The sequence below is a fragment of the Phoca vitulina genome, unplaced genomic scaffold, assembly GCF_004348235.1.
Source record: "Phoca vitulina isolate PV1807 unplaced genomic scaffold, GSC_HSeal_1.0 scaffold45, whole genome shotgun sequence".
Taxonomy (NCBI): Eukaryota; Metazoa; Chordata; class Mammalia; order Carnivora; family Phocidae; genus Phoca; species Phoca vitulina.
In genome coordinates this window covers 9,779,347-9,901,110 of record NW_022589748.1, presented here as the reverse complement: position 1 = coordinate 9,901,110, position 121,764 = coordinate 9,779,347, and the positions used below count along the sequence as shown (strand labels likewise).

Genomic DNA, 121,764 nt, shown 5'->3' with positions numbered 1-121,764 from the left:
AAGAAAGAAAGAAAGAAAGAAAGAAAGAAGAAAGAAAGAAAGAAAGAAAGAAAGAAAGAAAGAAAGAAAGAAAGAAAGAAAGAAAGAAAGAAAGAAAGAAAAAGACAGAGAAAGAAGGAATATCTGGATTGGAGGGTGTGCTCATTTTAAATTTGAGTAAATGCTGCGAATTGTCCCCTTACAGCTCAGGCCCAGTTACGGTCCCAGCTGAGGCTCAGCGGGGGTGGAGGGGTGGGGGGGGGAATTGCTTAAGGTCACCAGCGGGAAGCAATGGAGATGAGAGGCAAATTGGGATGGCCTCTTTTGTTCCCCTTTCTACATTCCTGAGTTCCCTAAGTTCAGAACTTAAGGGAAGGCTGAAAGTGAAGGCCCATTCATTCATTCATTCATTCATTCAAAAAATTGGCTCACTGCACTCACCTTATATCAAACTGGCATTATAATTTACGTACTTATTATTTTTTTTAATGATTTTATTTACTGGGGGCGCCTGGGTGGCTCTGTCGTTAAGCGTCTGCCTTCGGCTCAGGTCATGACCCCAGGGTCCTGGGATGGAGCCCCACATCGGGCTCCCTGCTCGGCGGGGAGCCTGCTTCTCCCTCTCCCACTCCCCCGGCTTGTGTTCCCTCTCTCGCTTTGTCTCTCTCTGTCAAATAAACAGAGAGAGGGAGACAGAGAGAGGGAGAGAGAGAGAGCACGAGAGGGAGCAGGGTCAGAGATCATGACCTGAGATCATGACCTGAGCCGAAGGCGCTTAACCGACTGAGCCACCCAGACGCCCCATAATTTACTTACTTATGACGATGATGTGTATCGTCTGTCTGCAGAATGAAATCTCCATGAGACCATAGCTTTTTGTCTGTTTGTTCACTGCTGTATCCCCAAATGCTTAGAAAACTACCTAGCACATAATAGGCACTCAGTAATTCTTCTTGAATGAATGAATGAGTGATGAACGAAGCCTTCTGTGTGTAAGGATTTGGAGGTTCCTAGCAAGCAAAGACAGCCAGGTACCTGAGTCCTAAGGGCCAGAGAGCCCAGAGAGTACCCCTCCCCTCCTGGTCTCTAGGCCCTGGCACTCCATCCGCCCCCCACACTCACCTAGCGGATAGCTCATGCTCTCTCCTTGGCTCCTTCCTCTCTCCAGTCTCTGGGTTTTTCTGGGGCACCTGTCCTCCTGCCGCTCAGGTGGCTTTATACCTGGGCTGAGCACTGAGGCCGCCCAAGAGGGAGGGAAGGAGTCACACCCTAGGGCGGGTGTGGGGGGCACAGGTGCAGAAGCCCCAGAAGCAAGGGACAGGCAGGGAAGGGGACACTGAGGTGACACCCTAGTCCCCTACAGTCCCCAAACTCGACCTTAAACCCTGGTTGCTGGGAGGGAGGGGTCAAAGGCGGGAGGGGATTATCGGGGGACAAAGGGGCCGCCCTGCTCCCTGCTGCTCCGCACGTCCGGGGATCCAGTTTCTCGTGAGGAGGCCGCCTCCTGCTCCGCCCCGCTGGGACCCAGGCCTTGGGCCCTGGCTTCCGAGGAGTTTGGAAAAGGGGTGGGAGTGGTGGCATGTGAGCAACATCACCCACGCCGAGGTACACGCTTAGACACAGGAGCGTGCGCACGTCTACACACACACACACCACACGTTGGCACATGGGCCCACACCAGACACGTGAGCGCACTCACATTCATTCATTTAAATAGTATCGACAGCTACTGTGTGCTGGTCCCTGTTCCAGGTGCTGGGATAGAACAAAGAACAAGTCAGACAAAATTCCCTGCCCTCGGGGCGCCTGGGTGGCTCAGTCGTCAAGCCTCTGCCTTCGGCTCGGGTCATGATAACAGAGGGATCACGGGTGTGGCTCTGTGCGCACAGGTCTGCATGTACCCGCGTGGACACGTTTGCACCCTCCTTCCGTAGCATGTGTAGGCCCGGCAGGGTGCGTGTGGTTCCGTAGACACGGAGGCCACGTCACGAGAGCATCAGCTCCATGAGGGCAGGGTTTTTGTTTTTTTTTTAAAGATTTTATTTATTTATTTGACAGAGAGAATCACAGTGAGAGAGGGAACACAAGCAGGGGGAGGGGGAGAGGGAGAAGCAGGCTTCCCGCCGAGCAGGGAGCCCGACGCAGGGCTCCATCCCAGGACCCTGGGATCATGTGGCGCAGACAGGTACATACGTGGGTGGACACACACACACACAGGTGCAGCTGGAGGGCAGGACTCCTGAGATCGAGCCATGTTTTAGCCTCTGCTGTCCTGGAAGATCTTGGGCCAGGGGCTGCCCTCTGCCCAGACACAGCACCGTACAGACACACGGACACAGACCTAAGGCCCTTTCCAGCTGGGGAAGCCTCGCGGCCCGAGGGGGTAGCTGAGTTCTGGTCCTTCTTCACAACGTCCCCAGTCTCTCCATAAGGGAGCATTGTCCAGTTCTCAGCCCCTGCCCACCCACTGGGTCAGAGTGCTCAGTCAGACCCCCACCCTGCTCTTATCCAGTTGGGGGATGGAAGACTGCTCTACCTTCCTCCCTGGTGTGGAGAAAAAAGGCCCACAGCCTTCCTGCAAAGGCGGGAGATACATCCGTTCACTCCTTCACCCATGTCTACATTCAGTCAGCAGATTTGATGGGACCTCTACTGTGGGCTGGTACCAGGGTGAATAATAAGATGGGTCCTGTCCCTGTCTCACAGGGGTGCCCAGTCCAGAGGGGAAGACCAACAACAAATGTGTGAACTGATAAAAACGAAATTTCCTGAAGCAACAAAGTGCTGAGAAGAAGCCAAAATAGGTTGATATGATTACCTGGTTGGGGGGGGATGGCAATTAATAAGGAGCCTGAGGCCCAGAGAGGGACAGCTACTTACCTGGGGTCACACAGTAAGGCTAGAACAGATCCTAGACTCCCACCTCCCAGCTTGGGACCAGGTCTGGGGTGTCTCTGATCTGAACTGTGAGCTGAAGGAGGGAGAAGGTTGAAGGAAAGTTGGGCTCTGAGGTGGGGGATCCTAAATTGGATCTCCGAGGCGGGGGGCTGCCAGGGCTGCCAGAAAGGGCCTGTGCTGGGCAGCGGTGATGTCAGGGGATTAGACTAGGCCCTTTGAGTGGGTGCACTGAGGCGTAGGCAGGGCCAGGTAGTGAAGGGGGAGGTGGAGGAGGAGGAGGAGGGCAGGAGGGGAGGAGGGGAAGAGGGAGGCAGATACTCGATCTGGTGCTATTCACAGGTGGATGGTGGACGTGGGGCTGGGCCTCACCCCAGAGGCCAGGCTCACCCTCACCCAACCCCACCACCTCCTACTTCTCTCGGGGGCTTCTCTTTCTCTCTCTGTCAACCCCTAGGTGCCCTTCACAGCTGGAGGAACTGGCCCCTAGCCCAGGCCCAGCTTTATCACAAGGCATCTCTCTTGGCAAAGGTCATCAACTCTGCCACCCTGACCATCCCCACCTTGCAGCCCATCTGTCTCCATCACTGTTTTAGTCTCACCAGAAGCTGATGCCTGGGGACCCCCCAACTCAGGAGCAGACTCGGGTGTGAGTCCTGCCTTTGTCCGTCGCTAGCTGGAGCGAACCCCCCAACCTCTCTGAGCCTCAGTTTGTTTCCTCATGTGGAAACTGGGTAATACTTCCCACCACCCTACCCACCAGGTGCCTTGATCCCTGCTATGAGGACCCTCCTAGGTCCCTCAAGGGTTACCCCAATGGCACAGAAAGCCTCCAACCAATGGCAAAAGCCTTGATGCCACATGACCCCAGGCTTGGAGGCCAATCCCCACCTGCCATACATATGCTTTCAAGAGATCTATCCTGTCCTTCCCTCAGGACACTGAAGCATGACCTCAGTGTCATCCAGCAGGTCACATAATGAGGCCCATTCAGAACAAACAAATGGGAACTCCAAGCCAGATCCTCACCCTGACCCCCGGTATTAAGCCCAACCCCATCCCCCCCACTACAAATCTTCACCCCTCCCTCTCCAGGCAAAGGGAATAGCAAGTACAAAGGCCCTGAGGTGGGAGCATGCATGAGAGGTTTCAGGAACAGACAAGGCCGGCAGAGAGGGCAAAGACACTGGTGGTTGGTGAGATGTGACAGGTGGGGAAGAGCAAGACTCATCTTGCACTCTACCACCATCTCCACATCTTCCTTGACTCCCCAGTGCCCTCAGGATACAGTCCTAACTCTGCAGCCTGCCCTCTGAGGCCTGCAATCCCCCAGTCCCCGTGCAGCCTTGCAATTCACTTCTTGCTTTTCCCCACCTTCTACCTGAGGCCCACAACCCACTTACAGGCCTGCTCAACACTAGGCCTTCCTCAGGTAACTCTCCCTGCATAGAAAGCTCTCCTGCCCCCCCTTCACCCAACACAATCCTTCTCATATTTTAACCTTCAACTCGGGGTTTTACCTCCTCTGGGAAGCTTTCCTTGTCTCCTCTGCCCCCTCGGGGCTCCCACAGGTCCCCAGGTTCCCCTGTCCATTTATTGATCATCCTACGTTGTCGTTCTCGGTCTCCCAGTCTTTCTTCCCAGTGTGACAGGAGGCAGGGACTTCTCAGCTCTGCAGCCCCAGCACCGGGCCCGGTACAAGGGTGACACCTCAGTGAGTGTCAGGTGAAGGAAGGCAGGAGTACCATGGTTCCAGCCGGACGCTCTGCAAAGCCAAGCCAAGGAGGTTGGTCGGCTGAGCAGAACACCTATGTGAGTGCCTCATCCTAAGGGGGCGGCAGGCCAAAGGGGCAGTGAGGGTTTGGCCTGGGGTTGTTCTAAGCTCTTCTGTACAATATCTCACGCTTCCTTTACAGAACCCCATGGAGTGGATAGTATTGTCTTCCCATTCCACAGATGAAGAGATTGAGGCACAGCAAGGTTAAGTGATCACTTCGGGGTCACGCGGCTGGCAGGGAACCGTGCTAGGATTTGAACCCCAGCTCCAGAGCCAGGGTTCTTCATTGTTATCATCACTTCTAGTTTCTGGGGCTTGACACTTTCCGGCTCCTGGGGCCTTCCCCGAGCTCCTGTTGCCCTGGTTTCCCTTCAGGGTTATCTGACAAGGGCCTGGCATCCCCATTTTGCAGATGAGATGTAAGAAGGAATGAGATGAGAAGATAAGAAGGAAAAGAATCACATTTTTTAGCCTCTTTTGTACTACCAGTCACTTTATATGCAGATGTTATTTCATTTAATCCTTGTAACAACTCTGGGAAATGGGTTTTATGATTACTAATGAGGTTTGGAGAGGTTCGGTGACTTACGAGGATCACACAGAGAGTGAGTTGTAGAGGCCCTGAACGCAGGACTGGCTCCAATGTCTGAGCTGTTCCCTGCTATCCCCAGACGAAGCTCCTTTCTTGTCCCATTATCTGCACCACCGTCTGTCCCAAGCTGGTTGGACACCACGATGACCAAGTGAGACTCACAGACCCGCCAGTGGTCTGCCCGTATGTCCTAATCCAGGCCCAACTCAGCCCTTGGCCACCTCTGGAACCCAGCCAAGCGTTGCGTCTGCTTCCTGAGCTGCCCTCGACGGGAGGAAGAGGGCCCGAGGAAGAGGTGTACAAGCCCTGTCCTAGGAGCAGAGTCTGGTGGGGAACTAGGGGTTGGGTTAAAACTGGGAGAAAGCGGAGTTAGAACCGGCAAGGCTGTCCCTCGGCTCAGCAGTTACCCACTGAATTCTCACTCTGCGACCTGAACTTCCCAGAGAAGTAACACATAAACAGAGTCTAATCAGATGAGCAGACTCTACCAAATAAGAAAAACTACTCCGAAGCTCTACTATATGAAACATTGTGTGACGGAGATACAGAACGGGACAAGTAGGTTAATGGAACAGAATAGCAAGACCAGGAATACACCCATGGATACATAGCAATTTAGGATATGATAAAAAGGTCATTTAAAATGAGGGAGGATAAGGATAAACTATTAAAATAAAAGGCAGGGCGCCGGGGTGGCGCAGTCAGTTAAGCGTCTGCCTCCTGGTTTCGGCTCAGGTCCTGATCTCAGTGTTGTGAGATCGAGCCCCACGTCGGGCTCTGCGCTCAGTGAGGAGTCTGCTTGAAATTCCCTCTCCCTCTGCCCCTTCATCTCATGCTCTCTCTCTCTCAAATAAGTAAATAAATCTTTAAAATAAAATAAAAGGCATTAGGATAGCTGGAAAATTATATGGAAAAATTTGAATGGGATCCTGTAATGCACGCAGCCGGTGTCCCACTCAGATCCCTTTGACTAGCAGGGCACCTAGCTCCTGGCTGATGTGACTGCTGGTGACTGATGACCCACAGCTGCCTCCTTCTCCCTCTGACCAAGGGACCCATTTACAGCAAAGGAAGCGTGGTGATGGACACACTGCCATTTGCTGTACCATCCGGAAGCTGCCGGCCTCTTAGGGTAAAGGAAGTCTCTGGAAGGTGCAGCTCGAATGCCAGCATGAAGAGGACCCAGCACTATTTTTTAGGATGCAATATATACCTTAAGCCAATGGCTGTTTTATGGGGCTGTGCCCCAGAGCATAGGTATATGAGTCTGGAAACCTAGGATTGGAAGCAGGAGTGGCCCTGCTTACCATCACTTCCAGTAACCTCCTTGGGGAATTTGTGCTGCCAGCCCCCTAGCTTCAGGCCCTGTGCATCTAGAGATCCTAATTCCCAGAGTGGGGAGGAACACTTCTGCCAGGAGCCATGCGAGAGTCCCAGTGAATTTTGAGCTACGCCTGCCGCCTGGTCACTTTGGTCTCCTTGTGCCAACAGACCAGCAGTCAAAGAAAGGACTTGTCCTACTGGCAGGGTTAACAGACCTTGGTCATCACCAGGAGGTAAGACCGCTGCTATGCAATGCGGTCAGCAGGAAGATGTTTAGCACTCAGGTCATCCCCTGGGACATCTCCAGATAGCCATGATGAGTCTGATTTGTATCATGGCTTGATAGGGCATGGTAACTAGGGACTCGCCCCTTCAGGGTTGAGGGCCAGGGTCAACCCACCAGGTAGGCTATCGAGACCAGCAGAAATACCAGCTGAAGTCAGGAGTAGAAGGGAAGGGAGGGCTAAAATGAGTGAGTGGCAGAGGAAGGAGATGATGACTTTCAGGGGAGGCTCTAGAACTAATTCTCCTCTTCTAAGTTTACCTAGAAATTGTGACCCATCAGAATCCTGGAGAAGCTGTACCTGGATGGAGTGAACTTCAGGGGGAAAGCAAGTAGATCTGAGCAGTGCAAAGGTGAACCGTAGCGCACGCTCTTGGGGCCCCACCAGATCCCTTTACAATCGTACACCCATCACCCAGCTGCCCCCCCCCGCCCTGTCTCTGGAGAACTGCCCAGCACCCCTCCTCCTGGCTGACCCTGGCCAATGGCAGACTGGCACAGATGTAAGAAAGGCCTTACTACTAACCTGGTAGTACAGTTTGGGTTCCAGAGCTTTCTCTAGGATTAAACCAAAGCTAGTCCGCAGCCAAGACCACCTTCTTGCTCCCATTTCCTCCCTGCCCTATCTGATGACCTCATTCTTCTTCTTCTGAGAACCTTGTCCCAGTTGGTCGAGCCCATCTCAGGCTGTTCCTGGGGAAACCTAACCTGAGGCAGATCCCTTTCTAATACCATTAGGAAGAAATAAATGATAGATTAAAGATTTCCATGTGAAAGAGATCTCTGAAATCACTAAGCAAAAATATAGAAGAATATTTTAAAAGCTTGGGCTTGAGTGTTAATTACAATAGCCAAGACAAGGCAACAACCTAAGCGTCCATGACAGATGAGCGGATAAAGAAAATGTAGTATGGACATACAATGGGATACTATTCAACCATAAAAAAGAAGGAAATCCTGATATTTGCAACAACATGGATGGACTCTAAGGGCATTATGCTAAGTGAAATAAGTCAGACCAAGAAAGACAAAACTGTATGATCTAATTTATTTGTGAAATCTCAAAAAAATGAACTCATAGAAAAAGAGATCAGATTTGTGTTGCGAGGGGCACCTGGGTGGCTCAGTTGGTTAAGCGACTGCCTTCGGCTCAGGTCATGATCCTGGAGTCCCGGGATCGAGCCCCGCATCGGGGTCCCTGCTCAGCAGCGAGTCTGCTTCTCCCTCTGATCCTCCCCACCTCATGCTCTCTCTCTTTCATTCTCTCTCAAATAAATAAAATCTTAAAAAAAAAAAAAAAGATTTGTGTTGCGAAGTAGGAGTTGGGGGTGTGGAGGAATTGTGTGAAGATGGTCGAAAGGTCTAAACTCTGGTTATAAGATAAATAAGTAGTGAGGATATAAGACATGATGATGATAGTTAACACTGCTGTGTGATATATTGGAAAGTTGCTGAGAGAATAAATCCTAAAAGTTCTCATCACAGGTAAAAACATTTTTGTGTGACCACATGAGGTGATGGATGTTAACTAAACTTTTGGTGGTAATCATTTTATATATATATATATATATATATATATATATATATATATGCACCTGGGTGGCTCCGTCAGTTAAGCGTCTGCGTTAGGCTCATGCAGTGATCCCAGGGTCCTAGGATTGAGCCCCTCATGGGGCTCCCTGCTCAGCAGGGGTGTCTGCTTCTCCCTCTCCCTCTGTCCCTCTCTGGGTTGTGCTCTCTCTCTCACTCACTCTCTCAAATTAATAAATGAAATCTTTATATATATACATATATGTATATATATATATATAAAGATTATATATATATATAAGGTATATATATACTGGGCAACTGGGTAGCTCAGTTGGTTAAGCATCTGACTTTTGGTTTCTGCTCAGGTCATGATCTCAGGGTCATGAAATGGAGCCCCATGTCAGGCTCTGGGCTCCACTCAGAGTCTGCTTGAGATTCTCTTTCTCCTTCTCCCTCTGCTCCTCCCCCTGCATGCTCACTCTTTCTCTCTCTAAAATAAATAAATAAAATCTTAAAATATATATATATATATATATGTCAAGTATTTATGCTCTACACCTTAAATTTGTACAGTGTTACATGTCAATTGTATCTTAAAACTGGAAGAAAAAAATAAGAGAAAAGCTTGGGCCAAGAGAAAGCCTTCTAAATCAAGTCATAAGACACAACACCCATAAAGTAAAAAGTAAAAAGTTGATAAATTTAAGTACATCCCTCTCTCTCTCTTTTTTTTAATTATTTTTTTATTTTTTATTTTTCGACAGAGAGAGAGAGAGAATGCAAGCAGGGGGAGTGGGAGATGCAGGCTTCCCGCTGAGCAGGGAGCCCGATGTGGGACTCGATCCCAGGACCCTGGGATCATGACCTGAGCCAAAGGCAGACGCTTAACGACTGAGCCACCCAGGCGCCCTCTCTCTTTTTTTACTATAAGTACATCCAAATATTGCTCCTAATAACTGACATGGACTGTCTCACAATACAGAAACTCTGATGGGTTATGCTTCCACTGATATTTTCATTCGTAAAAAGATGATTTAAAAATATGTCCATAAATTCTTTGACATGCCTCACTCTGAAAGGAGGAGGCTGACTTCTGCCCTCGAATGTGGGCTTGTTCGAGTGACTCACTAGTAACAACCAGGATGAGGCAGGAGTGATGTTGTATGGCTTCTGAGGCTAGGTCATGAGAAGTGTCTCTCTGGACACTTGCCCTGAAAACCCAGGCCCCATGTTGTGAGGAAGCCCAGGCCACATAAAAGGCCACAGGTAGGTGTTGGGGCTGAGAGCCTTTGGCTAGACCGTCAACCAGCGGCCAGCATCAGTAGCCACACATGTGAGGGAATGAACCTTCGGATGCTTCCAGCACCCTTGCTTTCTCTCGCTGAGACGCCCGATGCGATGGAACAGACCCAAGCCATTTCTATTATGCCCTGACTCGATCCTGACCCGCAGAAACCATGAGATATCACAAGATTGTTGTTTGGAGGTGACTAAATTTAGGAAACAATAGAGAACTAAAACAAGGACCGTGTGAAATATTTGGCATAAAAATGGAGAGTAATTGAATGACATAGACTCAGTAGCAATTTGCAGAAAGAGTTCAAAAAAGGGTGTTTAACATTCTGGACTCCCCAGAATGTCTTTTTTTTTTTTTTTTTAAAGATTTATTTATTTATTTGAGAGAGCGAGAATGAGAGAGAGAGAGAGAGTACATGAGAGGGGGAGAGGGTCAGAGGGAGAAGCAGGCTCCTCGCTGAGCAGGGAGCCCTATGCGGGACTCGATCCTAGAACGCCGGGATCATGACCTGAGCCGAAGGCAGTCACCTAACCAAGTGAGCCACTCAGGCGCCCCTCCCCAGAATTTCTTAAGTCTTCAACAGTTCATATGCAGTTGGGCTGATTTTCCTACAAATAGTTTAAGTTGCCTTAGCACACAGAAGAAACCTTTGGCAAACTGAAAAACCAAGTTGGCTCTCCTGTGCAAGGACTTGAGTGTGTCCGTGCTTAGCAGGAACACTTGAGTGTGTGAGGCTGCGTGTGAGAATACCTCTAGGCCCAAGTCCCCCACTCTACCTATAACCTAATCGCTTTCTTTCTCACAATGAGGGCAAAACCATGAATCGAGAGTAGGAGAGGGAAAAGCTAGGCACACCATCCTACAGAGTAAATGTTGTGAGAATCCTCTCCTGCAGAACAGAAGACAGAGGTTCAGAGAGGTGAGGTTACGCAATGCTCCACAGAGAGGGTGAAAGCCAAGCCTCCAAACCAGCTCTGTCGGCTTCCAGCCTTCAGTGGACAAAAGAATCCCCCAGGATGCTCTTAGAGGTATAGATGCCTGGTCCCCACTCGGAGATTCAGGAAGTTTCAAGGAGCCTGGGCATCTGCATTTTTGTATGGGAGCCAACTGCTACCCCATCTCCCGGGGGAGTCTGGGTCTCACTTTGAGGGACACTGATTAATACTCATAACTGTGTCTTCCAAACAGGACCAGGCCTGGCAAGAAAAAGACCACAAGAGGTAGGCAAACTGGTGTAGATTAGAGATTCAGGAGACAGAACAACAGGATTAGTTATCTACTGCCGTGTAACCAGTTACCCCAGAACCTTGTAATTTAAAATAACATTCATGATCTCCATTTTGGTGGGTCAGGGACCTGGGCTGAGAGGCTCTCACAAGCCATCAAACAATGTCAGGGCTGCAGTCATCTTGAGGGGCACAGGTAGCTGCTTCCAAGTTCACGTAGGTGGTGTTGGCAGGAATTGGTTCCTCAAGGGTGGTGGGTCTGGGGGCTTCAGTCCTTTCCCGGCTTTTAGCGGGAGGCTGCTCTCAGTTCTTGCCACGTGGACCTCTCGGTGGGGCAGCTCACAGCATGATGTCTTGCTTTATCAGAGAAGCAGAGAAGAGCCGGAGAAGAGTGCCAAGATGGAAGTCACAGTCTTTCGTAGCCCTATCTTGGAAGTGTGGTCCCATCACTTTTGCCAATTCTAGTCATTATACAAGCGAGTCACTAGGTCCAGCCTACATCAAGGGGCAGGGAAGACCAGCAGGTGAGGATCATTTGGAGCCATGTCAGAAGCTCCCTATTTCAACAACCAAATGCAATGTGTGAACTTGGTTTGGGTTCCGATTTCAACAAACCAATGATACAGAGACATTTAGGACATAATCCGAGAAATTTGAACATGGACTATGTATCAGGTGATATTAAGGAATTACCATCATTTATTTAGATGTGACCAATGTCTGTGGTCATGTTAAAAAAATTCCTTAGGTCTTAGAGGTATATCCTGAAGATATATATATTTTTAAGATTTTATTTATTGATTTGAGAGAGAGAGGGAAAGCATGAAGGGGGTGTAGGGGCAGAGAGAGAGGGAGAAGCAGACTCCCTGCTGAGCAGGGAGCCTGACTCAGGGCTCCATCCCAGGACCCCGAGATCATGACCTGAGCAGAAGGCAGACGCTTAACCAACTGAGCCACGCAGGTGCCCCTATCCTGAAGAATATTATAAATGAAATTTTATGATGTCTGGGATTTGCTTTAAAATAATACAATAGCGGTTGGAGGAGGGGAGGCCTGGGGTATAGTGGAAACTAGATTAGTCATATGTGGGTAATGGTTACATGGATATGGGGGGCTGTTATACTGCTCCTACTTTTATATGTGTTCAAAATTTTCCACGATAGAGTTAAAAATCAAAGTGAATTGAAGCTAATAATGGTACAGTGCAAGTTGAAAGAACATACAGTTTCTAAAGCTGTTACATATTGATTGTATTTTAACTATTAGAAAAGACAATAAAAAAAGAAACATCAGATGACCATAAATTTGAAAAAAAAAAAAAGGAAGGAAGGAGGGACAAAAAAAAAAAGAAGGAATGATAGAATTAGGCCTGGCAGGCAGCTGGCTGTGGGAGGTGGCTGATTCCTGACCTCTGTTTAACCAAAGGAAGTGGGATTCAGGTCATTCTAGCAGAAGTGAGAGCTTTGGGCTGCAGCAAATCGAAGCCCCCAGGGATTATTAGTATCTTTGAAGGACCAACTGGAGTTTAGAGTTTGCCCTGAGCCTACAGGGACGGGGAAGCTGGGCTCATTTCAGAAAGGGCAGGGAGGCAAGAGGCCCGGTAGCAGCCGGTGGGGAGGTATTACATGGGAGTTCAGGGATCTCCATGGTGCTTTAGATGGATTCGGTACTGTGCAAGAGGTCACAGTCTGTTTTACAGATCCTAGAGTATGGGGAGAATAAATCCCAAACCCTCATCTCTAGACATTCTGGATTAGGCCAGGAATTTTGCATCATAGCTGCCTAGCATGGGGCTTGGCATACAAGAAGTGTTTAATACCCATTTATTCAATCTAGTGGTTGTGGTCCTCAACCAGATATGTACCTTAGAATTTTCCAGAAAACTTTTTACACTATTTGATTTTTTACAGTCGTGTGTGATTCTTTACAAAGGTAATGTAGTCATTCTGGGACAGGTAACTCATTTGATTCAATATGCAAAAGGGTCAAAAAGGCATCTGATTAGGGGTGCCTGGGTGGCTCAGTTGGTCGGGTGTCTGCCTTCAGCTCAGGTCATGATCCCAGGACCCTGGGACTGAGACCCACATCAGGGTCCTTGCTCAGCAGGGAGCCCGCTTCTCCCTCTGCTGCTCCCTCCGCTTGTGTGCTCTCTTTCTCTCTGTGTCAAATAAATAAATAAAATCTTGAAAAAAAAAAGGCATCTGATTAGTGCAAGGGTTTCCTCCCACCTCTGTTCCCCAGCCACCCAGTTCCTCTCCCTGGAGGCAACCAAAGCTACTTGTTTCTTCTGAATACATTCAAGGACGTATTATGTATATGTAATCAAATATGTATGTTTGGATTTTGCCTTTTTAAAACAAACAGTAGCAAATCATACACATTATTCTGCACCTTTCTTTTTTCACTTAATAACGTTGCTCAACCATTTGCAACGACATGGGTGGAGCTAGAGAATATAATGCTAAGTGAAACAAGTCAGAGAAAGACAAATGCCATATGATTTCATACATATGTGAAATTTAGGAAACAAAACAAAAAAAGCAAAGAGAAAAAAGAGTGTGAGAGAAAGACAAAGAAAGACTCTTTTTTTTTTTTTTTTTAAAGATTTTATTTATTTGAGAGAGAGAATGAGAGAGAGAGAGAGCACATGAAAGGGGGGAGGGTCAGAGGGAGAAGCAGACTCCCTGCTGAGCAGGGAGCCCGATGCGGGACTCGATCCTGGGACTCCAGGATCATGACCTGAGCCGAAGGCAGTCGCTCAACCAACTGAGCCACCCAGGCGCCCTAGAAAGACTCTTTTTTAAAAAAGATTTATTTATTTGAGAGAAAGAGAGTGCACAGGCCCAAGTCGGGGGAGGAGCAGAGGGAGGGATTCTTGCTCAGCAGGGAGCCCGACAGGGGGCTCTATCTCAGGACCTGTGCGATCATGACCTGAGCTGGAACCAAGAGTGGGGCGCTCAACGGACTGAGCCACCCAGGTGCCCCCAAAGAAACAGGCTCTTCTTCTTCTTTTTTTTTTTTTAAGATTTTATTTATTTATTTGAGAGAGTGAGTGAGCAAGAGAGTGCAAGTGAGAGAGAGTGAAAGACAGAGAGAGTGAGCACGAGAAGGCGAGGAGCAGGGGAGGAGCAGGGAAAGAGCAGGGGGGGAGGGAGAAGCAGACTCCTTGTGGGGCTCGATCCCAGGACTCCAGGATCATGACCTGAGCCGAAGGCAGACGCTTAACCAACTGAGCCACCCAGGGGCCCCTAGACTCCTAACCAACAGTTGAGAACACACTGATGGTTACCAGAAGGGAGAGGGGTGGGGGGATGGGTGAAATAGGGGACGGGGATTAAGTAGTGCCCTTGTCCTGATGGGCAGAGGGTGATGTATGGAATTGTTGAATCATTATATTGTACAGGTGAAACTGATATAACACTGTATGCTAACTAACTGGAATTAAAATAAAAACAAAAATTTTTTAAAAGTTGCTCAGTCATTTCATACTAGTTGTTTTTAAATTACAATTTTGTCTCTTTATTCTGTTTTTACAAGAAAGTGAACATGGGCGCCTGGGTGGCTCAGTCGTTAAGCGTCTGTCTTCGGCTCAGGTCATGATCCCGGGGTCCCGGGATCGAGTCCCACATCGGGCTCCCTGCTCGGCGGGAAGCTGGCTTCTCCCTCTCCCACTCCCCCTGCTTGTGTTCCTGCTCTCGCTGTGTCTCTGTCAAATAAATAAAAAAAAAATCTTTAAAAAAAAAAAAAAAAAAAAGAAAGTGAACATGACTGGAATATAAATGTGAAAAGTTTCCAAGTAATATTCTGAGTTCATTGCATAATTTAAACCCGTATCTTCTATGTCTATTCTAAACTAGAAAACTTGGGGCACCTGGGTGGCTCAGTTGGTTAAGTGTCTGCCTTCGATCGGGTCATGGTCCCGGGGTCCTGGGATCGAGCCCCGCATCGGGCTCCCTGCTGGTGGGGAGCCTGCTTCTCCCTCTGTCTCTGCCCACCTGCCCCCCCAACGCTCGTGTGCTCTCTCTCTCCCTACCTCAAATAAATAAATAAAATCTTTTAAAAAAATAAACTAGAAAACTTGTTGCAATTCTGTTCTTCTTCCCCCCTTATTATAGTGGTTTGTTGTTGATTGCGGTCAAATAAACAACATAAAATTTACCATTTTAATCATTTCTAAGTGTACAGTTCAGTGGCATTAAGTGTATCCACATTCTTGGGCACCATGACCACCATATGTCTCCAGAACTTTTTAATTTTCCCAAATTGAAACTCTGTACCCATTAAATAATAACTCCCCATTCCCTCTGCCCCAGGCCCTGGGTAACCACCATTCCACTTTGTCTCTGTGAATTTGTCCAAGTGCCCCAGATCAGTGGAACAATACAGTGTTGGTGCTTTTTTTTCTGGTTTGTTTCACTTAGCATCCTGTCTTCAGGATGTTGTGGCGTGTATCAGAATTTCATGCCTTTTTAAGGTTGAGAAATATCCCATTGTATATACACACCACCTTTTATCTACCCAGTCACCCATTGGCAGGCATTTAGTTTGGTGAATGTGAATAATGCTGCTATGACCGGGGGTGTACAAGTATCTGTTCAAGGCTCTGCTTTCAATTCTTTTGGATACATACTCCAAAATGGGATTGCTAGGTCTTATGATAATTCTATGTTTGATTAACTAATTAATTACATGTCAATTACACGTTAAATTCATGGTTTTTTTTTTTAAGATTTTATTTATTTATTTGACAGAGAGAGAGAGCGAGAGAGGGAACACAAGCAGGGGGAGTGGGAGAGGGAGAAGCAGACTTCCCGTGGAGCAGGGAGCCTGATGCGGAACTCGATCCCAGGACCCTGGGATCATGACTTGAGCCGAAGGCAGATGCTTAATGACTGAGCCACCCAGGCACCCCTCATGGGGTTTTTTTTGAGGACCTGCCATATTGTCCTCCACAGTGGCTGCAGTATTTTACATTCCCGTCAGCAATGCACAAGGATTCCAATTTCTCCACATCCTTGCCCACACTTGGTATTTTCTGTTTGTTTGTTTTTATTTATTTTTAAGATTTTATTTGAAAGAGAGAGAGAAAGAGCAGTGGGGAGGGGCAGAGGGAGAGAGAGAACCAGACTCCCTGCTAAGCAGGAAGCCCGAGATCATGACCTGAGCCGAAGGCAGATGCCCAACCCACTGAGCCACCCAGGAGCCCCTGTTTGTTTGTTTCTATTTTATTTATTTTTTTAAGATTTTAAAAACATTTATTTGAGAGAGAGAGCAGAGTGAGAGAGAACACAAGTGGGGGGGAGAGGCAGAGGGAGAGGGAGAAGCAGGCCTTGTGGAGCCACACCCATTGCTGAGCATTTCACTTCTGGGATCTTCACTAATCAGATCCAGGCAGCTTTTGGGGCACCTTGCCTTTTTTTTTTTTTTTTTTTTAAGATTTTATTTATTTATTTATGTAAGGAGAGAGCAGGAGGAAGGGTAGAGGGAGAAGGAAAGAGAGAATCTCCAGCAGACTCCAAGCTGAGCACGGAGCCTGACTTGGGGCTCGATCTTACGACCCTGAGCTCATGACCTGAGCCAAAACCAAGAGTCGGACGCTTAACCAACTGAGCCACCCAGGTACCCCAGGGGGCACCTTGCTTTTTGTGATGATTGATCCCAGGGCTGACCATCAACCTCTCAGAGGCATTTTCTGTTCACTTGTCCACTTTAGGTCAATGTATATCAGACTTCTCTCTCCTTCGTGTGGATGTTGCCATCCCATATGACAACAGAAGAGCTCACTCAGCAGGTGTCTCCTAGTGGGTGCTTGCCCAGAAAATCCACTATATGGTGGCACTAACTTCCCCTAAGGCCCTTAGGAAGCTGTCCTTGTCATTAGGGTTGCTCACAAGTATTCCAGTTTTTCCAGGCATGTGGAGACATCTCTGTTCTGCCCCCTTTGAAGTTAGGTCAGGTTATGGATTGGTCAATACAATGTGAGCAGAACTGTCACATGGAAACTCATATCAAGATGGAGCCTCTTCCCTGAGTGACTGGAAGGAGCAGACCACCCCCACTAGACATGCAGCATGAGTAAGAAACAGACCTTTGTTGTTATAAGCCACCCAAACTTAGGTGTTATTTGTTATCGCAACTTAACCTAGCCTATCCTGGCTGATATAGAAGCTATGAACATCTACAGAAATCTAGAAGAGATCGAGAAGGACAAGCAGCAAACAGCCTTCAGGATAGGGAGGAATTTCAGGATAAATGGGCTGCTCCAGCTCCTGAATTTAGTGTGCTCATTCCAAGGTTGCAGATAGTTCTGAAAGTAGGCAAGTGCCCTTCATTCCTTTTCAGCAGTTCCTCTAGATACTGAGTGGTCCGACCTATTTCTGAAACTGGTCTGTAGGCCTACAGTCCAGGCCCTCACAAAGAAAACCGCACCACTGAGTGGTCCTAAGCGATCCACTTCCAAAGTGTCTTAGACAAAATGCATAAATAAGGTTTATGAGCCTGGCACTGGGGTGCTATATATACAGTGTAAGAAATGGTCTTTACCCTCAACAGGCTTATACTGGTTGTCTCAGTTAATGGAGTGGGGCCCATAATGTTTACATTAGAACTGAAGCAAGCTGGGGGGGTGGGGAGGGGACTGTGTTGAACTGGTGAGTACATGTCTTATCCAAAGGGGCAGCCATTTGCTCAGGTCCACTTGTTTCTTGTACAAGGAACAGGGCCTCAGTATTGCTAGATTTCAGGAAAGTGGAAATCCATTTTTGCAGGAGAAATTTGTTGTTGTGCCAAACTAAGCATACACATCTGGCTGGATTTGATCTGTTTGTGGATGTTGCAGTAGTCCTCAGGATGGGTTCTGGAGTTCTAGGTTTGAATCCTGGCTCTACCACTCATCTGTCTGGGCCCCAGTTTCCTCATCTAGAAAATGGGATTCTACCTCATAGGATTCTTCTGAAGATCGGATGAGATGCTGAAAGCACTGAATTAATATGTGAAGTGGACACCTCATAAAGCTTACAGTGTAGTGAGTCAATAAATGAATTTCATCTGGGAATTACAGGAAGACTTCATTGGGGCAGTGGCATTTAAACAGAAACCTGAAGGATGAAGAGTAGAGAAGCGAGATGGGGAAGGGGAAGGACCTAACAGGCAGTGGGAAAAGCCCTTGAGAAAGTCCTGAACAATCATCAAGCCAACGCTAAAGCAGCGAGGACACAGAGGAGACAATCGTGTGGGAGCCAAGGATTTCCTGATAAGGTGGGAAATGGAAGGAGCCTCAGTTCAGCCTCAGGCCAGTCCCTGCAAACTTAAGACCCCACTACACTGGCCAGAGTTAACTTCCCCGGACAGAAAAACCACACCCACCAAGTCTTCCGCAGGGCCCTCTAACCCTCTTCTCTCAAACACAGAAGAGAGAGGAGAGCAGGGGTGCTGGCTTGGGGTCAGAAGTGAGTAGTTTTCCGGGCAGAGGAGGAAGATCAAGAAGACAGGTAAGAAGGCACAAAGGTGAGAAGCAGTCTCATTTGCTTTGGCAGCTGAGACGTCTAGAGGGATGCCTCCAAGCCGGGTTGGAGCTCAGGCTGGGCAGGACGCACAACCTACAACTTCAGGCTGAGCAATCTGGCGAGGCTGCAGGACCTCAGTCAAATGGAGAATGGGCGCCCCCTGGGAGCAGTGCTCGGTAGTGGACGCTGGAGGACTCAGATGAGGGGGGCGGGGGGTGGTGGTGGAGGAGGGGGTGCGGCTCAAGATGGGGGCCGACTGCCTGCTACAGTTTTCTTCTCACAGCAGCTAACCTCTTCCGGCATGATGGATTCCTGGGATCCCAGAAGAGCTGGGCAGGAAGGGACCTCGAAAAAGGAACTACCAACACGTGCCCCGTGTCAGGCCCAGAGCTGGGCACTTTCGTGAACATTGTCCTAACACACCTAACTCTACTTGGAGGTAGGTATCATTATCCCCATTTTTCAGATGAGAAAACCGAGGTTTGGTGACTTCCCAAGGAGGGGCGGGGATTTTTTATGACTTCAGAGCCTCTTTCTTCCCTGGCGTCCTCACGACCTGGAAGATACCGATTCCATGAGGTTTGGGGGAACAAGCATCGGGTGTGAGGCGCCCAAGCTTTCCGAGGGGACAACAGCGTGATGGTACTTTCGGCGAGAACCACGCCTCCCTTGTCGCGACAATACGGATTACTGTTGCTTTCCTTTAAGAGCCTTACCCTCAAATATGAAGTCCTTTCCACACGCGGGGGCGGACATTATATATTCCTTAGATCTCCCGGACGTCTTTCTCCCTCACCCGCACTGAGCCCCACTAGTGACATAAATTCTCCCCCTCCACTAGCGAGTGGAGGCGTGGGACTACAATTCCCGGCAGGTCGTCCAGAAAGAGGTGGTGGCGAGAGGAGGAAAGACACTCTCGCTTTCCGTAGGCTCGCAATTTGGCGTGTCCGCCGTGATGCACATTTCAACAGCCCACGTCCTTTCTCTGGAGAGCTAAGGAAGGGACTACGTCCCCCAGCAGGCACTGCCGCAGAGAACGAGCCATGGGCCGCCATCACCATTGTAGTCCTTCCCCGCGTTTCCACAAGGGAACAGTCTTAGCGCACGGACTACAAATCCCAGGTCGCCGTCTCCCCTTCCCTTCGACCGCCATCTTTGCTGGTTGTCCCCGCCCCTTTCCCCTTCCATTGTCTCGACCAAAGATAATAGAGCGGAGCTGGGAAGACTGCAACTCCCGTCAGGCTCTGCACCACCTGGAGGGGGATTTCGATGTTTCAGGCGGGCGAGGTGCCCAAGGTGGTAGAATGAGGCGACGGGGAGAGGCCAGGTAGCCTGCCATCTTTATGGTAGTCTCCTTATTCTCGTGGTTCCGCCATTCTTAAGGCACACTAGAAGGCTAGAAAACTACTATTCCCATCGCACCTCAAAAGACCGACTACTAGTCAGGTGTACGCCCCTCTTCCGCCATCTTGCTTGTAGTTCTCGTTCCTTTTCACCTTTCCATTGTTCCTGACGAGTAGAAATGGCAGCGGGAAGGCAGCAGATGGACTGCGACTCCCGTCAGGTACCACACACGCGGAGGGTTGTGGACAGGAGGGCGTGTGAGTGCCTGGGAAGGAGGTCGGGTCGGGGGAGAAGGCCATCTTGTTTGTAGTCATCGTTCCCGCTCCTTCTCTATCCTCTGCAACGGGGAGCCTCGGGGCAACCGGACTATAACTCCCGGCATCCTCGGCTCCCGGCTTGGCACGCCCTCCGCCATCTTCTTTGTAGTCCCCGCTGGCCCCAGCATCCCATTGTTCCCACGGTATCACCAGCGTCCGCAGGACTACGATTTCCGTCGTGCCCTGCGCGTGTTCGTCCTGGAAAGTGGAGGTGGTGGGGAGAGGAGGGGGCAGGGGGCGGGGTTCCTCTGGGAGAAGGAGGGAGTAAAGAGGAGGAGGAGGAGGGAAGGAGGAGGGAGGGGTGGGGGAAGAGAGGAGGAAGGAGGAAGGAGCTCAGGAGGGATGAGAGAGGCGGCCAGGGCCCCGGGCCGAAGCAGCGCGGGGCCGGGGGACCAGGGGGGCTGAGGCACCCCAATTGCCCCCTCCCCCTTTCCCTGCCCCCTTCCATCCTTTCCTTCCACCCTCCGGCTTGAGGAAGGGGATTTATTCAAATTTTATTTAAATCCCTATCTCTGGAGGGTCGCGCGCTGGGGGGAGGGGGAGAGGGCGGGGGCGCGCGCAGGCTGGGGGGGCGGGGCCGGAGCAGCTTCCTTCACCCCCCTCCACTCGCCCGGTAGCCCTAGGGCAGGGGGCCGCAGTCTAGGGGCGGGCCCAGGGGAGGGGGGCAGGTTACAGGGACCCCCCCCTCCCCGGGAACCGGCGGTGGGCGGGGCTTGAACCCCGGAAACGGTGGGGGGCCCGGGCCTGGCCCTGGACCCCTGGGCAGTGGGGGCCGGGAAGGGGCCAGTTAAGGGCCGGGGGGCGCGGGGGGGGGGGGGGGGGGGGGGAGGGGAGCTGTGACTCGGACCCCGGACTGAGTGGGGCCCGGGCAGAAGCTGAGCACCCTGCGCCCGAGGAGCCCCCGTTGGCCTGGGGGGGCTGAGGGACTGAGCCCCCCAGAGCAGGACCTCCCCCTGGAAGGGCCGCGCCGCAGCCCGTGGGAGGGCCTCGCCCCCGGCGCCCCCCATCTCCACTCGCCGCCGTCCCGGCCTCCGCCGGAGGGAGGGGCCGAGCGCCCTCGGGGGGCCGTGGACCCCGGCGTTCTGAGCGTTCCGCGCCCCGCGCCGCCCGGCCCCCCCGCCGCCGATGGCCGCCGACCCGCCGGGAGCTGCCGAGAAGGGAGAGATGGCTCCCGGGACACGTGTGAGGTGGGTTCATGCGGCTCCTCCTCACCCCCAGACCTGGGCAGCTCCCACTCCCATTCATCCTCAGCCCGGCCTCTCTCTACCTTCCCCGCCCCCAGCCTCGCCCTCTCTTTGCTCCAAACTCCTCTCATCTCCAGCCCTCCTTCCTGTTACCTCTCAACCCTGGGGAACTGGCCTTCCTTCCTAGACCCTGCTTCCCCTTGCAGACCCCCATCCCCGCCTGCAGTCGCCGCCCTCCAGGCCCCTCCCCTGGAGCGCTGGAGGGCCCCTTCCCCCCATGGATGGGTCTGGAAGTCCCTGGAAAGGGGGAAGCTAGGGTAAGACTCTGGCCACGAAGAGACCCCCTCCAGGCCTGCTGAGTCTGTATGGGATCTTGGAGGATCTGGTTTCCATGGGAAGGGGAGCCCAAGGGATTCTAGACAATTAGGGATGGAAAAGTAGCCTGGGAAGCTTGGGGGTGGGGGAGAAGACATGTAGGATTGAGCCCATTCTGAGTTCTGTGGAGATGTCAGGGTGGATTCTAGAATCCCAGGGAGTCTGGGAGATTGCCCAGGCTGACCTGAGAGATCCAAGAGGAGAATGTCTTGGGGCAGAGGGAGCTCTGTGGGGAGCAGAGCAGTTGAGATCTTGGGCTGAGGAGGGGCTCTGAAGCAGCATGGGGGGGTGGAGTGTCTCAGAGCCCTGGGGATGGGGGAGGGCAAGCATCCCATTGGATCTGTTGACAATGTATAGGTTTTTGGGGAAGAGATTGGGTGGTAGTTGTGTGCCAGAGAGAGAAAGGAGGGAGGAAGAAAGGTCTAGAGCTTCTACCCAGGAATTTGTGGGTATCTTGGAGGTAAGTCTGGGGGAATTTTAGGTGGAGTGCATTTGGATACCAGGGAAAGAGTTGGGGCCTCTCTAAGGTAACTCCACAAACTAGGAGCCCTGGCTTTCCAAGGAGCTTTGGTGTGGGGATGTCAGTGCAGAGGCCCCAGTCCCTTTCTCCCCCGGCTGGGCAAGGGGATGCTGAGGAAGTGTGAGGAAAGAGGAGTGAGGTCAGGAAGCCAGTTCTCAGGCTCCCAGAGGAGCCAGGTGAGCGCTTTGGAGAGAGGCCTTGAGTAGAGGGAGTGGTGCTCCCCCCCACCCCAGGAGGGACAGTCTCCTTGTTCCTTGTCTCCCCGGGGTAGGAGAGCAAGCTCTGGCTGCCTAGGAATGGGGGGAGCTACCAGGAGTTTCCCAGGCCAGGGCCTTCCCTGACCCTGCTTCCGTTCACCCACAGCCCTCGGCGTTGCTGACGCCCCCAATGTCGTCGAGCAGCCGGGGGCCGGGGGCCGGAGCGCGCCGACGCCGAACCCGCTGCCGCCGCTGCCGGGCCTGTGTGCGCACTGAGTGCGGGGACTGCCACTTCTGCAGAGACATGAAGAAGTTCGGGGGGCCCGGGCGCATGAAGCAGTCGTGCCTGCTCCGGCAGTGCACTGCCGTGAGTTCTGCCCCCAGCCCACCTGACACCCCCGGGGCTTTGGGTGCCCTTCCCCAGCCGGCCCACGAACCTTTCTGGGCTGGCCGCTTCCTAGCACACACTGTAGAGTTGCTGTCTGTTCAGATGACCACCAGGCCTGTTTTTGTCTCCAGTTGCAAGCGGGGGGTGATGTTAGGGCACCCGGAAGAATCTAACCCCGTGCTTACCTTCACGTTTTTCCCGGCTTCAGAGGCACAGACCCATAGAGAGCTCAGCTCAGCCCCTCTTGTGCTCCTTCCTGGAGGAATCTGTGCACAGGGGCGCGCTTCCAGAGCTGGCCCAAGGGAAGAGGTCTTAGCCTTCTCCGGCCTCTTCCTCACCTGCCAGAGTGGTCTCGGATTTGAGGCCAGGCTTACCCTTTGTGTGACCTTGAACAGACACTTTGAACCTCAAGGTACCTTTCCTGTGAAACATTTCCTCTGCTGAGTTGTAAAGATGAAGCAAGAGCGTGGATGTGAGTGTGCCCAGCACACAGTGGGTATCAGTGAACATGGGTTTCTTCCTTTGAGCCCCCTTTGTGGCCCTTCTCCAGCAGCCTTGAGGAGCCAGCTGCATCCTGCACCCCCTCCTGGAGGACCGCCACCTCCTTTTTCCTCCAGCCCCTCTGCTGCCTCTTTACCCTACAGCCCCCCTCTTCTCTTTCTTTGTCCTCCAACCCTTGCCTCACTTTCCTTTTCCTCCTTTCCCTACCTCTTTTTTTCCTTGGGCTTGTCTCCCAACCTTCAGCATCCCTCACATGACTCCGTATTACCCTGTTCCCCCCCCCCCCCCGCCAAAGTCAAGTTGTCTGAGGGCTGCTCTCCCCTAGGACCAGCCAGCTGCCTTTAGCATGCCCAGGAGTCTTGCCAAAACCTGATTCATTGTAGGGTCCAGAGCAACCCTTGGGCTGCCCATTGTGCAAACTCAGAATCATCCCAAGCTGCGGCCACATCCCCTGCAGCTCTCTCTTTCAACAGTATTGTCTTGTTTGCCATGGTTTCTATCCTTCCCCAAAGCCAGCAACAGTTTCAGGGTCACACACACAGACCCTGACTCCAGCTGCAACATTTGCAACAGCGATAACAACTATGTATCCAGTGCCTCCCCGAGTGATCTCATTCTTCCAGAGGTCTTGCAAAGGAAAAATGCCTAGCCCCATTTTACAGGTGGAGAAACAGACGCAAGGAGGTTAAACCACTTGCTCAAGGTCATACTGCCAAAAAGGAACAAATTCAAGATTTGACCTAGCTTGACCCATGGGTTCTGAACCTCATCCAGCAGCTGGCCAGGCTCCCCAGAAGAAAGGGTCTTCCCCCTATCGCTTGCTTTCGGGGTCCCTAATACTCCCTCTTCCCCAACAGCCCGTGCTCCCACACACAGCTGTGTGCCTCTTGTGTGGGGAGGCTGGGAAGGAGGACACAGTAGAGGGAGAGGAAGAGAAATTTGGTTTGAGCCTCATGGAGTGTACAATCTGCAATGAGATCGTCCACCCTGGCTGCCTGAAGGTGATGGCCCTGGGGGCCCTGGAGTCTGAAGGTGATGGCCCTGGGGAGCGCTGCCTCTGGGTTTACTGGCACCCTACATCCACTCCCTGCCCTCTGCCTACAGATGGGGAAGGCTGAGGGTGTCATCAATGCGGAGATCCCTAACTGCTGGGAGTGCCCTCGCTGCACCCAGGAAGGCCGGACCAGCAAGGTAGGGGTAGGGGCTGGGCTGGGTGCTGGGTTCTGCGTAGACAGTGGGTTGGGGAGCTGGAGAGAACCTCAACCCCAGCTTCCATCTCCCCAGGATTCAGGTGAGGGACCAGGCCGCCGCAGGGCTGACAACGGCGAGGAGGGCGCCAGCCTGGGGAGTGGATGGAAGCTGACGGAGGAGCCGCCGCTTCCACCACCCCCACCCAGGCGCAAGGGCCCCTTACCTGCTGGGCCCCCCCCAGAGGACGTGCCTGGGCCCCCCAAAAGAAAGGAGAGGGAGGCAGGGAATGAGCCCCCCACCCCAAGGAAAAAGGTGAGCCAGGAAGCATGCTCATTAGGTCCAGCCCAAGGGATTCTGGGAACGGTAGTGTAGTTCCTTTTTGGGGAGGGTGGGCCTGGGAGGCTGCGCTCTGTGGGTTCTCCAAGGGGTTGTTGGGGGATGTAGTTTAGGAAATGTTGGGCGGGGGAGGGTGGAGCATGCTTGGTAGGGAGGAGAGGTACAGGTGAGGGGCAACTGGCACTGGGCAGGGAAGCTTTGGGAGCCCTGGGTGCTTCAGGTAGGAGGGAGAGAGCATGCTCAAATTAGCTGCTACCGAGGAGGAAGGAGGGGCTGGAAAGGGCCTGAGGGGGAAGAAAGAGAAGAGGAGAGCATGCTCAGTGAGCCAAGACACTGGTTGGAAGGTGAGCATGCTCAGAGTTCTTCCTGAGATGCGGGCTTCTGGGATTTGTAGTCTAAGAAGCGAGCATGGATCTTAGTTTTGTGGACAATGAGGGGCTAATGGGGCCTCTCCCTTTCCCCATATTTCCCTCTTGCTCTGGTAGGTGAAAGGAGGCCGAGAGAGGCACCTGAAGAAGGTGGGTGGAGACGCCTGCCTCCTCCGAGGATCGGACCCAGGCGGCCCCGGCCTTCTGCCCCCCAGGGTTCTGAATCCGAGCCAGGCTTTCTCGTCCTGCCACCCTGGGCTCCCTCCCGAGAACTGGGAGGTGTGCCGGGGACCTCCACCCTCCCCCTCCCATCTTTCCTTGCCCCACCCTCCACCCTGGAGACAGAGATCTGTCCCTTCCTGCTCACCTTGTCCTGCCCCTGCCCCATTTGGCCCCAGTGACATCTGGACCCCTGGGAAGAGTGGAGGGGGAGAGGTGGGTTGGGGCCAGGCCACAGGACTTTCCAGGAACCCCTCGGGTGTCATCTGACCCATTTGCGTCATCTTTCCAAACCTTAAAGGGAAAAGAACTGAGTTCAAATCCCTGCCCACTGACTCCCTGTGTGGTCTTGGCAACTTGTCAGCTGCTCTGAGCCTCGGTTCCTCATCTGTGAAGGAGATGATACTACCTATCTTATCCACCCATCCCACAGAACTGTTTACATCTAATGAAAGTAAATGAGATTTGTGAACTGTGAAATGTACTTAGATTTGAGGAAGATGAGGCCCAGAGAGGTTAAAAGACTTGCCCAAGGTCCCACAGCAAAGCTAGAATTCAGATGTCATTTTGCACTGACACATGAATGCAAGGGTCTGCCTGATTGTGTTCAAATCCTGCTTCTGCCATTTGTCAGTTTGTAACCTCGGGCAAGTCACTCGGTCTCTCTGAGCCTCAGTTTCCTCGAGTGTAAGAAGAGTGGTCCAGGTTGCCACTCCGTTGGAGCACTGTGAGGATGTGAGTCCGTGAGTATGAGGTGCTCTGTCACTCTCACATCGTTGAGTAGACACTTGGAATCACCTAGTCCAGTGTTCTGTGTTGTAGATGATGAGGCCGGGGCTTCCCAAGGTCACACAGAGAGGTGGTAGCCGAGCCGATACTCAAAACGACATCTCTAACTGTTCTCCGTATTTCACTGCTTTTGGAAACGCATAAGCTATTGAAACCTGGAAGGCTTCTAATGCTTTGAATCAGTGCCTTCACGTGACAGATAAGGAGACTGAGGTCCAGAGAGGGACATGATGCGGCTGAGGCCTCACGTCGTTCAGGGGCAGAGCCATGGCTGGAACCTAGGACTGTCTCTCGGGCTGCTCATCCCCTGCTGACTCCTCAGGGCAGGGAGGTGGGCAAGTGCGTGCCAGGCCCTAGAACAGCCTCCCCCCATCTCCTTGCAGAAACCAAAGCCGCCTTTGGCCTCTGCTGAGGGCCCGGCAGTGCCATCCCCGTCCCCACAGAGGGAGAAGCTCGAGCGTTTCAAGCGCATGTGCCAGCTGCTGGAGCGGGTCCCTGACACCTCCTCGTCCTCCTCGGACTCGGATTCCGACTCTGACTCTTCAGGCACATCGCTCAGTGAGGAGGAGGCCCCTGGCGAGGCCCGGAATGGGCGACGGCCAGCCCGGGGCAGCTCGGGCGAGAAGGAGAACCGCGGGGGGCGGCGGGCTGTGCGCCCCGGCAGTGGGGGGCCCCTCCTCAGCTGGCCCCTGGGCCCCGCCCCACCGCCCCGGCCCCCACAGCTGGAGAGGCACGTGGTCCGGCCCCCACCTCGAAGCCCTGAGCCCGACACGCTGCCTTTGGCCGCTGGATCCGACCACCCGCTGCCCCGAGCCGCCTGGCTTCGTGTCTTCCAGCACCTCGGGCCCCGAGAGCTGTGCATTTGCATGCGAGTCTGCCGGACTTGGAGCCGCTGGTGAGTGGCCTGGACGGGCCTGGGTTCCCACTTGCCGTATGACCTGCGACAGCCAGTTATGATCTCTCTGGGTCCTGTTCTTATGTTGATCATACTCTTGTAGTATGGATGTTTTCTAGTCTGATACTTCCGTATTTGCTGCGTGCAAAGCCACTTTCCGTTGTTGGAGCTCATTTAACTCTCATAACAACTTTGTGAGGGTAGGTCCTATTATTCCTTTTTACAGATGAAGTTGAGGTCAAGGTTGTGGAGAGGAGGTAGTAGAACCAGGAATTTGAACCCAGGCCCCATGGCTCCAGAATCTTTGCTCCTAATAACCGTCATTTATGAGCGTTAATGTGGCAAAGCAGAGCGCTAAGTGCTGTCGCACGTCACCCCGTTTGCTTTGCACAGTCCTTTCTCTGAAGACGGGCTCACTAGAGGTCCCATTTACACATGAGAAAGCTCTTTGCTGAGGTGGCCCCTGCCCTCTCAGAGGCAGCCATACTTCAGGCTCCTGACTCCCCTTGTCACTTTTCTATGCCCCGGAGCCGCCACCAGCTCCCTCTGCCTATCCTCCCCCCATCTCCCCCCTGCTTCCTGAACCTTGCTTGTTCAGACATGTCGGTCATCCTCCCAAGCCCCTGGTTTCCCTCTTCGATCCTGCCCCCGACAAAGTCCTCCCCCAGTCCCATCAGACTCCCACAGCACCCTGTTCCCCTCACAGAGCACACAGAGGCCTTCCACACGTTGACGAGCCTTCACTCATTTATTCACACTCGTTCTCATCGCTTGTTAGAGTGGGGCAGATACTGTGTCTGTTTTATCTGCGTGTTCCCAGCACAGGACGAGGGCAGTGGAGGTGCCCGAGAAGTAGTTCATTAAATGAGTACATTCAGGCTCTTTCCCAGGCACTTCTTGTGCAGCAGGCGTCCTGGTGGGCACTTTGCAAATTGTGGGCTGCCTCGTTCCTCGTAATCGCAGCCCTGTGGGAGGATGAGGGACACCTGAAGTCACAGCGCAAACTGGTGGCTGAACTTGAACTCCACTCCTTTTCCTTGGGACTCCGGGGCACTAGCTCGCACCTCTGGCCTCTGTGGAGGCTAGAGAGCTGAGAGGATGGGAGTGCGGGCTCTGGAGGCAGATTGCCTGTGTTTGAGTCTTACTCTTCCCCTGATAAGCAGACAGCCACTGGGCTAGTTTCTTAACTTCTCTGTGCCTCAGTTTCTTCTTCATCTGTTAAGCCAGGAGAACCAAAGCATTTACTTCGTAGTGTCTTTATTTTTATTTTATTATGTTGTGTTAGTCACCATATGTTACGTCATTAGTTTTTAACGTAGTGTTTCACGACTCACCATTTGCGTACAACACCCAGTGCTCCATTCAGTACATGCCCTCCTTAATTCCCATCACCGGGCCAACCCAGCCCCCCACCCCCCTCCTCCCCTCTAGAACTCTCAGTTTGTTTCTCAGAGTCCATAGTCTCTCATGGTTCGTCTCCCCCTCCGATCTCCACCCCCCCTTCATTTTTCCCTTCCTGCTATCTTCTTTTTTTTTTTTTTAACATATAATGTATTATTTGTTTCAGAGGTACAGGTCTGTGAATCAACAGTCTTACACAATTCACAGTGCTCACCATAGCACATAATCTCTCCAATGTCGTAGTGTCTTTATTAGCTAATGTACATAAAGAACCGAGGATAGTACCCAGGAAGTAGAAACTACTCAGTGCCGTAACTGTAACCTGTATTATTCATTCAGTTACAAATACTGACTGAAAGCACAGACTTTCTATCTTCAGAGTGCGGGCCTGGGCCCTTGAGGAGCTCCCAGTCAGCCTTCAGCACAGGAGCAAAGAGAGCGGTTGCTGGGGATCACCATCCCTGCACATGTAGTGTTCGGGGATATGTTGCTGAGGCCTCTTCAAGGCCAGCTCTGTGCTTGGCACGGGGGATCCAGGACTGAAGAGGCCTTAATTTCTACCTCAAGGAGAGACTTGTGACCGGAAGTGGACAAAGCAGAGAGGCTGGACGGCACAGTGATTTCCAGCTTGGGCCCTGGAGTCTGGCACCCATGGGTGTCATCCACTGTGACTCCTGTCCTGCTTGAATATATAGCCATGGATGGATAGCTCTACTTTTCAAGGCTTGTTTTCTCATCTGTAGTCTGGGGTTCATACTAATACCCTGTGGGGATTAAATGAAGTGGTTCTTGCAAAGCACTTATCGCAATACCTGAAAGGTACTAAACACTCAATAAAATGGTTGTTTTTGGTAAGGACGAGGGTAGGGCGGAGCAGAGGTACAGTGGGACCAGTCAGGAGGCCCTGTCAGGCCTAGGCACAGAAGTAGGGGCTGGAGGGGTAGAGAGGAGGGACTGGGGCTGAGAATTTTTTAAGAAGCAGAATGGCTTGTGTTTGGTACCTGGGCAGCAGGGTGACAACTCTTCAGCTGAGTTTCTGGCCCACAAGCCTGGGTGGGCAGCAGCGCTATTCCCCAAGCTCGGGAATACCAGAGGAGGAGCAGGTTCCGGGAACGCGAAGTGCTCAGATTTGACACATTTGGTCCGAAAGGCCTGTGGGCCAGTCAGGAGCTGGCAGGACGGCAGATGCATGTACAGGTCGATGCTGGGAGGATCCAGGTTTGGCAGTTTTCCCCCTGCAGGTAGCAGCTTCCAGAAAGAGGAGAGAAGACAGAATGTCAGTATCTGTGAGTTAGAGAAAGACCAACCAGAGACATGAAGGAGATGGTGGAAGTGTCCTGCAGGAGAGAGAGTGAGGAAGGAGTGAATGATAGAGTGTAGGATGTTGGCAAGAGGTCGTGGGAGACCAAGGACCACAAGCGGCAGTTGGATTTGCTACATGAGGCCCTGGTGTCCTTGGCTGTACTATGTGGGAGTAGGGCACCAAAGCCAGGTCACATGGGGTTGAGAACATCAGCTCCAAGGCAGGCACTTGATCTGTTCGTTGCTGTGTCCCTAGTTTCTAAGATGGCGCCCGGCATCCAGTAGGTTCTAAGACAATACTGGATGGATGGATGGATGGATGGATGGATGGAAGTGAGGAAACCAGGATGGTGTGAGGAAAGAGGCAGTGAGGGTGGAGCCAGAGAGAAATTTGTAGGTGGGAGAGCAGGAAGTTGCAGGCTTTCCTGTCTGGTGGCTTTTATCTCCTCTTGGAACTGGGAGGCAAAGTGAATGTACCAAGAGCGAGGGGAGGGGGGCAGGCAGAGGAAGCATGGTAGAGTTGTTGAGGCACAGAAAAGAGGGTTGGAACTTTGGGGGACATGGGCAGAGGGTGGCAAGGAAGGGACTGGACCCCAAGGTCAAGGCCAGTTGGGGCTGGGAATAAAGGCCTGGAGACTGGTGGATAGGAGGACAGTGGTGGCATCGGGGAGCCCAGCGAGCTGAGAGGAAAGAACCAGGCTGTGAGCTCCTGCCTGGCACCAGTTGGGCTGGTACATCGCATCCCCAAGGGCCTCTGCAAGACAGAGGCTTAGGACCAGAATTTTGGATTTGGGAGGTGGGCTTAATAAGGGGCTGACTGGGTCGGGGTGGCTGGAGGCTAGGGTAAAATGAACTGGGTTAGGGAACTCGGACATCAAGCCCTGATGCCCCTGGATAAGGGCAGGCCGTGCCTCTTAGCAGTTCTTCCTGCCCCTCACCTCAGTGTCATTCCGCAGCTTAGAAAGGACCCATGCATGGTTCCCTGCTGCCTTCACAGTGAACTCCCACAGCCCTGTTGGACATTTGCACACGTATAGTACCTCAGTGCCTGCACTGAATGACGGTCCCACCGGGCATTGCGGCTTCCTTGCCACGGTGTGCCACCCCAGTCTCCTCTGCAGTCTCCCCCCTGCCCCTTCCTCAGACACAACTCAGGCGCTCAATCCAGACCAGCTTGGGTTAAAACCTGGTTCTGCTGCCACTTAGTAGCTGTGGGACCTCGAACAAGTTTCCCAACCTCTCTGGACCTCATTTTCCTTAACTCTAAAAAGGAGGTTATAGTAACAGTATTTATCTCCTAGGGCTGTTGTGAGGTTACCTGCCTAATGCACAGACCAGTACCTGGCCCATAGTAAACCCTTGATGAACACTAGGTATTAATGCCGTAGTCCTCATCTTCCCCATCTTCCTCATTATTAAGGTGAGGTGTGGATTGCCCTTTGTTCCTGCTGCCTAAGTTTCTCAGAGCGCTCCGTTTTCTCTCTGTATCCCAGGCCTGGACACTGGTTCTTCCCCGTCTGGAACATAGATTCTCTTCCCTCTTCTCACTGTCTCCCTGGGAGGCGCCCTGTCCAGTCCCCTCGTTGATTCTGACTATATCCCTTGCTGCTTCAGTTACCGTGGACTGGCTGTATTTCCTCCAGTTTCCTGACAGTGCAGCGGAGGCTGGACACTTAGGATCTGTAGGGCCCTGAGTGATTATTGGCTGCCACTCTGAGGTTTAAACCCAGTGTCCTGGTCATTCAAGGGCAAAGGGACCAATTAGTTCAAGCCAAGAAAAGTCATGGGAGACTTCCCAGAAGAGGAGACACTGGGACTGAGTGTTGAAAGCTCTGGGTTGGTTGGCGTTTCGGGCAGAAGCACAACATGTGCCAATATATGTTGGCACCAGGCAGCATTGTGTGTCTATCGGCGGGCAGGTGGTTGGGTGTGGCTGTTGTGGAGTATGATACAGAAGCAGTTGGGGGCCTGTGTGTGCCCCCAGGGGGGAAGGGTTCCTTTCTAGCCATGGAAGACCCAAGGGCTTCAGGGTGATCGTGGCAGTTGAGCTGAGACTCAAGCCTGGGTTGGAGTGGGCAGGATTTCACCGAGGGGAGTGAGAAAAGGGGCAGAAGCTCGGTTGAGGGTAGGCTGGGTTTTTTCCTTTTCTGTTTTGTAACGGGAGAGACTTGCAAGTGGTTATTGGTTGAGTGGAAGGAACCAGGAGAGGGAGAGGCTATAATACCGGGAGAGGGGGGAAAGGGGGGAAGGGGGGAGGGGGCGGCAGGCGGGACCGAGAAGTGGGGTTGTTTGGATTAAAGCCTTAGTGTCTGTGCCCCCAGTAATTCCCTAAAATGTCAGATGGGGCTCTGTGGAGAACTCCTGGCAGTTTCAAGTGGCACAAAACCATGGCTTAATCCTTCTATTAGTTTTGAAAAGGAAGTCTCTCCATTGGGTGCTATTGTATCTTTAACACCTCTCTAATACTTATCTCCCTGTTTAACAAAAATAGTCTTCAGGTGGTAGCCTAAAGCCTAATAATCCCGGTCGGTTTTTATTGTACGTATTTCCAAGGTTAACATTTTTATGTGAAACAATACTGGTTTTAAGTGCAAGGAGGGGATCGATTGAAAGATAAATTCACATTCTGAGAGAAGGGGATAGCAACTAACTGGAGTTGGTAACCACTGCTCCAGCCCAGGGCTTCTCGAAGGGAAAGCCCTCAGAATGGGGGGGTGGGAGGGAGGTCACACACAGCTTCCTGGGCCTTCCCCACCCCTGCTGCTTCTGGCACAGTCCGTCTAGCCCAGTGGGAATTTCCTGACATGCTTTTGAGAACTGGAAGAGAATTTTCAGACTAAGTCTTGATGAACTCTAGTGTGCCACAAAGTGTTCACAGATGACCTTGGGAGAGGTGTGGAAGGGTTCCTTGGTAAAGTTAAGTTTGGGAGGCCCTTCTCTGGTTCACTGCATGTTGGACCCGTCAGGGCTCTCAGGGATCAGGAAAGCTGTTTAACTTTGTGTAGGCCTCATTCGTCTTTGGAACTTTGATTCCTGGGCCCTACCATGCCTTCCATAAACATTGAGTGGATAAATGAAAAGCTGTAGATGATGTGTGTTGTTGGGGAGCACTCAGTGGAAGCTTCAGGGACTTCATGCCAGCTTCGCACCATTCATTCATGCAACAAATGCGCAACAGATAACACCTGGCACAGTGCCAGGTACTGGCGCTACCAAAGGGGAAAAGCCGTCCTGCCCTGGTAGGGCCTACATTCTAGTTGGAGGGACACAGTAACCCGAGACAGGAGGTAACAGGGCTGTAAGTCGAGCCTTGGGCAGCTGGCCATCAGAATGGGCCAGATGTGGCTCAAAGGCAGAGATGAATAGAGGAGATGAGAAGTTCCCACGAGTCACCATAACTTAGCCAGGGAGAACTCCAGAAGCACAAGGTGGGGCTGGTGGGGGCTGCTGACAGATCCCTTTGGTGTTACATCAAATACAATGTGTAGGGTGTTTGTGTCTTTGACAGAATGCTTTATAAGCTGTAAGGTCTACAAACTGCAGTGACCTCATTTGATCTCACAGTAGCCCTATGGGGCAGGCTGAGTCTGGATCATTATCTTCATTTTACAAGTGGAGCGTCTGAGGCTCAGGGAGAGGAATGGGCCTGCCTGGGGTCTCACATCCAGTTAGTGATGAAACTGAGCCCCAAACCCAGTGCCCTTGGCCCGAGGCTGAGTACTTCCTGCCACCCCTGCTGTCTTTGTGGGCCAGGACAGAGCTGTGGCCAATGAACCCTTGAAGTAGGGAGTTTCGCAGGCTCCCTAAGAGCTGAGGGCTCTGTCTCCCTCTTGTGGCTGATAGGTGCTATGACAAGCGTCTGTGGCCTCGAATGGACCTGAGCCGGCGAAAGTCACTGACCCCACCCATGCTCAGTGGTGTGGTTCGTCGCCAGCCCCGAGCCCTGGACCTCAGCTGGACAGGTGTCTCCAAGAAGCAGCTCATGTGGCTTCTGAACCGTCTGCAAGGTAGGGTGGGATGGCGAGGTAGGACAGGGTGAAGAGGGAGCCAGTGCTGGGATGGAGCACCAACTTCCTGACCTCCCCTGCCCAGGCCTGCAGGAGCTGGTGCTCTCTGGCTGCTCCTGGCTCTCTGTCTCTGCCCTGGGCTCAGCCCCACTGCCGGCCCTGCGGCTCCTGGACCTCCGCTGGATTGAGGATGTTAAAGACTCCCAGCTCCGCGAGCTGCTGTTGCCTCCACCAGACACCAAACCAGGTGTGGCGTCTGTTGGCTCATCTGTAGAATGGGTTGGGCAGGGGAAGGGGGCGGGTATGAGGCCTCCAAGGTCTCTTCCGGCTCATGCTGGATGTTAAGAGATTTGAAGAAAGGGCAGAACGCATGAGTTTGGTTAGGAGGCCTTGCTTGGCCACTGTTCATTCGTTTACTTCCCTGCTATGCGTTGGGCCCTGTGATAGGAGCTGTGAGGGAACAGGGATGAAGGGGAAGTGGCCCCTGCGCTCCAGAGGGGAGATGATTATGTGATGAAACACGGTATAGGACAGGAAGATGGCATAAGAACTCTGGAAGAAGCCAGTGGCCTGGCCGATGGCAGATAGGAGTGAACTCACTGGGTGTGGTGGGCGCTCCTGAAGAGCCTCCTCCAAAGGGGGCAGCGGCAATGGCCATGGAAAATGCAGGCCCAGGATGGCCAGTCACTTCCATTCGTCAAGAGGAGCCAGACACGTGGATTTTCCTGTGAAATATCCTTGATTTTAAATGACAGCAGTTAATTTAACAGTCTTTTAAAATTCATGCGTGGATCAGTACGTATATGGCTGAGCAATAGATTTGGCCCCTGTGCCCCCTTGCCCTACGGGAAAAGGATAAGGGTTTTCCTGAGGGAATGGAGCAGAAAGAGGGATCCAGTTGACTTGGAAGGTTGCATCAGGGTGGTGGTATCTTCTCCCGTCAGGCCTGCTACCTCTTCACCCTGGGTCAGGCCCGGGTACCCTGTCAGGTAAAGACAGCTTTTACTGTTGGACACATACTGCAGCCTTGGCCCTATGTAGGGCCCTGGAGACCTCAGACAGCCCCAGTCCCTACCCTGGTAGAACCCCAGTAGTGCAGAAGAGAGAGAATCAGAAACAGAAGGTTACGGGGTGGTACAGTGGAGGATGTGGTTGGGCATGGGGAGCACAGAGAGAATCCCTCCTTGAGGAAGTGCTGTTTGAACTGAGTCCTGAAAGGGACAGGGTTGTCCCAGGGAGTGTGAGGCAGGAGTAAGCACTTTCGTAGGGAATGAGGCCCATACTGGTAGAGGGGAATGCTGGGAGCAGAGGCTGGTCACAATGGAGGTGTCGGTTAGGAGCACTGAGGCCTGGGGGTTCCTTCCTTGTCTAGCCAGGAGATGGGATGCTCACAATAGCTTCTCTGGCCAGGGGAACCATCCAGAAGGGCAGATCTGTCCGTGTCAGCCCTGTGCTCTAAACTCCTCCGCATAATCTCTCAGTGCTCTTTGGATAAAGACTAATACGTTGTCACTAAGGCCTGGCGTGGTCTGGCTCCCACTGACCTGTGCCATCCCCACATTTCAGCCTCTTCAGCCTCCTTGCCAAGGTTGCCTCCAGCCCTCAGGCCTTTGCTTAGTCCTCTTTGTCTAGAATGCTGTACCCCCCTTTGTCTAATTAACACCTAATCATTCTTCAGGCCTCAGCAAAAATGCCACTTCCTCCTAGGAGCCCTCCATGATCCTCCCCCCCCCCCCCCCCCCCCCCCCCCCCCCAGATCAGGGTTCCTTTAGAGCTTTGAGAGCAGTTCCCTCCCAGCTATCACTGCATGGTGGTGAAGTGATTTGATGAAAACCCACTTCCTCTCCCTGAGTTCTAAGCTTTGGGAGGGCAGGGGCTGTGCTCACCCCAGAGCCTTGCTTTCACAGCTCACTTTTCAGTTCCCTTCTTCCCACTCCACCCCCCCTTCACAGCAGCCTTGGAAGGAGGTAGAGAAGCATCTAGGATTCTTCTTACTATCTGGACAAGGCACCAGAGGCTCAGAGGGGTTGACTGACTGCTGCAAGTCACACAGAGCTAGACCGGAGCACTCCCCATTGCCCACTCTTACCGGAATCGGACTGAGCCAGGAAGATTTGGGTGGGGGTGAGGGTGGGCACTGGGAACCGTGGATTCCAGAAGGTGAGAAAGTGCTGGTTGGCGGACACCGTGATACCAGTTCCTCCTGCCTGAACTACCTCAGGAGCTTGCAGAGATGAGCCTTCCAGGCCCTCAGACCTACTGTAGTGTTGGGACTCGACACCCACTTTTCTTATCTTGGCTCCCTGGCTCTGGGCAGCATTCCTTGAGCAAAACTTAAAGTTCTTCTGTTTCCTTGTTTTTGTCCCTGCTGTTCTCTGCCTGGCCTGCTCTCGTCCCACTTCTCACATTCAAATCCTTGAAAGCCCAGCTTAAATGCTGCCACCTCAGTGAAATCCTTGCAGATGCCCACTTCCCCTGCCCAAGCCAGAAGTGACCTGTCTGTCCTCTGCTTCCCTCTAATGACTTTTCGCTGTGGCCCAAGATTGAGGGCATCTGTAGATGTAGCCCCTTCCCAGGCTCTCAGCTCCTCAAAGGAAAAAACGAGGCAGAGTTCAGAGTTTGCCAAGTCAAGTGCCCACAAAGATGGCCTGGCAGGTGACAGAGGGGATGCGCTTGGGGAATGGCTTTAGGGAATAGCATCTTGCAACCCAGTTCCCAGCTAGTCCTTTTCAGGTGAAAGGGATAGCCAAGTGGTGCCAGATCTTATAATTTTTCAGAGAAAAGCTCTATCTAAATTTCTTTATGGAAATGCCCCTTTTGTAGCATTCGTCATTTGAGAAAAATTTCAGCACTGTGCAGATTCCATAACGCATTTGTGTAGGCTAGTTTCATGAGTTGGTGGTATCTGATCTGGTTTATCTATGGGCTAGGCTGGTGCCTGGGAGGCAGATAGTGTTGTGGTATGTTTGGTCTGGCGTCCTCTGTTGTTTCAGTCATGTGACCTCGGACAGATTGCTTTAATGATTTGAGCCTCAAAGTTCTCATCTGTAAGCAGGAGTGATAATCACATAGCTGTGGTTCTTAGAGCGTGGTCCAGACCAGCAGCATCACCATTACTGGAGAACTTGTTAGAAAAATAAGCTCTGAGGCCCTACCTTAGATTCCCTAACCTCTGGGTGGGTCCAGCAACCATTTTAGGCAGCCCTCCAGGGGACGCAGAAGAGCCCCTGGCCTAGGGGCAGGCCGCCACTTGGCCCCCTTGGCTGGTGCCTGGCCCACACTGAGTGCTCAATTAATGGTGGCTGGTGTTTAGGCACTTAGTTTAAAAAACAAAAAAACAAAAAAACATAGGGGCGCCTGTGTGGCTGTCGGTTAAGCGTCTGACTCTTGATTTCCGCTCAGGTCATGATCTCAGGGTCGACAGATGGAGCCACCCGTTGGGCTCCATGCTGGGCATGGAGCCTGCTTAAGATTCTGTCTCTCCCTCTGCCCCTCCCCTCTCCTCTCAAAACCCAAAATGCAGGAATGTGGTAGATACAATAAAAGAAAAGCAGGCTACATGCCACAAACTTTGGGTGTAGAGATGAGGGACAGGAGTTCTTCTTCCGTGGAGATGAGGGAAGAAGTGGTCTCTAACCTCAGATCTAAAAGCCAGGGACACCAGCCAGGCATAGGATTGAACATTAGGTGTCCGTGGGCAGAATCTCAGAGCAGGGTCACCTGTGGAATTTGGCCCAGGTGTTTGGGAGTGTGGGAGGGGGGTTAGGAACAGAGACAGGGATGAACCTTTATAGGAACTGGAATGTTCTAAACAAGGAGGTGCCCTCAGAGTTTTTAGTAGAGGAGGGATGGTGCCTCACTTTTTTAAAAAAAATTTTATTTGAAAGAGACCGAGATAGCGAGAGAGAGCACAGTGGGGAGGAGAGGGAGAAACAGGCTCCCTGATGAACTGGGAGCCAGACACGGGGCTTGATCCCAGGACCCCAGGATCATGACCAAAGCCGAAGGCAGATGCTTAACCGACTGAGCCACCCAGGCGCCCCCTGCCCCACTTGTTTGTGAGCACAGCTCTCTTTGAATGCCAGGAAGGAGAGGAGAGACTGGACCGGGTGAGGAGGCTGGGGCAGGAGTTGAGGCAAGAGTGGTGTTGTCCCCGAGGGGTGCCCAGGGAATGGAGAGAAAGGGATTCAGCTGGTGATGTTACTAATGGAAGGAGCGGGAAGTAGGAGGGGGGCCTGGGGTGGCATTAGGGATGGCATTTGTCAGATGAGTGAATATATACTGAGCACCTATGTCTCAATTGCTAGGGATAGAGCAAGAACAAGACAAAAATTCTTGCCTTTGTGGAACTTACATTCTAGTGGGAGGAGAGAAAAAAATAGGTTCCGTGGTGAGAAAAGGGGGGGGGACAATAATGGCAGGGAAGGGGTAGGAGTATGTGGAATGTTACCATATCAAAAGGAGTAATCATGGAGGGTCTCACCGAGGAGGTGATGTGAGCAATGGACAGATTAGATGAGGTCAGGTTGTACGGGTGTTTGGGAGAAGAGCAAGCCCTGTAGAGAACACAGGTGGAGGCTCTGTTATTGTGGAAGCAGGTTTAGGGGGTGGCGAGCGATAGGTGTGTGGAGAGACGGCTGGTCTGGATGCCGAGGGGCAGGCACAGGAATAGCCGGGGGTGCTGACCTCTTAACTGCCTGCCCAGGGCAAACGGAGAGCCGTGGGCGGCTGCAGGGGGTAGCAGAGCTGCGCCTGGCAGGCCTGGAGCTGACAGATGCCTCCCTGCGGCTCCTGCTGCGCCACGCACCCCAGCTGAGTGCCCTGGACCTGAGCCACTGCGCCCACGTCGGGGACCCCAGCGTCCACCTCCTTACAGCCCCCACTTCCCCACTCCGCGAGACCTTGGTGCACCTCAATCTTGCTGGTAAGCATCCTGTCTGTCCGTCCTGCTAGCGTGTTGGTCCCCGTGGCCAGTGCCCACCCCCTACTCACCTTCGTGGTCTCCGCCGCCACTGCCCCCCCCCCAGGTTGCCACCGCCTCACGGACCACTGCCTCCCGCTGTTCCGCCGCTGCCCGCGCCTTCGCCGCCTAGACCTGCGCTCCTGCCGCCAGCTCTCACCTGAAGCTTGTGCCCGGCTGGCAGCCGCTGGGCCCCCTGGCCCCTTCCGCTGCCCAGAGGAGAAGCTACTTCTCAAGGACAGCTAGTTGGGTGCCCCCCACCCTCCCCCAGGACTCATCAGGAGCCTGGACCTCGGGCCTTCATTTTATCCCTGCCAGGAGGCCAGGTTACCCACCTCATGACTTGGGATTCCTGCCCAGGGACTCGAGCCAGCCTCCCCCCTCTCTACCCCCTGCACTGATATCTCTGGGGGTCTCTCCTTCCCATCCCCTCTCCCTTCCACCTGCTTCATTGTCCATCCCCTGGGGGGAGTGGGTCAGAGGTACAGGGGGGTGCTGAGCCAAAGGGATGGTGGGGGGGGGGGGAGGGGGGAGGGTTGAGGGGGGGCCACCAGGGGTTCAGGGAACAAAGACCAGATACTTGGAGTTGGTGGGTGGGGGTGGGGCCAAAAAGGGAAACCAGAGGAGCAATTGGGGATCCACGTGTCAGAGATGGCGGGGGACTCGGGGAACCAGGGGAAAGCCAGGGCTGAGAGAGGGGTGGGGGCAAAGAGCAGGTGTGGGGGCAGTAGTACCCCCTCAGGGGGTCACACCCCTCTCCTTACTCCCTCCCCAGATTTCAGTTCCTTCCCCCCCCCCCAACCCTGACTCCTTGAACGTCACTGACAATGGCAGCTATTGCGAGGAGTGGGGGCCGCGGGCCTACCCGCTGTTCAGCGTGGCCCAGGGGAGTGGTGAGGGGTACCCCAGCCCCCTACCTGTCTCCCCGCACAATACTTGAACATTCATCTGTACTGAAGTGTTACTTGAACCGGGGGAACCTCGGACCTGGGGGAGCCGGAGTGAGGGGACTGATCGGCTTGGACTGAGACTGGACTGGTGGTCACCCAGCTTGGACTGCGCCACCCCCAGGCTCTCTCTTGCTTTACTGTATTGAGCAGCTCCACCCCTCCTGACCTAAGGTGGGGGTGGGGGTGGGGTGCCAGCCCAATGATGGGGAAGATGGGACTCCTCCAGCTTGGCTCTTCCCACTCTTTCATCGTCATGGAAACTTGTATCCCATTTGCCCAGGGAACTGCCACTCCTGGTTGCCATGGAAATAGCAGCCAATGGACACCTCCCGAAGCCAGTGCTAAGGCTGGAAATGGCCCCTCTTAGTTGCCATGGGAACTTAGTAACAGACTCTTGACCCTCCCCCACCCTCCTGGGGTGGGGGCGGGGCTTGGGGAGCCAGGGGGAGGAGTTGGGGCCAGGTCCCGCCCCTCAGCCCAGGCCCCACCCCGGGGGAGCCGGGTTGTACCATGTAGGGGAGGGGGGATCTATCCACATACCTCAGGTAACAGGGAGGTGCGAGGGTGGGGGGAGGGACTGGGCGGACCAAAGGCCGGAGGGGAGGGGGTTCTGGGTATCGCGAAAGGCTTGAGGATGGGGCCGCTTGGGGGAGGGGGAGGAGGCAGCCCGGCGGGGGCAAGTGGGGGTACCAGCCGGGCTGGGCCCCTGGGCCCCAGGTCTGTACAATACGGTTTGCTATAAAACTCAAAATCTTCCAGCCAGGGCCGCCGCGTTCGTGTGTCTCTCACCGGCGTTGGGGTGGGGGGGAAGAGCTGGGACGACCGGAGTGCTCATCCTTTGGGCCTCCCGGATGGATCTGGGGGTCCTTAGGACCTCCCAGCTTCTCGGAACTGAGGATGCCGGACACCCTGCGGTGCCTACAGGTGGATGGGTTCACCTTCCCCCAGCTCACTACTTACGGGGAGGGGTTTGGAGGTCTGGGCATCTAGGGGGTGTCCAAGTGTGCCGAGTTGTCCAGGGCCCGGGAACTCCCAGTCCTAGGCTGGGGTCCGGGCGCCTGGGTGATAGTGAAGTGGCCTGGGGTCGCGAGGTCCCTCGGGATCTCTGCCGACGGTCTTTCGTTCCCCGCCCCAACCCCCGCCCGAGCTCCACCCCATCCTGTGGCCGTTCGTGCTCCGCCCCCGCCCCAGTTCCGGTTTCGGCCTCTGCTATCCGGCTTCGGCCCCTGGGGCTCCTCGCAGACGCCTGCTTTCCCTGCTCCACACGGGCACCTCTTCCCGGGCGCCCGCCGCCGGCATCCCCGCTCGCCCCGCCCGGGGATGGGGCCTTCCACCGGCCTGGGCCGGCCCTCGTGGGGCCCCCGGGGCGACTCGGCGCCCCCGTGACCACCCAGCCCGCCTAGTGCTGCGGCCCCCAGGATGAAGGGCGGCGAGGGGGACGCGGGCGAACAGGCCCCGCTGAACCCGGAGGCCGAGAGCCCCGCGGGCTCGGCCACGTACCGAGAGTTCGTGCACCGCGGCTACTTGGACCTCATGGGGGCCAGTCAGCACTCGCTGCGGGCCCTCAGCTGGCGCCGCCTCTACCTCAGCCGGGCCAAGCTCAAAGCCTCCAGCCGCACGTCTGCCCTGCTCTCGGGCTTCGCCATGGTGAGGGGAGGGAAGGGGCGCACAGGGTGGGGGTGAGGCACATGGGGCAGGGGGTCGCGGGCCAAGGAAACGGGTACCCAAGGGAGATGGGACAGAGGAAAGGGAAAGCAAGGGTTTTTAAGAGGTAAAGGGGTACAAACAAGGTCCCAAGGGACTACTCGAGTCCCGTTTTACGGGTATGCGTGCGTGTGTGTGTGTGCGTGTGTGTAAACAGACCCCTAGCATATACTGGGCCATAGGGAGTATAAACAAGCCCCCAAGGTGTCATGAGGGGAGACAAATCACCAAGGGGGATAGATATGCGAGGGTGGGGCAGAGAGGTCCAGAAGGAGCGTGGTCCCAGACAGAAGTCATTACCAAGTTCACCGGAGAGATTCAAAGGCAAATCAGAGCTGGGCGGGGGCCCTGTAAACAGGACTGGGAGAGTCAAAGAAAATAAACTGGATGCAGTAGTCCCCCAATTGAAGGCGGCCCCATCCCCAGGAGGATGGCCAGTCCCTAGCAGGCACAAAGAGGGCTTGGTGTAACCCAGGACAGCTTTGAGCAGAGAGGATGCCCCTGAGGAAGCTGCTGGGGAAAGAAGGTGATTAGGAAGCTGATATGTGATTCCTGATCTGATAAACTGCAGGTGTGGGAGGATGATATCAGCTAACGGTCCCGAGGAGGCCTCATAGGAAATGGGACTGAAGGAGTCCCAAGGTTAGGAGGAGTCAGCAGACACAAACCCTGCCTCCTCTGGGCCTGTGGCCAGCTGTGTGACCCTGGACAGGCATCCAACCCCTCGAGGGCCAGTGGGAAACTGTGAGATCATAGAGGCTGTGCCCTCTGTAGCCTGCAAATAGCTGCCCCAGAATGAGCTGATTCTTGCCAAACTCTAGATCCCAGTGTGTCAGAGCAAGACACTCATCAGAGGTGGCTCAGACTACCTGTTTATTGGGCAGGCATAGAAACCAAGGCCCAGAATGGGGCAGTGCCTCTGCCAAGAGTGCTCAGCAGATGAAAGCTGCAGAATGATCTAGGACCCTGGATCACTGAACTGTTGTTAGTCCAGAGTTTCTCCACCATCATGATGGGAAGGAGAAAGCAAGCTGGAGGGGGGGTCTTCATAGGAACCTATGGAGATGGGGATGGAGGAATCACAGCACTAGGTGATTTGCGTTAGTCTCTGCCCTGCTCTTTACCAGAGCCTCTGTATTTGAATGATGAGAGGAAAAGTCTATCCCTAGGCGTCATCCAGGGTCTATGGTTTTCTCTTTGGGGGCCCAGTATCCATAGGCCAGCCCACTTCCTGATGTGGGGTCAGCTAGGGACAGGGAAGTGACTCCCTTTCACCTGTATAGACTGCAGAGGGAAGGAAGCGACTTCATGGACCTGGCTGAGGGAGGTCCCCCACCCCCATCCATCCCATGGTCCAGCCTGTTCCCAAGGGGACAATCCAGCCTGCTGCTGGACTTGCACGTTGCCGGGGTGACAGCTTAAACGCCAGGACCTTCTCTGCAGGATCAAAAGGCCAGATGAGTGGGTTCTGGGGGCAGGACTGCCCCAGTCCTGCCAGGGGAGAGCAAGGCTGGGTCAGGCTCTGGGAGAAACCAGGCCTAGGCCTGGCCCAGATCTCTGTCTGTGGAAACTGCTAACACTCGCCATGGCCCAGTTTCCCAAAATACTTAGCTTTGTCTTCCTAACCACCACCCTCCAGACTGTACCTTCTTCCTTCCCCCAGCCCCAGAGCAATCTAATGGGTCCTGCTAGAACCAGGCATGGGGAAAGATCCAGATTCTGGTATTTGGGTACCCTGGGTTAGAATCACATTATACAAATTGTATTGCCCTGTCATGCAGTACCAGGTAATGTGTATCCCATGTCATGCAGTACCAGCTTTTATGTGTATCACATTTATTATTCTGTGAAGTAGGTACCACTACTATGACCATTTTACAGATGAGAAAACAAATCAGAGATGTTAAGACACCTGCCCAGGATCCCATAGCAAGTAAGTGACAGAATTTGAACTTAGGTAGTCTGGCTCTGGAATCCAAATTTATACAACTCTAGAATAGGATCATCAACGCAAATGATTGCAAAGGATAGGCAGGTATTATGGACTGAGTGGGGATGGCTATCAGGAGACCCCATGACCTGTCCAAAGGGAGCAGTCATGACTCAACTGTAGCTGATAGTTGACATGTAGGAATGTGGGTCTGGTGTAACCAGATCTTCCAAATTTTCAAGGGGATCTAGAAATAGGGATATTTATAGGAAATCTCTTGAGTTTTAAAAGTGCAACCTAGTTCCTTAAAAAACACGCTGTATGAGCCAAGCAAAACATGTGTGCAAAGTTGGCCTGGGTTCATGGTATACCAGTTTGCAAACCCTGGCCTTGGACTTCATTCAGTGTTCTTAAGAGCCTTGCTCTCCCCTAACACTAATAATAACACTAGTATTAAGAACAGTTAATAACCGTAATAATAACAACAAACACCTAGCACTTACTGTGTGCCTTATACTATTCTTGGTGCTTGGTGTACATTATCTCATTTAATTTTCACAACAACCCTGTAAGGTAAGTAGGTATCATTATCAATCCCCACTTTCCAGATGAGGAAATTGAGGCATAGAACTAAATCACTTGCTCAAGATTCCGCAGCTTGTAGAGCTGAGAGTAAACCCAGGCGGCCCAGCTCCAGAATCTGCTTTAAAAAAAGATTTTATTTATTAGAGACAGAGAGAGAGAGTGTGTGTGTGTGTGTGTGTGTGCGCGCACGTGCGTGCAGAGGGAGAGGGAGAAGCAGACCCCTGCTGAGCAGGGAGCCTGATGTGGGGCTCAATCCCAGGACCCTGGGATCATGCCCTGAGCCAAAGGCAGCCACTTAACCGACTGAGGCACCCAGCCACCCCCAGAACCTGCTTTTTTAACCCCCCTAACAAGGTAAGATTTTCAGAAATGTGTCATCTAATGTGTCAGCCCTCTCGATAGCCAGGTGCAGAAACCAAGCCAGAACAGCACAGAGCCTTACCAAGGTGGCCGGTTCATTCACTCAACAGAGACTAAGCACCTTCTTCCTGCCGGGCACCGTTCTAGGCCCCAGGGATGCCCTGGTGATGTACACCAACGGGCAAAACAACCCTCTCCTGCCAAAGAGGTGGTGGGCACTCAATCCGTCTCCTCTGTCCCCATAGGTGGCCATGGTGGAGGTGCAGCTGGAGAGCGACCATGAATACCCGCCAGGCCTGCTGGTGGCCTTTAGTGCCTGCACCACCGTGCTGGTAGCCGTGCACCTCTTTGCACTCATGGTCTCCACGTGTCTGCTGCCCCACATAGAAGCCGTTAGCAACATCCACAACCTCAACTCTGTCCACCAGTCGCCACACCAGCGACTCCACCGCTACGTGGAGCTGGCCTGGGGCTTCTCCACTGCCTTGGGCACCTTCCTCTTCCTCGCTGAAGTTGTCCTGGTTGGCTGGGTCAAGTTTGTGCCCATTGGGACGCCCTTGGGCACACCAGCCCCCGTGGTACCTGCCTCCCAGGTGCCTGGGACTCTGTTACCACTGACCACCTCCCTTCGTCCGGCTTCCAAGGCATCCTCTACTTCTGTAGCTCCATCACGGGCCGAGCCATCTGAGGCCTGCCCACCCCGGCGAGGGTGTGTTGCTGGAGGAGGGGCCCATGGGCCAGGCTGGCAAGCAGCCATGGCCTCCACGGCAATCATGGTACCCGTGGGGCTTGTGTTCGTGGCCTTTGCCCTGCATTTCTACCGCTCCTTGGTGGCACACAAGACTGACCGCCACAAGCAGGAGCTGGAAGAGCTGAGTCGCCTGCAGGGGGAGCTGCAGGCTGTGTGAGGCCCACGTGCGCTACCGCTGTAAACACTGCCGCCCTCCGGTCTGCAAGAGGACCCCGGTCCGCAGACCCCATTCCCTGCCCCTGCCTGGAGCCGCTTCTTGTGGCCACTCTCAGGCAGAGACCAGATTCCTGCCTTCAGGGTCCTTTGGGCTGGGCCTTGGGGCAGCTTCCACATTCCCAGGGATTCTCCCTGTCAGTCTATCCCAGTCTGTCTACTCTACATCTGGGCTGGGAGGAGCAAGCGAGGAAGTAGCAGGTCTTCAGTCCAAGGATCATGGTAGGTAGAGGGGAGGCAGGGAGATCCTGGTCAGACCTTTGGTGCTGACCCTTAGCCACTTACCCCTGTACAGGATGTGGAGGTCAGAAGGTTACACACCCAGCCAGCTGCCTCAGAAGGCAGTCAACCCTTGCTTTATTTCTGTAGAATCTACTTTGTGGTTGGCATTTGGGGGAAGCTTTCCCCCATCTCCAGATTTTGATGGGTTCCACATTCTTGCTTTAGTTGCCGTAGAGAAGGATTTGTGTGGTTCTACCACAGACATAGGTCCAGCCTTACCTAGGAGGAGCCTCCCTATTTTTGGAGGTTCAAGTGCCTGCCCCACTGCCCTACACCCACTTAAGCTTCTATGTCTGGTTCCCACTCTCCTAGGCCAGGGCTGGAGATCTTTGGAGACTGAGGGCCCATGTGCCCAACCTGACTCCCTAGAAAGGGTCTTGGGGTGAGAAGGTTTTAAGGGAGAAGGTCCAGTCACTAGCCCTTGGAATACAGAGCTATTCTGACACTGAGTTTTTGATGCACCTTGTTTTGTATAATAAAATGTGTTTCACAGATGTCTCTGTGGCTTTGAATGGGGTGAAGGAGAGGGCTCCTTGGGATCAGGTGACTTTCTCTCTTTTTTTTTTTTAGAGTTTATTTATTTGAGAGAGAGAGTGTGAGCAGAAAGGGAGAAGGAGACTCCCCACTGAGCAGGGAAGCCAACATGGGGCTCAATCCCAGGACTGTGGGATCATGACCTGAGCTAAAGGTAGATCCTTAACAGACTGAGCTGCCCAGGCGCCCCCAGGTGACTTATTCCTAAGAGCCAGGTGCGAGCAGGTATACCTGGAGGTGGAGAATGGTTCCAGATATGACCCCCTTCTGGCACTGACAGGGGCCAGTAGCTCCTGATTTGGAGACTGAGTTATTCCAAAGCCAAAAATGTTTGCACTCTTGTTCCTGAGCCCAGAGTCTCCATCTCTTCCGTTGTGGATTTAGAATAAGCTTCTTTTGGTGTAACTTTCTTGAGTGACTACTACATACTAGAAGCTAGGTAACTTTATCTAACTCTCACAACCACCTCAAGAGACAAGTATTTATCATTTGCATTTCAGAGATAAGGAAACAGACCTGCGAAAGCTGAGGGAGGATCTTGCCCAAAGCCAATGAAAACTTGGACTACCTTTACCATAGCACGGGAATCTCTTTCTGATATAAAAAGCCAATACCTTTCAACTGAGACAAGAGAAAGGAATCTGCTCTCATCGCCATGCGTTCATGAAAATTCTTTTCAGCCTAATTTTCCTCAAAATTTTAAGGGGTTCTAATCCTCTCATCTATTCTTACCACGTTGCGACCTCGGTCAAGTCCGTCTTTTCTCTTTTCCTGTTACTTAGAATTGTGAATTTGCATGAACCAGGCCTACCTTTCCTGCACTGTTCCGACGCCTACAGTAGTCCTGCGTGACAGGAATTAACATCTTTTCCGAGGAAGAATCTTAAGTTTAGAGAGGTCAGTGGCTTGCCCAAGGTCACACAGCGAGGGACTAACGTAGATAGAAATGTCTGAAAGCTAGGGCATCCTCAGCTCAAGCCGAGGGGTCTCCTGGGAGTGCCATTACCCAGAAACCAAGATGCCCTGCGTCCCAGCGAAAGAAAAGGATGCCCAGCCTCGGTGACCTCAGCGCCTGGGCCGGTGCTGCCCTCGAGCGGCGGGACCACGTAAGCTTAGTACCCCCCCCCCCCCCCCCCCCCCGGCTGAAAACGGTGGGCACTGGGACCATGATGCTTGAAGAATCGACCATCCCAGCTCCAGTACGTACTAGTTTATTTTTCACAAGACCTGTTCTAGGGCCTTTAAGCCCCACAAGTCTTAAAACATTACTTTGAGGTAGCCTTCGATTGAATCACGAATGGTGGGTCGAGTATAGGTAAAATGCGGCACCTTCTGCAGGCCTCAGTCTCCCAGTCTGTCAAATGGGCATCTTAAACAGCTATAGGCCCAAGGGGGATGGCGACAGGCAAACCTTGCCCGCATTATGTGCGACGCCAGACAAACGGCCTGAGTCACCACTGTTGGTTGTATTTTTCCACCTCCTGGGCGCCCCTCCCAGCCCGCACGGTTTCGGTGGGTCCTACAGGAAGCGCCCCCGCGACGCCGGGCTTTACACGCCCTGGCCACGCCCTCTGCGCGCCGCGCCTTGGCCCCGCCCACAGGAGGGTCCGCAGATTCGCCAGGCCGGCTCTTCCTCAGAATTACTTGGGCCTCTCTATACTCGGCCGAAAATTCTCATAGTACTCCGAGAGCAGCTTTGGGCCGTAGCCATTTCCCCAGGGTCGGAATTGGGCATCCCCTAAGCTGCGCTACTAAGAAAGATCCAGAAAAAGTGGCCAACTCTGCCAACAGGGCTTGGCTAACCAGGCATTATTTTCTTGACTCCAGCAAGGCGGGTGAAGGGAGGCGACAGTGAGGCCAGGACCTGTGGCGAATCTGCAGCCTTTTAGGTCTTTGGCCGCGCGAGGAAGAGGCAGAAAAGAAGAGAGAAGGAGCGCGCATCCCGTCCACCGATTCGCCCCGCCCGCCTGACGAATCTGCGTCTGTTCAACGCGCCACTCAAATCTCCCCAGCTCTGGCTGGCCTCCTCCCCTCCGCCCCGCCCCCTTTTTCCTCAGGGATTAGTCGCTGCTTCCGTCGCCGCCGATTCGTCAAGGACCCCAGGCCAAAGCAGCTGGATAGTCGTGGTGAAGCCCACTCTCCGGGGAATGCGGCCAATCTTCAGGCTCCCTGGGCCGCACCTCTCGAGCCTTAAAGGGCGCCGGCCGAGGCGAAGCCGCTCTCCTCGGCCCCGTGGATCTCCTGGCGGCACCCGTGGCGAAAGTGCGAATGCAGACGCTGTGCCCGCTGGGCCTCGCGCAGGTGGCGGTGGTGTTTGGTGCGCGCGCCGGGGAGGTGGTGGTGGGGGGGCGCCGCCGCCGCCACCGCTGCGGGGCCGGGTCTCGCGCTGCCGCCGCCGCCGCCGCCGCCTCGCGCCGCTGAGGTGCCGCGCGGGGTGGGGGGAGGGGGAGCCGCTCGCCACGAGCGGGTGAGTGAGGCCTCGCCGCGCGTGCGCGGAGATGGGGGGGCAGATCGCGCCGGGGCGGGAGGAGAGGGCAGCGGCGCGCGTTCCCCCCACCCCCCCCCGCCCGGATTCGGGGCCGAAGCCGGGTCTCGGGCTCGGTCTCGCGGTGTTTCCAACGCCCCGAAGAGGTGCCACCTCTTGGCCAGAGGATCGGGGCGCGGGGACGCGAGCGGGTGTGTGGGAGCGAGAGCCGGGCTTGGCCCGGGCCGCTGGCCGGTGAGGAGGCGGGAGGGGGCGGGGCCTGCCAGGGGGCGGGGGAGGGGTCTTGCTCTGAGGCCAAGTGGGGCGCGCGCTAGGCAGAGCGGGAAGGTAAGGGGGCGCGAGATGGGCCTGGGGGCCTGAGGGGAGAGTTGGGAGGTGGAGAGAGAATGGGGTGTTGTGGTGAAAGAGGGTACTTGGGGGAAAATCTGGGGGAGTCACGGGTCATGGTGAGGTGTGGAAACTGAGGTGATGAGAGGACCTGAAGTCTGGGCTAGTCGGTGAGGGGCAGCAAGGGAGTCAGGCCTAAGTCCTGAACCCCCTTGCGTATTCCTCTTTCCTAACAGTGTAAATGAGCAAAGATGGATCAGGAAGGTGGGGGAGATGGGCAGAAAGCCCCGAGCTTCCAGTGGCGGAACTACAAGCTCATCGTGGATCCTGCCTTAGACCCTGCCTTGCGCAGGCCTTCTCAAAAGGTGTACCGCTACGATGGAGTCCACTTCAGTGTCAACGTGAGTGCCCCAGGCCTTGCCAGCTAGGGAACTCTGGGCCCCATTCGTCTCTGTTACCTCTGTTGAGCACCCTGAACTCCCATACCCATAGCCTGCCTTCTTAAAAGTGGGCAACCAGAACCCTGCTCTTTTGCATGTGGGGCTCCAGATGCGCTTCCTAAAGCTCAACAGCACGGCTTTTTCACCTTGAGCTGTCTTTCTGTTCCTGCTTTCCTTCCTAGGACTCAAAGTATATACCAGTGGAAGACCTCCAAGATCCCCGTTGCCACGTCAGGTCCAAAAACAGAGACTTTTCCCTCCCAGTCCCTAAGTTTAAGGTATGTATCTGCTAGACTCTGGGTGTGGTGGCCCTTGGGGGGGGGGGGTGTGTGGAGGATCCATCCTGTTAGTTTAGTCTCAAGATAGGCTAATGAAAGGGGGAAGGGGCTTTTCTATGAAGGGATCATAACCAGATCTTATAATCTCTGAGGCTGTGAAACTGAGTTGTTCTGGAGAAGAGTTGTGTTTATCTTCTAGAAAGGTATAGGTGAGGTGTTCCAAGCAGGGGTGCTGATTTCTTGAAGAATGAAGTAAAGGTACGTTTAGTTGCTGTAGCCGTCACTGCGTACTCCTAGAAAATGCAAAGCATTACAGTGCCCTGGTGGTACCCCAGTTTCTCAACAATTAAGGGGAGTGACAAGGCCAGGGACTCCATCCTTCGGAGTCCTCTGCTCCTTACCCCTCGTTTGGTCACTTGATCCTCCATCTTGTTTCTTCAGAAGATTCCTATTTCCCTGTCTAGGCAGGATATTCATCAGGCCTTGGACTGGCCCTCGAAAATTGAAGGTTCTCGGTTTCCTTCACTAATTCTTTACTCTCCCTCCTTTTTAAATAAATCATTTGTAAGGTAGTCTCAGTCCATTTTTTTTTCACTTTGTATATTCTCTCTGGACAGTCTTTTTCATACCCATAATTTTGACTGTAGCTGAAACATTGGTGACTTCCAAATTTCTGTTTCCAGCCAAAATCAGTCTCTTGAACTCCAGACTTGTATGCCCTGATAGAGGGACAGCTTCATTTGGAGGCCCCACAGACATAGCAGACTCAAGAGATCGAAAACAAGTTATCTTTACTCCTTAATCCCGCTTTCCCTTCCATTTCCCTTTTACTGATGAATGGTAAAACCATCTATTTAGCTGCGCAAACTGGAAACCTGGGAGTCATCTTTTGATTGTTCTCTCCTGTATTATATAATCTGTTACCAAGTCCTGCTGACTTTTTTTTCCTAAACCCATTTTCTTTTTAATCTTAATTTTCCTTTTTCCGTTGCTGTTTTTTTAATGCATATTCTTATATGTTATATGCCTCTGTTTTCTTTTCCCATTTCATGTTCCACCCTGCCATTTGTCTTTTTTATTTTACTCTTACATTACTTTCGTTGCCAAGTCCCATGTTTTGTGCATTGGCACATATGATTATTGATCTGGCCAAGCCTCATCTCCTGCCACATACGTGTTCCACTCTACCGTACGTTTTGCAGCTCCTAGAAAATGCCAAGTTATTTTATAGTTCTGTGTCCTACAAGTCCTTGTCATCTGGTGAACTCTAGCTACCCAAAAAGCCAAACAGGAATGACACCATCTTTATGAATTCTTCCCTGCCTCCACTCCTTCGCTGGGCTCCCAGACACCCTGTCTATACTTATGCTGACATTTGTGTCGTGTTGTGACTGTGTGTCTGTCTGATTTGCTTTTCTGAACAGGAATCTTTTTTTTTTTTTTCATCTTTGTATTCCTAGTGCCCAGTCCGTGGCAAAAGCTAAACTAGTGAGTTATTCCCTACAATTAGTTTTTTCCACGTATGTTTATTTCTCAGTTGTACGTTTCTTTTCTTGGTTCTTGCGTTATTCAGTGATGAGAAGAACTCAGAGCAGAGAGGGGTCGGTCTCACGTTGCACTTGTTGGGGCCCTTTCCCCCGTTTCTTTGCCTGTGTTTCCTGGTCTTCTCTCGACCAAGTTTCCCAAAGGGCAAAGGCACCGTGGTCAGTATTGAGACCCCAGACTCAAGACTCCTGTTCTCTCCACAGCTCGATGAGTTCTATATCGGACAGATCCCACTGAAGGAAGTGACTTTCGCGAGGCTGAATGACAATGTGCGGGAGACCTTCCTGAAGGATATGTGCCGAAAGTACGGTGAGGTGGAAGAGGTAGAGATCCTTCTTCACCCCCGTACTCGCAAGCACCTGGGCCTGGCCCGCGTGCTCTTCACTAGCACTCGGGGAGCCAAGGAAACAGTCAAAAACCTCCACCTTACCTCCGTCATGGGCAACATCATCCATGCCCAGCTCGACATCAAAGGTGAGGGCTCTCTTGCCTGCTGCCTAAGGTTGAGCTCCAGCAGAGGCTGCACGTGCAAATGCCTGTTTGGGGCCAGGCACACGGTCAGGTTCATGATTCCTCAGCTGAAACTCTTGGGGCCAGATGTGTTTCTGAAATTAGAACTTTACAGAGGCTTTTATGTGTTTTCTGTCTGTGTGATCTTTGGCAAGGTTGGGTAGCGTCTTACAGTCTAGCACGTGACTGTATTTGTAAGAACGTAGGAAGGGTCACGCTAGGTATGATCAATAAGAACTAGTAAATCGCCTCAGCTCAGATCAGATTTTGAGATCAAATTCCAAAAAATGCTTGGTCTGGAGTTTCTTGGGGTTTTGAAATTTTGGATCAAGAATTTGGGACCTGTACAGATGAGTGAAGCAGCCTGGGGTTCTGTGTTAAGAGGCAGTAGGGAGGAGCGAGGGACTGTGGCGGGGGGGAGGGGCGGACTGTAGAGTACTGTGCCATCGAAAGGAGGCAGCTGTTAGTTGGTATTAGCCAGTTTGCAAGTGAGAATGAGGACTAATGTTGCCAAGTAATGTTTTGTTATTAAGTCAAAAATCTAGGTTTTTGTGTAAATCTCAGGGTTTTTAAATGCTGCAACCCCCTCCCCCAAATTTTTTTAAGTGATTTTGTAGGGCAAATAAGACACCTGTGGCCTGGATTTAGCCCTCAGGCTGCCATTTTGCAACCTTTAGTTTGTAGGATGAAGAGCATGGTGGGATCTAGCATCAGACGACCTGGGTTTGAATTCCAGTCTGCCACTGACCAACTTTGTGACTTTGTGCAGGTCAATTTTCTTTGAGCCTATAAAATAGGGGTACTGATGCTTCTCTCTCCTGGTGATCATCCAACTTAGTAATATAAGTAGAGGCATTTATTTATAAGCTGCGAAGTGCCATTCGGCACGTCGTTTGTAGTATCATTAGGTAGAAATGAGATAGAAGGTCCCAAAGATAGAGGTAAGGTAACTGAAATCCCTGAATCCAGGACTCCAAGAAATTGTAGGAAACTTGAGGTCTGAGAAAGAAGTGGGAAAAACAAATCAGGAAGGAGGAGTTTTTTCTGTCTGACTCTGATGGTTCCCATCTTCCTCCCTCCAGGACAACAGCGAATGAAGTACTATGAACTGATAGTCAACGGCTCCTACACCCCTCAGACAGTGCCCACAGGGGGCAAGGCCCTGAGTGAGAAGTTCCAGGGCTCTGGTGCAGCCGCTGAGGCAGTAAGTAGCTCGTGGTTGCCGTGGCCCTCGCCGCCTGGGCACAGTGCTTGGGTGCCAGGAACAGCATTTGGGAGGTTCTGGACTTCCCCGTTAAGGATAGCAAGAGCCAAGAAAAGATGCTGAGATGCTTTCAAAAGACAGGGAACTGGGGTTCGTGGTTTGGGGAAGGGCAAGCTGTCACATGGTACTTGATCTCTTCTTTTCTCCCTGCTCTACTTTTGCCCTCCAGACTGAATCCCGCCGCCGCTCCTCCTCTGACACAGCTGCCTACCCGGCAGGCACCGCCGGTGTGGGCACACCTGGCAATGGCACCCCTTGCTCCCAGGACACAAGCTTCTCCAGCAGCCGACAAGACACCCCATCTTCCTTTGGCCAATTCACCCCTCAGTCCTCCCAAGGAACCCCTTACACATCTCGGGGCAGCACCCCCTACTCTCAGGACTCTGCCTACTCCAGCAGGTGCAGAGTGAACACCCTCTGGGACCCCCAGATTCTGGGAGTTGCCACTAGGAAGAAGAAACCTGAAGTCTCTTTAAAAGGGGAGTTGGGAGTCATTTGTCCTGGTTTCTCTGTGGATTCAGCCAACAAATCCCTGTCCTCAGGGAACTCACTGTCTAGCTAGAAACCCAACAGCGTTTAGATCTTCCTTTGGGGGCGTTGACTCAAGGGGCTTTGGGTCCTGAGAACCAGGACACTAGGGTTCGGTCCTACAGAGCTGAACCCAGCTAACTCCTGCACTCTCTCTCCAGCACCACTTCAACCTCCTTCAAGCCCCGGCGCTCGGAGAACAGCTACCAGGATTCCTTCTCCCGCCGCCATTTCTCCGCATCTTCAGCCCCCACGACCACCTCCACCGCTGTCTCCGCCACGACTGTAGCCACTGCCTCCTCCTCCTCCTCCTCCTCTTCCTCCTCCTCCTCGTTGTCCTCGTCCTCTTCGTCCTCCTCTTCGTCCTCCTCCTCTCATTTTCGTGGGACTGACTCTAACTACCCAGCGTATTATGAGAGCTGGAACCGCTACCAACGCCATGCTTCCTACCCTCCCCGCCGGGCGACTCGGGAGGAGCCCCCTGGGGCATCTTTTGCTGAAAACGCAGCTGAGCGCTTCCCGCCTTCCTACACCTCCTACTTGCCCCCTGAGCCCAGCCGGCCTGCTGACCAGGACTACCGGCCTCCTGCCTCAGAAGCTCCACCCCCGGAGCCTCCAGAACCGGGTGGAGGCGGGGGTGGGGGGGGGCCCAGCCCTGAGAGAGAAGAAGCTCGGACCTCCCCCCGCCCAGCTTCACCTGCCCGCTCCGGCTCTCCGGCCCCAGAGACCACCAACGAGAGTGTGCCCTTCGCTCAACATAGCAGCCTGGATTCCCGCATTGAGATGTTGCTGAAGGAGCAGCGCTCCAAGTTTTCGTTCCTGGCCTCTGACACGGAGGAGGAGGAAGAGAACAGCACCACAGGCCCTGGGTCTAGAGACGCAGGGAGCGAGGTGCCTTCTGGGTCAGGTCACGGACCCTGCACGCCCCCTCCAGCCCCAGCTAATTTTGAGGATGTGGCACCTACAGGGAGTGGGGAACCAGGGACTACCCGGGAGTCTCCCAAGGCCAACGGACAGAACCAGGTGAGGTTGGAGGTCAGCCAGCAGAGGTGCCTGGGATCCGGGAGGCAGGGTTGGGCCCGGCGGGGGAGGGAAGGGAATCAGGCAAGAGAACGGATTTGAGAAAGAGCCCAGAAAATAGGCAGAAGCTTTCTGTGACCCTTCTCTGCACCCCTGCAGGCTTCTCCATGCTCTTCTGGAGAGGACATGGAGATCTCCGACGATGACAGGGGCGGCTCACCCCCTCCGGCCCCAACACCCCCCCAGCAGCCTCCACCCCCTCCTCCTCCACCCCCTCCTCCCCCTCCCTACTTGGCTTCCCTGCCCCTTGGTTATCCTCCCCACCAGCCTGCCTACCTCCTTCCACCACGCCCTGATGGGCCACCACCCCCTGAGTACCCCCCACCTCCTCCGCCACCCCCCCACATTTATGACTTTGTGAACTCCCTAGAGCTCATGGATCGACTTGGGGCTCAGTGGGGAGGGATGCCCATGTCCTTCCAGATGCAGACCCAGATGTTAACTCGGCTTCACCAGCTGCGGCAGGGCAAGGGATTGACTGCTGCCTCAGCTGGTCCCCCCGGTGGAGCCTTTGGGGAGGCCTTCCTCCCATTCCCACCCCCCCAAGAGGCAGCCTATGGCTTACCCTATGCTCTGTACACACAAGGGCAAGAAGGCCGAGGGGCCTACTCCCGGGAGGCCTACCACCTGCCTTTGCCCATGGCAGCCGAGCCCCTGCCCTCCTCCTCGATCTCGGGAGAAGAGGCCCGGCTACCTCCCAGGGAGGAGGCAGAGCTGGCAGAGGGCAAGGCCCTACCATCAGCAGGCACCGTGGGACGGGTGTTGGCCACCCTCGTCCAAGAGATGAAGAGCATCATGCAGCGAGACCTCAACCGCAAGATGGTGGAGAATGTGGCCTTTGGAGCCTTTGACCAGTGGTGGGAGAGCAAAGAAGAGAAGGCCAAGGTGAGGGGCAGTGCCTGGGACTGGGGAAACCTTGGGGCTCCGTTGGAGAAAGTAGACTTCTGGCTTATGTGAGGCCCTTAAATCTCTGAGTTTTGATCTTCAACGTTTCTGTTTGTAGAATGGGAATGATAGTAGCTGCTTTGTAAGATGGGTGGACTAAACGAGCAGATTTTGGAGAAAATGCCTGTACGGGGCTGGTGCAGGGGGGTGTGGCATAGATCTGTGTCAAATAGAGGAGTGAGTAGATGCATTTCTGTATTCCTGGGACCTGGGAGTAGTTCTCAGGCAGGAGGCAGGAGGGAGCGCCTGGGTTCTGGGGCTCAGTCCCCCTACTGCCTGCAGCCATTCCAGAACGCAGCCAAACAGCAAGCCAAGGAGGAGGATAAAGAGAAGACAAAACTCAAAGAGCCGGGCCTGCTGTCCCTCGTAGACTGGGCCAAGAGTGGGGGGACCACGGGCATCGAGGCCTTCGCCTTTGGGTCAGGGCTGCGAGGGGCCCTGCGGCTGCCTTCTTTCAAGGTACCCAGAACTGATGTTTCCTCAGAGGGAGGAGAGGGCGGGCTGGGGACCTCCCTTCCGTGGGGTAGGTAGGGGTGGTTGGGATCTGTGAGTGTTTGAGTTCAAAACAGGCCCCATCTCTTCCCACGCCCCAGGTGAAGCGAAAAGAGCCTTCAGAAATTTCAGAGGCCAGTGAGGAAAAGAGGCCCCGTCCTTCCACTCCAGCTGAGGAAGATGAAGATGGTGAGTGGGAGGTCAGGTGGGAGCAGAAAGGGGAAAGGGTACTAGCTTCTGATAGGAATGCAGGAAGCAGTGAGAAAGGGGGAAGGTGTCTGAGGGCAAGTGGCCAAGGAGAGGTTTTGCTACGGAGTTAAAGCAGTGCGGAGAGATGTGAGAAGCTTAAGATAGGGTTATTCCTGGGTCCTGGTTGTGGTTCTTACTCTGGCGTGCTCGTTGAAGCTTCCTGTATTTCATAGTTCCCCCGTAAAATAGAAACGGTAACTTTAACATCTAGAATCCTAGAGTTTCAAGGTTAAACAGGTCGCTTACCTTGGTTTCCCATCTAATGCTTAAGCTCTTCTCCAACCTTCTTTCCAGTTTGCCTAGGTCTGAGCTGTGGGTTGATGGCTTACGTGGCTAGGCAACTTCCTTACTGAGTCCGATTGGCTTCCCTGGAGACCCATTGGCTTAGTGCTATTTTCTTGGGGCAGGCGTAACAAGTCCGTTCCCTCTTCCACCCGACCCCAAAAAGGACAAAAGGTGAAGCGGGTGCGGTGTGGTTAAACTATAGAAAATGCTAGGTAGCTCTGGGGTTTTTGTATTTCTCTGTTGAGCTTCAGCTTCTTGTCTGTAAAATGAGGTCTGTCTGGTTGGACCGTCAGGAAGATCAGGGGTGTGTGCAAAGCTCTTTTCAGACCAGGGGACGGGAACTGTTCCTACTGATGGTAAATTGCCCTCTAACTGCCACTCAACTGCGCCTAGACCCTGAGCGGGACAAGGAGGCTGGAGAGCCTGGACGTGCGGGGACCAAGCCCCCAAAGCGAGACGAAGAGCGAAGCAAGACCCAGGGCAAGCACCGCAAGTCCTTTGCTCTGGACAGTGAGGGGGAGGAGGCATCCCAGGAGTCCTCCTCAGAGAAGGTGAGGGGCCATTGGCGCCCGCTCCCTGCCAAGATTTCCCGTCCCCGTAGCCGCCGCCTCTTTGGCCTGGAGCCCAGGTAGCAGTGGCCTCCTGGAGGACAACTGTCCTTTTCTTGTTAGTCCCTATTTGTCCTTTTCTTTAAGGAGGAGGAGGAGGATGAGGAAGATGAAGAAGATGAAGAACGTGAGGAAGCCATGGACACTGCAAAGAAGGAGACCGAGGCATCAGATGGTAAGTTACAGACAGGTCAGCCGAGTTCTGGCTTGGGGAAGAAGGGGTTCCGCTGCCTGTCTAGCCCTTCCCTGAGTCCGCAGAAACTTCGTGCTGGATGTTTTGGCCTCCTTTGCTCTTCCCCAAAGCAGCTGTCTTTCAGCCCCATCTTTTGGAACCCTTGGCGCATTGTAAACAGTAACTCCGACACCCAGACCGCTCCCTTCTGCTTACCTGCTGTGCTGACACATGGCTCTCGCCTGATGACAACCCAGCAGAACTAACTTATTTTCTCAGCCCCTCAGGATGAGGGGTCCGAGTTCTCCTGCTGCCCCCTGGTACTACCAGACTGTGCCTTTCTGCCTTTGAGCACTGCTCGTCTTTGAAGGCCCGGCCGCCGAGCCGTGCGCCCCCTCATCTCCTCTCCCCCGGCTGCCATCACCAGACACAACTCCGCTTTTCAGTTGGACACCTGTTTGTCCATCCACATCCATTGAGTCTGGGGCACATGGTTTAGTCTTGCTTCTCCTTCATTTGTTCAGTGCTAGCTGTTGAGCCCCTACTCGGTACGAGACACTGTTCTAGGTATTGGGGACACATCTTTTATGGAACTTGGGATCGATTGGAGGGGAGGAGGAGACTTGACAAATGAACAGATAGCACCTTGGAAGACAGATGCGTAGTTTAAAGAAGAGAAAGTAGGTTACTGGGGTAGAGAGTAACGGATGGGGGAGCTGGGGAAAGATGGGCTGTTCTAGATATTTTGGAGAAGGAGCACCTCTGAGAGGTGCCATTTCAGCAGAGGCCAGATGGGAAGAATGATGATCTGAGAGGCTGTCTTTTCATGAAGGCAGAGGGTGGGGTCACCTGCTCTTAAGTGGGGAGACTGCCACACATCCACTTGGTCACCGCTTTCTGTCCGTTTCACCACCTCAGTGTTTCTGGGATTTGTTGCCTTCTTTGTTCCTGCTGGCCTGTTGTTCTCACTTAGAGTCTTTTGCAGCTGTGTTGACTGATTTCCCTGTCTTTGGTTCCATCCTTCCTCCTCCATTCAGTCCATTTTCCAACCTGCAGATGGAATTCTCTTCCCTCCAGCGCACACCTGACACTGTTACTTCCCTCCGTAAAGTCTATTTCTAGCTCCCTATTTTGTAGAAGATGACTCCTCAGCCCAATACTTTGGGCCATTTCTAACCTAGCTCTAATTTATCTGTTGAGCTCCATCTTGCCATCCTCCAGACCCATCGCAGGCCACCACCACCATCTATTCTAAATTCATGCACTTGTGTCAAATAAATAAATAAAATCTTAAAAAAAATAAAAATAAAAAATAAATTCATTCACTTGTGTTCCTCAGACATTTCAAAATTCTTAATTTCTTATAAAGTCCTTCCAACATATTGCCATTTCCCAGAGGTATAGAGCATATATAGTACCTTTTTTTTTTTTTTAAGATTTTATTTGACAGCACAAGCAGGGGGAGCGGCAGGCAGATGGAGAGGGAGAAGCAGGCTCTCCGAGGAGCAGGGAGCCCGATGCAGGGCTCCATCCCAGGGCCTGAGCCGAAGGCTGTCGCTTAACCAACTGAGCCACCCAGGCGCCCCATGCATATAACACTTTTAAAGCTCATTTTACCTTGGACTCCTTTTTATGAGTCTCGCCCCGGCAGCTTCTCTAAGACCCGCCTTGGGAAAAGCTTTGGTAGTTAAAGCAGACCGCTTAGCGGTCTCTGGTCTCCCATCTCCCTTCACCTCTGACACCCCTGTTTAGCCCTCGTGTCTTCCTAGTGCATTTCTACTTGTCCTTCTCGACTTGAGCATCTCCCTCACAGGGATCCCTCCCCTGACTGGATCTTCGGCAGAATCCAGGACTTCCCTTTGCCTCGCTCCCCTGGTCTTTCATACTGAAGCTGGTCTCACTGTGAGCAAACAGTGTACTTATCCAACTCCTTGAGGGTTGCACTTCCCAGCACCTAGCACCTGGCACAGAGCCTAACCTATCCATAGTAGTGAGTCAGTGAGTGGACCCAGGGCTTGGCCAAGTAAGGGGTGTTCCCACCTCGCCTGATTGCCCCTTCTGGATTTCCAGGCGAGGACGGGGAAAGCGATTCGTCCTCCAAATGTTCTCTGTATGCTGACTCAGATGGTGAAAATGATAGCACGTCGGACTCCGAGAGCAGCAGCTCATCCAGCTCCTCATCTTCCTCATCTTCCTCCTCCTCGTCCTCATCATCCTCATCATCATCTGAGTCCTCCTCAGAAGAGGAAGAGGAAGAGGAGCAGCCAGCAGCCGTACCCCCAGCATCCCCTCCCCCCCGAGATGTCCCCGCGCCCCCGCCAGCACCCGTGGAAGAGCCCGCGCCAGAGCCGCTTGCGGGCTCCCCAGCCACGCCTCTCCCTGAACAGGAAAAGTCTCCAGCAAGACCTGCGGGTAGGTGGTGCCGAGCCGGTGATTTGGTCTTTGTTTATGTTTGCGTCTGTCCTTGTGAGAACAGTGGGGTCCACGTTTATGAATGATGTCCTAGTACGTGGCTTTGTTTGAAAGCATACAAACTGGACAGAAGTCACCATCTCCTGTCAGTCCTCCCTTGGAGACATTTATGGCCCCGTTCAGACTGTGCTGTGCTGCCAGGGGCGGCTCGCAGAGCCAGAGCAGGCGTGTGGCTACCAGGGACAGCGGTGGTCTCTCACCGCTCCCGCACCCCGCCCGTCCCAGAACGGTCTCTTTCTAAGTTAATTAAGGAGAAAATTCCCAATTTAACAAATTCCCCCTATTAATTTTTTTGAGCTTCTGCTTTAATGTGTTGTGTGTACTTGCAGGTGATTAAATGGACAAATAGGTGGAAGACACCTATGAACAGCTTTGGCTCAGAAGTTAATTTTACCTTTGCTTTGCCTTGTGGATTTGTACGTTTGACTGTTACTTTATAGTATGTATGCTGTTCATTCAGGCAGGGGATATTTATTTACTGAGTACAGTTGATCCCTGAACAATGCAGGGTTAGGGGCGCCAACCCCCTGTGCAGTTGAAAATCCACCTATAACTTTTGACTCGCCAAAAGCCTAACTGTTAATAGTCTACTGTTGACCAGAAGCCTTACTGATGACATAAGTAGTCGGTTAACACGTTTTCTGTATGTTATACGTATTGTGTACTATATTCTTACAAGAGAGTAAGCTAGAGAAAAAAGAAAAACCTTAAAATCGTAAGGAAGATATGTTTATGATACTCAGCCGTATTTTTCAGAAAAAGTGTGTGTGTAAGTGGCCCTGCACGGTTCAAACCTGTGTTGTTCTAGGGTCACCTGTGCTTCCGGCAGGTGCACGGGGTGCAGCGGTAGGCACGACAGGCCCTGTTCTCAGCCTCCTGAAGCTTACGGTCTATAGGGAGAGACCGTTTAGTTGAGTAATAAATACCTCAGAAAGTCTCTCAAATCTGATGGCAAACTGATAAGCCCCATAAGAGAGAAGAACAGGGTTCTCTGAGAACCTGAGCACATCTGTGGGGATGTCTTTGCTGGTCTTTCCTGCTGAAGCATCCTTGGGCTGAAATCAAGGCAGAGCAGGCAGCTGGGCTTGATTAGAATGTGCAAAGTCCCTGAGGGCAGAGGAAACAGCATGTTGGAGACATAAAACAGGCCTTCTGGATGGTGGGGAGCGAGGGGAAGCTGGCATGGCTGGAACTGGAGAGGTGAGCAAGGACGGGGCCGTACAAGAGGACTCGGCCTCATTAGGAATTTGGTCTTTATCTTGAGGGCAGTGGAATGCCATCAGAGGAGTGACGTGATCTTATTTGTGTTTTAAAAAGATGCAGTGCAGAGAGAACTTGGAGAGGGGCCAGAGTATGTGTGGGGAGGCTAGGAGGCTGTTGCAGTTAGTAAGTGAGGCAAGCAATGGCGGTAACTCGGAGTAGGGTGTTCTTAGCATGGCATCAGTAAGTCAGTTTTCAAGATAGGCTTCGTAAATGCATGTGGCCCTCCAGACACCTCTCTCAAATGGTACTGAGAATCTGTGGTCTGAGATGAACAGTAACTGCATAAAGACCTCCTAGCGCTGTTGCACTCTGCTCTGGTGCAGGCCTCTCAAGAGGAGTCGAGGCTCTCATTAATCCTGAGACGCCTCTCCCGGCCTTTCCTAAGCCCATCGGTAGCAGGAGAGCTGGTGATCAGAGGGCATCACTCTCAGTAGGGTAGGTAGAAAGAGTGGGGCATGGTCCGTTTTGCATTTCTCCAGAAGGATCATCCTGGTAGGAAGGGGGGGTTTGGAAGGGGTGAGGAAGGAGGTAGGGTGACCCATGTGAGCGTTTGAAGAGATGCAGGTAAGTGAAGGGCATGAACCAAAGCAGGGCTGGTTACAGTGAGGTGCAAGGAGTAGAGGTGGGGATGAGGATTTGAGAGAAATTGAGGAGATGAACCACTTGGTTAAACGACTTCCCAGGAAAGGGAAGACGAGGAGGACCGGCATTAGGAAGAAAGCTGATATGCTTCCTTGGGGTTGACTCTGGTATGCCTTTGGGGCCTCCAGGTAAGAAACATCCAGCAGGCAGTTGGATCACTAGATCTGAAGGTCAGATGGGAAGGAAATGTGGCAGCTTGGTTTTCCAAAGGAGGGAGTGGTTGTGTATGAGCAGGCCGAAAGAGAGGTTGTTAAGATAGGAAGAGCTTCTGTTGGATTTGGCAGTTAGGGGGTCACTGGTGACCTTATCGTTTTCAGTAGAGTGGGTCAGACTGGAGCCAACTTACGGGGTGTTAAAGGAGTGAGGGGAGGTGACAGAGATAACCAGTCTTGTGGAAGGGTAGACTACTCCTCTGAAGAAGAGTCTAAAGGCCGTGATGAGTGATACTAGGTAACGTTTTTTGAGTGCTTCCTGTGGGCCAGGCTCTTGGCTTAGCACACTGCTGATTGTTTCCTCATGCAGGCCGCACACCATCCCTGTTACTCCCGCTTTCCAGATGAGGAATTTGAGGCTTAGAGAGATGCTTGAGGTCAACCAGCTGGGATCAGAGAGATGAAAGAGAATGCAGGGTTGGTGGAGGGTTAGTTTTTCAAAAACTAAAAAGGTGAAACAAGCATGTAGATTCGGGGCAGGTAGACGGGCCAGGAGAGAGCGCAGCACCTGTCAGGGTGGCTTACCTGGGGGTGGGCGGGTGACCTCTAGGCCTGACACACGTACACCCATAATTGGGGAGGCAGAGAGATGTGGGCTTTCATGCGCAAGGACGCCCTGTTTCACTCTGTAGTAGGAAGGAAGGGCATTTTCTGAGCACAAAGGGATGGGTAGAGGAGGAGCCTTGGGGAAGGAGAGTGAGGAGTGAGGATGAAAATGGACAGGGCTCGCGACCCAGATGCCCTCCTGAGACTGGGAGTCGGGTGAAGGAGGAGAAAATGCAGGTGGCTGGGCAAAGTTAGGGTTGGGGGTCTCCAGGGTGGCGGCGGTGGCTGAAGGCTGTGGAAAGTGCTGTGAAAGGGGAAGACAGAGTGAGGGCCCTGCTGGCGGGCACAGGGGGCAGGCACAGGAAGGAGAGTGGCTCATTTAGGAGGAGGGTGACAGGCTAGGGGGAGCCCGAAGGTGGGAAATGGAACAGGTGCGGTGGCGTGAACTGAAAGGACCTGAGGAATTGTGATCAGAGGGCAGGGCGTCAGAGGGTTAAGGTCCTGGGTGGGGCCATCTGGGGGTTACCAAGGTCATGTGTGTGAGTGGGGAAGGCTAGCTGAGAATGAGTGAAGGAGGGCACTGGAGAGGGAAGAATGGGGTGAACAGTCCTGGAAGTAGATGGCAGAGTTGGGAGAGGGGAAGAAGGTTAAGGCAGGTCCCTTGGCTTTTAGAGAACAATGGGGATGTTCGAGTTCCAAGGATGCAACGGGATAGAGGGTATGTGGCCCGATGGCAAGAGAGGGCTTGTCTGGTGAAACCCAAAGATGGGACCTGGACACCTTTGGGATTTGCCTTTCTTCTGTCTTCCGGTCTGATTCATTCCTCTCTCCTGCAGATGGGCTTCCCCTGCTTCTGTCCACCCCTACGGAGAAACCCACTCCTATCTTAGATCCTTATTCTCAGGGAAGTTTCTGGTTGGCCTGGCTTGGGTCAGGTTATCAGTTAATGTTGGCTGGGGGCAGGGAGTGGGGCAGGTCATGTTGTAGAAACCTTGGCTTTTGGGAGTTGTATAGACTGGGCAGGTATCCCAAAAGTTGTCTCCCTAAAGGAAAAGCATGGCCAGGTTTCTTTGAGAACAGGAAGCGAAAGAGAAATCTGTGTGAAGAAGCTGAGCCAGGAGGGGAATTCGTTCTCCTCAAGAGCCAGGCTTCCAGAGGGCACAGTGGCTTGGTTGGGATGATGGGTCAAAGGCAGGGCTGCCCCAGAACAGCAGAGAGAAGGAGACTTGGAGAAACTGGAGGGCCTGGGACGAGCACCCGGCGCCTCACTAGCTTCAGAGTGTGGCTCACTGCTGGCTGAGACTCCGGCTGCTCTCCAGAGCCTCGGGAGACAGCAGGCAGAGGGCCTTGCTTGGGGTGCCTGGCTGGTGAATGTCTGTTAAGGTCATGGACACAGGTTGGCCTGGAGCTGGCTGCCCTTTAGTTCTGGGAGTGCTAGAGCCAGACGTCAAACCACCGAGTCCCACTGCGGGATGCCCAGAGCAGCATGGGGCAGTTGAAGAGAGCTCGAAGTTCAACCCCGGCCGCCTGAGGTGCAGATCTTATTCTGGCATTTGTGAGCTGTGTGACCTTGGGCCAGTTAACAACCTCCCTCTGCCTCAGTTTCCTTATTGGTAAGCTGGGTTTAATAATAGTACCCACCTCACGGGGTGGTTGTGGGGAATGAAATAAGTAGTTAACATACGTCAAAGTCTTGGATTGGTGCTTGGTGCAAAATACTAGTTACCAGTCTACTGCCGCCCTGAAGCCTGGCACTTGAGAACCACCGGCCTTCTGGTTCTGAGAGGAAGTTACTACCAGCGTCTTGAGAAGTTGGGGTAGCCTTCACAAAGATGGCGTTGAGCTGGGGATAAAAGCCGCATGTGAGCTTTCCCAGTAGGCAAGAAGGGAGAGGCAGGTCTGAAAGGCCATGCCTGTTCCGGTGGCTGAAACCTAGGAGCGGAGAGGGTCAGTCCGCAGGACAGGGTCTGCCCCAGGGACAAGTCACTGTACGTCTTGAGCTGTATTCAGACCCCCACACTCAGCAACAGACTTGGGGATCCCAACAGGGAGGATGTGCTTCCTGTCTGGGGGACTGGAGAGAGATCACACCACCTGCTCAAGATGGTGTGTCCCCTCCGCAGGCTATCCGCCCGTCCTTGGGATCTCAACTTCACCCTCAGCTTCTTTAGGGGAGTCTTCCTGAACCCTCCCCACTTTGGCAAACCTTCCTGCTACTTGGCAGGTGGTGGGAAGGAAACAGATTTTATGCAGTGTTTTAATACAAAGATTCAGCTGCTTACATTATATCTTTTTCACATCACTAAACAGAGAACATTGTAGTTGAAATAACATACTTTAATTCAGAGAGGGTTAATTGCATCCCCATCATGCAGTGCGGCCGGCAGAAATAGTCTTGGCCTGTGTGCCTAGTCTTTGGACATAGTTCAGTCACTGCCAGTCTTGGTAAAAAGGCTGGAGCCTAAGCGTTGGTTTCTCTAGAGCCCCCATCTCAACTCTGCGCAGTTTGGGCTGTGCATTTGTTTCCTGTCATTGTCCCCATTGGACTGTAAGCTCTGTTGAGGGTTTTGAAAGTGTTTGCTCGACTTGTTTACCCCGTGCCTGACACGGAGTTGGTGCTCCGTGAATGTTTGTCGACTGTGTGAACGAGCAGGTGCAGAATCTCCTCCTGCCAAGGGAGCCCACGGTGCCGAGGACATGGCGGGCGTGAGGCAGCTCTGTCGGCCGAGCGAGGACAAGTGACCGCCCGAAGCGGAGGAGAGCCGGCAGCCGGCGTGCGGCCTCCCCGGCGAGGCTGGCCGGTGCCCCGCCCGCACGGAATCCCCTCTGAGGACGGCCGGCCCGAGTTGCTGACCCTCTGCTTCTCCCTATGTGCTTCCTTCCCCAGGTTCCACTGAGGAGCCGCCTCCCAGCGTGCCCCAGCCGCCCGCCGAGCCGCCGGTGGGGCCCGCGGCCCCCGTCCCCCGGCCCGATGAGCGCCCCTCCTCTCCTATCCCCCTCCTGCCCCCACCCAAGAAACGCCGGAAAACTGTCTCCTTCTCTGCCCTGGAGGAGGTCCCGGCGCCAGAGCCGCCCCCAGCCGCCCCTCCGCAGATCAAGTCTCCTGGCCCCGTCGCCCGCAAAGCCCCCCGGGCCGTGGAGCGGACCATTCGAAACCTGCCCCTGGACCATGCATCTCTGGTCAAGAGTTGGCCTGAGGAGGTGTCCCGAGGAGGTCGCAGCCGGGCTGGAGGCCGCGGCCGCTCTGCTGAGGAGGAGGAAGCTGAGCCAGGGACAGAAGTGGACCTGGCGGTGCTGGCCGACCTGGCCCTGACCCCAGCCCGTCGCGACGACTCGGAGGCCACAGAGACGTCGGACGAGGCCGAGCGCGCGGGCCCCCTGCTCAGCCACATCCTCCTGGAGCACAACTACGCCTTGGCCGTCAAGCCGCCGCCTTCCACACCGGCCCCTCGGCCCCTGGAGCCGGTTCCTGCCCCCGCCGCCCTCTTCAGCTCCCCAGCGGATGAGGTCCTGGAGGCCCCCGAGGTGGTGGTGGCCGAGGCAGAGGAGCCGAAGCAGCCGCAGCCGCAGCGGCAGCCACCACAGGAGGAGCGGGGGGAAGAGGAGGAGGAGGAGGAGGAGGAGTCCGAGTCCTCGGAGAGCAGTGGCAGCAGCAGCAGTGACGGGGGGGGCGCCGTGCGGAGGCGAAGCCTCCGCTCCCATGCCCGGCACAGGCGGCCCCCCGCGCCCCCTCCGCCCCCTCCGCCCCCCACCTTCGAGCCCCGCAGTGAGTTTGAGCAGATGACCATCTTGTATGACATTTGGAACTCGGGCCTGGACTTGGAGGACATGGGCTACCTGCGGCTCACGTACGAGCGGCTGCTGCAGCAGACAAGCGGGGCTGACTGGCTTAATGACACCCACTGGGTCCATCACACCAATATCCTAGGCCCTAGCGGCCGGCCTGCTCTGGACAGGAGGGCAGGCCTCAGTGGTGGGGGCAGCAGCCCCGTCAGGTTGCAGCTAGCCTCTGGGTTTATCTCCCTGTCCGGTGCTCTCTGCCACGGCCAGCCTGGGTATTTCTCACCTGGCCTCCAGGCCATTCGTTTCTTTCTGCCTCCTGCCCCTTCTCTGCCTCCCAAAGTTTTTCTGGCAGAAAAGGTGAGGTCTGAGACTTCCTTCTCTCCATCTTTCTGTCCTCACACTAAATAATGCTTGGGACCTCCAGCTAAGGTCAGTCACCCTTTCCTTGGGCTGGGACTGGGGGGATAGAGGGGAGGGGGCCCCGGGGATCTGGCCAGTGAGGAACCCATTTTCTTCCTTAACACCCTGCACTCACCAACCTGAGCACTCCAAAACGCAAGCGGCGGCCCCAGGACGGGCCCCGTGAGCACCAGACAGGCTCCGCCCGCAGTGAAGGCTATTACCCCATCAGCAAGAAGGAAAAGGACAGGTACCTGGATGTGTGCCCTGTTTCGGCCCGGCAGCTGGAAGGAGCGGACACTCAGGTAAGGCTCTGCCCTGGTACCTGGCCCCCTGGCATCTCTTCCCGTGGTTTCTCCTGTCACTCACCTCCCCCCCCGGCCCCCGTCCTTTTCCCAGGGGACTAACCGCGTGCTTTCGGAGCGCCGGTCTGAGCAGCGGCGGCTGCTGAGCGCCATCGGCACGTCGGCCGTCATGGACAGTGATCTGCTGAAGCTGAACCAGCTCAAGGTGAGGAGCCGGGACTCGGGGGGAAGAGCGGCTCGGAGGGAGGGCGGCATCACGAAGTCGCCTGGGGGCGGGCGTGGAGGCGCGGGGCCAAAAGCGCGCTCCTCCCCTCGGAGGGGGGCAGCCACAGCAAGGGGTTAGGTTGAGGGAGGCAGCGAGCAGCACCGTCTGCCTTCTGCCCTCTAGTTCCGGAAGAAGAAGCTCCGGTTCGGCCGCAGCCGGATCCATGAGTGGGGTCTGTTTGCCATGGAGCCCATTGCAGCCGACGAGATGGTCATCGAATACGTGGGTCAGAACATCCGCCAGGTGAGGCCCTGTACCCAGCCCCCGGTCAGATGGCCGCACGGGACGCTGGCATGAGAACCACCTCATCGCTGGGTAAAGCCCCACGTGACCTCCCGGTTCCAAGACGTAGTTGGTGAAACCTGCCTCTTTGTGTTTCCTTCCTTCCATCAACAGTTAGTAATGGGTACTCCTAAGCTAGATGGGAATGATCCAGGAAGAAGCAAGACCAGTGTTCTTTCTCGCTTTAAGGGCCTCCTAGTTCAGTGGGGGAAGACAGCCGCTGCACAAGGAGCTGCACCGAACGATGGCATTTGGTCGGTCGGGAAGGGGAAGTTCGGGGAGGCCGCAGCGGTGGGCGCACAGTGATGTGGAAGCCAGGAGCTGAAGGATGACGACGAACTCCCAGACTCAGATGAGGGGAGGGGTGCTCCAGTTGCCAGACAGCGTGTGCAAAGGCCCAGAGACAGGATAGTCTTAGGAGGGCAAGGAGGTCAGTATGGCTAGTTGGAGAAACCAGGGCCGGCGGCCGCAGTGAAGGTTAGAGAGGCCAGTGGAGGCCAGATTCCGCGGAGCTTAGGAGCCGTGGTGGTGAGCTGGGGCCGGCTGTAGGGGGAGGGAGGCCGTGGCCAAGCGCCCAGCGGTAACGGGCTTTGCAAGCGTGAGGGGACAGCCAGAGGCCACGACCGGCGGGGGCGCTGTCACAGGGATCCCATAGAGGCCCAGGTGGCCTGGACTAGGCAGCTGGCAGCACCGGGCCACGGGCTGGCTCCAGCGAGCGGGGCCCGGGGGGAGGCGAGGCCATTTCTCAGCGCTGCTCGGAGCAGCTGGACGTAGCTCGGGCTGCCAGCGAGGTGGGCAGTGAGGAGGAGCAGCAGCTGTGTGGTCGAATGGAGTTCCAGTCGGGGACGTGTGCCATTGCCGGGCCCCGGGGACATCTAGAGGATGACGCCCAGCGGCTCCACCGAGGTGGATTTTGGCTGGAGATGGAAGTTGGGGAGGAGTCCCTAGCACTTATCTGGCAGCTGAAGCCGTGGAAGAGAGTGAGATCACCCAAGGAGGGAGAGCAGAGGGTTGAGCGTCCCATTTTCTGGGAAATAGGAGTCACTCCTCACACAGGACAGTGGGCCCTGACGGCACCGAGTGGCAGCCCGTGGGTGCCTGTTTGGGAGAGGGAGGGTCCTAGGAGAAGAGATGAGTAGGGTTCAGCCTCTGAAATGGCCTTGTCATCTCGGGAACTGGCCTGGCCCCACTGTGGGCCAGGCAGGGGCTCCTGCCCACTGACTCCTGCAGACTTCCCCGAGGTGCCCTTTGGGAGACTCAGAATGGCAGCCAAAGGTATGCGGGGCAGGGCCGGGGGGGGGACCCTAAGAGACAGGGCTCCCGGAAGCAGACAGTCAGCACCTTGGGTTGGTGGGAGCCAGAGGAAGAGCTGCAGGTCCAGGATGGGTCGATGTGGCTCCCAGGGTGGTAGCTGGGGACTGTCCGGGGCCCCCTCACGGGGGCTGGTGGGGTCAGGCCTGGTCTGGCCGGCAGCTGACCGTGGCGGCACCCCGTTCTACCAGATGGTGGCCGACATGCGGGAGAAGCGCTACGTGCAGGAGGGCATCGGCAGCAGCTACCTGTTCCGGGTGGACCACGACACCATCATCGATGCTACCAAGTGCGGCAACCTGGCGAGGTTCATCAACCACTGCTGCACGGTGCGCGGGGTGGGCGGTCCCGGCCGGGGGGGGGGGGCGGGGATCCCGGGGCAGGGGCCATGGCTCACACTGCCCTCCCGTGTGCAGCCCAACTGCTACGCCAAGGTGATCACCATCGAGTCCCAGAAGAAGATTGTGATTTACTCCAAGCAGCCCATCGGCGTGGATGAGGAGATCACATACGACTACAAGTTCCCGCTGGAGGACAACAAGATCCCGTGTCTGTGCGGCACCGAGAGCTGCCGAGGCTCCCTCAACTGAGGGGCAGGACGGGTGCCCGCGCCCCTATTTATTCCCCTTGGGGCTCCGCAGGCCTCACCTGCCCCGAGCCCAGTGAGGGAGCCTCAGTTCCTTGAGGCAACGTCTGCCTGCCCCGTCGCCCCTGCCCACCCGCCCCCTAACTTTTTTTCTTTGCGGAGAAGAAGCTGTAAATGTTTTGTAGCTGCCAGCAGCTGTTTCCTGTGGAAACCTGGGGTGCCGGCCTGTACAGATCTTGTTCTTGGGGGGCTGCTAGCCCCCTTGCTTTGTGTTAATGGGGACTTCCCCTTTGTGCCCTGCGTGCACCCCTCCCCAGTTTAGGGGTCTCTAGGGGCAGTGGCCATGTTCTCCCCCTGGGGGGGGGCCCTGTGCCCCCAGTCCTAGGGACTCCGTGCCTGGAACCCTGCCTCATCTTCTGTTCCTGCCAGACCCTGTGGGTCACCCTCCCACCCTGGCGTCTGGAAGCTCCTGTTCCGTCAGGCCAGGATGGTGGGGGGTGGGCCCTTCCTGTTGGGCTGGATTGTACATATGTTAATAGCGCAAACCCAACGCCACATTTTTATAATTGTGATTAAACTTTATTGTACAAAAGTGCTTGGTCAGTATCTTTGGGGAAGAGTAGGTGGGGGATGGGGTTTTAAGGACAGAGGATGGGTCGAGTGAAGAGAGGGGGAAATGGGTGGCCTGAGGTTTGGGGTGGGTAGACGTACAGACTCAACCACCATTGCTCTGGGCCACCTATTAGGCTGGAATGGTCATCCAGAAATCCCCCACCTCGGTCAGCTGGAGCTGGGCCAAAGTTGGCCTCCCTTCCCTTCCCAGAACCACAGCTGCTGCTGGGCTTCTGGCATCCTGGGAAATCCAGCAAGAGGGGTGGACTGACGTCATGCAGTGGGAATGAGGTCACCGCACCTGCTCCCTCCTCAGTGCCCACCCAGCAGGTGGCTTCCCCAGCTCCCTTCCCCAAGTTCTTTGCTGGAACCAGCTGCCGGCGGACTGCAGAGTGGCCGCCAGGGGGCGCCCTACGGCAAGAGTGCTGGGGACGGAGGGGTGGAGGCTGGGCTGGTGTCTGTTCCTGGAATGGGCCAGGAGGGAGGAGGAGCAAGCGGAAGGGGACGGTGTGTTGGCCGGCTGGCCCAGGCGTCGAGAGAAGACGGCCCGTCCGGTGGCCAGTTTGGGTATCTTGGGAGCGTGGCTGCAGGTAGGCCGAGGTGATGCCAGGGCCCCAAGGTCCCTTTCCCTAGTCACAGCCCTTCCCGTCTCCCTCTCCTTTCTTCCTCAGCTCTTGACCTCCTGCCTTCCATTTTTGTCCCAGAACCACCCCCTCCAGCTCAGCCCCTGAGCCCTTCCCAGACGCCAGGCCCTCAGCCTTCTCTCAGGAGCTGCGGCTGGCGGGCTCAGAGGGCAGGTAGCCTGGCTGCTGCAGCCCCGGCTGCAGGTTCGGGAGCCCACCAGGCCAGAGGCGGCGGCGAGGGCTAACAGGTGTGCCCGCGGCACCGGGTACGTAGGGGCAGGCAGCTCGGGTTCTCTTCCCCAGCCAGGCATGGCCGAGTCCACAGAGGTCCGGAAGCTGGTGTACCTGGTCACAGGTGGCTGCGGCTTCCTGGGGGAGCATGTGGTGCGGATGCTTCTGCAGCGGGAACCCCGGCTCTCGGAGCTGCGGGTCTTTGACCTGCACCTGGGCCCCTGGCTGGAGGAGCTGAAGAAGACAGGTGACCATGGTGGGGAGGGACGCGAGGGTGGGGTGGGCGGACTCCGCTGGCCGGGGTGGAAAAGATGATGCGTGTTTATATCTTCCAGTGCACATGGATGGGATGAATGAGTCACCTTGGGAACATGTGGCTCCTAAGGGTGTAGGCTGAGGCCAGCAGCTGGCCGGCGGCCCCAGCTCTGACCCTGTCTCTGGCTGCCCCCATCCCTACCAGGGCCCGTGCAGGTGACTGCCATCCAGGGGGATGTGACCCAGGCCCACGAGGTGGCAGCAGCTGTGGCTGGAGCCCACGTGGTCATCCACGCAGCTGGGCTGGTGGATGTGTTTGGGCGGGCCAGCCCAAAGACCATCCACGAGGTCAACGTGCAGGGTGAGGTGGCTGCTTGTTCCCCACCCCCTCTTTGACCTTGACTTCTGGGATTCTCCTGTGAAAACCTGTCCTCTGGACACTCCTGCCCCCGCCGTAATGGCAGGTCCGGCGGCCCTCAGCCCCGCTGTGGTTTTCCCTGGACCCGGGGAAGGAAGCCCGGGGCCGTCATCCAGATTTGAGATGCGGGGTGGGAAAGATGCAGAGAGGGAGGAAGTTTTAGCTCGGGTCCACCCTTCCCCTCCCCACCACCTCTCCCAGGCACAAAGAACGTGATTGAGGCTTGTGTGCAGACTGGAACACGGTTCCTGGTCTACACGAGCAGCATGGAAGTTGTGGGGCCCAACATCAAAGGCCACCCCTTCTACCGGTAAGCTGAGGTTCCCCTCAAGACTCTAGGAGCCCCATCTCCCCTCAGCATTAAGAATTTTCCCTCTCGGGGCGCCTGGGTGGCTCAGTCGTTAAGTGTCTGCCTTCGGCTCAGGTCATGATCCCAGGGTCCTGGGATCGAGCCCCGCATTGGGCTCCCTGCTCAGTGGGAAGCCTGCTTCTCCCTCTCCTACTCCCCCTGCTTGTGTTCCCTCTCTCGCTGTGTCTCTCTCTGTTGAATAAATAAATAAAATCTTTAAAAAAAAAAAAAAAAAAGAATTTTCCCTCTCCCTCAACTAGGGGCAATGAGGACACCCCCTATGAAGCAGTCCACAAACACCCCTATCCTTGCAGCAAGGCCCAAGCTGAGCGGCTGGTCCTGGAAGCCAATGGAAGGGAGGTGAGACAGGAGGCGAAGAGACACGAAGCTGGGGTGGGGAGGGCTGCCAGTGCTGGCGGGACTTCTCCGCAGCCTGCCCTGGGCACCTCCTTCCATCTCCAATTTGAGGAGGCCGGGCCAGAGGGCAGGCTGCCGGGTCCTGGGCCTTCACCACGCCTGCCTTTCGCCCCCAGGTCCGTGGGGGGCTGCCCCTGGTGACGTGTGCCCTGCGTCCCACTGGCATCTACGGCGAAGGCCACCAGATCATGAGGGACTTCTACCACCAGGGCCTTCGCCTGGGGGGTCGGCTCTTCCGGGCCATCCCAGCCTCTGTGGAGCACGGTCGGGTCTATGTGGGTAAGGCCCCGGCTACACAGCGGGGAGGCTGAGAACGGGGCAGGGCCCGTGTGGTCCTGGGTGGGCGGTGTGCGCCCCCGGGCAGCGAAGGGTGAGCCACGCGTGGGCCGGAGCAGCCGGATGCGCGGGCCTTGCCTGCCCGACCAGAGAGGAAGCGGCGGCCGTGCGAGCTGGGAAGGCGAACGGAAGAAACACGTCCCCGGCCGAGGACAGGAGCGCGGTTACGGGAGCCGCATCTCCCCGGGAGAGGCCAGGGGCAGCACCTGCACGGGAGCAGCCGAAGCAGTAGCCTCCACCCAGGCTGGCCCCGGAGGGCAAGTGGCTACAGGGGCTGGGGAGAAAGCAGCCTTTACAAGGGCCGTAGTTACGCGGGCACGTGCACGTGAGCCCGAAGCCGGGGGCGGGGGCCGGCGGGGGGGGCGGCTTGGACACCGGCCGGCCCGGGAGAGGGCAGCCTCTCCGCGGGCTCCGGGGCACCCGGGGCCACAGCCGCCTCCCTTCCCCCACCGGTAGGCAACGTGGCCTGGATGCACGTGCTGGTGGCGCGGGAGCTGGAGCGGCGAGCGGCACTCGTGGGCGGCCAGGTGTACTTCTGCTACGACGAGTCGCCCTATAAGAGCTACGAGGACTTCAACATGGAGTTCCTGGGCCCCTGCGGGCTGCGGCTGGTGGAAACCCGCCTGCTGGCGCCCTACTGGCTGCTCATGCTCCTGGCTGCTCTCAATGCCCTCCTGCAGTGGCTGCTGCGGCCGCTGCTTCTCTACGCGCCCCTGCTCAACCCCTACACGCTGGCCGTGGCCAACACCACCTTCACCGTGAGCACCGACAAGGCTCAGCGCCACTTCGGCTACGAGCCCCTGTTCTCGTGGGAGGACAGCCGGACCCGCACCATCCGCTGGGTGCGGGCCATGGAGGGTTCAGCCCAGTGATGGTGGAGCTAGGGCCTGGAGCATCCATCCGGGTCTGGAGCCCTCAAACCCTGGAGGGGGGGGTGCGGGGGGGGGGGAAGGCTGCAGTCTGGAGCTGGAGCAGGGGTCTGGGGCCAGCCCGGCTGTCCCTACAGCTCTCCCCGTGTCGCATCCATGAGCCTTGAGTCAGCGTCCTCGTGCCTCTAAGTTCTAGGGCGGGGCTTTGGGACAGGCGTCTCTGCACTCTCAACCCAGGCCTGACGGCTGGTGGGCGAATGTCCGATGCCCCTGATGATCTCATCTGCCCCGTCCCATTTCTGGCTTTTCAAGCAGGAAGTGAGTAGGACTTCCACGGGCTTCGTGCTGGCCTTCTGAGGTCCAGGCCCGGATTCGGGCCTCCATTCGGCGGGAAGATTCTTTCTGGCTCCTCCCACCACCTTTGGCCCTCCTTGGGGGTCATAGTCCCGTTCTTTTAAAAATATTTATCACCTTTAGACAGCTCTCTCTTCTCTTCAACGAAGCCTAAGCAGATCTGCGCATTTTCCTTCTGCCTGCTCCACCCAAATTAGTTCCTACAATATTGTGCTGTACCTGGCCGAGCCCTGGATTAAAGCTCCCTATCCAAGCCTGTGTCCATCTACCTGTCCGGCTCCCCCCTCCTGCCTCCCACCCTGTCTCCCCCTCCCCACGGCGCCTGTCCCATGTGGGGACAGAAGGAAGTGAGCACACAGCACGCCCGCTGTTGGATTGGTTGCTATTTCTCCCGTCCCACGGGGCCCGACCCGGCCCGGGGTGGGGGTGGGGGGGCTCTGGGGACAGGACATGCAGGGCGGGGTGGGGGGGGCAGAATTTTCCTGTGTTTTATCCATTTGCAACTTGGTCACCAATAGAGAGAGATGGGACTCTGAGGGCTAACAGGAGAGGGTGGCCTGGCTCTGGGCCCCCAGCCAGGCCCCAGGAGTCCTGTCCCCTCCGGAGAGGAGAGGGAAAGAGCTCTAGAAACCAACGGAGAAACAGAAGGGGCAAGGGCTCATGTCAGCAAACACGGCTACGTCACGTGACACGCCAGCGACACGGAAACACACGCCAACGCACACGGCTGCACAGCGGGCGGGGGGTGGGGAGCCGGGGGCCACCCATTTTGTCCTGTGCGGGGCGGGCTGGGGGGACAGGGCGAATGCATAGAACACATCATGTACACACGCTCAACGCGTGGCAAGAGCGTGCATCGCCCGACAGGCACATGGGATGGACACGCAGTGTGCTTTGTGAGAGGCAGGGCGGGGGGGGGGGGGGACGGGAAAGCAGCGAGGCCCGGCCAGGCCCAGGGCCACCCACGGGGCACACATGGGCTTGGGGGTCGCAGGTGCATGGAGGGAGAGCCGCACACACTCGTCTGAGAACATGCGTGACACCAGCCCCCAGACAACGGTCCAGGACACACACCGACACAGCAGCCGACAAGCGGCCGTCACATGATGTGGGGACTTGAAGAAGCTGCCGCACAGCAGCCCCTCGGGGATCCTCCCAGAGACGTGGGCCTGACACCACTCACGGAGGCCACGGCAGCACTCCAGCCGCGGCTCCGCCCTCGCGCTCGTGGCCCCAGGGCTGTGGGAATTCCGGGAACACCGGGGCTGCAAGGCTGTCCTGGCTCGGCGGCAGGAAGGAAAAAGGGCGGGGGTGCCGGGGCCCGTTCTGATGTCGCCAAAGAAGGCTGACATGGGAGCACGAGGGCTGTAATTAGATGCCGGGGCAAACTTCCCATCCTGCAGAAGGACATTCTTGGAAGGGACGGGCAGGCTCCCCTCCTCGAGAGAGCCCACCGTGGGGGCTGTAACGACCGGCCTCACACAGGCGGGGCTCAGACAGCTCAGGCAGGGAAGGGCTCAGCTACAAGAGCTGGGGGGGGGGGGGGGGGGGGGGTATTGTGTTCTGGAAGGCCACATCTGCATTGGCTCCCTGTCTCTGTGTCTCTCACACTCACACACACACATACACACACACTGCACAGGAAGCGGGACCCTGGGAAACAATCTGCACACACGTACGCGACCCCTTCACCCTGTGCACACGCACGCCCAGCCCCGGGCGTACACTCCCGTCCATGCGGGTCCTTGGCTCAGGCACCTCCCGCCTGCCACCAGCCTCGCGGACCCACCCGTGCCTCGGGCAGGTGTGGTCCACGCAGCGAGGGAGGCGCTGGCCTTTTCCTCGCCCTCAGACACCCGGGCCCGTGCGTCACCTCAGTCTCCACCCGGGGCACGGGAGGGGGCGGGCAGGGTCAGGGACAGCCATGGCCAACATCTAGCAGGAGATGTGTCCGGGGGAGGGGCCCCGGGACTCAGCTCCCCTGGGGCGGTGGCTGCCACACCGGCCATCCCGGTAGGCCGGGAGTGACAGTTCCAGTCCCGGAGGCAGAGCCCGGGCCATCCAAGGGGGTGCTGAAGACACACACTGGCCTCACCCAGTTCTGAGGGAAACGTGTGCAAGGCGCGAATGCCCTCCTTTTCAATCTGTCCGGGGCAGCCCTGGACATGCCCCGCATCGGTACCATCTCCCACCAAGAGCCCTTCCAGGCGGCACCGGCGTGTGGGCAGCTCGGCCGCGTCGGCGGACATGGCCGCGCCCGGGGCTGGGGGGGCACCCGCGCGGGGCCTCTTCGGCCTGGGCACGTGTGAGCACACGGACATATCCCCGCTCTCCCAGCTGCAGGGCTACCCTCTGGCAGAGACATAGAAAAGACTGGCACGTGGGCATGTGTGCACAGGGGCTCGGAGACCTGGCAGGGCAGGAAGCGCCAGTTGCACAGTGTTGGTGGAACGGTGTGTGGCCACACCAGATGCTGGTCAGCAGCTCTGGGGAGAGAGGGAGAGGGCAAATACAGCTGGATGAACAACCCTGGACGGGGCACACAGGTTTAAAGAAGCACACACGTGTGCATAGGATACACAGGCGGGCAGAAACACACTATGTAGAAAGCCTCACACTCACACACACACACACACACACACACATATTCTACATAGCACAGAAATACAGATTTTTTGTGCCCACCCAACACGGAGGGCTCCGTCCGAGGAGAAGACCTATCAACACTTGAAGCACATCCTTGACACACATGCACACGCACGCACGCACACGCCCGCACACACGTACTCCTCACACTACCTGCTGGGAGAAGTGCACACGTACATACAGGCTGAGCTGGGTTATGGGTACGTGTATGCTTCCACTCACCTTGGTTACACTCCACAGGCTCACAATGCACACACGCACACACACGCACGCACACACGCACGCACACACGTACTCCTCACACTACCTGCTGGGAGAAGTGCACACGTACATACAGGCTGAGCTGGGTTACGGGTACGTGTATGCTTCCACTCACCTTGGTTACACTCCACAGGCTCACAATGCACACACATGCGTGCACACACACACACACTCCCTGGGGTTTGCTCAACATCACACCGGGGTGTCTGCCATGGCCTCTGTGCACCTGGGCCGACCTGGATCGTCCGCGAATGTGAGTGTGAGCCCCCGAGCACTCACAGCCCGCCGTCTCTAGAGCAGGCACGGCGGAGGCGGGGGTCGTGGGAGGAAGTGCTGTTGTACCGGATCCACACACTCAAACACAGAATTCCATGTACACCGATGGCGTCCGTGGAGCTGTGGCCACACACACACACACACACACACACACCTATTCACAGAAGACAGAGCGGGGCTTGGTGGGCTGCTGTGGTACCCCTGGCCACAGTCCACACAGGACAGCCCAGGTGAAGGGGGGAAGCTCAGACGACACACAGACTTGAGGTGGGGGGCCAGAAAGGTGATTTGGTGCTTCTACACACATCTACACACGGACACACACACACACACACACACACACACGCTGGGGTGTCCACACGTCTTGAGCATGTGCCGGCGGCATGCATGTTGGTGTGCATGTGTAATCACGCCTGCTGCTATCTACGTGCGGGGCCGGGGGTGGTCCATGGCGGGGTGAGGTCCAGGGACTCCAGGGTCTGACAGGAGGTGGGGAAGGGGGGGCTGCCTGGGTCTGTCTTGGGGGTGAGCCTGGAGCAGGGGATGGAGTGAAAGGGGTGGTGGGGGTATTGCTCCCAATGTGGTGGGGGAAGGGTCTGGGAGAGACAGGGGTGGGGGGCCTACAAGCCCAGCGTCCCCCCAATGGATGACGCCAAGACCACCCCCAGCACCACACAGCAAATGATGATCATGATTTTCTTCTGCAGGCAGAAAGGGTTGACAGGGAAGAAGGACGAGAGAGACAGAGAGATAAAGAGAGACAGACAGATGGGGCAAAAGATGGGGGAGGAGGTGTGAGGGAAGAGAGGAGGGGAGAGAAAACAGAAAAAGGAAGAGGTCAGAGCCAGAGATCAGAGATAAGGCCTCCCTCTGGATTTCAACACTCAGGTCAGCCCTGGCCTGAACCTAGCCCCAAGCACTCCGCTCCAGCCCACCTGCCCCGCCTGCCTGTCCCCATCCACAGGCCTGCTCGCCTCCCCCAAGGCCAGCCTGTTCCCACCACCACCGCCCCCCCCGCCAGGCGCCGGCCCACTCGTCACCCCCCACCCTCTTACCCTCCGGGCCTTGCTCTGATATTTCACAGCTTTCTTGGTGTCGGACACAGCTCGCTCCACATAGTCCACGGAATGTTCCACGTTGTACTCGATGCGGTCAATCATCTCACCCTGCAGAGGAGATGTGCATAGGATGGGGTGGGGCCTGGGCTGGAGGAGGGGGCACCCCAGGGATCTGCAGGAGGCTCCTAGAAGGTGGGGGAGAGGCTGTACCTGGCTTTCCACGAGCATGGCCATGTCCACAAACATGTCATGCAGCTCTCGGATGCTGGTTTCCAGTTTGATGATCTCGTTGTGCCTCGTCTCGATCTCATTCAGTGCCTGCTTTGTCATCTGTGAGTCCATTTTGATCTAGGGCAATGGGGTGGGGGGCAGGAGGGGAGGAGCTGCAGAGCCCCCTTCACTCCCGTAGCAGTTTGGATTCCGAAGCCAGAGGGTCTGGGTTCAAATCTGACTGTCATTTACTAGCTCTAACTGTGGGCAAATTGTTTAACCTTTCTGGGCCTCAGTTTCCACACCTGGAAAAGGTGGATGATAGCAGTGCCCACCTCCCAGGGTCCTTGTGAACGGTAAGTGAGTTACTATGTATCCACCAATTAGAACAGCATCTGCCTGGTACACAGTGAGCACTAAAGAGAAGTTTGTTAAGTTACAAGAAATAGAAGTTGGCCTGAGCCCACCACCTCACCCAGGGCTTCCTCTAACACACACACACACACACACCCACACACACACCAGGGAAGCCCAGGGAAGAGCAATAGGGGGTGTAGAGTCACCATTAGTACTGGGGGCCCCTGTCTGGTCAAAGGCAGAGGACACAGCAGAGAAAGCAAATAGAAGCAGAGAAGGCCCAGATGAGAAGGCAGTGTGCCCACTCTGGAGCCCCCATGACATTAGGTGGGGGAGAAATAAAGAAATGCACCGCAGCCCTCAAGAGTCAGGGAGAGAGATTAACTCCAACCCACAATCAGATATTCCTGTCCCCCCCACACACACACCTGGCCTGAGCCAGGCCACTCGCTTCCCAAACTGCTCACTGCTCAGACCTCATCAAGCCATTCCTCTGCTCTGAAACCCTCCAGGGCTCCCCACGATTCCTCCCTGCTCCCCCCCACCGCAGGCTGTACACCTCACTCTATCCGGGGCTCGTTCTCCCTTTCCGGCTTCATCTCCTACATATCCGCTAAGAGCCAAAATCATCCAGTGGCTGTTTGGCAAGTGGTCCTCTCTCCCTGTCTTTGTTCAATCTGTTCCCTTTCTCTAGTGGGCCTTTCGCCCAGCTCACCATGTCCAAATATTCCCTGTTTCTTAAAGCACAGCCCAATGCCACTTCCCCCAGGAAGCCCTCCCTGGCTCCAGTAGTTAACCACTACCTTAGAGCCTGTCTGCAGGATGCACAGCCCTCAGGCAAGATCCCGACCACCCTGCATTGTAACGATGGGTTTCCATTGTAATGATGGTGGGTTCATTGGCAGGGATCAGATCTGTCGTCTCAGAACCCACCAGGCTCCCCTCCGTTCTCAGACAGAAGCCTGGGCAGAGCTGTTTGGGAGGGCTCCAGGCTAACTGGCCCTAATCAATTTGCTCAAAGCTAATTTAACAAAGATCAGTTCTCTAAGTAACAGTTTGCTGAAAACTGCTAAACAGTCACTGAAGAGACTCGAGTTCTGGTCTAGAAATCTTAATCAGAGCCATTCTGCCATCAGAAGCAGAGACAGAACTGGGCAGGCCAAGGCAAAATATACAAAGAGAAAGAAGAACTACAGGGGGGGAAGCCCATCCACTCACATTTAAGATGACAAGGGCAGGGCAGGGCGTAAAACTTTAGTAAAACTAAAACTGGTATTTTTTTTAAAATTTCATAATGTAGGCAAGTTAGTCATTTGGTGAAATGACCTGCTTCAGTAGGAAGACGTCAGAGCCCTAAGTGACAGGAGACGGCGGATCTGAATCCTGGCTCTGAGGCCTTGGGCAAGCTATTTAACCTCTCTGGTGAATCTCTGGGTCAGATGTCCTCATTGGTGAAATCTGGCTCCCTCAGAGGCTGGTGGTGAGGACCGAGTGAGATAGCAGGCAAGTGTAAATATGTAAAAGTGCTTAGAACAGTGTCTGGCTACTCAAAATGCTGACCATTTTTATGGGGGTGCCTTCCTGCAGGCCCTGCTCCCATGGAAATCCCCAGCTCCAGGTCCTGACTTCCCACTGTTTGTGATTCCAGGGTGGACTTAGGACCTTAATTCAACCTCAGCTCGGGGAGGGAGGAGAAGTAAATGTTTTCCAAAGCCAGACCCACCCCCACCCGGGGCTCACATCATCCGTGAAGATGGCCAACTTCCCGCTCTCCAGCATGTCTTCCAGTTCTTCGTTCGTCGTGGTCCTTCCAGCTGTGGGAAGAAAGGCCTCCGTGCTCAGGGACTGGGCCAGTCTAGGGGCCTGAGGTGGTGGGATGGGGCAGAGACCCAGGAGCCCACCCTCCCACCCGGCCTTAGGCCTCCACGGAAGGCCCGGGGCAGCCACGGAAGAGCGCTGGGGCAAGCCTGGGAACTCTGCAGCGGGGCACACGCACTGATCTCCAGCTGCCGCTGGATCCGGTCCTTGCAGCGGTCCCGGTACTTGGACTGGGTCGCGTTATATTCGGTCATTACTTCCACGAACTTCCGGGACAGTGTGGAGTGCTAGGGTGGGGGTACAGACACATCAGGAGGCCGGGACAGAGCGGGGCGAGAAGGCCAGTGGAGGGATGCAGTGGGGAGGAGAGGCTGAGCTGGCCTACGGCCCTTCTTCAGCTCGCGCCGCGATCCCAACCCCGGTCAAGTGCTCAGTCCCAGGACGCCCCCCCCCCCCCCCCCCCCCCCCCCAATCCCCTAGCGTGCCGCGGCCCCGCCAAACGCGCGGAGATATGGCCCGGCCCCGCCCCCCGCCAGAACCCCGCCCAGGCGCCTCCTTGGCCACGCCCCGCGCCCTGCTCCGCTCTGGCCCGCCCACTCTCCTCTCGCGGCTCCCTCCCGGGCTCCTTTCCCAGTCCGATCCGATCCGGTCCGGTCCCCGCCCCGCCAGGCCGCGGCCTCCTACCTGGGTCTTGCGGATGCGCAGGTCCGCGGAGGAACGGTTCAGCCCCTCCTCTTGTTCAATGCTTTGTTCGATTGCTGCGGGAGAGAGGGTGCAGTGACCGGCCGGGAGACCCAGGGCCTGTGGGGCGGGGGTCCGGGACGTGGGAAGGCTCGACACCCCGAGGAAGGCCCCGGGCCTGTGAAGAGATGTCACACCCATGGCAGACAGTAAAGGATCCAGGGTGCGGGTGAATAAAGGACAGGCGTTTCAGGGGGAGGGGAGATGAGGGTCGGTGGGTCACCAGGCAGAAAGGGGCTACTTTTTCTGGCGGAAGGGTTGGGTCTTAGAAAGTCCCACAGATGTAACTCCTGCTTGACCCCACGGGGGTCTCCAGTACGTGGGGAACTCTCCACTTCCTACAGCCTCTGGAAAGAGGGCAGGAACCCATCCTGCGGTTTTCCTGGCGGAAGGCAGGCACTTCCAGATGGGTCAGGTTCTAGTGGCCTGCCTTTTTCTTGGAAAATTCTACGCGGAGGGAGGGATGTCCGCCAAAAAATAGCTCTCCCCCCAGCCCTGGAAGGTGATCTCTGTTCCGGGAATTCCCAGGTCTAAAGGATGTTCTGGAAAAGCGCACAGATTAACTGGGATTCCTGCTTCTGGATCATGCACTCCTGACATCTATCCTTCAGATTTTCTAAAAAAAGAGCTTGCCTGCGATAAGATCTACAGTGCTCTGAAAATGCAGCAGGGATGAATCACCAGGCCCTCCAGACCTGGAAGGGCCTCCAGGCCATTCTTGAGAACATCACTTCTTTGTTCTGCTGGCAGCGGGAAAAGTTGGGGGCTGAAAAGCACCCCAACGCTCCCCTGCCAGCAATGGTGGGCACAGTGACCGAGTGACACCTGGCCCACCTGCTGCAGGAAAGGCCAGGAAGGCACAGCACACCCAGGGAGGTCGCAACCTCTGGCCCCTATGGGGACCCTGTCGTCAGACTTGGGGCTGGAGCCAAACCCTGTAGTGGAAGGTCCTTTAGAGGGTCTCACTGACTTCTTACAAGAATCCTGAGAGTTCAGTGGTATCAGCCCACGGATCACACTAGAACCTGAGGTTCAACTGGGGAAAACGACTCACTTAAGGTCACACACAAAGCCTGAGCTCATGCCACCAAATAGCTGGAGAAAGATGGGGGAGAAGAGAATCTTCTCTCTTTTTCTGGAGGTCTGGAAGGTCAGCTTCTCTATGTCACTGCTACTTTTCCTAGCTTCCTTCTTGGTCTGTTCCCGGACTCCTAATCCGTGGAGCCCACCTCATGGTCTTACAGAGAGTGTTAAGGTCAGAGCTCGGTGGGCCCAAAGAAGTCTTTAAGCTCAGGGATTTTTAAACGGTGTTCCATGGAACCCTGCTTCTGGGAAAGAACCTCAGGGGCTGTTGCTGGGAGTAAAGGGGAGACCAGCTAGGTAGGGCCCTGGGCCTCCCAACCCCAGTTCAGCCAGAACAGCCTGTCTTTTATGTATTGTATATATTGGAGTTCTTTGTAAGATTTCATTTAAGGAAAAAAAAAATTTGCTACCCCTTGAAAAAAAAAGCCTGCTTTGAAGTTGCTTCTGTTTTTCTTACTGTGCCAGTGAGGAAGCCGAGGGGAGGAATGAGTTGATGATGGAAGTTGTCCAGAATTGAGTTGATGATGGAAGTTGAACTCCCTCTGCCTGGATTTGTACTTAATGTGCTCCCAGTTTAAGTCATTTTCCTTTCCAGGATACAAGTGTAGAAGGCTTATTTTTACAGATCAGGACTGGAGGCTCACACATGACCTCCCACTGAGTCCGGGAAGTCCCTGTTCTCAACTCTCTGGACCCAGGTCGGTGTGTCCAAGGCCAGGTACCTGACATGGTACCTTTTCCCCAATGCCCCGCAGTGGGCCTCAGACAAAGTACGTGCTTGGCAAATGTTTTCGGATGCTGAATCTACCACATCACGGTAACGCTGCTATTCCCCTGGCACCGGCAGACAAGGAGGTTCCCAACCCACAGTGCTTTGGGGGAAGGTGGTTATTACCAGCACCCAAGTCCTTAAATTAGAGTGAATACATAAGGATTTGGCAGGTCCCTCCTGAAAGCTTGCCAACTCCTGATGTCCGCCACACAGTCCAATCTGTCCTGAGCCGAGGATACCAGTTCAGAAGCATTTGCTGAGCCCACCTACTGGGTGCTTAGCACTATGCCCGGCACCTGTTCTGGAGAAATAAGGATTTAATGAAACTGAAGCCACTTGGAAGACTCTCTTTTCTGGTGGACCTTCATGCTGGTGGATCCAGCAGCGCTCAGACGCAACTTGGGCAGAAACCCTCCTCTCCCTCATTTCTTTGCCATGTATCTTTCTCCAAAGAATCTGGAGCAAGGGGCGGGGGGTGGGGGGGGGAATCTGGGGTTTTGTGCTTTCTCACTGTTTAGGAATCTGGGTCCTGGAAATCTGTAGACACTCCTTACAGGAAGACATGTTTGGTCTAATGAGGGCAGAGTTGTTTTTCTCCTTAGTCTGGGGATTGCATTCCTCACCTTTCAACTTGGACCGAACCTTGTTGGCTGTCTTCTTGATGTCTGCAGTGAGGTCCTCCAGCTCCTGTTTGGTCTCTGAGGGGAGAGCCAGAGCAGATGAGAAGTCTGGATGGGAGCCCAGACCCCCTCTCCTCCCTCCCCCCACGCACACTGTCCGCCCCCATCCCCCTCGCAGCTGCCCAGCAGCGGTACTCACTCTCATCTGGGTTGGGGGCGGCCAGGATGGCACTATGCTGTTTTTTCACTTGCTCCACATCCTCTGACAGCTTCTCAATGCAGCCCCGGATCTCTTCCACCTGGGGCAGCAAATCAGCTGTGCCCAGCCAAGTCGCTGAGCCAGGCAAGGGGCCCTGAGGGCTTAGTCAGGGTTCGGGTAAATGGGCCAGAGCCGAGGGATGGGTAAAAGGCCAAGAGGGGGTAGGAGTGGAGAGCAGGGGTGGGAACAGGGCGAAGGGAGTCGTTGGCCGGGGGCCAGCTTCTGGGTCTGGGAGCACTGGAAGCTCCGTTACCTGTTCAAAGAACTCGTCCATGAAGTGGTCCCGATCCACATGGACCACCTCCTCTTCATCATCACTGTCTTTCGCCTGGGAGGCAAAGAAAGGCAGAATCCTACCCTGAGTCTGATGCTCCCAGCTCTAGGCTCAGAGCAGGGGTCTGAGGAGGTGTCATCTGCAGGGGGCAGGTCATTCGCAGGGCAAATGCAAGGGCCCCAAGCGGTCCGAATGAACACCGGAAATCTTGTGGAACAGGGTCCCGGAGGCCAGGCACCCGAGGTGCCCAAAGGACACCTTGGAGGGAATTAGCAGAAGGCACCCTTTCAAGGGTGGAAGTGGACCCGAGAATGCAGTCACCCTGGAGGTGGGTGACACCCAGGACAACTGCCATTAACCGGTCTCGTCCCCACCAGCTAAATGTCAGCCTTGCAGGAACCGGCTCTGGGCTCCCGGGAGGGGTCTGGAGTGGAGGCCCAGGAGGCTGACCCTGGCCGCTGTCTCCCCGGCCGCTCCTGTCCAGGCCTCACTTTGCTCCCCTTCTCTTCCCCTCCAGCCTCCACCCAACCGGCCACGTCCCCTGTGCAAGGTCACTTCACTGGTAGCGGCGGGCGCCGAGCTGAGCAAGCACCATCAAGCCTGGGGGGGCTGGAGGAGAGACACAGGCAGCAGCCCGACCCCCCTGGCTCCCCGCGCCTGCCTCCTCCCGCCTGCTTTCACCCCCTCCGCTGCTCTGCCCCTCTCGTGTATTCACTTGCTTTCATCCAGCCTCTCCCAACTTCACACCCACCTACTCTCACTTGCCTGGATTTCCCAGTTGCAACCTGCTGCGGCTCAGCCCTCCGCCCCCCGGGCTCAGAGACACAAAGGGATTTACCCACCCACACCGCCACCGCCAGACAGACCAGTGACACAGACAGAAGGGCTGACACACAAGGCACACAGAAATAGGCCCACTGACACCCACGCGGAGATACACTGACACGCTGACGTTCACCCACACTCGGCCCCACGGCAAAGCTGCCTGTTGCCCTGCGTGGCCCCACAGATGTGTCCCTGCGCCCCCAGGGACATTCGAGAGGGCCCTGTGGGCCTGTTCTCCCGGGCTCCCCGAGCCTCAGGCCTGCACACTCATTCAGGGCCAGGTAAGAAGACGGGGGGCGGACTGGGCTGCCCAGGGCTGCACGCTCTGGACTTGAGGCTCTTCTCCACTTGGGGCAGAAGTCAGAGAACAAAAGCTGAGCCCGGCAAGCTTAATTAACATGCGGAGCCCTCATCAGCCCCAGTGGACATTTAAACAGAGTTCAGCCTGACTTCCAGAAAGAACCTATAGCCCAAACAGGACGGAATCGGACTACCGGAGCCTGAATGGTATCCAGACGGGATCCGAAAGTGTCCACCTGGAGCCTAGCCCGCTGGGATCTAAAGAGAGGAGCTCCCATGGAACCTCGACAGGGTCCGAGCAGATCGCAGACAGGACCTGCCCGAAACCAGACAGGCTCAACCCCAGCTAGACTTGGGCAGACGGATCCCACCAGACAGCTCAGATCGAACCTAGACAGAGCCAGATGGGACCGAGATGCAATCTAGGCAGCCAAGTGAACTCGGAATCAGCAGAGCCCCGAGAGCCCCAGGAGGAGCCTGCAAGCCTGCGGGAGCCCTCCAGCTGCACGCTCTCGATGCCCCCCCAGCTTCCTGCCCAAACGGAACGCGGGGGATTCTCCCCGCAGACACTGGGTCCCACCGTACCGCAGAAAATGTATTCAGCACTTCCATTTAATGTCCACAATCCCAAACATCCACTGGGAAAGGGAGGCTCCTCTGTCTCTGCCCACAGCTGCCCTCGGAAGGAGAGATGGCACAGGCGGGGCTTGGGTATTCTGAGAGGGCCTCCGGCTTCTCAAGTCTCCACCAGACCCAGGGCTAAGCCGATAGACCTTGGCCCCCAGAGGCTCTGGGAGGCTCAGCTCATCTCGGAAGACCCTGATGCCTTGTCCTCAAGCCAGCTGCCCCACGGGGTCTCCTTCCCCTAGAGCCAAAGCCGTTCCTCTGCCCCTTCTCTGACTTCGGCCCCCTGCCCAGCTGCCCACAGGTCATGGGGCGTCTCTCTGGTCTGGGTGCCTGGGAACTTTCCTGTTCTCCACCTCTTCCCCAGGCTGACTTTCGACTTTCTAAAGTTTAATTTCCCTCTCTCTCTCCTGTTTGTCCCCAGAGCCAAGTTCCCTTAGATTCTGCCCCGGGGCATCCCTGGCTGCCTGTTTACTTGTCCTTGAGAGAGGAAGAAAGGTAGAGGCCCAAGTATGACTTATTTGGTATAATAATTACAGGGAGCTGAGAGCTAATAATCCTCTACAGTTCACCAACACTTTTACATCTCTAATCCCTTTTGATCCTCACCACACAGCCCTGAAAGGAAAGCCCGAGCAAATATCATTGTCCCCATTTCACAGATGAGGGAACGGGAGGTCAGAGGGAGGAAAGGGAAAGTGGCCTGTCCAAGGGCGCCTAGGCTGAATGGGCTGGAAATTACAAGCATCTATGATAGACTCCCTCACAGCCCCTTCTAAGGCTCGAGGCCAGGCCACCTCCTTCCAGGGGCTCTGCCACAGCTGTTTTCCTCTCAGCTCAGCTCCTGCTAAGGCCCCATCTGGTGGGGCTCCGTGCCCTGTAATCCTAGGAAAATATCTTTTAACAGCATCTTCGGGGCGCCTGGGTGGCTCAGTCAGTTGAGCAGCTGCCTTCGGCTCAGGTCATGATCCCAGGGTCCTGGGATCAAGCCCTGCGTCGGGCTCCCTGCTCAACGGGAAGCCTGCTTCTCCCTCTCTCTCTGCCCCTTTGCCCCTCTCCCCCTGTTCGTGTTCTCTCTCTCTCAAATAAATAAATAAAAATCTTAAAAAAAAAAACCCCAGCATCTTCTACATGGGTCTTACATCCTCGTTATCTCATTGAATCTTTCTTTAAACCCTATAAGGACCACTGGGCAGCATAATTATAATTACGGCAAACATTTACATACATGTGATCATGAGCTGGGCACCGTTCTATGCCCTTTGTATATATCTGTCCACTTAATTCTTACAAAAGCCTCCTGAGGTAGGTATTATTATAGCTCCCTTTTATAGATGGGGAAACTGAGGCACAGAGCGGCTAAAGAACTTGCCCAGGCTAGCAGCTACAAGGCCACACGATTTCTGCCTTCTGGGCTTCAGCCTCTGCCTTGGCCAAACAGCAATAACGTTTGCCCAAATGCTGGGTAGGTGGAGGCAATGAGACCAGGCAGGAAAAATGCCTAATGCTACCAGAAAGATGCAGTGTTTAGTGAGGGTTGGCTAGGACCCCCTGCCCCTCCCGTGTTACAGATGAGGAAACAGGCTCAGAGAGGTTGCCTGACCTGCTGAAGGTTTCACAGCAAAGCGGGCCAGAGGTGGGACCTGAACTGCCTAGTGCTTAATCCCAGGCTTCCCCTCCGCAACCGTCCCGCTCTGCCTGTCCCCAGTACTGCTGAACTCCTGTGGCCGGGAGAGAAAGCCAGGAAGATGGGCCAGGCTGCAGGAAGAGCCCAGGTAGAAAGCCAGGCGTTCTACCTCCCCTCGCCCTGCTCTGTGATCTGCCGAGGCAAATCTCAGCCCTTCTCTGCGCCCCAGATCGTCTACGGAAAAGGCAGGCCGGTGCACCAAGGGCCCTCACTGCTCTGAGGGGTGCACATTTAATAATGAGCGCGGCCTCCATTTCCGGAAGAAGCTGGCCAGCCTAAAAGAACGAAGGCTGTGGGCAAATGAGATCACCCAGAAAAAGATGATCATATGCCCCTGATCCACTTTATGGACAATTCAAGCCTCAGTTTCCCCATGTGCAAAATGAAGAAGATAAGAAATCTAACACGTGTGTACTGATTACAGTGAGCTGGGCCCTGTGACAAGGGCTTTGTGTGTCTCCTTTAACCCTTATAAGCGCTCCATGAAGCAGATACTATTCTTATGCCCACTTGACAGAGGAGGAAACTGAGGCATGGAGCAATTAAGTGACTTGCCCAAGATGACAGAGCAGGCGCTGTATGGGGCGCTGACAGGGTGGCACCTGGGTTCGAACCCAGGCCCTCTGCTCTCCCTGCTCACCAGCTCGTCAAGCGCTTGAGAGAATGACATGAGAGACTGCAGGGGTCCCGGGCACTTGTGGCTCCGCCTGGGCGTCGGGGGCGTCAGATCCAAGCCTCCAGCTGCAGTCTTTCCCATCAGAGATACCAGGGGCCCTCGGGCGCGCCGGTGCGGGGGGACAACACAGACAGATGTGTGGATGGAAAGAGAGGGACGCAGTGAGCCAGCAAGTCAGGGACCAGAGACAGCTGGTGAGAAGGTGACTAACACAGCGGCAGAAAGAGCCTGGTGTTGGGTGACAGAAGAGTCAGAGAGTGTGTGTGTGTGTGTAAACACACGTGCGCACAGCACACACGTGCTCACATGTTCTCCTCGGGGGCGCAAGCGTCATCTGATCTGGAGGCAGGAGCCTCTGTCCGCCGCACCCCTGCTTCTGCCCATCTGTCTCCCTGACTGGGCCTTTCCGCCCTCCCACCCCCACCTTGCCAGTCTGCCCTCCCTCCTTACCCACCTACTCCCTTCCTCGTCCTCCCTCTGCCCCACTGAGTCATTCATTCACCTGGCGGAGAGGCATGAGCTGAGCCAAGCTCTCTGGCTGCTTCTGAGAACACAGTGGTGGACAAGACAGGACGCAGGTCCTGCCTCCAAGTAGCTGAGGGAGGGGGAGAACCAACAAGACCGTTTGGGTCTGTGCTAACTAGCAGGGGGGAGATGGACCCGACGTGAGACAGAGAAGCGGCCATCAGGGGTGGCCCTTTACAGGATGGTCAGGGAGGGCCGTTCCGGGGGTGGGTGACATTTGCTGACACAGAATTTAAGGCGGAGGGGACAGCGGTCCAGGTGGAAGGAAGAGCATTCGAAACAGAGGGACCAGCAAGGGCCAAGGCCCCGAAGCAGGGCTGAACTCGGTGGGTTTGCGATGGCAGAAAGGAGCCCTGCGCAGCTGGGGGACAACAGCCCGTCACCGGGGCTCTGCCGGGCCCTGCGCACTCACGCAGGTCGCCCCTCCCTGCTGTCATTCAGGGGTACCATTTAAAGCCCTCTCTGTGCCTCGCCCATACCTGAGTGCTACCCAGATGACTCAGTCCCTGCCTTCAGGTGCGTGGCTTGTCCCATAACAGCCCCCATGCCCACCCGGCCTCAAATTCCAGCCTCCCTCACTACGGGCCTCACCTTCCCCACCCCCCAGGCCACTGCACAGTCCACAACACGACCCCACACGCTTCCCTCTCTCCCCAATCCGCCTCTCTGCCCCACCTGCTCCCCCTTCTCTCCTCTTGAGCCCCGTCCCTGGCCCCGCCCCTTGGGCCCTGAGACACCAATCCGGCCAATGAACTCCACTCCAGCCCAGCACCTCCCAGCTCGTGCCCAGAGGTCCTTGGTGAACTGGAAAACAGAAAACCCTGTTTCAACACCAGCTCTGCCATTACCAGCTGTATGACCTTGGTCAGGTTGCCTCTCTGGCCCTCAATCTACTCCAGAATAAATTAGGGGTCACATCCTGCCCATCCCAGGGGGCTGATGTGAGGTTCAAGGGGAAAAAGCAAGTCACCTGTAGAATAACAAACACTCAAGGGCACTACTGTGCCCAGGCTCCTTCTGGACACTTTTTGCCTATTACCTAGTTTCAATCCTTAGGACAACCCTGCGAACAGGTACTATTATTATTCTCAATTCACACGTGAAGAAACTGAGGACCAGAGAGGTTAAGAAACTCACCCAAGGTCACACCGGAAGTAGCAAAGCTAGGATTTGAACCCAGACAGTCTGACTCCCGTCTCTGTGCCCTCACCGGCTATGGGATAAACAGATCTGAGAACCCCTGGGGAACTCTAAAGTACTGCTGGAAAGATATTCAGCTCCCTTGAGCTGACGTCCCCTCCCGCCACTGCCCCCCATCCCTCTCAGCATCTCAGAGACCTCTTTAGCAGGCCTCTCCCCTACCCTGCCTGGTCTCTCCTGCCTCCCAGTCTCCTCGCTCTCAACTTTGGTGGGGAGACCCTTGCACTCCTTGCATCTGGCAGCTTCTTTCCGCCCTACCCATCCCCTCCCAAATTGCCAGTCTCCCTGAGCTGTGACTAACACCAGAGCCATTTACCCAGACCCCTTTACCCCTCCACACCACCTCCCACCTCCCCACCTGACTGCCCACCCCCTGCAGCCCCAGCAGCCAGAACTCCTTGCCTCTGGGTGGAGGGGCTCCCTGATCCACTTGGATGAGGATGCCATGCCCTGCCCCCCCATCTTAGTCTTAGGGTTTTCCCTCCCTCTCTCTCTAATTATACCACAATTTTGCCACCACCTCACCTCAAACCGCTTTCCCTTTCTCTGGGTTTTGGAGTCATGGGATAGTGTTGGCAGCAGGGGATCTGGGTTCAAATTTGCATTCCTGACTCGAGAGCTGGGTGACCTTGGGCACGTTATTTAATCACTCTGGGCCTCAGTTTCCTCAGCTATAAGATGAGGTAGTCTCTCAGTCTACATACCTTACCAGGAGGTCAGTGAGGGGCTAATGAGATTATGGATGGCAGCCCGCTTTGAAAACTGCCTGGTGAAAGAAGGGGAGTTTAGAGCACGGTGCTGGAGCCAGCCCGCCTGCCTGCCTTTTCCTGGCTCTGTGACCGATCAAGTTACTCAACCTCTCTGGGCCTCAATTTCCTTACCTACAAAATGGGATCATACTAGTACCAGGGTTGAGGTGAGGACCAAAATGAGTAAATATGAATAAAATGTTTAGGACAGTTTCTGACTCTAGAGGGTTGATTATTTTTATTATTGTCACTTAGCGGATGCCTGGCCCCCATATTCAGTGAAAGTTGAATACAGAAACCTTGAAAATTCCCTTTCAACCACCAGTTTCTTCTTCCTTCCCATTTGCCAACATATCTTTCCCCGGAGACAACAACAGTCACTTTATCTTCCAGCCCCTTCCTCCTATCTTTCTGTAGCCTGGTTTCCCACGCCCATATCCCGGGGGCTCTCCAAAGACGGGGCTTTCTACCCCCAGTGTGGAGACTTCTGTTTCAAAGATCAAAAAAGCAGAGACCCATGTCAACTTGCCAGACTGGGAACCCAGGTTCCAGTCTGATCCTCCCACCCACTTGCTTGGTGACCTTGGGCAAGCTCCTGCTATCTCCACACCTCAGCTTCCTCATCTGTCAAATGGGGTAATAACCCTGGGAGCGGGGAACAACCAACAGGCTCCTCCTGGCAGAGACCCAGTGCATCAGGATACATCACGGCTGGGGCTAGTACTTCATGGACATAACACCACAGGCCCTGAGCAAACAGCAGGCAGGCAGCTTCGCCTCCTTGGCCCCCAGGTCATCCCCACAAATGCCCCAGCGTTCTCCCAACTCTAGAAACCATTCTCATCAAGCCCCCACTGGCCAGCCCCTCCAACTGGCAGCCTCCACTGCGGACATCAGCGCCTCCCTCCTCCCCCCTGTCACCCGAACACAAACTGCCTGGCCAGACTCCGGAGCCGGGCCTCTTCAGGCCTGCAAACCAGGGGCCCACCTCGACCTGCCCTGCCCCACTTCCCCCCAGCAGAGCACACTCCATGTCACACAACCCAATTCCATGGCCCTGTGCATGGAGCCTCCTCCCCCTCTCCTCTGCAACCCATCTCCCACCTCTGGGGTCACCCCATCTCAAGCCCTGGCCCTCTGGCTGTCTCCTGAGGCCACCCCTTCCCTCCTTGTCTCTGAGAGGCGCCCCCTCCCCACAGGGAGCAAGACACGCGTGTGCACACACACACACACACACACACACACACACTTCAGTCACTGCCAGGTGTTGGCATCTCTGTCCCAACCTGTGTCCTTCCCCCTAGCACCCCCCAAACCTTGGTCCCGCAAGACTCAGCCTGGCCCAGTAACCGCCCCCATCTTTCCAATTCCGCAAATCTGCCCTGGGGATGACAGTACCCTCCAGTTCTCTCCTGATACTCACTCTCTCCCATCCCCGGATTAGACCCTCGGGGCCCTCCTGGGAATGTGGGCACGCAAAGCCCCTGAAATCTCTCCTGCCCCCTTGAGCCTTAATGGCCTCCAACCTCTTCCAGCCACTGTCCCCAGAATGCAGGTTCATTGGAGACATCAGGTGCCTCCAGATCCTGGGGTGCCCCTACCACCAGCCTCCAGTCCCATCATTTGCCCCCATGTCCCAGCACCTCCCCCCCACTCCACCCCCACGCGCTCCCCCGATATTGGGGTCCCGCCCCCCCTTTCCCCCCACCCCCAAGCTCACACTCCGCAGCTCCTGAGTCCGATCCTTCATCCTGCGACGGCTCCTTCTCCTCCTCCTCCTTGTCCTCCTCCTGCCTCCGCTCCCTGCCTCCTGCCTCGGTGCGGGAGGCCGGAGTCTGGGGGCGCCGGGGGGCACCCGAGCCGCTGGGGGGGGGCCCGCGGGCGGGGGCGGGGCCGGGGGCGGCGGGCCGAGGGCCGGGCAGGGGCAGGGGCCTGGGCCGGGCTCGGCTCTGCCGGGGCTGCGGTGGCGATGCGGCTGCGGCACAGGCTTGGATGGAGGGATGCGGGAGCCGAAGCGCGGGGGAGGGGGGCGGAGGGAGGTAAGGAGGAAGGGAGGGAGGGGGGAGCCGGGAGGGGGCGGGGAGCAGGGGGCATGCGCAGCGCCGGGGGCTGGGGGCGCCTGGGGCTTGTAGTCCGGCTGAGGGTGGGGGGGGGGGCCGGGGGGGGGGGGGGCAGAGGCCTAGAGGCGGGTGGGGAAGGGCAGAGCCGGAGAAGGAGGGAGAGATTGGCCGAGAGACCGAGGAGCTGCGGCGGGAGGCAGCGAGCTGCTGGGTTGGGGGTGGGGGGGACGGCAGAAAGGGGGTAAGGGCGTGAATTCAGGGAAGGGGTGCTGTGGGAGGGGAGGGGGTGCTGTGGATCCCTTTACACCAGGAGATCTAGGGAGATTTTGTGTTTGGTGTCGAGTATCTGTGTGAGCCTGTGCACGACCACCTCTGTGTGTGTATCCCTGCAGGGGGTTCTTTGGACACTAGAAATAGCAAAACTGACCCTCTAGGTGGCTTTTGTGATGCAAGGAATCAGCCAAGCCTGAGAAGGACAGGGACTTGTTTGTTTTGGGGTTTATTTTGCACAGCCTTCCCCACTCTAACCGTGACGATCTCCCGGCAGCGATGGGTCTCAGAGCTCTGCTTGTCTACCTCCGGGGACAGGGGGCTCACTACCTTTCCAGACCTCTTGGCTTATCTTTACAGGGCTCTGACTGTTGAAAAGGAAATTCGTCCCCATTGGGAAGGGAATGCTGGTACACCGAAGGATCCAAGTACCCGCCGTCCTTCTCCTTGATGCCCACCTCTCCTCTCCCCATCTCCATATTTTAACATCACATCAACTATTCCAACCCTGCAATGGGGCTTTCGCCCCTGACAGGCCTTGAACCTGCTTCTGCCAACTTACCCGTTGACCTCCTTGGTGCCAAATCCATCGGCCACTGGTCAGGCCTCACCCTTCATGATCTTTCAGCGACATACGACCCTGATGACCTCTGTCTTCTTGAAACCCTCCCCTCCTTGTCTCCCAGCCTGCCTCCTGCCTCCCTTCCCCTCTCCCCCACCCCCAGCCTCTGAATGTTGTTTTCCAGCCTCCTTCCAGATCCATCCTTTCTCCCACAACCCCTCTATATCAGGGTTCCCTGGGCCCCACCCTGCGTTCTCTCTCTCTTTTTTTTTTTTTTAAAGATTTTACTTATTTATTTGACAGAGAGAGACACAGACAGAGAAAGGGAACACAAGCAGGGGGAGTGGGAGAGGGAGAAGCAGGCTTCCCGCGGAGCAGGGAGCCCGATGTGGGGCTCGACCCTAGGACCCTGGGATCATGACCTGAGCCGAAGGCAGACGCTTAACGACTGAGCCACCCAGGCGCCCCTTCTCTTCTTTCTTTATCCTCTCGCTTCCCAGGGTCAACTGCACCTACCTGCCCACAGTCCCCACATCTATACCTGCAAGTCAGATCCTCCTCCTCAAAGGCAGCAGCTACCCGGAACCTGAGCCCTGAGCTGGGCTCTGACAACAGAGGCAAAAGATGTCATCAGAGACACGAGTAAATCCGTAACTATAGTGAGCGAGGCCAGGGCTTTGATGGAACTTACAAGACTGTGGTGGCCTTGCCTTCTCCTCCCAAAGCTGTGTTCTCCATCAGAGATGGCATCTCATCAGCCAGTCACTCAAAGCAGATGGAAACCTGACCTTGACTCCCTCACCCATCCCCATAATCTGCCATGTTCTGAGCGTCCGCTGTGTCCTAGGTGCCATGCTGAGTAGCTCCTAGAATCTTCCCAACGGAGCTGCTACTGCCATGATCCCAAGTGCACAGATCAGGAAACTGAGGCTTGGAATGCTTGAGTAATGGACCTAAGTTCACAAGGTTAGTAAAGGACAGGGCTGGGGCTCTCGCAGGCAGCCTTTGATTACAAAGCTTATTCTTGTAAAACCACAGTGTTAAAGCTTCTCCCTGAACTGCCAAACCCAGAGCTGCCTCCTGGGTCCTCTCCCTCCTCACCACCTCGGGTCAGTCTAGGCCCTCATTGGCTTTCACCGGGAGCATCACAAGAGCCTCCTCTCTGGTCCCCCCACCTGCAGCCCTTTCCCTGAATGTCCCATTTTCTCCCCAGGTGTTAGTGTGATTGTCCCCTAAACAAATGTGGTAATATCAGTCCCCTGCACCAACGACTCCGCCCGCCAGGCCATGGCCTCCCGGATTACACTCAGTAGCTGCTCTGGCATTTGAATCCCACCACCCTCACTTCATCTCTCCTACCACTTCCCTCCCTGGGCCGCAGACCCCAAGCCTTAACCACACCCCGGGATCCCAGACCCTGGACACCCCGGAGCCTTTCACCGTGCCATCTCCCCTCTGCCCAGGACTCTGTCTTGCCCCTTCTTGGATAGTCAGACTTACCACCCTTCAGGCCTCTCCCAGCAGTCTAGGCAAACAACCTCAGGAGGTGTGGGCTGAGTCAGCTTCTCCATGAGACCAGACTGAGCCTGACTCATGTCTGCTTCTCTCCAGCAACCAAGGTCAGGTGCAAAGCAGATGTTCACTAAAAATCTCAATGAATAAATGAATGAATGAATGGCGTATTCCTTCACACCCTTACCCAGGCATAAGGACAAAGGAAATAAGTTCCACGAAGGCAGGGACTTTTGTGTGTTTTGTTCATGGCTGGTTCTCCAATGGCACGTGGGCACCCAGCACATAGAAGGTGCCCAAATATTTGTGAAATAAAGGAATGAGTGAAAGGTTGAGTAATGGACATCTCAAATGTGCATCTCAAATCTGGCTGCAGCTCCAAAGGTGGATGCAGGAACATGCAATGTGGTAACAGTCGTAATTCCTCTCATTGTTCAGCGATTCTTAAAGTCCACCCAATAACCCTATGAGATGGGTCGCCTGCACCATGCCCCAGCCTCCTGCGCCGTCTCCCAGCCTGACTGGCCTTTCTAAAGCATCAGGACGACCAGTCCGGCCCCTGCTCGGAAGGCCTCCCCACATTCCCGCTGTCCGTGAGATAAAGCCCAGACCTTCTACCCTGCCTTCCCCCTTCAGCACACGCCACCATCACTCATGTACTCCGATTCCAGTGACACGCTAGTCCCCGCATTTCCCCACCCCATGCTTTTCCTCATGTTCCTCCCGACTCCTGGAACACCACTTCCCTCTCACATCCCGAAGCCCCACTCCTACCCTTCCCTCCAGTTTAGCTGCTCAGTCTTTCTTGACCCTTCTGAAGATGGAGGGGAAAGCCAGTTACTTATGCAGATTACCAGGCTCTTCCCTGGAAATTCTGATTTGGTAGATCTGTGTTGCAGCTCAGGAACCTGGGTTTTGAGCAACTACCTCTAGAAATTCTTAGGTTTAGTCAAGTTTGGGAACAACAGTGTATCTAGGCAGGGCCAAGGCTATGTTATGCTACATAACAAACATCCCCCGAATCTCAGTGATTTAATGCGACCAAGGCTTATTTTTGCAGTGCGCTTGGGTTATTCCTGTCCTTCAAGGAAGATTCAGTACTTCAGGTGGAGAAATTTCCACATAGCTTATCAGCCCAGTGGACTCTGAGGGCCTCATGTTCAAGGACCCCATCTGATTAATCTCTGCCTCCCCATGGTACCTGGCACAGGACCCATCTCTCACACCTGCTGTGCTCAGGAACAGAAGAATGAATACCCATTTGACCTATTCATCCATTAACCAGTGAGTATTTATGGAGACCCCACTATTTGTGGAGTATTTATGGAGACCCTCCTCCTTGTGGCAAGACTATGCTGTGGTGCTTCAGGTAGAGTGGTGAGCAAAACAAACATCAACCTGTCCATTTCCATGGAGCCAGTAACCTAATTTCTCTAAGTCCTAGGTCCCAAATCTGTAAAATGGGCCATAAGATTCACCACCACCTCCCTCCCCAAGGCACAGTGTGAGGATTTACTGAGAAAACAGGCATGGAAGCCATCTGTAACTAGAAAATCTGAATTCAAGCAGATGTGAAAGAACATTGTTGTCCTGTTCTTCCACCCCTCACATCCGGCTTTCAGGTTTTATTCATCACAGCCCCGGAATTCGGCCGCACAGCCTTCTCCCTATTTCCACTGCCTATTCGAACCATCACGAACCTGTAAAATGAACATAATGTCAATAACACGGATACTAGTAGTGATGGTAATAGTTAAATCTCACATGGTGCCGATCACGTGCTGGGCCCTGTTTTATGTGTATTATTCGTATGATTTAATCTTCACAACAGCCATCTAAGGTTACTGTCACTATCTCCATCCACAGACAAGGAAACAGAAGTGCACGGAGTTTAAGTAATTTATTCAAGGCAGGAGCTGGGATCCAATCCCGGCAGAAATCCTGGACTAGCGAAACATTCTCTTAGCCGGTTGGTATCTGGCTGCCGGGGGCCTCGTTCCAGCCCTTCTCTCCATCAGAACCAGAGTCCATGTCATGCAGCGGAGACCGGATCATGGCTCTGACTTTGGAAGAACTGATGTCATTACAATATCGACATCATCCTGTCCATTTCCATGGTATATCTACCCATTAGTTTTGGATTTCTTTAAAATTTTTTGATAAAATTTATTTTTTTAAAGATTTTATTTATTTATTTGACAGAGATAGCGAAAGACAGAACACAAGCAGGGGGAGTGGGAGAGGGAGAAGCAGGCTTCCCGCCAAGCAGAGAGCCCGATGTGTGGCTCGATCCCAGGACCCTGGGGTCATGACCTGAGCCGAAGGCAGACACTTAACGACAGAGCCACCCAGGCGCCCCGCTTTTGATAAAATTTAAAGTGTTCTGTCATGGGGCGCCTGGGTGGCTCAGGGGGTTGAGCGTCTGACTCTTGATTTCAGCTTGGGTCATGATCTTGGGGTCATAAGATCGAGGCCCACATCAGGCTCTGTGCTCATCAGGAGTCTGCTTGAGATTCTCTCTCTCCCTCTCTGCCCTTCCCCCCCTAAAATAAGTAAATAAAATCTTAAAAAAAAGTAAAACGTTCTGTCATAAAAGACATTAACGTATTTTTAAAAGGTTTACTTAGGCACTATATATTTCTATAAATGGTATTTTTACATTTCCTAATAGTCTGTTGCTATGATTTATAAAGGCAGTTTATTTTAAATAATTTCCCTTATTCCCGCAAACTTGCCTCCACATATAGCAAGAGCCAGATATCCAGGGGTGATCTAGGACCCTCCTACTCCCTTACCAATTTTTCCAATCTGCAACCATGTTTGATAGACTCTGTCACTTTAATGGATGTTCCATCCCCAACTCCAGGCCTCATTATTTGGTAACTGATTTCCCAATCAACCTTCACCTGGCCAGGGCAATTGCGCCTTTGTGCAAATAGAAAAAGGTGTCCCTTCCTCAGGACACTCTACCTCCATCTGTCAGACAATTGTAATAAATATTCAAATATGCGAATGTGCACAATGTGGTTGGTGACTCTCTTGTGTGATAGCCATCTGTGGTGGCTGTGCACATGGCTACCAGCAGGATCATTGTAAAATGAAAATTTGATCATAGTATTCTGTTATGGGCTGAATGTGTCCCCCCCAAATTCATATGTTGAAGCCCGAACCACCACTGTAACAGTATCAGGGCGTGGGCCTTTGGGAGGCAAATAGGTTTAGAAGAAGTCACAAGGGTGGAGACCCTGATGGGATTGGAGCCCTTATAAGAAAAGGAAGAGACACCGGAGCGTCCTCCTTTTGCCATGCGAAGATGCAGCAATCCATCTGCAATCCAGGAAGAGACCCCTCACCAAGAACCAAATCTGCAGGCACCCTGATCTTCTTCTTCCAGCCTCCAGAACTGTGAGAAATAAATGTCTGTTGGTTAAGCCAGCAATCTGTGGTATTTTGTAACAGCAGCCCAAGATGACTAAGACATATTTCTTTGTTTGAAATTATTCAAAGGTACCTTCTTTCTTTGATACAGTTATTTAAAATAGGTAATACTTTCACCTGGTTCAAAAATCTAAATGACATAAAAGGTTTACAGTGAAAATTCTTACTCTTGACAATGGTGCGTACCACCTTGTTCTCAGGAAACATCTGTAGGGAACCACTTTTATTAGTTTCTTCTGTAACTTTCCAGGATTTCTTTGAAGATACAAGCATACACACACGCACACACACACACATACACACACACAGACGTGCATGCCCCACAGACACATTTCTTTTCTTATACCACAGTAGCATGATATACTCATTCTACACCTTGATATTTGACTAACAAGATATTTTAAAGCACTCTCACGTTATATGGGATGAACATCCTCATCCTTTTTGACAGCTGCTTACCTGCTGATGGACAAATGTGCAAACAAAATCCAATGAGTAACACTGATATATATGTCATTTCATACATGGGCAAATATCGTGAGTTAAAATTCTGTTCCCCCCCCCCCCCTTTGCACTGGCATGGACTTGTGACTTGTTTGGACTAATTGAATATGGCAGAAGTAATGTCATACAGCTTCTGAGCAGGGCCTCAAGAGACCTTGCAGCTTCTACTCTCACCCTTTTGGAACCATGAGGACACTATGCTATGAAGAAACTCAGGCTGGGGGCACCTGGCTGGCCCACTCAGTAGAGCCTGCAACCCTGATCTCAGGGCTGTGAGTTCAAGCCCCACATCGGACACAGAGCTGACTTAAACAAACAAACTCAGGATGAAGTACCACATGGAGAGAGCGGCTCAGCCATCCCAGCTGACTCAACCGTCAGAGCTAAGGTCTCAGACTAGTGAGTGTGACAGCCACGATGGGCCATCCAGCCCCAGCTGAGGTGCCCGCTGACTGCCATCACGTGAGTAACCTAAGATAAGATCAGCAGAAAAACCACCCGGCCATCCTTAGAATCTGGAGAAACAATACATCATTGTTGTTTGATGCCAGTAAGCATCAAGGTGGTTTCTTGGGAAGCAATAGCTAACTGATACAGGTAGGTTTTCAGATAGATTTTCACAAGTGAGAATGCTGGCTCAAAGTGTGTATACGTTTATAATTTTGATAAATATTATCTGGGTTGTACCATTTTGCATTCCTGCCAACAACGGGTGAAAGTCCCTGTTTCCCCACAGTCTTGCCAAAAGAGTGACAAAACAAAATGTTTTGTCAGATATAATGGGTTATTGCTAATGCAATAAAGGAAAAAAAGGCATTTCAGTATTTCTTTTCATTTCATTTCATTGTCTTTTCATTTCTCTCATTATGGGTGAAGTTGAACATCTGCATAAGTGTTTAAGGCCTTATGGATTTTCTCTTTTGTGATCTGTTATGTTCTTTGCCCATTTTTTATTGAACTGTTGGTCTTTCTTATCAATATGAACAAGCCCTTTAAATAGCAGAGAGATTACCCTTTGTATATGATAAGAACTGCAAATATTTTTTCCTAGTTTATTGTCTTTTGATTTTGCTTTGATGTTTTTTTGCCATGCAGAGTTTTTTTCCATGTAGACAAATGTATTAATCTTTTATAGCTTCTGAGTTTTGAGTTGGAGTTGGAAAGGCTTCCTCACTCTAAGAGTTATAAAGGATTTTTGCCCATATTTTCTTCCAGTATTTTTAGGGGAGCTTATCCTGACAAACTGTGTGATCCATCACTTTTAAAATGAAGTTCAAGGCCAAGGTTATGGCCCATGTGATCAGGAGTAACCCACGTGGAGAGGCAACAGGAGAAATAGAAGATAGTTTAGGAGATTCTCAGGGGGAGACGATGCATCCTGTTTGAAACATGTTGTTGAATTTAAGGTGCCTCTGGGACCTCCAGGAAGGGATGTCCGGGAGACAAGTGGATTCAAGGATCTGGAGGTCAGGAGAAAATGTGAGCCTAGAGATACGGATTTGGGAGCCAGTTAAAGCCACAAGACTGTGTGTAGTGTCTGAAGAGGAGAGGTTCTCAGATGGAACTCTAGGGAGTGGTCAAAGTCAGGCCACAAACACAATCATGAGGAGAAAGCTGTGGGGGCTTCATCTCCGTGGGCCTTGGGGCTCGGCACAAAAACCGCCTCAGAGACTTGTAGGATAAACAGAAGCCCTTTATGTGAAACATGCATGAGTATCTTTGGCTCCTGGGGCCAGAGCAAACAGGGAGTGGGAAGAAGACAAAGAACCTCCCAGCTGTCAGCCCCACCCAGCAGGTGTGGAAGAGAGACCCTGTGACAGGGGAGGGGAGAAGGCTCAGTCTTGCAGGCAAAGTCTTCCCCCTCTCCTCCCCACAGATGATCTAAAGCAGGGCATCAACAGGTGGCAGCAAGTTCCCAAAGGTAGGTGGACACAGTGCGCCTTCCCCCGGCCCACGTTTTCCTTGGATCATAGTGGAGAGGACAAGAGCACAGAACCTAGAGCTCCACTTTCTGGGTTCAAATCCCGACTCTCTCCTTCACTAGTGTGTAACCTTCGGCAAGTTACTTAATACCTCTGTGGCTCAGTTTCCTCCCCTGTAAAATGAGGACAATAATAGTACCTATCTCATAGAACTGCTTATGAAAATTAAATGAGTTAATATTTACAAAGTGCTAATACTGGTGCCAGGCACATAGCAAATGCTCTATAAATATTAAAAATAATAATTTCATTCATTCATGAATATTTATTGACCAGCTACCATTTGCCAGGTGCTCCTGGAGGTACTGGGGAAAATCCCTGTCCTCGTGGAGCTTCCATTCTGGTACGTGGAGAGGAGGAGTGAAGACAGACAATATATAAAATTAATATAAATAATATAAATAATATAAAAAAATACATGGTGTGTCAGATCCAGGTGGAGACATGAGAGACATGAGAAGCTGGCAAGGCCCCCAGCCTCGTACCTGACGCACCGTGGGGTGCAGGAGATGGAAGGCGGAAGGAGACCCTGGACAAGGAGCAGAGAGGAATCCGTGCGGAGACACTGGAGCTGCTCACCCCCTCAGGGTAACGATCAGCAGCAGCACTGCCATATAATGGCAGCAAACACTTACATAGCACTCAGTCCGTACCAGGCCCTGTTCTATTCACTTCACACATATCATCTCATTTAATCCTTCTGGCAATCCTTTGAGGTTGGTACTGTTATTGTTCCCATTTCTCAAATGAGGGAACTGAGGCATAGCAAAGTTATGTAACTTGCCTTAGAGAGTTGTATGATGAGGTGAATGAGCTGGGATTCCAGCCCAGGTCATCTGGCTCCAGTATAGGTAGGATGTTGGTAGGATGGACCTGCAGGTGGAGGGGACCGGACTGGCTGCCATGCCTTGGGACTGGGTAGGGCTTGACCTTCCCACAGACTGAAAGGAACACACATACACAGCCCTAATACCTACACATCCAAGACCCAATATACTTAACACACACTTCAAGCTTGTTCAGAGGTCCCAAAAGGAATAACCCCCAAGTCATGAAATAGAGATAAGGACTCAGCTCTGGAGAACTCCATCTCCAGAGCCATTCTCCCTATATGGACCCTGCGCCCCACCCTCTCCACATACCACTCCAGGAGGCTTTAAGCCCAGCTTCCAGTGACCTTAAGCCACCATTCCAAACCCTGTGATCCCACCCAGAGACCACAAATACAATAATGAGTATCATAATCCTGGGAAATTTAACAAAGGCACCAACAATCCCAGATCACAGCTGGGAACTGAGAAGGCAAACCATCAAGAGGCTAACAGAGAGGCAGGTGGGACTGGTGGTCCTAGAGAGAGCTGGAACCCACAGTCGTAAAAGCCCACAGAGGGAGCAACCGTCAACAGTTCACAAGATGCTTCCATAGTCTTTCTCACCTCACTTGATACTGTTCAATTCTTACCTTAGGCAAGGCAGAAATTACCAGACCAAGTTGTCAAATGGAGAAATTAAGTCCCAGAGAAGAGCAATGAGTTATTCAAGACCACATGCAGGACTGGGAGTCAGATGTCCAAAAGCCCTTCCACTGTCCCACTCAGAGAGACAGAGTATGAGAGAGAGAGAGAAAGAGAGAGAGAGAGAGAGAGAGAGAGGGAATGGGGGGAGGCAGGGAGGCAGAGGCTGATATAAAAGACCCTAAATACAGACACTTTTCTCAGCTTTAGTTGCCCTGAAATGGTCTCATGCTCAGAAGGTGGTGAGTGCGGCGGAACTGCAGTGTTCAAGCAGGGCGCCAGCCGCCCACCTGTCAGAGGCTGCGCCAGAAGTATGCGGGAGAAGAGATTTCTGCCTCGGGTGAGGTCACTTTCCACCCCCAGATTCTCTGCCTACAAAACCCTGCAATTCTCTGACGCTGGATCTTATTATTCTCTGAATTTCAAGGTCCCATGATGGTGACAGCCGCGAATTCTAAGTTCTCTGTCTGCCCACACCCCCGGACCCAAAAGAAATGAAGCCGAATTCAGCAAGGGGCCTACCACCCACTGCCTCAAAAGGTCTCTGGGGATAGCCAGCAGCCCCCTCCCCGCTTCGTGGGGGCTGGAGGGGCGCAGCTTGGGCGCCAGGGTGCCGGAGACGTCGTGGGGAGAAGGGTGTTCCAGAGACGGAGTTGACAGCGCCGAGACACGTGACAATCAAAGCGTCACGTTCTGTGGTCCGCGAAGGTGGGACCGGGCCGGTCATGTGACGTGGGGGGGGGGCACCATGGGGTGATGTGAGATGCAAGGCCTCTTAGATTACGCACCAATGACGCATTCCCACCCGGTTTGGCAACTAGATTTCCGTTGGAAGATGCGACAGTTCCGGCAAAGGGGGCGGGTTCTCACGTCCTGGCAGCTTTGCTTCCGTTCGGGGCGCCGCAGCTTCCGACCTCAGCCTCTCCCTCGGGCGAGGAGGAGACGCGACCCCGTGCGCATGCCCCGATCATCCCAGAGGGGCGGGGCTGAGGCTGCGGGTGCGGGAGGGGGGGAAAAGAAAAGGGAATTCCAACCTGTGGAATCTTGGGGGGTCCCCGAGGTCGGCTTCTTCCCATTGACTGTGGATGGTGCCCGGGACAGAGCCTCTGGTGGCTCGTGGGGGGGTTTGGGGGTCCGCAGGGTGAGGGCGGAGGGGAGTGTCACTGTCAGAGTGCGAGTGCGGTACGGGAGTTCCAAACTTAGTCTTGAGGCCCTCGGGGCTCCGGCGCCGGGGAGAGGGAGCTCGGGCCACCATGCGCGACAGGACCCACGAACTGAGGCAGGTGAGAAGTGGGGGCTGCAGGGTTGGACACGGGCGGACGGGACGGGGTCTGGCTGGAATACAGGACTCCTGGTCTTCGGGGCAGGGAGGGGTGGTTGAGGGCTAGGAAGGAAAGACCCGGAAGTCCGTGAGTCCTGCGGGGAGAAAGCAACAGCAAGGAAGTGATGCCAGTGACCCCGGCCCTGGCAGGGGGATGACAGCTCGGACGATGAGGACAAGGAACGGGTCGCGCTGGTGGTACACCCGGGCACGGCACGGCTGGGGAGCCCGGACGATGAGTTCTTCCAGAAGGTAAGAAGCTGGGGTCTCTGCCCTGTCTTCGCGAGGGGGCTGGATGACCCGAGGAGCAGCGCGGTCTGGAGTACCCCCTTATCTCCTTCAGCCCTCTCGGTCACCTTCCTCAGGTCCGGACAATTCGACAGACTATTGTCAAGCTGGAGAATAAAGTCCGGGAGTTGGAGAAGCAGCAGGTCACCATCCTGGCCACGCCCCTTCCCGAGGAAAGTGAGTGAAACCCCAAGTGCAAACGCAAGCCCAGCCGGAGGGATTGTGGGGATTGTAGTTCCATGCAGGTGGTGGCCAGGGAGGTTTGTTGAGGTAGGGGCTGCTGTTTGGGAGTCATGGCTTTCTCTTGTTCAGGTATGAAGCAGGACCTGCAGAACCTGCGTGAGGAGATCAAACAGCTGGGGAGGGAGATCCGATCGCAGCTGAAGGGTGAGCTCCTAGGGCCTCAGACAGATCCTTCCCTGTGGTCCAGCCCAGCTCCTGGTATATCTGGGGAGTGTGTGGCCCAGAGAGGCCAGTGATGTATCCAGGTCACACAGCAGGCCTAGGCCTAGAATCTCTTTCTCCTGGCTTCCTACTTTGCATGGCACATGCCTGCTTCTCGAACTCCTTTATTTGAAAGGAAACTATTTACTCCTACAATTCTTGCTGCCCAATGTGCATTGTTTGGACAGGCAGATGGGGGTTTCTCAAGAGGCCTTTGTACACCTGTGGGAATTCTCTGATGTACTGCAAAGAAAAATATACTTTCTCCCATCAGAGGCTCAGAATTAGTCATTTATGATCAATTATAATTCCCAAAAGAATCCCATGGAGATAAGCACCTCTCTGTTATATGGATGGGGTATGGCCCTGGCCCTGTGTCCTGGTTCCCACATGATTTTCCGAAATCACAGATCAAATCCCCTTCCCCACTAATACCCTTGTATCTTCCCACAGCCATAGAGCCCCAGAATGAGGAAGCTGATGAGAATTATAACTCAGTCAACACAAGGATGAGAAAAACCCAGGTGGGTTATTATTCCCAGAACTAAGACATTTTGCAAGGGTTTCATAGATCATTAGATGGCCGAAGTAAGGAGGAAGGGCTCTTAGAGATCAAGTCCAACCTGATGGTTTTCAAATGGGGAAACTGAGGTTGAGAGAGAAAAAGGACTTGCCCAAGGTCAAGACTCCCGACTCCCAGTCCACTTAACATCCTGTCACCTTGTCCATTTAATGAGAAGTTGCTGAGTCCCCAGATATGACCTGGGTTTGGCTGTGGAAGGCATGCTTTCTAGAAACCAAGATGGGGAGTCAAGCTTGACTAGATGACAAAGACATTACTCACATAGGGTGGTAGCTAATATCCCTGCCCAGGGAAGAAGGGGGAACAGTCATAAATGACTGGGAGGTTTCCTGCCCATGTGACAGGGACATGCTCTGCCCCATGGGTGGAATTCAGGAAGTCAGGAAGAGGAACTTCCCTGGAGGCGGAAGGTCACTGAATCAACGTCTTAGTAAGGAGATTTGAGGTGATCTAACTGCCCACCCCCCCACCCCGGGTGCCCAGTGAGGAGTAATTTGACTTCCTGGAGGTCAGAGTTGGAGTAGGTGGGCCCAGAGCTCAGCAAGTCCCCTAGATTGAAGGTAGAGCAGTTTGGGCATCTTGCAAGGGTGCAGCTGAAGGCAGGAGAGCAGATATGTCTCTGAGGAAGGAGCTCCAAGGAATGAACACATTGAAGGCAACAGGGGAATGGACAGGATGAGAAGATGTTTCAGGGGGAGCCTGTGGTGGTCATCGGTGTGAGAGGCTGAGGGCGCAGCTGGACCTGTAAAATCTAGGCAATGGACTGACCTCCAGGTATATTAGTCTAAGCAGTGAGGCTGGTGTTCAGCAAGCATTCACAGGTATTTATTGAATGCCTACTGTGTGCTAGACCCTTTTCTAGCTGTTGGGGATCCAGCAGTGAACCAAAGAACCCTATCCTCATGGAGCTTACGTTCTGGTGGGGAGAGACAAACACCATAGTGAATATGTACATTATTTTAGAACAGAGTTAAGCATTAAGGGGAAAACTGAGGAGAAGAGGGGTTGAGAGTGCTGGGAGAAGGCAGGTTGCAGTTTTAGTAAGGTAGAGAAAACCTCATTCAGAAGCTGACCTCAACCCAGAACGCGCCCGATCTCATCTGATCTCGGAAGCTAAGCAGGGTCGGGCCTGGTTAGTACTTGGATGGCAGAAGGTGACCTCTGTGGGGCATGAGCATTCTAGGCCCAGGGAGCAGTGAATGCAGAAGTCTGAGGTGGGGGTGGCTTTGGTGGGCGAGGGGGGAGGAGTCCACCATGGTTGGAGGGAGTGAGGGAGGGAACGGCTGGAGGAGGTAAGGTCACAGGGGAAATGGGGGAAAGGGAAGGTCATGCAGGGCCTCATAAGCCCTGGTAAGGGCTTTGGCTTTTACTTTGAGAGAATGGTGGTCAAGGGGGCAGGCACCTAGAACAGCTTACGCTGTTTGCTCGCTGTACCTGTGGGGATGTTGAGGCCAAATCCTTCTGGGGTGCCCAGCCTATATTCTCTACCACTAGCACGGGGTCCTGTCCCAGCAATTCGTGGAACTCATCAACAAGTGCAACTTGACGCAGTCCGAATACCGGGAGAAGAACGTGGAGCGGATTCGGCGGCAGCTGAAGATCAGTGAGTTGTGGCGTCTGGCCTCCAGGGTCAGGTAACCTGACCCAGCTCTGAGCCTGGCCTTTTCCTTCACAGCGAATGCTGGAATGGTGTCTGATGAGGAGCTGGAGCAGATGCTGGACAGTGGGCAGAGCGAGGTGTTTGTGTCCAATGTGAGTGGCCACAGCTAGCCTCCCTCTTCTGGGACTCTCATCTTCTCTGATTGAGGGGATACGGAGGCCCGGAGGGGAAGGAGTTAGCAGGCCTAGAGTCACTCATCGGGGCCCCAGCCCCAGTTCTAAGCCCGAGGGCTGCCTGAGAGCTCAACAGGAACTTCTGACCTGCTGCCGGGTTCCCCGTGACCTGTCTGTCCGTTCCTATCCACTCCCCAGATACTGAAGGACACACAGGTGACTCGACAGGCCCTAAATGAGATCTCTGCCCGGCACAGTGAGATCCAGCAGCTTGAACGCAGTATCCGTGAACTTCATGAGATCTTCACTTTTCTGGCTACTGAAGTGGAAATGCAGGTGGGCACCCAAGATGGCCGGCTGGGCTTGACGTGAGACCGTGTTCAGTCAGAACCCCCGCTGTGACTGTCGGCCCATCTCCACCCTCCAGCCTCTCTCCCCGAGGCTTTTGTCCCCCCCGCCCCCCAGGCTGGCCCTCACTCCTCAGAGGGCCTGCCTCCGCAAATCTGTATGAGGTTGGGGTGGGAGGTGGTGGTCTTCCGCTGCCCCTGGTTTCATGGGGTGAGGTAAGCTTCCAGCCCCGTCCTGGAGGAGCTGACCCCTAGTGCTGCAGCCAGTGGCCTTGGGGCCACTGGGGGAGGGATTTCATTCAGTAGGAGTACTAGGACCTGAAGGCTGGCGGTGCCATGAGGAGGCAGGGATGGGGAGGGCTTCACAGCTGTTGAGAGGCAGGCCTAGAAGAATGGGCAAATGCAGACAGATTACGAAGGGACAAAAGTTCACCCTCTGTGAAAAGGTATGAGCACTTGGCTCCAAGCTACCACAGCAAATGAAGGTTGTAGGGGGTAAGGGAGCAGGGCGGACGGGACCACATGATAAAAGGGAGTCCGGAAGCCACCCTCAGGTGTGCGAACTTTTGTCAGATGTGGTCCTGCCCCACACCTTTGTTAGTGCTGTGTTCGCTGCCGGCAGACGTCCTTCAGGCGGCTAGCGAGAGCAAGCAGAGGGGCTGCTGGGCCCTCTACCCCTGGTCATCCCTACCTGCCTGAACCACCCCCTCCTCTGAGCAGGGGGAGATGATCAACCGGATTGAGAAGAACATCCTGAGCTCAGCAGACTATGTGGAACGCGGGCAGGAACATGTCAAGATTGCCCTCGAAAACCAGAAGAAGGCTCGGAAGGTGAGCCTCCCCTCCCCTCCCCTCTTCTCCCCTCCCCTCCCCGGCCCTGGTGGCCTTCCCTCCCCTCCTGAGTGAGTTTCCCTGAACTCCTCTCCTGCAGAAGAAAGTCTTGATCGCCATCTGTGTGTCTGTCACTGTCGTCATTGTGGCAGTCATCATTGGTATCGCCACATTGGTTTGAGAGCTTCGCACGTTCTTGGTGAGATACTGTGGGCCTGCCCCCTGGCCTGCCTCATCCCAGGCCCCAGCCTTTCCTCGTCCCCTCAGACCCTCTTCTCCCTCCTTCCCTTGCAGGCACTAAGAGCACCAGAGACCCAGGCCTGCCCTCTCTCCCAGCAGCTGAGGGGGGAGGGCAGGACAGAGCCTCCAGCGGGACCCCCTTCCTCACACTGGCCCTGAGCAGAGGGGCGGACAGTTCTCCTGGGGTTGCCAGCCTCTCATTCATGGGGGCTTCCCCACTCAGGCCACAATGCCTGGGGGACGGCCTGCAGCGTCCTGTTTGGCTGGGACACACGGTTTTGTAAGAAATTAAAAAAAAAAAAAAAGTGCTTGGAGACTGCCATGTGCATGTGTGTTCCTGGAAGGGCCGGCCCAGGCCCTTCAGGCGTCCAGCCTCCCCTTTTCCTGGCCATCCTTGGGGCCAGGCCCAGCCGAGGGAGACTCAAATCAGACCGTTCTAGGTGCTGTGACCACAGCAAGCTGGCACTGCCCTTCTCTCCGTAGGAACAGGTGGGACAGGGAGGGGCTAACACCCGCATCTGGCTCAGTATTGTCCTTGGGGAAAGACTACTGGGAGCCCCTAACCCTAGAGCAGTGAAGCTGGGCCAGGCCAGGCTGGGACATAGGTGAGATGTGTGTGGGCATCGGGTATTCCTGAGGCCGGGAAGAGGCACCGTGAGTAATGGAGGCTGTTACTTCAGATACAGTGAACAGGGAAAGGCCTGTCTCAGAAGGGGTGACATTTGAGTGGAACATTAAATGAGGAGGAGCCAGTATGGGAAGAAGCAGGGGGAGAGTTGCCAGGCAGAGGGGAGCAGCCCTGTGCCCAGAAAAAGGCATAGCCTTTGACCTAAGAGTCTGGCCTAGAGAGCCAGGGACTCTGGATCAACACACCTGGTTACTGGGGAGCTATGTGGCTGAAGCAGTAGAAGAGGGGGAGGAGCCTGATCCCTGGTTTCTCGGAGGCACCTAAGCTCCAGGCCCCAGCTCTAAATTTCTAAGAGTTCCGAGTCCAGAAGCCTGGTTTCCAGAGCTGGGTATGGCACCTGTCCCCAGACACCTGGTTTCAGGAGTAGGCTAGCTCCTGGCTCCGAAGCCTGGTTGGAGTGGGGCGGCGCCTGACCCCCAAACAAGGTCTGGGGGCCGGGTTCCAGCCACCGCGTCCCATCCCTCTTTCGATGCCACAGGCCCCTGCTGCTGCTCCAGGCTGCCCTTGCCCCGCCCATCTGGCCGCAGTACCGCTTGCTTCGGGTGCTGGGGTGCCGCGAGTCATAGAAGGGCTGGACGTGATGTCCTTGGTGCAGTCTCGGACCCCGCCCCTGGACCCGGCCTGGGGGAGGAGCCAGAGGGCGGGATTAGGCCCCAGTGACCCCTGCCTGCTTGCCTCCTTCCACCTGGGAACCCGCCTGCAGCGCCTCCCAGTGGCCCTCGAGCGACCCTGGCTTGGCTGTTGCAAGGCGCCTGCGCCAGGTCCGAGCCTTGGCTCGGCCCCTCGTGTAGGGGGCGTGGCCTGGCTGCAAGTGGAAAATGATTGGCCCGCGGAACAAATGTTGCTCCTAAGGAGCATCAGGATTGGTCTGTAGGACTTCCAGGGACCTCCTGGGGGAGTGAGCCCTGGGTATTAAACCACAATTAGCCTTGCGCGGATATGGGAGGGGCCTCAGCGAGTCCTCTGTCGCACCCAAAAGTGATTGGATCACAGGGCGGGGCATGATCAAACCTCTAAATGAGGCGGAGGGGGCACGGGCTTGAGAGGGTCTGACCCGGGTAGGTGAGTCAGGGACATCACCCGAGAAGGCGTGGCTGGGTCCCCCTCCCTAACCGCTGAACTTGGCAGCTGCACGAGTCTGGAAGGGTACCCGCGCCTTCGTCCTGCCTGAGCTCGTGTGTCCTGTGTACAGATGAAGCCCTAGATACCTCAGGAAAGAGCTCCTCATTCTCACCAGTGTGCAAACACAACCTGAATGTCCACTCGCTGGGAAAACTGCGGGGCCAGACGGATCCTGCCCCACTAGTAGACTGATTTGGATACGGGGCCTCCGGGCTTCCCTAATTCTCCATCTCTTCCCCTGCGGCCTGCATCTTCAGCGGAATTCTGCCCTATTGGTCGCCTTTGTCCACCCCCTCACCTTTCTGCCTTCAGAGGAAGACTGCACAACCCACTGGCACCTACTGGGATCTGATAGAGATGATCAGATCTATGCCGGGACTGCGTCACATCTACGCACCTGGGTGTCTGTGTGCGGTATGTGACCTTGTATTGGCTTTGCTGGCCGGCGCCACCCCTGAAAGCGTGCTTACCTGTCTGTCTCACCCAGGAAGTGGTCCAGAACCTCCTGACAGACGTAACTAGATGGCCGAGTGAGGCCTTGGATGCCAGGCCCAGTAGTTTGAACTTTTCCTGGGGGCTAGGGGACACATGGAAGGTTTTTGAACAGATGAGTGGCAAAGTTTGGGGCAGACCTAGCAGTCAGGTGGACCCATGCACTGGAGATTTCACAGGCTCCCCTGTGTATACCCTTTCCCTGCGGGGAGCTGACCTAAATGAGGAGTTAAGGGCAGGTTTTGCACTGAAATCCTGTGTTGGCTGCTCTCAGCCCAACTTTCAGGGAACAGGGTCTTGGTTGGGTGTGGCTTTTCCAAATCCATCTTGCATCATAACTTTTCAGCTGTAGCTCTCCCCGCTTATTGCCTCATTCACTCGATATTTTATGGTTCAGATTGCCAGGAAAAAGAACCTGACTGGTCTGGGTCAGGCTACTTTGACCAGCCTATAAATTGTCTAGCTCGAGTCAAGACTTTACCCTTGACCACGATGTATGTGAAGTGTTTACATGGTACAAAACACTGCCGCGGAGTGTGTATAAAGGAGGAGTGGACGGGCTCAGTGATTGACATTTCTCGTGATATCACAGCCCTGTGATAGACTGTATTATTGTTCCAAATATATACTGTCCTTTCTACTGGATCACTCACTATGGGATTATATCCATTCGTGCCCCACCTATAGTAGGCTTGGCTATATGTCTTGCTTTGGCCAATGGGATGCGAGTAGAAATGTAAAGTATCACTTTCAGATATTTAAGTGTCAGTAAGTAGCCTGGCAGCTTGCCTTTTCTTTTCCCACTTGCTGCAAACCGCTGATATTTGGAGAATAGTTGTTGCCACATCAGAATAAGTCTAAACCAACTGTCACAGAACCAGTACCCAGAAGTGGGTGCTACCACATTAAAAATGAACCTGAATTATGTGCCACTGGCTCTGGAGCTAGGCAGCGGCTGATGAGGACCATTAGCGGAAGTTGGAAAGATGGTGATGTGTGTTAGGCAGTGGAGAAGCATTTGGTTAAATGGTAGGCTGGAAATAAGTAAGGATATACATAATGTCCAAATGAGCTTGGGGCTTTAGGGAAAAAAGAATTTGAGAAAGAATATTAGTAGCATGACTTGATTGCTTTGGGGGTGCATTTGACAAGTTACTGTAAGAAAGAGATGACTCCGAAAATAATTGGCCAGTTTTTAAGCAGAAATGGAAGAGATGGGCGCGTGGGTGGCTCAGGTCTGCCTTCAGCTCAGGTCATGATCCCCAGGTCCTGGGATCGAGCCCCGCATCGGGCTCCCTGCTCCGCGGGAAGCCTGCTTCTCCCTCTCCCGCTCCCCCTGCTTGTGTTCCCTCTCTCGCTGTGTCTCTCTCTGTCAAATAAATAAATAAAATCTTAAAAAAAAAAAAAAAGAAATGGAAGAGATTATAGAAACTCCAGGAAGGTGATCTACATTTTTAACCAGTGAAAGATACAGTTGACAAGGCCCTTAAGCTGAAAAGTTTGAGTGAAATTAATCTTTGTGGCAAGGGTCTTATCAAATGTATGGCTCTCATGCCTTTTGTAGAAACTTCTGAATTGGTCAGAGTGGTTCCCAGTAAAGCCTTTCAGTTAGTCAAGGTGATTCAGAAAAGCGAGATTAAGAGTACAATTCCCAAAGGAGTTAGTAGGTTCCATTTGCTTACAATTAAGTCTAAAGAGAGGCATGTCGGAAGAGAATTGTGGGTTTGGCAGTTAGCCCATAGAACTGACTGGAATCAAATAGATAAGAAGCTGCTTTCCCTCCACACAAAAAGCCACTAGGTTGGATTTTTAAAAGACCATGAATGTTCAAGACCTTGAGGGTTCCCAAATTTCTATGGGCATAAAGGAGACGGAAAGCTGCTTTGCCTCAGAAGGGCATAACCTCCAATGTTTTCTTAAATGTGGCCAGGGAGAATAAATGGGAAAGGATGAGCTACTCTACGGGAACTAGGGAACTAGTCCCAGGAAGCAATCCCACTCCCAGGTAAAGGTGGGGGGCCTTTGCCACATCTGCTCAGCAGGATGTTGCAATTACTATGGACCAGTAAGTGCTGTGTGTCTCCCATTCTTCCTTCTAAATGGGAGTGTTTACTGCTATTATCCTGTCCCTGTTCCACTTCATATGTTGGATGTGTGTGGGGAGGTAACTTGTGATGATGGTGATGATGGTGATCATTTTGGTTCATAGGTCTCTGGCTCAAGAGAAGCCACCTCTGGACCTGATATAGAGACTATTAGTGGTCCTGGACTTGAGCCTGATGCCATGATTACGAGACCAGTGCTCTAACCCCTGAGCTACAGAGCCCTGATACCATGATTAGATGGGTCATTTGGGTGGTCTCCCTGGGGAAGGATATGTGTTTATTTTGATGTAGAAGAAACACAAAGGCCGTATTTGTGACAAAGAAGGCAGACTAAGAGGATTTCACAATCTTTCAAAAACCCTCATTCATTAACCCTCTCTGTGGGGCCCCGCCATATGAAAAGATCATATATCCCTACTCCACTGACATCAGCTTTGGGTATGTGGCTTGCATTAGGCCATGGAACTCGAGTAGGAGTAACATGTACTACTTCCAAGAGGAAGCTTTAAGAACCATCATGGGGCCTGACACCTTTCTTCTCTTCTTTGTCTTGAGATTGAAAATTCCAGATTGAAGCTGTTCCTTCAGACTAGATTCTGGAATGAAGATGATGTAGAACAGAGCAACAGCTGTCCCATGGAGGATGTTGGTTCATAACATCCTCAGGAGCTTCCCAAGTGAAATCTGAAACCAGCCCCTGTACACAGAGAGCACGGAGAGATTGAACAAAGAGGCAGACCACTGCAGATCGGTACATGGCGGGGTTAAGAAGCAAGGGGACTTACATGCAAGGCTTGTCTTGGGCAGCCACCAGAGGAGTAGATCTCTGCATCCCCCCCAAATCTTTTTTTTTTTTTTTTTTTTCAGCTCCCACCAAATCTTAAAAATTTATATAGAGGCCTTGGGTGCCTGGCTGGCTCAGTCAGTAGAGCATGTGACTCTTGATCTCACGGCCATGAGTTCAAGCCCCACACTGGGCATGGAGCCTTCTTAAAAAAATGTTTTATATAGAGGCCTTAACTGGGTTCAGTCATGTATACCATCCAGATGGTCTCAACAACACGGTGCTCTCTCAAAGCTGCATTCTTGGGGCAGTCTCTGGGCACAGGGAAGGCAAGTACATTCCAAGGACACGGAAGGGGTATGAGGAACCTTTGATTATGGGGGTGCTGCTCACAGGTCAACTGGCAGTCATATCCTCTCGGTGGCCTCCCCCAACAGAGGACATGGAATATGAGTGAGAAAAACACATTTGGGGCGGCAGCTCCAGAGCAGAGTACAAACTGCGGTGTCTGGAGTCATGGCAGGGCAGGCGTTTAGAAAGTTTCTTCCCCTCTTTGACCGAGTTTTAGTTGAAAGGAGTGCAGCTGAAACTGTAACCAAAGGAGGTATTATGCTTCCAGAAAAATCTCAAGGAAAAGTGTTGCAAGCAACAGTAGTAGCTGTTGTATTGGGCTCTAAAGGAAAGGGTGGAGAGATTCAACCAGTTAGTGTGAAAGTTGGAGATAAAATTCTTCTCCCAGAATATGGAGGCACCAAAGTAGTTCTAGATGACAAGGATTATTTCTTACTTAGAGATGGTGACATTCTTGGAAAGTGTGTGGACTGAAATCATTATTTTTTTTAAAAAGATTTTATTTATTTATTTGACAGAGAGAGAGACAGAGAGCACAAGCAGGGGGAGCAGCAGAGGGAGAGGGAGAAGCAGACTCCCCGCTGAGCAGGGAGCCCGATGTGGGGCTTGATCCCAGGACCCTGAGATCATGACCTGAGCTGAAGGCAGCTGCTTAACTGACTGAGCCACCCAGGCGCCCCTGAAATCATTATTAAAATGGCACAAAGTGAAGCTGCCCATTCCAGTGAAGTTGTGAAATCTTTCATCATGTAAATAATTTTCATTTCTCTCTTTTATAATAAACTAATGGTATCCAAACTAATGATATCCAGTGTCTCTAAAATTTAGTTTTAGTGTACTGATATAAACATTAGCAAATAAAAAAAAAAGAAAAGAAAAACACATTTGTTGTGAGCCACTGAAATTTTGGGATGGTTGTTACTGCAGCATAATTTGATCCTAGCTGACTGATAAAAGCTCCCTCCATGTTGCAGAGATTCTCTATTCAGTTCTCCCTTCCTATTTTTTTTTAAAGATTTAATTATTTATTTGAGAGAGAGAGAGCACAGAGGGAGAGTGTGAGGGAGAAGCAGATTCCCCACCCAGCAGAGAGCCTGATGCAGGGCTTGATTCCAGGACCCTGAGATCATGACCTGAGCTGAAGGCAGAAGCCTAACCAACTGAGCCACCCAGGCGCCGCGTAGTTCTCCTTTCCTATCATCAAGACAAATACCAAAATGAGCTGCAGTGGCTCTCTAAGGTCTGAGGCTTGCCCCTTGTTTAGAGATATTTACCCTCAGGTCCAGTGAGCCTTCTTGATTCTTGCTGGTTCTTGGCAACTTGTGGTAGCTGCTTATATGAACTAGAAAAACATCTGGGGGATGGGGCCCCAGACCTTCTAGCATCAACTTGGTGCCTAGTAAATGCCAATCTCACATATGTCCTAAGACCACAATGGCACCATTACAAGGGACTTGTCCAAAAGGAAAAACAATAAAACCCAAACTTGCCTTAATTGCATGGATGTCTGCCCTTCCAAGAAGCCCCAACATAATGGATAATAAGTGGAAATTCTGTATTTTTGCCTATGGGTACATCTGCATGAAACAGAGACCCAAACTAACCATGGCTTACACAAGGTAGGAGTTTATTTCTCTCTTAGATAAAAGTCCAAATTAGTATGGTGGGTCTTTGCATGAAGTCATCAGGACCAATGAATAATAATAAAAATAATAATAATAATTTTTAAAGGTTTTATTTATTTGACAGAGAGAGAGCACAAGCAGGGGGAGTGGCGGGCAGAGGGAGAAGGAGAAGCAGACTCCCAGCTTAGCAAGAAGCCCAATGTGGGGCTCGATCCCAGGACTCTGGGATCATGACCTGAGCCAAAGGCAGACGCTTAACCAACTGAGCCACCCAGGCACCCCAATAATAAATTCTTTTATTTATCTTGTTCCCGTTCCATCCCTGGGATATTGCCCTCACCCACATGGTCTAAGATGGTCCATCACCACTTCCACAGTTTAGCCCTTGTGAAGCAGAAAAGTGAAGGGGATGGCTTGTCCTTTACCCTAAATTGCAGAAGTTGCACTGAGAATTTCTGCTGTAATCCTATTGACCAGAATGTAGTCACATGGCCAAGAAATACAATCTTCACCCTGGGCAAGCTTTTTGTCTGGATAAAAGTTCTAGGGGACCTGGGGAACTATTCCCAGGAAACAAGCTAACCTTGGAAGGATGAATATTGGGGGACCATCAGCAGTCACAGCCACACACTACCCATGTTAACCCATCCCAATTGTATTAATTTCCTATTACTCTTGTTACAAAGTACTACAAATGTAGTGGCTTAAAACAACACGCATTTATGCTTTTACAGCTCCGGAGATCAGAAATCCAATATTAGTTTCACTGGGCTAAAGTCAAGGAGTTGGCAGGGCTGACTCCTTCTGGAGGAACTGTTTGCTTGCCTTTTTCAGCTTCTGTTGGATGCCTGCATCCTTGACTAGTGGCCTCATCCTCCACTTCAAAGAACATTTTCCATGCTCAGCTTCCGTTGTCACATCACCTTCTGCTCTGATTCTGACCTTCCTGTCTCCCTCTTTTTTTTTTTTTTAAAGATTTTATTCATTTTATTTATTTGCGAGAGAGAGAATGAGAGAGAGCACGAGAGGGAGGAGGGTCAGAGGGAGAAGCAGACTCCCTGCTGAGCAGGGAGCCCGATGTGGGACTCGATCCCGGGACTCTAGGATCATGACCTGAGCCAAAGGCAGTCGCTTAACCAACTGAGCCACCCAGGCGCCCTTCCTGTCTCCCTCTTATAAGGATGCTTCTGATTACTTTGAGCCCATCCAGATACTGCAGGATAATCTCCCATTTTACAATTCCTAATTACACCTGCAAAGTCCCTTTTGTCATCTAAGGCAACATTCTCAGGTTCCAGGGATTAGGATGTGGACATGGTTAGGGGGCCATTGTTTAGCCTACCATACCGCCCCATTCCACATTTAAGTCATTCTTCATATATTCATAAAATACTGAGCAAGAGTTATGTACCTGATATTATGGAAAGTGCTGGAGAAATAGAGGTGAAAATACAGACAAGGTCTCTGCCTTTCGTGGAGTTTTTATTTTAGTGGAAAGGACAAGTAAAGAAATAACTAAGATATTCCAAAACCATGACATGTATGACAAAAAATGGCAAGCGGTTGGAGATGGGTGTGCTAACGGGTAGTCAGGAATGGCTTCTTAGAGAAGGTGACTAATCCAAAGGACAGACCTGAGAGCTCAGGGCAGAACAGAGCCCTGGAGGATTCCTTCTAGAACTGGAAACCTAAGGGAATTTGCTCAGCTGGATTTTGGAATTGCTTTGGATCAGTGACTCCTTTTTACCTTCCATTTCTCCCCATTTTGAACCAGAATGTCTATAACTATTATCCTATGCACGTCCCACCATTGCACGTTGGGAGTACATGACTCGTTTAGTTTCATAGGTCCACAGATGGTAGGGATTGTGCTCTAGGAAGGATTATACCCAGAGCCTCATCTGCATCTACTTTTAGATAATGAGATTTAGGACTTTGGACTTGATAAGATTTGTATGAGATTTTTTTGGACTCCGACTTGATGCTGTAATGGGATGAGACTTTTAGGGACTTTGGGAGGAAGTGAATGTATTTTGCTTGTGGAACAGACAAATCTTTGAGGGCTAGAGGGTGAACTATAGTAAGGAGAATAATGGCCCCCAAAGATTCCATGCCCTAATCTCTATGAATATGTTACCTTAAATGACAAAAGGGACTTTGCACATGTAATTAAGTTTACTAATTGGTTGACCTTAAGATAGGGAGAGTATCCTGAATTATTCAGGTGGACCCAATGTGATTACATGAACTCTGAAAGCAGAGAAGCTTCTCCAGCTAGCAACAGAAGAGGAAGACAGAAGTCAGAGAAATTTGAAAGAGGAGGATTTGATGTGCCATTGCCAGTTTTGAAGGGATCCCAGCCAAGGAATGTAGATGGCCTTTAGAAGCTGAGATCAACCTCTGACTGACAGCCAGGAAAGAAAACAGGGACCTGAGTTCTACAGCCAAATGGGACTGAATTCTGTTAATAACCTGGGTAAGTCTGAAAGTGGACTCTATGCGAGAGCCTCCAGATAAGAACCCAGACTGGCCAAGACCTTGACTTCAGTTTTGTGAGACCCTAAGTAGAGGACCCAGCTGAGTCAGCCTGGACTTCTGACTTATAGAACTATGAAATAAGAAATGAGTGGGGCGCCTGGGTGGCTCAGTAGGTTAAGCATCCGACTCTTGATTTTAGCTCAGGTCATGATCTCGGTGCTGGGATCGTCCTCAGTGGGGAGTCTATTTCTCCCTCTGCCCCCTGTTGGTGCGTGCTCTCTCTCTCTCTCTCAAATAAATAAATAAATCTTAAAAAATGGGTTTTGTTTTTAAGATGCTAAGTTTGTGGTTATTTAATATGCAGGAATAGAAACCTAATACAGTATGACTGGAGCTGAGACTTGAATGAAGAGAAAGAGCATCATGGATGGGCAAATCTGGGGCAGTGTGTTCCATCCCCAGGGAGGAGCAAGTGCAAAGGCCCCAAGCCTGGGAAGAAACAAACAAATTTGTTTGCTGGAGCTTGCTGAGTAGGAGTAGGTAGATGAGGTCAGAGCAGGGCTAGGGACTGAAAGGAAGGCAGGCTCCAGGTGGAGGGATTTCTGTTGAGAGGGGACTATGTGTAGATAATTGAGAACTGGCCTCCAAATCTTGGTTGAATCCAGAATCACTGCCCTGCCTACAAAGCTTGCTGCCTTCCCCTATCTCATCCTCAACCCTGGTCCTGGAGCATTCTCCTGTGAGAAGCCCGTAATTTATCCCAGCCATTTGGCTGGGTAGGGAGTGATGACTGTGGTCTATAGTACAGACTGATGAGGGATACCAGCTGCTGCTGCAGCAGCAGGGCCTATGATTTGGCATTCCCAGGATGTACTCACTACCTGGGACGGTCCTGGTAGAGAGCCAGGGAGGTAAAGGAAGTTAGGGCGGGAGAAAAGTGAAGGCCAGAAGTTAGACCGGACATTATCCAGATAGTAAAACTGGACAAAGACATCACAAGAAAAGAAAACTACAAGTGTATTTCTTAAAAAATCCTCAACAAAATACTAACAAACCAAATCTAGCAATATATAAAAATTATTAGGGGCGCCTGGGTGGCTCAGTCATTAAGCGTCTGCCTTCGGCTCAGGTCATGATCCCAGGGTCCTGGGATCGAGCCCCACATTGGGCTCTCTGCTCGGCGGGAAGCCTGCTTCTCCCTCTCCCACTCCCCCTGCTTGTGTTCCCTCTCTCGCTGTCTCTCTCTCTCTGTCAAATAAATAAATAAAATCTTTAAAAATAAATAAATAAAAATTATTATACAGCATTACCAAGTGGGATTTTTCTCAGGAATGCAAGGTTGGTTTAACATCCAAAATCAATTAATGTAATTAAAAAAAAAAATTTTTTTTTTTAAGTAACCTCTACACCCACTGTGGGTCTCAAACTCATGACCCTGAGATCAAGAGCTGAATGCTCTTCCAACTGGAGCCAGCCAGGCATACTTCAATTAATGTAATTCTGCATATTTTTAAAAGATTTTATTTATTTATTTGAGAGAGAGAGAGCACGAGTGGGGTATGGTGTAGGGACAGAGGGAGAGGGAGAAGCACACTCCCCACTGAGCAGGGAGCTGGACCCAGGGCTCGATCCCAGGACCCTGAGATCATGACCTGAGCTGAAGACAGATACTTAACCGGCTGACCCAGGCATCCCTAAATAGATTTTTTAAATCCCAAATTCATGGGTCAGAAGATTTAATATTGTTAAGATGGCAATACTTCTCAAATTGATCTACAGATTCAATGCAATCCCCATCAAAATCCTAGCTTCTTTTTATTTTTCACAAAAATTGGCAAGCAGATCCTAAAATTCATATGGAAATGCAAAGAATCCAGAAAAACTTGAAATAGAGGAATAAGTTGGAGGAATCACAGGTCTTGATAAAACTTACTACAAAGCTACAATAAGCAAAATAGTGTGGTACTAGCATAAAGAAAGTAGAGATAGATGATAGACAGATAGATAGATAGCTATGTATATCTTCATGGAATACAATTGAGATTCCAGAGATAAACGATGTTTACAGTTAGTTTATTTTCAACAAGGGTATCAAGAGAATTCAATGGAGAAAGAACATTCTTTTTAACTAATAGTGCTGGGATAATGGGATATGCATGTGCAAAAGAATGAAATCGGGGGCGCCTGGGTGGCTCAGTCATTAAGCGTCTGCCTTCAGCTCAGGTCATGATCCCAGAGTCCTGGGATTGAGCCCTGCATCGGGCTCCCTGCTCTGTGGGAAGCCTGCGTCTCCCTCTCCCACTCCCCCTGCTTGTGTTCCCTCTCTTGCTGTGTCTCTCTCTGTCAAATAAATAAATAAAATCCTTAAAAAATTTAAAAAAAAAATGAAATCGGACCCCTCTCTCAAACACATACAAAGGTTAGCTCAAAATGGATCCAAGATCCAAATATAAGAGCTTTTAGCTATAAAACGTTTATAGTTTTTTTTTTTTAAGATTTTATTTATTTGAGAGAGAGAATGAGATAGAGAGAGAGCATGAGAGGGGGAGGGTCAGAGGGAGAAGCAGACTCCCCGCTGAGCAGGGAGCCCGATGCGGGACTCGATCCCAGGACTCCAGGATCATGACCTGAGCCGAAGGCAGTTGCTTAACCAACTGAGCCACCCAGGCGCCCCAAAATGTTTATAGTTTACAAAAAAATTTTTTAATTTTTAAAAAGGATTTATTTATTTTTAGAGAGAGAGAGAGAGCACATGGGGTTGGGGGGGAGGGGCAGAGGGAGAGCGAGAGAATCCTCAAGCAGACGCCCTGCTGAGTGCGGAGCCAGTTGTGGAGCTCCATCCCAGGACCCTGAGATCATGACCTGAGCCAAAATCAAGAGTTAGACACTTAACTGACTCAGCCACCCAGGTGCCCCAAAAGTTTTCTAAATTTTAAGCTTATAAGCTTATAACTAGGTTGTAAACTTTATGTTTCTAACATTCTTAGATAAAAACAGGCACAAATCTTCATGAACTTAGATTAGGAAATGGTTTCTTATGTATGGCTCACAAAGCACAAGCAACTAAAGAAAAAAATAGATAAATGAGATATCCTCAAAATTGAAAACTTTAGCGCTTCAAAGGGCACCCAGAAAGTACAAGGACAATCCACACAATGAGAGAGAATTTTTGCAAATCATAGGAAACTTCTATGTAGAATACAGAAACACTTTTGCCACTCCACAGCAAAAAGTCAAATAGTCCAATTAAAAAATGGGTAAAGAACTTGAATAGACATTTATCCAAAGATGATGTACAAATGGCCAATAAGCACACAAGATGTTCAACATCGGTTTCCATCAAGGGAATGCAAATCACAACCACAAATTCACAGCCACTAGGATGGCTATAATAAAAAGACAAATAATAGCAGCTGTTGGTAAAGGTATGAAGAAATTAGAACAGTCATACCCTGTTGGTGGGAATGTAAAATGGTGCAGCCACTTTAGAAAACATTCTGACAGTTCTTCAAACGAGAGAATTGAAACACATGTCCATGTCCAGGGATACCTGGGTGGCTCAGTCGGTTAAGCTTCTGAGCTTCAGCTCCTGTCATGATCCCAGGGTCCTGGGATCGAGTCCTGCATTGGGCTCCCTGCTCAGCGGAGAGCCTGCTTCTCCCACTGCTTGTGTGCACTCTCTCTCTCTGACAAGAAAGAAAGAAAGAAAGAAAGAAAGAAAGAAAGAAAGAAAGAAAG

The 121,764-nt window shown here is 53.7% G+C and overlaps 8 protein-coding genes across 16 annotated transcripts in view; 6 read left to right on the top strand and 2 right to left on the bottom strand.

Moving 5' to 3' along the window:
- The window catches only part of LOC116648613 (cardiotrophin-2), a 5,234-nt gene extending 4,117 nt beyond the window's left edge, over positions 1-1,117 (bottom strand). The window contains exon 1 of the mRNA XM_032430686.1: positions 1,102-1,117. Coding sequence (XP_032286577.1) covers positions 1,102-1,117 — 16 coding nt within the window. The remainder of the gene's footprint in view (positions 1-1,101) is intronic.
- Positions 1,118-18,320: 17,203 nt separating this feature from the next.
- FBXL19 (F-box and leucine rich repeat protein 19) lies at positions 18,321-39,221 on the top strand. 5 transcript variants are annotated; one of them, XM_032431014.1, is made up of 12 exons: positions 18,321-18,395; positions 18,694-19,974; positions 22,514-22,714; positions 24,094-24,237; positions 24,341-24,427; positions 24,521-24,739; positions 25,249-25,281; positions 26,523-27,034; positions 33,581-33,744; positions 33,830-33,991; positions 38,450-38,668; positions 38,772-39,221. In XM_032431014.1, the coding sequence occupies exons 2-12, from the start codon at positions 19,933-19,935 to the stop codon at positions 38,948-38,950; spliced, it is 1,962 nt and encodes a 653-aa protein (XP_032286905.1). In that variant the 5' UTR covers positions 18,321-18,395; positions 18,694-19,932; the 3' UTR covers positions 38,951-39,221. The 5 variants fall into 5 exon arrangements, with proteins under 5 accessions (XP_032286905.1, XP_032286904.1, XP_032286907.1 ...); XM_032431013.1 differs by lacking the exons at positions 18,321-18,395; positions 18,694-19,974 and adding an exon at positions 20,869-21,258 and having other exon boundaries at positions 24,506-24,739; positions 25,249-25,410; XM_032431016.1 differs by lacking the exons at positions 18,321-18,395; positions 18,694-19,974; positions 22,514-22,714 and having other exon boundaries at positions 24,146-24,237; positions 24,521-24,527.
- Positions 39,222-40,866: 1,645 nt separating this feature from the next.
- ORAI3 (ORAI calcium release-activated calcium modulator 3) lies at positions 40,867-46,019 on the top strand. The gene is made up of 2 exons (XM_032431191.1): positions 40,867-41,301; positions 44,479-46,019. The coding sequence occupies exons 1-2, from the start codon at positions 41,074-41,076 to the stop codon at positions 45,139-45,141; spliced, it is 891 nt and encodes a 296-aa protein (XP_032287082.1). The 5' UTR covers positions 40,867-41,073; the 3' UTR covers positions 45,142-46,019.
- Positions 46,020-47,583: 1,564 nt separating this feature from the next.
- On the top strand, positions 47,584-69,883 carry SETD1A (SET domain containing 1A, histone lysine methyltransferase). Its single transcript, XM_032431102.1, has 19 exons — positions 47,584-48,314; positions 49,062-49,226; positions 49,448-49,543; positions 51,292-51,562; positions 52,681-52,802; positions 53,032-53,261; positions 53,552-54,413; positions 54,570-55,355; positions 55,698-55,874; positions 56,009-56,096; positions 56,835-56,992; positions 57,137-57,224; positions 59,292-59,633; positions 65,244-66,275; positions 66,671-66,843; positions 66,938-67,048; positions 67,232-67,351; positions 68,893-69,030; positions 69,118-69,883. The coding sequence occupies exons 2-19, from the start codon at positions 49,077-49,079 to the stop codon at positions 69,289-69,291; spliced, it is 5,118 nt and encodes a 1,705-aa protein (XP_032286993.1). The 5' UTR covers positions 47,584-48,314; positions 49,062-49,076; the 3' UTR covers positions 69,292-69,883.
- A 460-nt stretch (positions 69,884-70,343) lies between these two features.
- HSD3B7 (hydroxy-delta-5-steroid dehydrogenase, 3 beta- and steroid delta-isomerase 7) lies at positions 70,344-74,501 on the top strand. 4 transcript variants are annotated; one of them, XM_032430837.1, is made up of 7 exons: positions 70,344-70,489; positions 70,604-71,000; positions 71,214-71,369; positions 71,628-71,736; positions 72,036-72,135; positions 72,309-72,471; positions 72,985-74,501. In XM_032430837.1, the coding sequence occupies exons 2-7, from the start codon at positions 70,832-70,834 to the stop codon at positions 73,398-73,400; spliced, it is 1,113 nt and encodes a 370-aa protein (XP_032286728.1). In that variant the 5' UTR covers positions 70,344-70,489; positions 70,604-70,831; the 3' UTR covers positions 73,401-74,501. The 4 variants fall into 4 exon arrangements, with proteins under 4 accessions (XP_032286728.1, XP_032286727.1, XP_032286730.1 ...); XM_032430836.1 differs by having other exon boundaries at positions 70,350-70,489; positions 70,826-71,000; XM_032430839.1 differs by having other exon boundaries at positions 70,350-70,489; positions 70,826-71,000; positions 72,090-72,135; positions 72,985-74,121.
- A 2,959-nt stretch (positions 74,502-77,460) lies between these two features.
- STX1B (syntaxin 1B) lies at positions 77,461-93,705 on the bottom strand. 2 transcript variants are annotated; one of them, XM_032430841.1, is made up of 10 exons: positions 93,605-93,705; positions 84,106-84,180; positions 83,793-83,892; positions 83,597-83,671; positions 81,062-81,135; positions 80,556-80,664; positions 80,300-80,373; positions 78,203-78,340; positions 77,990-78,100; positions 77,461-77,635 (listed from the first exon to the last, which is right to left on the bottom strand). In XM_032430841.1, exons 2-10 carry the CDS (start codon positions 84,124-84,126, stop codon positions 77,555-77,557), a joined length of 783 nt encoding a protein of 260 aa, XP_032286732.1. In that variant the 5' UTR covers positions 84,127-84,180; positions 93,605-93,705; the 3' UTR covers positions 77,461-77,554. The 2 variants fall into 2 exon arrangements, with proteins under 2 accessions (XP_032286732.1, XP_032286731.1); XM_032430840.1 differs by lacking the exon at positions 93,605-93,705 and adding an exon at positions 92,433-92,590.
- Positions 93,706-103,449: 9,744 nt separating this feature from the next.
- STX4 (syntaxin 4) lies at positions 103,450-109,172 on the top strand. Its single transcript, XM_032431194.1, has 11 exons — positions 103,450-103,837; positions 104,026-104,127; positions 104,241-104,340; positions 104,476-104,550; positions 105,061-105,131; positions 106,685-106,793; positions 106,866-106,942; positions 107,162-107,299; positions 108,031-108,141; positions 108,242-108,340; positions 108,436-109,172. The coding sequence occupies exons 1-10, from the start codon at positions 103,808-103,810 to the stop codon at positions 108,320-108,322; spliced, it is 894 nt and encodes a 297-aa protein (XP_032287085.1). The 5' UTR covers positions 103,450-103,807; the 3' UTR covers positions 108,323-108,340; positions 108,436-109,172.
- A 4,660-nt stretch (positions 109,173-113,832) lies between these two features.
- On the top strand, positions 113,833-114,441 carry LOC116648882 (10 kDa heat shock protein, mitochondrial-like). The gene has a single exon (XM_032431215.1). It carries the CDS (start codon positions 114,089-114,091, stop codon positions 114,395-114,397), a length of 309 nt encoding a protein of 102 aa, XP_032287106.1. The 5' UTR covers positions 113,833-114,088; the 3' UTR covers positions 114,398-114,441.
- The last annotated feature ends 7,323 nt before the right edge of the window (positions 114,442-121,764 follow it).

What these genes read in the sequence shown, in the direction of transcription:
- FBXL19 (XM_032431013.1), top strand. Translation starts at nt 22,538, where the DNA reads ATGTCGTCGAGCAGCCGGGGGCCGGGGGCCGGAGCGCGCCGACGCCGA. An exon ending in TCCACCCTGGCTGCCTGAAG is followed by an intron (nt 24,238 to 24,340) that starts GTGATGGCCCTG and finishes CTCTGCCTACAG; the next exon opens with ATGGGGAAGGCTGAGGGTGT. An exon ending in AGGAAGGCCGGACCAGCAAG is followed by an intron (nt 24,428 to 24,505) that starts GTAGGGGTAGGG and finishes CCTCAACCCCAG; the next exon opens with CTTCCATCTCCCCAGGATTC.
- ORAI3 (XM_032431191.1), top strand. Translation starts at nt 41,074, where the DNA reads ATGAAGGGCGGCGAGGGGGACGCGGGCGAACAGGCCCCGCTGAACCCG. An exon ending in TGCTCTCGGGCTTCGCCATG is followed by an intron (nt 41,302 to 44,478) that starts GTGAGGGGAGGG and finishes CTGTCCCCATAG; the next exon opens with GTGGCCATGGTGGAGGTGCA.
- SETD1A (XM_032431102.1), top strand. Translation starts at nt 49,077, where the DNA reads ATGGATCAGGAAGGTGGGGGAGATGGGCAGAAAGCCCCGAGCTTCCAG. An exon ending in GAGTCCACTTCAGTGTCAAC is followed by an intron (nt 49,227 to 49,447) that starts GTGAGTGCCCCA and finishes TTTCCTTCCTAG; the next exon opens with GACTCAAAGTATATACCAGT. An exon ending in TGGGTCAGAACATCCGCCAG is followed by an intron (nt 67,352 to 68,892) that starts GTGAGGCCCTGT and finishes CCGTTCTACCAG; the next exon opens with ATGGTGGCCGACATGCGGGA.
- HSD3B7 (XM_032430837.1), top strand. Translation starts at nt 70,832, where the DNA reads ATGGCCGAGTCCACAGAGGTCCGGAAGCTGGTGTACCTGGTCACAGGT. An exon ending in TGGAAGCCAATGGAAGGGAG is followed by an intron (nt 72,136 to 72,308) that starts GTGAGACAGGAG and finishes TTTCGCCCCCAG; the next exon opens with GTCCGTGGGGGGCTGCCCCT. An exon ending in GCACGGTCGGGTCTATGTGG is followed by an intron (nt 72,472 to 72,984) that starts GTAAGGCCCCGG and finishes CCCCACCGGTAG; the next exon opens with GCAACGTGGCCTGGATGCAC.
- STX1B (XM_032430840.1), bottom strand. Translation starts at nt 92,462, where the DNA reads ATGAAGGATCGGACTCAGGAGCTGCGGAGT. An exon ending in TGCGCATCCGCAAGACCCAG is followed by an intron (nt 80,665 to 81,061) that starts GTAGGAGGCCGC and finishes CCCCCACCCTAG; the next exon opens with CACTCCACACTGTCCCGGAA. An exon ending in TGGCCATCTTCACGGATGAT is followed by an intron (nt 78,341 to 80,299) that starts GTGAGCCCCGGG and finishes CCATTGCCCTAG; the next exon opens with ATCAAAATGGACTCACAGAT.
- STX4 (XM_032431194.1), top strand. Translation starts at nt 103,808, where the DNA reads ATGCGCGACAGGACCCACGAACTGAGGCAG. An exon ending in ACGATGAGTTCTTCCAGAAG is followed by an intron (nt 104,128 to 104,240) that starts GTAAGAAGCTGG and finishes CACCTTCCTCAG; the next exon opens with GTCCGGACAATTCGACAGAC. An exon ending in GATCCGATCGCAGCTGAAGG is followed by an intron (nt 104,551 to 105,060) that starts GTGAGCTCCTAG and finishes ATCTTCCCACAG; the next exon opens with CCATAGAGCCCCAGAATGAG.
- LOC116648882 (XM_032431215.1), top strand. Translation starts at nt 114,089, where the DNA reads ATGGCAGGGCAGGCGTTTAGAAAGTTTCTTCCCCTCTTTGACCGAGTT.